We start from the raw sequence: 144,179 nt of genomic DNA, 5'->3' as shown, positions 1-144,179 counted from the left end.
GGAGGGCATGTCAGGAAAGGCCTGACCTCAGCTTAAAAGCCCTCCCTCTCCAGGAGAGGTGCCAGGGCTGAGGATCTCAAGGGAAAGTAAACACCTCACTCCAGGCTGAAGATAAGTAGAGACAGTGCATTCAAAACAGCCACATAATATTCATGCTATGCTTGTATACTGAATTAATTAAGTTAAACTTGTTTTCCAAAACAGCTAAAATAATACGGGTTTGTGATTCAGTCACAGGCATCTACAACGTACATGGGAAAATGTACGAGTTCACTGATGTAGCTTTGTTTCACTCATACTGTGGCTCCTAAACCTACATGTTTTATAAATAAATCTTTTCTGACTGTAGGTCTTGTTTTCTTTGCAGTCAGAGTGAAGCAATACAACACCAAAAGAGGTGTGAAATTCTTCCTACATGTGTCTTAAGTAGAGTGCTAATGTCAAAACATCATTTCACTGTTAAAACGCTAATAATTTTAAGCAAATGTATATCCCAAAGAGCTACACACATTGCAAGGTATTTGTATTTAGCTACACACACTGGGCAAATACAAAAAAACCATACTTTGGTATGCATGGCTTAGCAGTCAGGATAAGCAGGATAGCAAGATCTTTCCCCCTTGCCCCCCAAAGTCACATTGCTGGCTTTAACAATACCAGGAATTAAGGCACTTTTTTATCCAGCAAATGGCAGAGAGATGCTTCTGTGACAGACAGCAGACAGTCATTGTTGCCATATTCTGCATTTCATCTTTCTCAGATAATATCAAGAAAATTCAATTTTTGAAATATTTTTTCTTTCCACAAGCATGCAACAATATTGTTGTCTTGATATTCACAGCCTTTGTTTTCTCATTTGCATCACCCTTGGGATCATATCAAAAGAGAACACAGCTTACACGCAGCCAGCATATAGGCACTCACGCACAGATATATCAGTAAGTTTTTATGGATACAGTAGTATAAAGATAGACGTGCATACTTATTTAAGTATTTATGGACACTATAAAATCACAGCATTTCTGATGAAAATGGAAGAAAACCTATTAGAATTACTTTGTTTTCCTACTTAAATGCAAGAGCAGAATAACCACTTCCCTGAATACTTCATATCTAATTAAGAATTCTATATTAAGTCTATGCAAGTAAGTAAATGGCCTTAAGTTTGTTACTCCTATGTTTTGATGTATCAGTTACTAGGTATATTTCTGTCCAGAGATATGTTGTGAGATGTTACTAGTGTAGCTGTCACACACAGCCTAGTTGAATACTTAAAACCAGGCATTTATGAGAGACACTGTGATAAGGAAACCATGGTTAGTATAGAATCAAAAAACTTTCAGAGATGAGTATGTTTTTTGGTCCAAAACTTCATGTTAATTCATGTCACTAAAAAAAAAAAAAAAAAATTCTTCCCTTATTGTTTGTTTAAAGAAAAAACTCAATGCAGTCCCTTTGCCTGGCTGCTCCCTTCTGGATGCTGTGTTGCCCAGCTGAAGTGAGCACTGGGGATGCTCTTGAGAAACAAGAGACTGTCACTGCAAGAAGCTGTCCCTGTCCCCTCTCCTGCCTCTTCGTTCTCCTGCCCACATTGCCCCCACTCCTCTTGCCAGCACAGATGCTCTGTGGCCACAGGAGACAGATTAGGGGACCAACAGCACTGAAAGCTGAGGAGATGGTTCGTTTTCTGTCACATCAGGTCCCCCGTCTTGTTCATTGTACAGTCATATGAATACTTGTGCTGATGAAAGGGAGGTGGTGATGCAAAGATGACAGTGAGCTATCAGGTGTTTACAGGGCAAAACTTCTTCATTTTGGTAACAGTGTTGACCTAAAATATCTACTGAACTAGTGCCTGATTTAAATAAGGATATTGACAAACAGTCATTTTGGAAAAAGCTGCCTTGTTGCGAAGGATTACCTCCATCTGCTTATTGTTTCTTGTCTGGAAAGCTGTTAAAACCAAACTGTTCAGGTACTCCTGTATGCCAGTTCAGCTATGCAGTAGGCAACCACTGGCACAGCAGTCATGAGATCTTAAATCACCACAGCTGTTTTTCACAATGAGTCTGACCGAAACTTCAGATGCCAAGTGGGTGAGTCTTTATCATCGTTAGAGTCACACTTGTCACTATATTTGCAACAGTTCATACAAACCATACTGGTAGGAATGTCTGGTAAGGGATGAATGAGCAGGATTTCCTGCAGGTTAGGGTCTCGCTTGCCTCTGGGATCCTCCAGACTTTTAACCTTAGCCATGTGTTATTGCTCCTGAAATCCTGGGCAATGGCTGATACCATGGTTTCTCCATTTTTCTGAGGGTGATATTACTGCTGCTGTTTGCTCAGGCTCAGTCTTCTGAAAACGGAGTGTTCATCAGATCCAAATTCAGTGCAGAACAGATTCAGTCTTTAGGCTTGATGTGAGTCCAGGGGGCTCCATTTACATGTTTGCAGCAGAAACGGCTGGGACAGTCAATTAGAAAGTCAGTGCTTTGGCTGCATCTCACTGCTGCTTGGCAGCTCATTACTCCCTGATCTCAAACAGCTGATGGAAGAGAATACATTCATAGCCACTTTGATATAAAGTGAGTGTTTAAATCCTTTCTGTTAGCTTAACTTAAGTTGTTGGACTCCAGTGGGCAGACACATTTCATTACCATTTTGATGTGAATGAGATAATCTTTCGCAATAGATGAAGGGTGAAGGGGGAAATCAGTGTTAATAGGCAACTTGAATTATTTAAGATTGCTGGTATTTGGAATTTCTCACATTACACTTGCAAATCTTGTATTCCTTGTAAGTGCAGACAGATGTTACTTCTTTCATATCTTCTTACCTAAGTGTAGTTGGAAATTTAGGCTCTTTAATAACATCTTCAAAATCTTGAGTCCTCCTGCTGCCACAGCATGGGGTCTGGGCTGCCATAAAGCTGCAGCTCAGATGTCCTGTCATAGCTCATGTCAGACCAGCACCGTGTAAGGCTGTGTCTAGAGTGTCGTATAGCACAGGACAGGTTCTCCATGGCTGTAAAAAGGGCGTAGGTTTCTCTGCAGTATACAGAGGTGTTCATTCTTCATTCACTACAACACACAGGTGCTGTAGTTTGCCCTCCAGCCTGTGCTCTGAGATCGTGGGTGAACCTGGTGAGAGCTCTGCAGCACTTTTGTCCTGCTGCCAGGTGCAGAGCAGGGAGGTGTTGGGGGAAGCAAAGCTGCACAAGCAGCCTCGAAACAGGAAGCAGGTCCTGACAATTATTTCTGTACTTTTTGTTTCGTTGTTGTTCAAAAATCTGATAGTCTCGGGATTGCTTTGCCCTTCAGATTGCCTCATCCTGTATCAGCTAAAAGGGTTGTCAGTGTTCTTAATTGACAATGATATACAGATGTTAAGATTAGATGGCTGAATGTATCTTTACAGCCTTAAAGTTTATGAAGTATCTAAAATGTAGCTATATCTTAAAGGGCTAAAAATAATCAATGCCAACTGCGATTACTTATGTAACTAAATATGTAATTAAGGCACTCGAAGGGTAGCACAGTGACTGCTAGATGATGTTTCAAATGCTACCATACAGCAATACATCTATCACACTTCTTATTCTATAGTTTTTATAAAAGCTTGTAAAATATAAAGTATACTATTGATTATGGTTTGCAAAGCTATCTGCAAATCCGGTTTTACCGAGCGGAAATAATTAGCTACATTCTCAGTTTTGACTCTTAGGATCACTTCACATTAAAGAATTGCACCAAGCTTCTCTGAAGAGATTAACAGTTTTTCATCAGTATTTCTATAATGCAAGTCCCTGCTAGGGTAGTGAATTGTGAAAGCAAGCCACAGGTAATTTTGTATTACTTTAAAATACTGAGGTATAAACTGGATTAGTTGAAAACCTATTTCACAACCACCTCAACCCTCTTTGCTGTACAGACAGTAAATTTCAGTAAAGAAACCCCTGAAAGTCCCTCTGGCTACCTGTCTGTGTGTGTGCTTGTATATAATATTGTTATACAATCTTATTTACAGTAGAAGTTTTTGGAAACAACCAGATATTGATCACTATTTGGATTGGTAAAGAATTGAAGTCAAATTAAGTTTTGAGTGAGTGAGAATGTGAAATTTCACCCTAGTACATGAGCTATAGCACATAGTACATAGCACAAATGAAATGCTCATGGATGGGGACAACAGGAATGAAAGGAACAACTCCAAATGTTCAAAAACTACAAGAACAATGCAGAACAAAACTCTTTTTAAAAGTTGCTTTATAATCAAGAATGTTAATGTGCTCCTTTGTGCCAAGCATATCTTACATGTATTATTAGTTTGACCAAACAGCGATCAAATTTTATAGAATTTCAGCTTAATAAAAGGTATCATAGGACACTGTTGGAACTAACAACCTTACTCAGCCTAAGCAGATGACAGCAAAACAGGAGGTTTATTGCAGTTTTCATTGACAGTTTGCTAGTTATTTTAGTCCAGTTCTGATATTGTATGGTTGAAAGGCACCCTTATGTCTTTTGAAAACAACAGCAACAATAAACTGCTGTGTTCCATGGACTTGCAAGAAAGAAAATAAAATATCTTCTTGTATCTGTCTGCTGGATACTCTCTGGCAGAAAACCAGACCTTATTTTATAAATGTTGTTTAAAATACAATGTGTAATTGCTGTGGTGAAATTTCCTATGTTACTGCCACCACCAATTAGCAAAAATGTTTCACATTCAGCTCTGGTTGACACAAGTGATGAAGCTGTGCTCTTCTGTGCTGGTTTCAGACAAAGCTGTGTTAGAGAAGGGAGCAAAGGATTGGAAGCATTGTGCCCCCGTACGGCACCTAGCTGATGGTTCTTATTTAATAAAATACTGCTATGATGGGCTGTTTCTGATTACGGCTGACACTTTGGCTCTAGTGTGGCACACTCAAGTAAAACCATGTAGTCTTCATCACACAGATAAGACTATGTCTACATTGCTGTGTTAAGCAAGTCCCTGGGATTGTCCATACGACAATGCTTCATGCACCAGGTGGAACAGCTTGTATTCCCATTGCTCCAGTTTGGCTCCTCACTATTCCTGGACTATGGGCTCCTGCAGCCTGACTACAGGCTCAGTGCCTGCTCAGAAAGGACCAAGTTGGTTTCTGCTGCTTTGTCTGATCTGGTAGCAATTCCACAATTTAGCTGGTGAGGAACAAAATGACATCAGCGTTGCCTATACATGAAACCTTGGTGTCAAAGCATCTTGTCTGTTGCTCTGATGCTGGTAGTTGCTAGGCAAAATTGGTGTGTTTTGCCTTGTAGATGCTTGCCTAGGACCCCAAGACACCTCTAGAGAAGTACGTTTAGATGGCATTGATCTGAAAAGGAGGGGAGGGGAGAGGAGGGGAGGGGAGGGAGGAAGGGAAGGGAAGGGAAGGGAAGGGAAGGGAAGGGAAGGGAAGGGAAGGGAAGGGAAGGGAAGGGAAGGGAAGGGAAGGGAAGGGAAGGGAAGGGAAGGGAAGGGAAGGGAAGGGAAGGGAAGGGAAGGGAAGGGAAGGGAAGGGAAGGGAAGGGAAGGGAAGGGAAGGGAAGGGAAGGGAACTCTGCCATAAGACAGACTGGGGTAGTTCCCAGAGCCAGGAACAGATAAACTGCTTGAAGGGATGTTCTGGTCAGACTCACCTGGTTTGGTCAGGAGCAGTATGAAGCTGCTGGGTTTAATTTGTTAACACCAGTCTATGCAGATTCTCTGATTTTATACCAAACATAGTATGTACATTGTAGAGAATACCTGGATATCTCTCTCAGAATTAGGGATTTTATGCCACAACAATTTGTCTAGGAGTTAAGTGTACCTTGAAGTCTTGGTGGATTGGTTCACCTCTGTCAAATTGTGGCATCTGATAATAGCATTTCTGTGGGAATAGATTTTTCTCCCTTCTGTTTGAAAAATTCAACCCACACTAAAATAACCCGAGCAAATTTAATCTTTCAGTGGCATAAACATTGCCTGGTGCCCTCTTAATTATGCTACAGGGCCAGAAGATTTAACTTTTAAAGATCTGAGAGAAGTTCTAGCTTCTAAAATAAATATGCTTTAAATATTCCCAGAGCTGAGCTTTCTTTTAAGTTGTGCTCCTCAAATTTAAGGAATATAATGTGTTACTTGAAAGGAGGAAGATCAGTTTGGTATCTGTATCAGTAGCCAAAGTTACACATGAGGCAATAGTTTTAATTACATTTGTTCTACATGGGGATCATGGGAAGTGTTCCAGTAGACTGGTAAAAGAAAACAGTAACTAAGTCCTCTCTCAGCTTGCTAAAGCTTTGATACAGGACACTTGCCAGTTATCCTTTTTATGACTGACATTTTCCTAATTCCATGTAAAAATATGCAATAACTGTTTTTGCTATAATCTCAGTGGGCTGCTATTATTAATTTATTTATTTATATGCATGCTAAGACATCAACCGCAGACAAAATAATTTGCTACTGGCTCAGACTTCCCAATGCTCCAGGGTTTTTACATCTTTTAGTTACTAGTTTATCAGAAATTGTGTTTCACCTTCAGCCTAAGGATAGAACATTTAATTAACATTTCACAAATCTTTTCCAGGTAATCCTACATCTGGAAAAAATTGTACCTATATTGTACAAATATTTATATTAAAATCAGCTCAGAGATTAAATTTATTTCAAGTAAAAAACCCAAAACAAACAAACAAAACCCCTAGAAAACCAAACCAACACTGACTTTGTAAAACCTGATGGCTAATTCAGAAAATAAGCTTGAATCATATAATCTCCAAATATCCTGAGTTGGAAGGGACCCACAAGGATTGTCAAGTCCAACTCCTGACTTCACACAGAGCAACCTGAAAATCAAAGCATGTATCTAACAGTGTTGTCCAAATGCTTTTTGAACACTGAAATCTTGTGGCCATGACCACTTCCCTGGGGGGCTTGTTTATGTGTTTTCAAAGAAGTAGACATTAAAAGAAGATGATTCAAAATTTGGCAGGATGGTGGTCTTGGCCTTTTCTGTTTCAATAACAAAATGCCTGCATTGACAAAATTATAAATTGCCTACAAAACCTTTTCTTTTCCTCCCTGCTGGTAGTATAGTTAACATTGGTGTTATTCCTCTTGACACAGACAAATTATGGAATTCATTACTAAATTTAGCGCAAAAATAGTCAGATGATAAGTTGTTTTAAACCTTGATGTTTCAGCTTGCATATAGCATACTCTCTCAAGCCAAACCCAGCCGGTATGGAGATATTAGGTGCTTAAACCAAAAGCACCTACCTTCTTTCCTATGTCTTTGTAAAACACTTTATTTTGTTGGTTACAACCATAACTACGACACTTCTACAGACATTTTATTACAAAGAGGTTTCTAAGTTTATGACTCAGTTTCATAGACCATTTATCATTCTTTAAAGCTTTATTATAAAATTTTGTTGTCTGCATTTGTTACTACACTCTTGTTCAAACTCTCAAAACCAGTTACAAAACATTAACTAGCGAAAGTTATCTTCTAGTCTTGCGTCTTGGAAGCAATTTCTGCTAGTTGACATATCAGGTATGACATCTTTTTTAGCAAAATAGATGAGGAAAGGTCACTATAATCTAAGACACTTTTTTTCATCATTTTTCATGGTTTACGTGTTTGCTGATAATGAAGTTAAATTCTTTTGGGCAGAGCAGAGTTTAGCGCTGTAGACTTTTGATCTCATAGAGTACAACCAACTTTACAATTGGACGTGACAGGAGGAAGAGTGAAAATCATAACACATACCAAGAAGAAAATCTTTTTGTTAAAAAACAAACCTCAAGCTACTGGACCCAGTCTTACAAGCTTTCTGATCAATATGCCCTTAAAAGTTTTCTTCATAATTTGAACCCTCTAATTCTGTGGCACTGTTAAATTTAAACGGCTTTTAAAGGGTGGTGATGGTGTTATAGGACACCTCTTCCCACCTGAACCTGACTGATTTATGAGGACTAACAACAGTGATCATAATCCGATCTTAAACACACTGTACCATTACCGATCAATAGCTGCAAGTAACTTGCATGAAATGAAACTGTCCAAGCGAATACCTTATGGAGAAAAAAAAAATCAATAAATAAAACCCACAACTTTCTTTGTAGGACACATTCACATGAGACTGTCCGAGCTATGGCATCTATGGTAGCCTCAATGTTTTCCTTCCTGTTTTCCATGCTTGTAGCACTGATGCAGGGAAGGTAGGACCGTGGCAGTCTGGGATTTGATCAGTTTAAATAGATATGGATCAGTGTTCTTGCTTGCACTAGGTGCCATTTCAGCTCATATGACCCATTTCTGAGCATCTGCTGAGGAAGTACAGACCTTTGTGACCTTTGTCTGAAGGAATATCAACTTCATAGCACATTAAGTTCATATGCACTTATGTTCATTTGCAGTGCCTGCTGTTTTGGCAATATTCAAGCCTTGCATCCTCACATGGCTGGCTGGTTAGTCCATCCATGTGGTCTCTACTGGCCTGGGTTTGGCTAGATACCATCTGCTGCTGGAAAGCTTTCTCTGCAGTTGAAAGCACTCTAAATTTGAGGGTACATCACACTCAAGGTGTGCCTTACATAGTGCAATATACCATGCTTCTCCTGGTCTTTCGAGAAGTGGTGATGATTTGGTCTTTTGAACAAACTTCACAGCAATGGCCTTTACAAAGCTGTAACTATGATGTTTGCCTAGTAATGTCTGTGCTGCCATGTAGGACCACAGGAAAAAATCTATCAGTCTCCTAAGAATGGGAAGAAAAAAGGCGACCCTCCAGTATTAGTTGATCTTTGTTTATTATCACGTGGAGCTGGACTAGGCTTTATTTGCCAGACACTTCTGTCTGCCTGTGATTTGGAAAAGGGTACTGAGATACTGCAGTATGGAGATGATGCCAGGATCATACTGGGATCTGATAAAAGTCACTTAAAACCAGAGCCTCCTTGTTAGGCAAAGCTCTCTGAGAAGATTACAGACAAGACTCCTCAGTCTGCCAGATTTCTGGATGTGACTCCTTCCTTTTGGGAGGAGAATCTGATCAGATTTGTTTTTTCTTATACATATTTTGTTTTACTTTCCGGGACTGACATTGAGGACTTTTTTATTCATAACTAGAATATTGCTTGTGTCAGGGAGGGATTGTTCTTGCCTGTGCATTTAAAGATTCTCTGTACCTAACCAGGTCACCAGGCCGAAAACATTTATTTCTTCTTCTACACTTATTCTTGCTTATGAGGAGCTGGATGTGTGGTTGTTCTGTACTCACAACAGTGACCTTCCTGCTTGGTCCATGTACAGTGAAGAATTTGAATTATGATAATTACTGTATTTCTCTCAAAACTTGGTCAATGCTCTTTTAAGACTGCATACAAAGCCACAAATAGCATTGTAGAACTCCGTGGAACTGTGTGGTGAGTCTTTCAGGTCTTTTAGTGCAAATGCATAGTGTTTCAGCAGGACAACTGGAGGTGGTGATGTCTCGTACAAAACTCAGCAATTACAGTGTTCTGCTTATTGAATGCCTAAGTGTGCACAAATAATAAGATATTGGTAAGGTGACAGGATAAGGTCACTGCACCCCCTAAGAATTTCAAAAGTTGTTTAAACTCCATTCACGTCACTGCAAACTTTGTGCATGTCTACAGGGGGTACAAAATGCGACTTTTGCGCATAAAAGTAACTCTGTTGTAGTTCCAGCATCAGAAGGAGAGTTGCTATGTTTTTCATCTCAGAATAGGAAACTCTGGTCTTTCAAAACTGAAGGATGTCAGGTGGGATCATGCTGGTGAATTATGTCGGTGTGTACCTTGCTGTGCTCCCTTTAGGCCTTTTGAAATAGGCATTTCTTCTGATTCTTCATCAGTGATGTCTCTTCTGACATACAGACTGCCTGCAGAGGTATAAAAATGTAGCTGCTAAATGCTTCTCCCTCCCACCTCGCTGCCCATCCTTTGTGATGATATCATGACTCTTGTCAGGCATCCAGCATCTGGCGAATGATAGGTGCAGAATGTAAAAAGAGGAATATTTTGTAAGCTACTAAAAGTCTGATAGCACAGAAGGGGCTGAGAATTCTTAAGGCTGAGGAGGAGAAGAGGCACCATGACCATGTTGCTGGTAGTGTGCAATGTCCAAGGAGATTGCACAAAAAGGTTCACAGTTTTGCAAGGAAGAAATGTGGTGTGTGAATAGCCTGAGAACCTTCTGAAAAACATGTAATACTCCCCTATTTTTTACTCTGAAACCATTCCCCTGCCTTAAGTGGTCCCATCTGATATGGCACTCATCAGATGGAACTTACTCATGTAAGTTTTGCTAACCACCGATCCTCCTACCCAGAAACTTCACTTAGATAATGCCACATCTGAGCTATTACACCAATGCTGATTTCTGCCATGTCTTTCCATCTCTTGAGTGTAATCAGGACAAAACTTGAAATGATATGATCTCCCTGAGTTGTGTGGCCCAAAGACCTTCTTCTTTCTTTCAGAACAGAAACATTTAATCTACAGAATCTCAGAATGGTTGGGGTTGGAAGAGACCTCTGAAGATCATCTAGACCAACCCACCTGCTAAAGCAGGCTCCCCAGAGCAGATCACACAGGAACGTGTCTGGGCAGGTTTTGAATGTCTCCAGAGAAGGAGACTCCACAGCCTCCCTGGGCAGCCTGTTTCAGTGCTCTGGTACCCTCAAAGTAAATAATTTTCTGCTAATGTTTACATGAAACCTCCCATGTTTCAGTCTGTGCCCACTGCCCCTCATCATGTCACTGGGCACTACTGTAAAGAGTCTGGCAAAAGTTGCTTTTAGGGATCCTGACAGGATTATTTAGAAATAGTAACATGGCTTGGATTCAGATTACATGCTTTCACCAGAGTAGGAGCAGCCTTTCTGCCTCAATTTACCTGCCCTTCAGCCTTCTCTGTGCATTTTTAGTGTAGAAAGGCTTCTGTGAGTTCAGACTTAATCTGTGATCTCACATGACTGGCCATTCTCCCTTTTCATTCCTTTAGAGGAATCTGCAGAAATATCACCTAAATTACATAATTAGGTAATTCTATGACTGGTACCTTCAGGGTGACAAGCATATTGTTGTACTGTACTAGAATCTCCATCTAGTCCTCACTGAAACTTCACCACTGCCAGTGCAAACCCCTTTCCCAGACAAGACTCATCCTTCTTCAGAACTTCAGACTTGGAGTACCTCCAGCCGTCACCTACTCCTTCTGTTGGGCTGCCAAATGTTGCTCAAATGCTGTTGTGGATTCTGAAGGCACTCTTATTTTTAAGATACAATTTAAGCATATTTTTGGAAGATGAAAAAAGACACCAGCTTTAAGCAACAATGTGGCTTCCTGCTGTTAGAGTAAGATCATTACATATCACTATATATATTTCAAGGAAACAGTGATAGTGTGGTCAAGTGTGCACTATCCTTAGGAGTTATGTACCTGCAGAACTGCATCTCAGAGAAAATATCTGTGTAAGACATTACTGGTAATAAAAAAAACCACATTGCTGTGGATATATTCTGAAGTAGCTCATAATCAATTGAGATATCAGTGAATGTGGCGTAGCTTAGGCTTTCTTCTTGGTTATTGCTTCTAATTAATAGCTTTTTGAAGTTAAAAAAAAAAAAAACAACTCTAAAATCTCTCTAAAGTCAGAAGTACCATAAGGGATTATTATAAACCATGTCTTTGGTTCACAAAATGTCATATAATCCTGTGTTTAGGATTATGTACCACATTCTGCTACTGATTTACCGGAAATAAAAGCAGATAATTGCCCACTGGAAAGTGGCAGGTCTAGAAGAACTTACATAATGTGCTGAAGGTTCACAAATGTTTGACAAACTACATAAGAATTGCTCATTCTCCTATTCCTGTTTTTAGCTACCTTGAATAGAACAGAACAGTCTTTGTTCACAACACCCTTTCTTCAATATTTAATACTACAGATACTTTTTAAGAGAGATAAGATAAAAAATTACCAGCTGGTACTTTTGTTAGGATAAATTCTAGGATATAATGATTAGTAACCACTCTTACAAAAAAAAAAAAAAAAAAAAGAACTACAAAGTACTTTAAAGAGTACAGGTGCTCAAGATCTCCATTTTACATCTGATCTGGAAAATCAAATACTCTTCAGGCTTAGTGAGATAGAGGTGCATTGTCTGGCTGTGCCCTGTGCCTCATTTGTGGAGCATGAACAGGTTTCTCATTCAGCTCCATTTCTAATTATTTTCCTCTGTGTGTGTGTATGTGGAGTCTAAGTGCCAGCAGCTGGAGTGGGACCATGGATCCCAGCGCCGTGTGTCTGGGTGCCAGCAGTGCCAGAGGGCGGTGTGGGTGCCTGTGTCTGTGTGCATGAGACAAACAGGGAGACCAGTGATTTTGGGCCATGGCTGGGTGCATGACCCACCATCTGATGTCAGCTACTGGAGGCATCCACAACATGTGTGTGCTGGTGTGTATGTGTGTGTGTGTGCACTGGTGTGTATAATGGGGTCCCATGCACAGGTGCCAGCAGCTGGGGTGACTGAAGATGCAAGACCAGATACTGGGTGGACCTAAGTACTTAAGCCAAGCTACCAGAGAGATCCCCACTGCGTATATACACGTGTGTATTCCCCACTAGCAGGCCAACATTTGGATCCGCCAGAGAGGGGAGCAGGATGAGGCTGTTGGTGGGAGTGCTGCAGTTTCTGTGTCTGTGTGGCTACATCTCTGTGGCTGGCAGTGTATTTATGTATGTACGTGTGTGTGCTATGTAGTTATTCTCTTACTTGGGAAAAGACTCAAAATTATGGATGACAAGGGGTTAAGCCATGCACTTCCTCTTGGAATGTGAATTACTATTAGCAAGAATTCACTTCACTGTGGATCAGCTGCTGTTGCTCCCCAGTAATAATAATTTTACTCAGCATTTTCCTGCACTAAGATGCACAGTAGACCAAAAAAAATAAAATCAAGCCTGCTGAATGTTTGATTTTCTTAGATGAAATCCAAGCAGTCTTTCTTCTTCAAAATAGTGTTTGCAAACAGGGGCTGATATGCTCATTGAGCAGATGATTTTTATTAAAAACAGTTTGGCAAATATACAGATTAAGTCTTGTAGCTGCATAAGAATGCAATTCTATTTAAGTAAGTACATTGATTTTAGTTGTGTAGGGACAAACCCACAAAAGTCAGTAAAACGGTGGTGTTTTAACCATTAGAGAGAACACAAAGATAGAATACAGATGCTTACATGTAGAGTGGCCTTAGACTTTGGGATTTTTTTTTTTCATTCTCTAGGATGATCTTACAAGAAAAGGATATTTAATGATTAACAACAGTGTCCAAGCTCAAAGCACTAGCATTTTACAATGGTTGTATCTGTTTATTTTAGAACAAATTGTAAATAAAATTGTAATGGATTTTATCCATTTATAGCCTCTTATTTTATGGAAACAGTTCTTAAAACGAAGCTTTTCCTGTCCTCAAACAACAAAACCAAAACCAAACCAAAACCAGAAAAAGGAGCTAAATGTCTTCATGAACAAAAGTTTTACCAGTGACAGTACAGATTCACTAGGTGGCAGCATAGTTAATAATTGTCTGAAAAATCTACCTCAAAGTATGTTTTATATACTTCTTGGGCAAGATAGATAGGAAAACAGATACCAGAAAATAGTCTCTTAGAAAGCTAATATTAAAAAAATTAAAATTATTGCAACATGACATTATTTCCAAACGTATTAATTTAAGGCTATGCTCCGTATCTACGATAAATGACAAGTGCTATGGTGTGGTAAAGATCCAAAACAGAACAGAAAAAAAGAAATTCCCAAAAGAGGGTTCCAGCATGGTTTTTAATAAAGTCTATAGCAGCTGAAATCTAAATTGCAGCTTCAAAATAGGGGAAAAAAAAAAAAAAAAAAAAAAAACCAAACCAAACCAAACCATCCTCTGCACCAAACAAAACAAAACAACACCAAAAAAACCTCCAAACCAACCAAAAAAAAAACCCAAACACCGCAACAACAACAAAAATCCCTGCCAAACACCACGTAATGTTCAGCTGCTAAAAGGTATTACAAATAATCTGAGCTGACCCTAACCAAGGCAGGAATTCAGTCAAAATTGCACCTCAAGAGATATAATCACTGCCTGTGCTCTCCAGAACTAGGTACAGGGCAAACAGCATGGTGCCAAATGGGAGAACAAAGTGAGCGGAGAAGCAGCTTACCTCTGGGGCTGACCCTTTTGCAAACTACACTGATGCTGGGAACTTACATCTGAAGTCACCTGGCTGCATATGAGACTGAAAATGGTTCTTATCTAGTTGCAAGATTCTCTCAAATTTTGCAGTTTTACTGTAAATGACAGCTTTTTATTCTTCTCTGTAGAGGAAAACCTTGGCTAAAACCCGCTCAGCAGGGAAAATGGATATGAAAATACATTGGTAAATGGACTAAAATAATTCAGTCTTCTCAGCTTCAAAGATTCAGATGAACTGATTGGCCCTTCTCACCTCCATACACACTTGACAATTGACAATCATAAATTCAGAATGGATAATGATGATTTACTAAAATGTTCTGTAAGCAAGCTCTTTCCTGGTGCATATCAATGTAATTATCCAATAATCTCCTTTCTGCAATGCAGCTTTCAGTCTGTTACACTTAATGCATGTTTACCACTGCTGCTAACTCATGGGTAACCCAGCTGTGCAGTACTTAGCAAGGCAATATTTTCTTTGTCTGTCTAATTTCCCCTCATTAATGACTGCAAGATCAGTTACTTTATATTCCAAACTTCAGCACTAATCCCTGCCCTGCTAAATTAAGTGGTTTTTTTCTTACCTTTTTTTTTTCCTGAGGTCACTTTGCAGTGTAGTTGGGGGTTGTTTCTTATGCCTTTGACAACTTTCTTTCCCACAGGAAAGGAACAAGTGTGTTGGATGACAGATAGCGATGCAGTTCCAAGCTAGACTCTAGTCCTGGTATTTAATCACAGCAACTGCCTACTATTCACTGACTGCTTGAGATGTGGACCTGATCTTTAAGATCTCACCAGCATCCCCTGCTGAACTTACAGTTGTGTTCAATTGGGTTTGACACATGCTTTCAGACTTTTGGAAAGCAGAAGGACTACGGCTCAGATATTACATGGAATGTGTTGTAGATTATGCTGTTTATAATTAAATGGATTGGATTTTGTATTTTTATAGTGCTTGTATATATTACATTGGAACGGAGTAAAAGAAAATACTACAATCAGAGAAACTCTCGTAACTATAATTAAAATAAAGCACAACATAGCTAGTAACTAGAAGTATGAAGTTCGGTAGAGCAAAGATAAAACACCTAAATATGTGTATTTATTTTTATAAACTGTACATGTTGGTGTATGATATATAAACATCTATTCATTTGTTCAATTCAGTTTTCTTGAGGAAAATTGATACTATCTTCAACCTTTCTTTCCTGAGCAAGGACTAGACAATCAGATGCCAAAATTTCAAGCCTTGATGATACTCAACTGAAGTGTGTTGACGTCTTGCTACCGGTACTACACTAGCATGAGGTTGCTTTCGCTTCTCTGAGTCTCCTCTTAGTCACGAGGACTTAGGCACCACCTTGTTTTCTGCACCTCACAAGCCGATCCTCTGAGATGTCAGTATTTTAGCCATGGAAATGATGTTTCCTTTCCAGCAAGGACGAGGACAGGGCTAGTGGTGGGCTCAGCCCACTCCCTGTCATGCCAGGCATCAAACCTAAGTGAGCATCAAGGCAGCAGAACCAGGAGTGTGCTGAAAACTAGACAGGAACCATCCTGAGGTCTTTGGCCACGAAGGAGGGAGAAGCAGGAAAATATAATTCCTCTATCAGCTGTTACAAAAGCAGAATAACTGCACACTATCCGCCTTGCAAAAGGTTTGTCAAAAGGTACAGCTCTAAAACTGTATAAACAATTTGGATTAAGAAACATAAACACATTCACACCTGCTTTTAAGCTCTGAATCTGCAGCTCTGCAAAACTTCATTTATTTGAAGAAAAGCAGACATTTTTCTTTTAGTAAACATCTGTTTGGAAACGATAAACTGATTTTTCTGTGATAAATTTTCCTGTCTCCTCTACCCATTTATCTTCCTATTAGTTGGAGTATACATTATTGATTTCCACTGCACAATAGCCTAATATAATGATATTAAGTTATTCCCCTCTGTGGCTTCTCTCCTTGGCTTTAAGCTGAAGGTTTTTCACGTAATTCTACATATAATTGCTGAACTTTAAAATATAAACAAACTGAAAATCAGCAACAATCTGCTACTAAGTATTGAAAGCTGGGAAATGTGTTGTTCTGCTTTACTGCTAAATACAGGAAACTTTCAGTTTCATTAGAAAGCAAAGTCAAAAAGTGAATGAAAGACAAATCATTGTTTAAATTACTTACATGATTTGGAGACCAATGAAAAACAATCCACTGGACTAGAGTATTTGAAGTGAGATTTGATTTTATGAGATATTCAGTTATAGATAAGGTATTACAGGCTTGATTTGAATCAATTTGTAATTTATAAATCCCAAAGATTAGGGGAAAAAAAAGAATAATTCATTCAAACATTCATATAAGGAAACTACCAGGTGTTTCTTTAGAAAAGAGTGGACAGGGTAGGAAATCAATGAGGCATTTAACAGTATAGACACATGTTAATATTTGACGTGTACTTCAAACATAAGGTTGTGATCCTGGCAACGTGTGCCAGTTCAAGTAATATTTCTGGAGTCGGGGGAGGTGTTTGTATAAATAAAGGTACTTGATTGTGTGTTAGGTTCTGCATTGTTATATGCGAAGCCATTGGATTTGGAAGCTGTACTTAGAGCTTTGTAAGATACATTTAATGGAATGTAGAATTTTCCTGATGGAGTTCCTGCAAAATCATCCATGGTGTGGAAAGTGCTGGATAGTATTTCATAACTGTTCTTACGCACACACCTCTGCAGTAAGCCTGGCCACCACACAGTGAAACTGGCGTCCAGGTTTTGAGAGAACCTGAGAAAACAATAGAGGCAGAGATAACAGAAGATATTTAATATCTCATTATGATTAATACAATATTTAATATCTTATTATGATCAATATGATACTTCAGTTTACAAACCAATGGAAAGTCAAATGGGTATACCAGTAAGGTGGCTGCAGCTGCATTGTTATAAATACATTATGTTTTGATAAAGTTCACTTACTCAAGTGAAGTATTTGCAATTAACTTAAATTGATAAAAAATGTGTGTAAGCTAGCCTGTAAGAAAACAAATTTATTCAGTTCGGTTTACCTTCAGTCCTTTTCACTAGCTTTTGCGAAGGACAAACTCTGGCTTGCTAGCTCAAGATGAAAAGCATTACCTAATATCTAAGTTAAGAAAAGCATCAGCCTTGTTTTGTAATGTAGACAAAATTTAGTTTTGCCCTCCTCTTATCTGATAAATCCTCCTGCCATGAGTAAACCACAATTTATTAAAAGTCATAGCTATAGAATCACAGAATGTTTGATGTTGGAAGTGACCTCCAGAGATCATCTGGTCCCTGCTCAAGCAGGGCCACCTAGAGCCACTTGCCCAAGACAATGCTTTTTGAGTATCTCCAAGGATGGAGACTCCACAACCTCCCTGGACGATCTGTGCCAGTGCTCCATGACCCTCATAGTAAAAAAGTGTTTCCTGAATTTCAGAGGGATGCTCCTGTGTTTCAGTTTGTGCCCATTGCCTCTGATCCTGTCACTGAGCACCACTGGAAGGGAACACTGCATGGAATATACATTTTGCAGTAGCTTTACATGTTGACACATTACAGTGAAGTCCGAATATCCCTCCTTCAGAAGGCAATTAAGCTGAATGCTACAGAGGTCCTAAATCCAAATAATCTCTATGTAGATAACATAGAAACAGTTCAGCCCCAGAGTATGGAGTCATTCCTGTGGATTCTTTCAGATCCGCGGTCTTTCTCCCATTCCTCAAGCCCTGTCTCCTGCTCTCCCTCAACAACAGCCTGCAGTCTTGATGTCCCAGAGCAGGAATCCCCTCTGTCTCAAGCCTCAAGAATGCATCCTCTTAGAAGTTCCTCATTAGAAACAATATCCTCCCTGTTTGGGCTGAGCCAGGCTGCTTGAAGCCTTCGTCTGTCATGAGATAGCATCTCCTAAGATAGGGAGACCGAGGCTGTGGCAATACACATGAAAGCATACTCATGAAATCATACTCTACCATGTTTTTCCATCCACAGCAGTCGCTGACTCCAGAGGACCACAGTCTAACCTTACAGGGAAAGTCACCGAATTAGGAAACAGTATTAATCATGCCTGGTCTGTATGCCTGGAACTGATCTCAGCATTGTCAAGTGCTTTTAAAGACATTACATCCCAGCTCATAGGATTTCAGCTGAATTAAACAGGCTATCAGCGAAGTTAGTAACAGAATAGTGTTAAAAATTGGTTGGAAATCACATTCTTTTTTCCACTAAAGATATGGATTTAAGCTTCCCTTGATAGGAGAAGCTCTATGGGAATAGTAAGCTGCTTCAGATCCCATGGTAAATTAACTGTAGACCTGAAACACACTTGATGACCAAATGAAAAATGGAGGCTCTCATGTTTCAGTGAGCAGTGTGCAGCCATGCTAGTTAACAGCTATTGGTGAGTGGTCTGACAATTGGAAATCGCAGAGGAAATTTAAACTAAAAGAAAAAAAAAAAAATGCTGGAATGTAACTGGAAGACCATTGGTTACCACTGGTAGTTTTCTTAGCATAGAAAAAATACCAGAAAAAGAAAGTTATTTATATGATGGCTTTCACTGACAGATAAAATGAAAGTAAGTACTAGGCAGTACCTCCTTCTGCCACTCTGTGCACTAAATTCACACTAAAGTCAATGAGAATTTGAGTGCAGATGGGTGCATAATAAACTGTCTGGTTATGCATAAATAACTGCAACAGAACTGCTCTCCTGAGGAAGATTTTATCCAGCTTTGGTCAAGCTGTGAAGAAAAAAGATATCTTCAGAAGAGACAGTAAAATAAACAAACAGATACTGACGAAGTTCCTTGTGCTTCATTTCAACACAAAGAATGAATTGATATTACACTTGGCAAACTTCATCAACAGACACTCCAGTCAGCCTGCTGTTTGCTCATCTGCAGATGTGCTGAAGCAATTAACAATATGCTAAGGTAGTCAAGCTCATTCTGCAGAGCCTTTTTCAGAGTATATCCTTTAAATTAAATATTTTTTGAAAATTGCTTAAAAAAATCTTTAAAATAACAGTTCTTCTGAAGCATTTTTCTCCTAACATCATTAATATGCTTTGACATGATCCCTTTCCATCTTCAGCACTTCAGTGAATGTATCAATACTTCCCTGAAAATAATTCTGCTGTATGTAGGATTTTGATATAATAAATCCAGGGAGACATGTGGAAATAATGAATAACAGATTCCCCTTGATTAAGCTTCTATGTTAATTACCATTTAAACAAATCTAATATTCATATATAACTATTTAGTTATAACCCATTCATAACTGAGATTTGAGATGAGGCTGTGATGAAATATGCTGAATGGTAGATTGATATGATTGTTATATAATTATTAATAATGAAATTTTTTTGCATTAATGAATGGCTCCACTGTTATTTTTCTGCATTGCCCTCTTGAGCATCTTTTGTCAATAATTTCCTGGAAACAGACAACAGATTACCTGTTCATATCTAAATCATGCCTAACACACATTTAGAATTCTTTAAGCAGTACAGAGACCATTAAAAACATAAATAACATCCTTCAATGGCATCTTTGTCTAGAGGTTTGCCCTATCCCTCAATTTTTCATTTTATATTTTAGCATATTAGCTACTCCAAGGTCCTATCTGAGAAAATTTCCCAATATAAACTGTGCCAAGAACATGCTGTGTTCTGGGTTACTGGTTCAGAAATGGAGGTGTTGTTTATGGGCTTGTCACTCAAGACTACAAAAATGATAGGCAGTAGAATGCACTTTTAAAATGGGCTAAAAATTTCAAGGGTTTTTCTCCATTTAATTTTGTCAGCTAGGGCATATCTTTCAGTATGAATTGCTTTAGTATACAGCCCTCTAAAAGTAATGTATCTACCAGTATGTCTTACTCAGTTCTCGTGGGAAAACTTAAATTCCTAAGCACTGCAAAATTTATGTGCAAGGAGGGAAACCTGAATGTAATGCATTTTTTTCAAGTAGTAATTATAATTTTTATATATAAATATGTGTGTATGCATATATGTATTAAAAATCCCCTGTTTATAAGTACAAGTTTCATATTGGAATAAAACAACAAAACATTTTCTAAGAAGCTGGGGAAAAAAAGTGAGTTATTGCAACAGATTACCATGCATGTGCTGATGGGCCATGTGAGTACAGAAATATCTCTCATGCAGATCCAAACGAAAAAGGCATGAAGTCACTCTGTCTTCTTTCTCTCAGGGCTTAGGATATTTCTCCACTGGTTCAGAGCACCTCCTGAGGAGGACAGGTAGAATACCTGAAAACCTCTCTGCTGAGCTAAACTGAATTCTGAAAATTACAAAATAGAAAGAAAAGAAAAGAAAAGAAAAGAAAAGAAAAGAAAAGAAAAGAAAAGAAAAGAAAAGAAAAGAAAAGAAAAGAAAAGAAAAGAAAAGAAAAGAAAAGAAAAGAAAAGAAAAGAAAAGAAAAGAAAAGAAAAGAAGAGGAAGAGAAGAGAAGAGAAGAGAAGAGAAGAGAAGAGAAGAGAAGAGAAGAGAAGAAAAAAGAAAAGAAAAGAAAAGAAAAGAAAAGAGAAGAAAAAAGAAAAGAGAAGAAAAGAGAAGAAAAGAGAAGAAAAGAGAAGAAAAGAGAAGAAAAGAGAAGAGAAGAGAAGAGAAGAGAAGAGAAAAGAAGAGAAAAGAAAAGAAAAGAAAAGAAAAGAAAAGAAAAGAAAAGAAAAGAAAAGAAAAGAAAAGAAAAGAAAAGAAAAGAAAAGAAAAGAAAAGAAAAGAAAAGAAAAGAAAAGAAAGAATGATGGTGTCTACAACGATCGGACTGCTGAGACAAAATCTACAGGGACTGATCTTTTCTGCAGGGTAATATAGACTATAGACTTGTGTTGTGTAGGAACCAAAATGTTGGATTAGGTATAAATACCATTTTCATAATTATGTTCATAGTAAATGTTAAATTCCAGATGTCATCAATTAGTCTGCTTTAATTTACACATTTGATAGCCTTTCTTACAGAATTACTCAGTGTTTACCTTTCAGAAACAGGTATAAAAATTAATAGAACAACAATTCACAATCTATTTTTCATAAAGCTTGGAAATTATGACTGATGTTTTACTGTACATTTCCATGAAGACCTGATGCTTAAGATTTTGTGCACCTTCTTAAAGTATTTGAGTAAAAGCTACCTTCTACCTAGACTCTCAGCAGGACTCGGTTATTCAAGGGACTTGCATAATCACATCACACGGGAAGACCCTCACAACATCAGGCTAGGCTCAATGCAAATGCATTTTTTCCCTCTAGAATATGTTCCAGCACTCCACTATTATGTGACATCCTAAAAACCCATCCGGACAATCTTTAAGCATAATGGAAATCTGTAAAGATGATTTTGTGCCAGTTTTCCATGCTGAAGATGTTTTAGCTATTTTCCCTGGAACATTAATATTTTTCCTTAAGTATTTCCTGTAATTTAGGCATTAAGATCTAGCTCTTTAATTAAGGATAGGTAGTAGTGGTACATGATTATGGTGGATAAATGCCAATGACTACAAGAGAGGTACAGTTTCTTTGGGGTACTTGTAACTTAGTAAAATTCATACTTTAACAAAACATGCATATGTGGTCACATCACAGGAGGCTTTTAACACTCTCAAACTTTCTTAATGAAGTACACTGTTGTTCAGACCTAGCTTCTTCTTTGTCTAGCAACAATAGTATTTAGGGAGCTCATTGGTAGCCCTTGTTAGTAATTAATTATATGGTTTACAAAATAAGATTGAATGTATTACATAGACACGGGGCTTTTTTTCTGCATAAGCAACAGAAAGAATAATTGATACTTCCCTTAATGATGCATGTATATAGGCATATAAATATTCAAATAAGATCATCTATTCATTTTTCCTAGTGCTTCATATCTTTTTGGACACGATGATAGTGAGAAGAATTTGAGATGGCATGGAATGGAATGCAGTCTGAACCCACTATCACCACAGTTGAAACAATCACATCTAATTGCAATGTGACATATAAAATGGTTTGGTGACACCATTCAAAATTGTCGAGAAATTATAATTTCTCCATTATTTAGATCTTCATTCAGAAGAGCAGCAATACTTTTCTCAAAGATAGTTCTGCTTCACTTACTCCTAATTTTCTCTAAGTCCCCAGCAGAATTTTATAAGGAGTAGGATGACTACTGCTCACGACAGTACTTGCATGGGAAGCTTGCTACAAAAACTAGCACATTGAATCACACAGTATGTTGCTTTTTGTTATCTTCCTGGAAAATATGTGATGAAAAGATGGTAGTTCTATAAGCCATCTTCTCTTTTGCTGAGACTACTGCTGGCATTTAAAAATGCAGAGACAAGCCCTCATGCAAAAAAAGAAATATGGTACCTGTGGTTGCAGCATCCCGCACACCTGTCTTGAAACATCTGAAACAGAAAAGATTCATGATGCAGTGTTGGGGAACCTTACACGCAGAGAAGAAAAAGTGTCTGCTGCAAACAATGCAGTAACTTGAGAAAAGATAACATTCTCTATATATTTGTTCATTTAAAAATTTATTCCACGATTACTTCATTTATTGAGGGCTTCTCCTATAATGGACATAAGAGCTACATATTACTGTCCGTCTTCCTTTCAAGATAGTGCTGCTATTTAAAGATGCCAACTCAAGAAAGTCTCCAGATAGGCCAAAGCTCTTAAACTGCACTGACTTAAATAATAAAATGAAAAGAAAAAAACCCACACCTTTCTGGAAGAAGCTTTTCTTCATTATCCTATGCATTAAACAAGAATTTCAGTTCATATGTATTTAACTTCCTTTATTCAGTGTATTGTTCAGAGTCTCTTCATCTACATGTGTGCAATAAATAATGGTTCTATTTCTAGGTGAGGATTTCTGTGGTTTTTATTAGATACCAAAATTATAAATTCCAAAATATCCAGGTATTCATAATAAATAATAATACTTTCTTCAGAAAACGTTTCAAATAAAGGCATAACAAAATTCTATTATGCCAGTGGAACGCGTTTAAGAAAGCCTGATTTCTTAAACCATTTCAAGACAGATGAAAACCTACTAAACTCAAAACACTTGTTTCGTACTTCAGTTGTTAGCAGGAGAATATATATTCCAGTGAATTCTTTCTATACAAAAAACCATATATACTCTCAGTGCTGAGTAGAGGGAAGAAGTTGATTTTCTGTTTATAGAAACTAACAACACATTATTTTCAAAGGTTTATTTTTAACATATATACATTTTTGTCATACTTGGAGAGATGAATATTCTTTTTAAAAAAGTTAGACTGTAGGAAAGTATAAAAGGATTAAGTTAGATCAGCATTTTATTGACAGCTCACAAATAATTTTGAAGCAGACGTTCCTATCTGTGTCCTCACCAGCTTCAGAAACTGTTCAAGGTAAAGCACAAGCCAAGAAATGGTAAGTTACATAGTATTCTATGCTGCTTAACTATTGTTAGGATAAATTGTGGCACATGCCAGGATCCTTTATATGATTCTGACATTTTCTTGGCACTGTGTTTCTTGGCTTACATTGCTGTTACCAAATATTTGCACCATAATTCTGCTGAACAGGATCTCACTGGTTTCTCTCAGTGGCATAGAGATGCAAACGAAAAAGATGCTACCTGCCATGAAAAAGCTTCCAGCTGAGTAAAAACGGTGCATAACAGATGAGTAATGGGAACTGCCCTGGTCAGCCTGGGAGTGGTTTCAGCATTGCAGCAGCCTAGCTGCTTTCAAGATTTTTCTAGCTATTACAGAAATGAATTTCACACTGGTGTTATAAGGAGACCAGTGAGGTAGCTCTATTGATACTTCTGATGAGCTCCTGGAAGGACTAGTGCACAAGGTACCACAGAAAAAAAAAAAAAAAGAATGAATGGCTTGTTAAACATCTTGGCAGTTGGCTAATGGATGCTGGCATTACATGTCTAGGAGCTGACCTATCAGTATAGCAAGGGATAAGAAAAGGAGGTAAAGACACCTCTTCTAGACCTCTGAAGGAGGGGAAAGGTGGCTTTTGTTTGAAAAGACAGATAGTGGGAGGCAGTGATAGAGGCACAGGTTAAAACAACAGTCTTTGTGGCATCATTCCTCTCTAATAATAATTTCACTGTGTCAGTTCAAGGGAAAATACAGTAAGGACATTTTGTGTGCTCTAGAAGTATATTATAGAAATATCTACACTGTTAACTCAATTTCCTGCTGGAAAACATTGGGATGATTCAGATCTTTTATGACTGAATTTTGGTTACTAGCTTGTACCTTCTGATTGCACGCAACAGGCTTGTGATTTAATATTTAGACACTATTCAGGTCTTTGATTGCTTAAGCAGTTTCTCATGTACAGATTAAAGATCTTAGATTTTATACTTTTAGGGGCAGAAACCAGCCATTACGACAGAGACCTAGGCATATTTGGCAGTTACATGTTTATTATTTATTGACTAACACATCATTTATTTTCACCAAGGAACTCTTGATATCCTTATTCACTGCTTATGGAGACCAAATTCTCACTGATTACAGTGTAGAAAAATCGAGTATGAACACACGATGGATTGAAGATTTATTTTATGTCTTGATGAGAATTTAAGGGATAGCAGCTTTAGGCTAATTGTCTAGTTTTATATAACGTGGAAATAGAGCTATGTAAGATAACTGATCTACAGTACTACTCACATTAAGTCTTAGCAAAAATAAAAACTTACAGTGTGGTTTATTCCCACTATAGTGGTCCAGACTTGACTACAGCTCTTCACATCTAGTGGGGATCTTTTCAGCCTTCAATTTCATCCATGTTCCAGATTCACGATATTTCACTATCACACAGGACAGGTGTCACAAATTCCAGCCAAATACTAGCCAAAGTCTAAGTAGAAATTAGTCCAGACCATAGAAGAAGATCCTGTCCAAGGTGAGAACTAAAAAAAATGCCAGCTTTCTCTTTAATTGCATTAAATTTATGCAAGATATACTTATAATTTAATCCACTGCCTTGCTTATTACACCAAATGAATGACTTTTCATACAATGAACTGAAAGATGTAAGCTGGAAGGTTGACTAGTATAATACTGCTAACATCCTAACTTTCAAATAAAAGTATTTCATTACTTTAAATAAATTAAAAGAGAGGATCTCACTCATGAAGCTTATTACTGATTCTTGCTATAATCTCAGAAGCAACCATCTTCATAATTAATGCATTAAAACGCTTGTTTTACTGGGCATTAGCAATATCTGTGCTGACTTCTAAAGCCTGGAATATTGGTCTTGTCATTGCCTCAGTCTCCAGAGACATGCAGATGACTGAGATTTGAAGAGCCTCAGGGCTTTATTCTCTTCTTTCTTTTCTACTGCAGATCAGGAGTAAATTCCTTAAATAAGTGGTCTTAAGATCAGTATAAAACTGTTGTAAGTAGGAAAAGGAGCAGGCACTACCCCTCTTTAAGAGCATGCTGATAGAATTTTAGAAGAATCCAGCCAACACAGGTAAGAATCAAAGCCGAGTGTCATCTCTTTGCAAGACACATTTCTCAAATGTCTGTCACTAGGGTGGGCAACTCTTCTACTATAATCCACAGCAATTTCACACAAAATGTGTTGCCCACAATCATTTAAGGTGTCACATTTTCCTACATATAAGTTATGGGCCATGTGGAAAGTGGTTTTTTGCACATACAGGGGGAAGTTCTATCCCAAATATGCTTCTCACTTGGTATCACTACTGCAATTATTCACTCTGTCCAAAACCACACTAGCTCTTACTGTTGCTTGCCTAGGATCTTTATTATGAGGGGGCTGTTTGAGAGCATAAATCATCCTAGGATTTATTTTAAATGTCAGCAGTGCCACAAAGACAAAAGGTATCTGAAAAGCATCTTATGGCATGAAAATATGAATAAAGAAGAAAGATATGGTGATACTATACCGGTCCAGTGTTGGAGGGAAAACAGAGGTCACTAGCAAGAACTGATCACTTTCCTTGCAGATTTACAAGCCCCAGCCTTTCCAGAGAGAATACAAGAACAGTGGTGAAACTGGTGCTGGTTCACATCATGCTCTTGGTCCACATTTCATCATCTACTGACAGCACAAGAAGGTGAAATTTCCATATCTTTTCCACAGTGATATTTTCCATAAATTCTAGAGAAAATTTCTGAATTTTTACTTGTAGAGACATTACATCGGAAAGCGAATTGGTGGGTAGATATAATCCTTTCATTCATTCGCTCTGTGACACACAACTGGGTCTTACAAAAATGAGGTCTCTGAAGTACACACCTGCCTGCAGACCCATCCCCTCTCTAGCTGACATCAAATATGTTACATCATGCACAAAACAAGTTACAGATCTAGTAATATCTGAATGAACAGACAGAAATCTGACACTTGGCTCCTTCAATCGAAACATGCTGAACGGCCAGAAATGCAATGTTTCAAACTTTTGAGAAACGTTACTCTTCTCTTTGCTAGTCCAGAGTTGTTGACATGTGTCTCTCCTTGCTAGAATAAGGCAATAACGGAGGATATATTTAATGTGGAAGCCACTGCAAGCATCCAGCAGAAGTATAATCATTACAAAGAGTACACTGAGAACTGACAAGACAACCACAAAAACAAGGCTGTACGCACTTAGGATTTGAAGTCCTGATGCAGGGTGGACAGAAGCTCCTAAGTCACTACCTGTCTTGAGGAGAGCACTACCTGAGATAAAGTTAGATATGTTTATGCCAAGTTCAGCATTTTTCTCTCTTTTTTTGGAAGATACATAAGGTAGAATCATGTTAAGTCACCTAAAATGAAATGCCAATGGCAGCGTTGAAGTACAAGTAAGTTTTGAAAATGAAATAAAACCAGCTATCAACTCAAAACAGGTGCAGATTTATTTTTTCTTGAAAAAAAATCCCATGCAGGTTGGAGTCTCCCTCTCTCTCCCAAATCCATCTGCTGGATTACCTCGGATGACTGGAAGGTGCCAGCAGCAGGTAGTTCAGCTCCGCCGTCCCTGGCTGGACACGAGGGGTGGGCGGGCGGCGAAAACAAACAAACAAACAAAAAGAAAAAAACAAAACAAAACAAACCACAAAGTAAGCGGAAAAAAAAAAAAAGAGCTGAATCATAAAAGTGTGATTGCTTCTGAGGTAAAACCCCCTCATATTTGGGTGAATCACTCCGCGTTCCCACGGTTTCCGCCCGGCTTTCACACGGGGGAAGGGACGGTGGCACAAGGACGGCGGCACCCGGCCCCGCATCCCGGGGCTCTCGCCGTTCCCCGCCGCCAGTCTCCCAGCCGCGCCACTGGCACCGGCACGGTCGCGCTCCCCGCCCCGCCGACTCCCCTCGGCTGCCCCCGCCTGTGACTCCTCCCTCGCGGCCGCGGTCCCTCAGCCCGCCTGGGCGGAACCGAGCGCCCTACAAATCCCCCGCTCCGGTGGGGCTGGTGGCAGAGCGGTGCAGCGAGGCCGACGGGGCTCCCGGCGGCTCGCCGCGCTCTCCCCAGGGGAGACGGGAAACTTCCGCGGGAGGTGGGGAAGGAGCCGTGTTCCCGTCCCGCGGCTCTGCGTGCCCCTTCTCCCGGCCCACGTGGGGCTTCCCGTCCCGGCCACCCTGCAGGGCTTCGGCTGCCGCCCCCACAGCCATCCCGCGGGCGAGAAGGCCGCCCCGGCTCGCTCCCGCCCGCCGCTCTCCTCCGCCTCTTCTCCGCCGCGTCCCGTGGGGAGCGGCGGGTAATGAGGGGGTCGTTTCCATGGAGACGCGGCCGCAGCCGGGAGGTTTCGGAGTGAAACTTTGGTGAGGGATCCCCGGCGGCGCTGAGGGGAGCGGGCGGGCCGGTGGGGCGGCCGTGAGGGCGGGGGTCCCGCCCGGGGCGGTGCTGGAGGCGAGCGGCGCCCGGGCACCTCGCTGAGGAGCCGGCAAAGTTTTGCGCCGCGGAGCCGCCGCCCGCCCACGCCCCCCTCGGCGACTGCCTGACGGCCGCTTCCCTTCCGCAGCTCCCGGCGGCCCGCGGAGCCCGCTGCTATGGCACCCGCCCGTCGCCGCGGGGCGAGCAGGGGGAGGCCGCCTCCGGCTGGCCGTGCGGCGGCGGGGGGGCGCGCAGCCCCCGGTCGGCGGGCGTCCTCCTCCGGCCGGCAGTGACCGCCCCGGCCCCGTTCCTCGCCCGCTCGCCATGCCTGCCCCCGCCAGCGTCTCGCCGAGGACGGTGCCGGGGAAGGGCGAGGGGAGCCGCCGCCCTGTCACTCCTTGAGCCAGCCGCCGCCTCACCGGAGAAGCCCCATGTCCTGCGACCGCCGCGCAGCCCGGCAGCTCGCTGCACCCTGAGGGCGGCGAACACCTTGCACCTCCCCACAGGTACGCGGCGGGGCAGGGGGGTGCGTGTGGCGGGGGTCTCCCCTTCGCCCCCAAACTTCATCCCGCCCGCAGCCGCTACTCCTCCCGGGAAGCGGCCGGGTCGTGGCCGCTGCTTGCGGGCGGCGGCGGGGAGAACCGGGAGACCCGCCCTTGCCCTCGGGAGCAAGGGGCAGCGTGGGAGCGGGGACGGAGAGGTGAGTTTTTTCCTGCCGGAGATGGACTTTCTGCCTCCCGAGCAGAGCGGGCTGGCGTGCCGGCGGCTGCCGCCCTCCGTGCAGCTGCTACACACCCTCTTTTGTCTGCTCTTCGGGTCCGAAATACTTTACGTGCTGCCATCGCCTGCTCTGCCGGCCGGGAGCCCTCCACTGCCGAGCGTCTGCCCCCGGACTTCACCCCCCTCGCCGCTCCCGCCCCGGCAAGTTTCCCCTTTGCCTTTATTTTCACAGAAGTTGGGTTTTCCTTAACCTTTGTTTGAGGGAAAAATGGTGGTGTGCTGGTTATCTGGAAGGATGAGATGGGGACGACGGGGAGGTTACCCTATTCCCTTGCGTGCAAACATAACTTACTGCTAAATAAATCGCTCATCGGGTAGACATAAGCTTACTAGGAAGGTAGACTTTGAAACAAAAGTACTGCAGACAGCTTGGGTACATGGTAGATAGTCCTCATCTCTTATTAACGTAACCATTGTTAGTGCTTGTGCTTGAATTCAATACGAGTGCAGCTGGTCTGCAGATCGGGAACTGCAATGGCTGTATCGACTTGACACTTAAGACTAATTGTCATGAATGACTGATAGTCTATTTTATGCAGTGATTATGAAAATAAAACGGGTTTTACTGTTTCAAGGCAAAAGTATGCAGACAGAAGTATTCCTTTAGTGTAACATTCTGTGTAACATGAGCTACAAAATAACCTGTAGCAATATAGTGGACTTGAACTTCATAATGGTTTTAGGACATAAGGACTATAGCGTTCAATAAAATTCTGTCAACAGAGGTTTTGTTTTCTCTGGCTTACCCTGGCTCTAGATCAATACAGTAGCAAGTATTCTGTTATTTTTCTATAAGCAAGTGGTGCTTCCAATCTATGCAATGGAAACCTAGTAAGTGTCCAGATAGAAAGAGTGTATTTTTTCCCCTTTAATTTTTTTCTGGGCTGCCTTGTTGAAAGTCAAGGAAAAAGGCCGTTTAAACCAGAAAATTATATTTCAATTGAATATAACTCAAGTCACTTGATAATGAAGCCAAAAGGTCTTTCAAGTTTGTACTTTTCATGTTGCCAGTAAATGTACTTCTAGCAAAATACTTGTTAGAAGATAACTATAAGACAATTTTTTAGTATTTTGAAGCATGAGTGAGTTAGGTTTTTGTCCTGAGCACAGAAAAACACCCTAATGGAAGTGTTAAGTAGTTAAATAGTAATATGGAAAATGAAATAATATAAAATTTATATTTTATTTGCATAGAAACTTATTTGTTTCTCCTTTGTTGGATTGCAACAATGATCCAAATGAAAGCTGAAAAAGGAATACTGGTGCAAGAGTTCAGCACACTAGTTATTCTATGTACAGAAATGGTTTTGTCCAATAAAATCTCACTGGAACTAGAACACAGCTTCATTTTTATGGAAGCTCTGTAATCAGATTATGGAAGGTGGGCTGTCTGAATTTAATCCTGTGAAATATGGACTGAGCAAGCCCTGCTCCAACAAAGCACCCAAAGGTATGCTGACCCTCAGGTAAGTAGTTCCAACCTTCATCCCTAATGATTACTTACGGTGTGAGTTCATTGCACGTAGCAATAGGTCCAGTAACTTCAGTGAAAGTGTTTGCTGGCTTAACTGCATTGCTGGAGCTTTCCTGGACCAAGCCCTCTTTCAACATATTCTGCTTCCGTTTCCTTGAATGCTGGTCATTATGACACAAAATACCTGTGCTGTACACAGGTGCTCACAGCAGCCACATCTCACAGGTTGTATATTCTTGATTGACTCATACCTCTCTGGGGGCAAAAGGGGAAAGGAAAAGTGAAAACTGGTTAAGAAGTGAAGTACATGTATTTAACAGCAGGAGGAGACTGCTACTTCTTATGCTTGGTTCAGTTTGTTCTAGGAGCCAAAAATCTGAAATGCTGAAAATCCGTCAAAACTCTCACTGAAATTACTGAAATCAAACAAAGTTATGACATTAAAAAAAAAAAAAAATCAAACCTGAAGATTGCTATCATGAATGATTTCCAAAGGATGCTGTCAGTCTTGTCCATGACAGTGGTAGAGAATGTAGTGGAACTAAGAGGAACTTGATATCCTTGCCTAGTGATGATGCCTACACTTGATTGGATGCCATTATGCCTTTTAAACAGTTCAATTACTTTTATTCTACACGTTTGATCTTGTGATATTGGAACAAAGGGGAAATGCAAATAATTTTTTAGTGTGCAAGACTAGAGACTTTTAGTAGGATTAATTTATGAAAACATAGGCATCTCATGCCTGTTTAGACACCCTAAGGAGTCTCAGAACTCTGCATGAGGCTGTCAGACAGTGTATAAGGAGAACCTGGACACTTCTAGAAAGGCAGCTGAAGACCAGGTAGAGCATCCTATTAGATATTTGTATTACAGTTCTATGTAAAAAACTTAAGAGGACTTGAATCTGTTCTCTGAAATCCTTGTTAAGATTTCTGATGCTGCAGTATGATGGATGTGGGAGGACATCCCAAATATGACCTTACTATGAGGATTTAGGGAGGCCCATTCTCAATGTCTATTTACCAGCAGAATCTTTGTATTACTTCCTGTGCTGCTAACTGGTGACTGCCTTTGGGATGATCAAAGATACCAATCAATAGTTTAAGAACTAGAAATCTTCCTAGGGAAGTCTGATACATATTTTAAAATGGAGAGCAATGTACACTTTCCAAGCCCACTAGAAACAAAAGGAAATTGCAGACAGTGCTTGAGTTAGTGCTTTAGTTTTAGTTAGTACTTCAGTTTTAACATAAAAACATTGTAAGGAAAAGTTTTTGCTTTTCTTCTTAGTCGGGTAACAGCATCACGCACACAATCTCTGGGTAATTAGGCTCTTAATAAGTGGACTGTTAATTGCATGGAAAAGTGAAATGCTGACAACATCAGTGAATTAAGCTACCCAACAAATGTTTTACACAGCTGTTATCATAGCCAGTTGTTTTACTGTTTGCTGGATGTCCACCTTTTGTGAAATTTGTGAGAATAAACACTGTTCTAGACTTTCATGTTGGGACCTCAGTCTCACTGTACAACAAGAAGTTCTTTCTTTACTCCTCCATTAACCATTTCCACATAACACAATTCAATACTGGGTGTGTATATATATAGTTGTTTTTTATATAGGTGAATTTTGCCATGAGCAGCTCAAGTGGACCTGATGACTGAACTTGGTACTAAAATATTCTTATTATACTACTCTCTTAGCATAAATGGAATGACAATCTCCTTCTAGAACTTTATTGCAGCCTGGGTACCTTTTCTTGAATCAAGTTTTTCTTTTTTGCACAGCTAACCAAATCAAATGGATTTTCTGTAGTACCGAGATACTTGAAACCTTTTATCTGTAGCAGTAGCAGAACATGTTTGTATCATTTACTGTTATTATTTTGGTCTTTTGACGGCAGAAATATTGCAGAGAGCACTTGATGTTTTTTGAAATTATTCAATGACCAAAAGACCCGAGAAAGAAGGATGATTTTCCTTGGTTGCCTCTGCTATTCTTCTGTGTTTCATGTTGGGGAAGGTTATAGTTCTTTTTTCTGCATATTTTGGTACCTAAAAAAGTGATAGGGAGGTGCAGGGCCACCTAACCAAAACTAGACATCTGAGGAACATTGTAAATGAAATGTAATGATGTAGCAGAGATTTCAGGAAAGGTAGTACCAAAACAAACTTGTTGAAAACAAAGCAATGAACTACCTTTTTGTGTATGAAGTCTCTGAAAAGTCTTATGAGGACTGTAAGGCAGTTGTCACTTCGTCCTCTTGTGTTTATTTATATCAAGTTCTCATTATTATTTATATTTCTCTGGAATTTTAGTCAATTATTCCTTTTGTTGGAAGTGTGACCATTTTCCTCCAATTAAAATAAGTAAAATTAAAGGACATGTTTGTCTACATTGTTTTTTAATTCTACCCCACTGAGCTAAATTATGAAACTCTTACTGTATCAGAGAAACTAGGATTTTGTTACTTCAACTAAATACATTTCAGATACGTACACTAACCAAACAGTTTTTTTTAAAATCACATGAGATGTAAGACATAGTGTATGTTACTTTTCATAGCAGCTAGTTTAAATACAAAGAACTAGAGAGGAAGAATAAATCTCTTTATATATATATAAATATATATATATAAAAATATATAATTTTTTTTTCCTGTTTCATAAAGACAGTTGGACCAAGCATCCCAGTCCTATGGTTTTAAAACCCATTAATAAAAAGTGCTAAAATCTGAGCCTGTTGAAACTGCATAATTCACTCTGGATATAAAATGGGAAGGACATTTTCAATGGAATTGGGTGTTAATAGCCTATGAGTCTTGGCAATTGGTCAGTGGCACTTAATTCTTTCAGCTCCAAGTAGCAGAGGTTTGTACTTTTATCCCTGACCTATGCTGTGAACTACAGCATTAACTCGGAGAGTGGATATGAAATCAAAGCAAACTTTTTAGAACTTTCCAATGATTGCCACACTACTTTCTTCCGTTAAAGGGTATAATTCTAAAAGTAATTTTTTTGTCAATGTAAACCACCATTGAAGTAGATTAATTAGAAGACAGTTAAAAAACTTCACTTATTGTATTGAATTTGATGTGATAGTGGCAACAGTAATAGAATTTGATTTTTTTTTTTTTCCACATTCTCTCTCTGAATGTGCCTGAATAAGTGGCTCTGCTTATGTGTAATCGGTTACCTATTGTTGAAGAAAAAGTTTGCATCTAATTAATCTTATCACATTTTGCTATGTATTAAATTTTTAAAAGTGCCATTACTTGCACAATCACTTATCCATCTACCTATTTGCATGTGTAAAATTGTAGTTGAAAGACTGGAGTTTTCTCTCTCTTATGTAACTCAAAGTAACAAAGGCATATTGCATATTAAAATACAGAGGAAGTATACAAGAAGGTATGTTGTGATTAAAACCAGTTCCAGTTACTCTTTTTTTTTTTTTTTTTTTCCTTAGCGAAATGCTTCTGTTTATGATTTGTTAGGATTCAGTATGTGAGAAACTACATATAAATGAATAGCTCTGAGTTGTTACTGGAAACCCATAATCAAGAATTGGGTTGTGTTGGTATTACTTGCCCATCTTCATACAAGTCAGCAGGATTGTCCAGGACACACATTTTAGCCTAGCAATTAACTTGATCCCATTACCTGTTCCTCTCTCTGCATGGATATGTGCACAAACACTGTTTCTCTTGCTAAACTATGAAGCTTTGACAATTGAAATGTACATTTAATGTATTCCTTCATGAAGAGGAATGAGAGCAGCATTGTGTTTTGCTGCAGCAAACAACCTTTCTGAAGGAGATGTTCCTTGGAGAACACAAGGTGTACACAACGTAGCTGCTAGAGCTTCTCTCTTTTGCATGATCTTGTGCTGGGCTCACTTGGTATATAAGGTATGGGACAGCCTGCTGGACCCTGAAAAAGGGATGCACTATGGAACTGTGCTGTTCTAGAGATATGGATGTTGTGGTAGTGTTGTTGGAGGTCAACTGGAATAAACCTGATACTCTGAGACTCTGCAGGTGTGTACTTCTTACTATAAATCACTGTGTATTTAACAGCTGGCTTGTTTCACCTGAGGTATGACAATATTTCTGTAGGAAAGAGAAGTTAAATGACAGATAAGACAATAAAAAACAAGGAAGAAAGCAGAAGAGAATGGAAAGTGGAAAAAAGAGCAAATGACAAAAGAGAAATATTGAAGAAAGAAAAAAAATGAAGGCAGAAAACATATGAGTTATAGTTAGGTTGCATTTTTAAAGATGAATGATGCTGCATTCAGTGTTATAAATGGATATAAACTCAAATAATGAATAGTATAGTAAGACTAAAAGTTATGATGGTGTTTCTTTTTTTGAAGCATTCTCATCTTTTGACTCTGGAAAATGAAGAGATTAATTCTTGTCTCCCTAGGATGCATTTTAAATGGTATGTCTTTGTTGTTTATCGAAGTAGGATGCTCTGCAAAAAAGATGTTAAACACTTCTTATAGAAGATATACTGTAAGCAAATCAGTTCAAACAGATACATGAAAGGAAAGGAATCTATGGAGAATAGTTCACTTATCAAGATGGAAACTGCATTTTGAAGTATTTGCAAGTTAGGTCAACTGTCATTTCCATTTTCAAACAGACTAATACCCTGAACCCAAAAGTTACCACCATGCAGATCTATGCACAGTAAGCACATTGGGGGCTTCCTTCAAAATGATGAATAATTAAATAGTGTTTATCAAGTGAATACTTAGCCACCATACTCACACAGATTTTTCTTTCTGATATGTTTTTTGCTATGTTTGTGTTAGTATACTAATGAGGCAAAGGCCTGTTCTCTGACCATGAGGCCAGCTGAAGGGGTCTGGCTGCGTGCAGTTGTTAAGCTGTCTTTGAGATGGTCACATCCAAACTGCTTGGTTGGAAGGAGCTTCTGAACTAGCTAAACACCCAAGAGGATGCTAGCTGGCCTTGGCTGCAAATGCCCCCCAGCATCCTTCTGGTAGCACGGAGGAGACGCAGTGGAGTCCCACACCCTGGGCCTATGCCTGGGCACAGCAACCAGTACTGGGCACTAGATCCATGACTTGTTAAAATATTTTCTCCCTCAGCCCATGCAATCTTATCACAATGATCCTAATATCACAGAATCACAGAATGGTTTGGGTTGGAAGGGACCTCTGGAGATCATCTAGTCCAACCCACCTGCTAAAGCAGATTCACCAGAGCAGATCGCACAGGAATATGGCCAGGTGGGTTTTGAATGTGTCCAGAGAAGGAGACTCCACAATGTCCCTGGGCAGCCTGTTCCAGGATTTGAAATATAGATTTCATGTAGAAGTGAGATATTAAAAGGTATATTTGGAGGCCATTGTCTGCTCTAATTACCTTAAGGAAATCTGATGTCAGTAGTAGTGGTCACAGTAGTAACTTTCATATTATGGAGACTGGAATTTGGAACTTTATGTTTAGATACACAAAACATATAGAATTAGTGGAACATACTAGGGCACCATACTCTCAAATGGATTACAAGAGGTTTACCAAACAAGCACAAACTTGCAAGCAAAATAAATCTCCAGCTGACAGTTCCTTAATGTCACAGTTATTGGCCTGGTAATAATAGTCTGGTACAAAAATGGCTACCAGATATTAATAATAAACATCCAGAGGCCTACGAGACTCTTCTTGGTAAGTAATGGCTTGGTTATTAATACAGTTTATAGACTTTAGAGCAGTAGAATCGCTTCGCATTAATTCAATGACAAAGTGCTTTCCTCAAACCCTTCTTATGACCCCTGCAAAGTATTTGCTTTGCTCTTTGCCAGGAAGAAATTTCTTTTCAAATTACTTTGCAGACGCGTATTCTGAATTTATTGCCATTCTTTTTCTAATTCAATTTTATTCTTCTAGGACACAGCCTCATTAACTGGTACCCGTGGTGGAATATCTGAAAGATCCTAAAAATGTTGCTAGAACGTAGTTCAGTAGGCTATATTATATTAGAAAGGCACAAGTCACTGTTTTCCAATCCAGGTTTGCAAACAATACACATACCAATGAAATTACATACAGAAGCATTTACTGGTTAAGGACAAGCAATGTAATGTTTTTCAGAACTCCAGTTTGTAATTTTTCTTTGTCCTATTGGCTGTAGAGTTGAATTGGTAATGGAAAACATGTTATAGCTGAGACTGTGGTTCTTTCTATTTTAGTACATAATGCTGTGAATTTTTTTCATTCAATTAGACTTTTTTTTTTTTTTCCTGAGGAATTTGGATATTATGACTAGATGTCATTGTATAAAAGAGGTAAGATCACAGAGTCAGACTTAGACTATGAGGAGCTGGGCCCAGATAAAGTAGCATAGCTTTCTGTTAATGTTTTCTAGATAATTTTACCAGTGTATTCTTGTGCTATCTTCGTAGCATACATAGCATTATTATTGTGCTTTGTGACATGACTTTATGATATATGAAGTTCGTCGTCTTTCCTACTTTCTCCAAAGAATTTTGAGGATACTTAATCTTTGCATTACCATTGTTGTAAGTGTGCATTGTGTGTAAGTGGAAGTATTTACCCTGTGTTAGGGAAGTCAAAGCCCAAACGGAGAGCCTGGAGCCAAAAATGTGATCGTCAGTTTCTGCAATCCTTCATTCTAGAATTTAGATGTAGTCTCAAGGAAAATTATCTCTTGTACAGAATATTCTAATTGTTACTAGACACAGTTTCATTTTAAATAGGGCTTGTCATCTGTGCTTTTCAGGTTTGAGCTTAGGAGGTAGTTTTGGAGTTTTTGAGTGCTTTGGAAACAGGCCTACCACGCTGGTTAATACTCCTTGAGAAGCCTATCAGCATCACCCTCAGGTTAAATATGCTTTTGTTAAACCTTGTGGCTGAAGAGATGGACTTCAGAATTCAGTTCTAAGTTTTCTTTCCTAATCTAGCTATTCTAAATATACAGTTGAAGAAGCATCTACTGGGAAAAACGTGAAGGAAAAAGAAAAGGAAGGTCCAGTACAGCAAGCTATGAAGTCAGATGTGGAGAGAGGCTGGTTAAACCAGCCTGGAACAGACATGGCCCTTGGAGAGGGTGCTGATGTTATGGAAACTTGGACTGGAAGATTTTTCTGATGAGTCATTTGCCCTGGAATTACTTGAGGATGTTGTCCTTTAACAGTGAGACTGTGTCTGGGAATACCGATATCCCCAAGAGCATTTACTCACCTAGTTGACCAAGGGAAAACAGTTGACACTGTTTTTTTAGAGTTCAGTAAAGCCTTTGATACTATCTCTCCTGGACAAGATGTCCAGCATGCAGCTGGATAAACACACAGTGCAGTGGGTGAGCAATTGGCTGACAGGCTGGGCTCAAAGGGTTCTAGTAAATGGGGTTATATCAGGCTGGTGACCAGTCACTAGCGGGGTTCTGCAGGGATCCATTTTAGGGCCAGCACTCTTCAATGTCTTCATAAATGACTTGGATGTGGGACTTGATGGAATACTAACTACATTTGCCAATGACACAAAACTGAGAGGAACTGTTGATACTCTCAAGGGCAGAGAGGCCCTGTAGAGGAAACTGGACAAGTTGGAGAACTGGGCAATCATCAACCACATGAAATTTAACAAGTGCAAGTGCTGGATTTTGCACCTGGGACACAGCAACCCTGGCTGTACATACAGATTGAGGGATGAGATGCTGGAAAGCAGCTCCGAGGAGAAGGATCTGGAGGTTCTGGTCAATTGCAAGTTGAACATGAACCAACAGTGTGCCCTGGCAGCAGAAAGGGCTAATCATGTCCTGGTTGCATCAAGCACAGCATTGCCAGCCAGTCGAGGGGGGCGATTGTCCCGCTCTGCTTTGCACTGGTGCGGCCTCACCCGGAGCACGGTGTGCAGTTCTGGGAGTGACAGGGTAAAAAAGATACGAAGATACTAGAGAGTGTCCAGAAGAGGACTGTGAAGTTGGTGAAGGGTTTGGAGGGGAAGCCATATGAGGAGCAGCTAAAGTCACTTGTGTTTTTCAGCCTGGAGAAGAGGAAACTGAGGGGAGACCTCATTGTGGCTACAGCTTCCTCACAAGGGCAGGAGAAAGGGCAAGCACCAAACTCTTCTCTTTAGTGACTAACGACAGAACCCAAGGGAATGTCAGGAAGATGTGCCACGGGGGGTTTAGGTTGGACATTAGGAAAAGGTTCTTCACCCAAAGGGTGGTGGAGCACTGGAACAGGCTCCCCAGGGAGGTGTCACGGCCCCAAGTCTGACAGTGTTCAAGAAGCAATTCGACAACACCCTCAGACACATGGTGTTAATTTGGGGTTGTCATATGAAGAGACAGGAGCTGGACTCGATGATCCTTGTGGGTCCCTTCCAACTCATGACATTTTATGGTTCTATGTGGCTGAAAATCTTTTAGTATTTAGGGGCTTGGGACTTCTTAGGTTAGGCTTGGTACTTGGAGGTATGGGCAGTGTATATTGTGTGGATTCTTCTGTTGCTTTGTTTTAATAATTTTATTGTTGTGTTGTGCCTAACTGCCTGCATTTGATTCAGTTGCATACTTCTAGTAGCTCTGTGCTGTACAGAAAACTTGCAAAGACTGACACAGTTTATTACACTTTATTAAAAATTCTAGGTAAACACAGTTCACTCCTTGATAACTGCAGGACTGTGAATATGATGTTATAAAGGCAGAACACAGAAAGGAAGATAGGTCAATGGTATAAAAGTAACCACAGACATGGGTTATTCTACAGGGGCAAGACTATAATTTTTGCAAATAATGTCTTAGACAAGTAGTAGCTTCTTCTCTGAGTAACTGGAAGTAGGAGAAGTGGGTCTTATCACGTAGTGTGACTACCTGTGGCATTAATATCATAACACTGTTTTCCTTCTTGTCTTTCAGTAAATCCACAAGGAATTATGAGAGCAGGTGTTGGCATTTCCTATGGTTAGCATTTTAGAAAACACATGGTAGGGGTAACACTGAAGTCTTCAGCAGTGACAGCAGAGACTTGGACAAACAGCAGTAAAAGGGCCCTAGAAAAGGAGTCTGATGTGTTTTTTTGCCTAGTGTTCTCTAGATGTTTGTGGCTTTTGAACTCTTTGCAAACACTCAACCTAAAAGCTTCTCTAGCAACAACTGCATTGCATTGACACATTGCCGTCAGCATGGTCATATACTGGCACATGGCAGTACATGGTCTGTACTGCCTCGTGTCTGCCTTTTCACCATACTTCTGTCTTTTAGGCTGTGTTGTACATGATGATGGGCTATGGTTATGTGTCGTGGGATATGTTCCAGCCAAGCTCCAGCCCACATATGCAGGTTCACAATATGGAAGATATGCAGAAGAGGAATGGATATTCACAGAGGTTGTTGAGATGAGCACTAAGTTCAGGTTTTCAAGATCTTTCTTCAAGGTCTTGAGCACTTCGCACAAAATCTCAGCTTTTGAAAACATATAATCACATGGACCTTGAAGTTAAGATGCGGGGCAGGTTTCTACAATTCCTGTGCCTAAAATCCCATCTTGGTAGGAAATTATCGTCTCAGATGGAAACAGCAATGAGATGAATGAGACAGAAAATGTCTACAGATCCTACTTTACACATTTCTTACTGTTTTAGATGCGGTGATGTTTTCCTGAAGAAAAAAAAAACGGTTTAAAAAGCGTTTAAAAACACTTTTACATACATTACATGTAAAGACACGTGGCTGTGATTAAACAAGCTCATTGTGTACAAAAGCTAGGAGATGACTGTTGCTGCGTATAACTTGCTCTACACATTTTTCAGAAGAGCTACTAGTCATAATGATCAAACTGTAAAAACAGAATATATGAACCACAGCAGAGATCTGAAAAACAGCCAGAAAAACCATCCTGGATTTCATCAAAACCCAAAAGATTATATGACTTCATGTCATGGCTTTGGGGGAATGATAAAATTGAAGTTGATGAATGGCTCGTGTTAATAATTTTACATTTGGCTTGTGTTTTAGTCTTCAGGATATTTTATTGTCAAACTTTTTTATTGCTCATTCTCAGTATGGGTTTTGTTTGTTTTTACTGAGACAGACTATTTATAGCACAGCAACTTTCTCCATTCTGGCTGAAAAGTTCATGAAGAGGGAGCATGAAAAAAGCATGGCTATGCAGCCAAGCTAGTATTGCATTATTTGAACATTTGTCTAAATCTAGTATAACTCTTCTGGCTGATTTGACAGTAATTTCTGTTTTTCTCAAGCAAACCTGTTTTCCATGTATATATTTCTATATGTATATATACACACATAGTCCTGGGAGGAGAGTGGAGCATTTATGGAACTTATTTCCCTGCTTTTTATAAAAAGAAAAATAAAAAAATCAGGTAGTGGATTTGCCTCATATGGAGGCTTGTAGGGTCCTAGTTTTGTTGTGCACTTCAAAGAATAACGGGAAAAGCACCTTAATACTGTAACCCTACTTTATGATGTGAACCTAGGCCACCTCTGCATTGTATAGATACAGACAAGATACCAGAGTGTATTGAATCATGTAAGAATCTCATGGACGTGATGTTATGTCAAAGGTTTGATAACAGCTGGCTTACTCTGTACCTCTCTGAATCAGTCCTTTAAAGCCTTCAGGTTTTTTTGTTTTTTGTGTCCCTGCAATGCTCTCTCCTCTATTTATATTGTAGGAGATCCATCCTCTCCTCCATTGCTTCACATCTCCCTTCTTGCTCTCTGCCTACATGAAAGTAGCAAATGCTTTGGGAAGAAAATGGTATTTAGATTTGTTTTTATCTAGGGTACACATAGCCAGGAACTGCATGCTGGATCCCTGAATGACTCCTGCAAAGCGAATTTCTAGAGCTGTACAAATTACACAGATCAGCAAAGACATAAGAATTTGGATTCTCTGCTATCATTACTCACATTTTATATCAATATAGATCCTTCATTTTAATTGAAGCTTTAATATATGTCACAAAACTGGTGAACAGTTAGATGTTACAGACTGAGAACAGGATGATACAAGTCCAAGATTGCCTTTCCCTACTGTGATCTCCAGGACACTGTGAAAGGACTGAATTCTTGTTTGCTTACTGTTGTTCTGATGAGTGTGATGAGATCCTGACCATGTGAAATTGAAAGCAAGGTTAGGTTTTCATTTGGCATGTTAGCTAGTCATCGACCTGGTGCTGGTTCTTATGTGGCCCAAAAATATCAGATACTTTCTGTGAAATCATGCCTTTATTATATAAGCAAGCCGAAACAGCTCTCAGGAGATAGAAGGGTTTTGGTTCAAAGCCATGAGAGTCAGTTTGAGTTTATGAGCTGCCATCCTGGAAACCCCCATAGCCTTCCAGACGGTGCTTTCTTCAAATAACACTTTGTTTATGTAAGCTGTGTTAAGGTGGTATTTTTGTTGTTAACATCCCTAAACGTATGCTGTCATTGGCTGGATTTTAAAATGCCTGTCTTCTAAATGATATCTAACATGCCTGAGTAAAATGAACTTTGGAAGTAGGGGAGTTTTTTTTTTCCTTCTAATTTCTTTGATTATCATAAGTAGGTTAATCAGGTTAATCAAGATATGAAGTAGATGTTCAGTTTTCTTCTTAGCGATGTTCAAACTCTTAATGAAAACAGAATGGGTAAGATGTCTCTTCCAGTCCTGGAGAAACACTTTTTAGAGAACTTTTAGAAATGCCTTAACACAGATATGAAAGGCTTTCTGAGGCCAGTAAATCTCAGGAGGTCAGATGTTCATTCTGCAAAATGTTGGCCACAGATGTTCATTCTGCAAAAAGCTGGTCATTCATGAAAACCCGTATCCTTTAAATCTTTCAAAAAGAGTTGTAAAATCTAGTAACCTTTACGTCCTAGTGTGCTTGAGCAATAAGATTGGAGTTGTAGGAAAAGTTGTGTAGATGTACTAAGAATATTCTTTCTTCCGGGCCTGCAATCCCATCTGCTGGAATGGCAAACACTCTGATTTTCTGCCCTGTTTTATGATCTGCCCTGCTGCTTCCTATGACGTAAGGTGGCGAGAGTAAGAGGTCTGTGCCTAATAGGAATCAGGATACACTCTGATAGCTATTAGCTGCATTTTGGAGAAAACCTATTAAGTACTTTCATCTACTCAGTAGTGTTCATTGATCCAGAAAAAAACCCTTCCTCCCAGGTTCAGATGCGAAAAGAAGTGACTGCGTGTGCACACTTCGATGGACACAGTGTCACCAGGGACTGAACTGCCAGGCTGAGATCTTTGTTGTCTCTGCCATAGGTTGGAATTTCAGCAGCTGCCAAGGCGAATTTAGGCTTGCTGTGGATATTGGTGTTTGTGATTCATTAGGCTTAAAGTATCTCATTGTTCGAAATGGGGTAAGAACAGCCAGTTGCTTAAGCAGTGTAAAAATTGTTGCATTCCTATGCTAGACAGTTTGTATCATTAATGTAATAGAAACATTAGTATCAAATTAGTAGTGCATTTCTAACCTGTTTTAAATGCTGAATTGTACACCTAAATCTTATACAACAATATCTAGAAATAATGTATTCAAATTGTAATGGTGTTACTATAGAACCTGACAATGAGGGTTTTTTTCTTAACTTTGACAGATGTAGTCTGTGGCTTTGGAAAACTTGCCTGACCAAAAATGCACAGGCACATTCTTCCCATGTTATTTTCCTCCCTTTGGAGAAAATAATCTTTAGTATCTTTTCCTTCAGTTTGCCTGTCTGCAAAATGGGAATACTTCCATAGGATGCTCAACAGTCGTAAATACTAATGAGGGCTTTTTGAGATACTTCAATGAAAGGTGCTATGCAAAATCAAACCCGTATTATATACCTTGAGTGAGAGAGCTCTGTGAATGTTAATACCAGTGCAGAATCACTAGTGATAGAAGGCATCTTAATACACCAAAATGTATTGGAAATTAAAATATTTAAACTGAAAATAAAATAACAATTGAAATTGGAAACATTTCTAATAGTGAGAAGAGCGAATTCTTAAAGTACAGTCTAAGACCTAAGTCATCTCTCTTTAAATCAAGACTATCTTTCTGAAATATCTAACTCAAGAAGAAAGCATAGGCTTGATTCAGAAATCAGAGGTGAATTTCCTTGGTTATGTATGCCACATGCAGATGAAAACGATCTTTTCTGGCATAATATGTTCAGGAATATATATATTTTTGGGGGAGGAACACTCATGTTTGTGGCTAAGTAGTGCTTTTTTCTAGAGGGATTTAAATTCCATCAAAGCTATTAGTTTGAAATGTATAATGTAAGCTTGTTATTTAGACAAACGGAATGGTCTAGATGTTTATTTTAGACAAGTCTCTACAGCTATATTGATAAACAGATGTTGGAGAGGTTGGCTGTGGTTCTCCAGCACACAGCTCCTTGGATAAAGTTTAGATTGCACATGCTCAGGGTAGTGAATGGAACAAATGTGTCCAAGTAGGAGTAAAATTCTGCAGACACACTGTGCCTTTAATGCATGATTTGTGTGTAGCAAAAGTAGGGTTGATATTGGCAAACTCTCCTAACAAAATTCAGTACCCTGTGGAGATGCTTCAACTAATACAGGCACCAGATGTGGGATGGCTCATCTGTGTTCCAGATGAGCTGGTCCAGCTCTCTCCATGTAGGACTGGGTAATGTACACAAACCCTGTGAGTTCAGGAGCAGTTTTCATGCTACAAGTTGTAAATAACAAGTTTTAATGTACAGTACTGCATATAAAAAATTTGGTATTATTCTTGATACCTTGAATGAAGACTTGAATTGTGTCTTATATGGCACACATCACTATATAATTTCAGCACTTTCTGAGCCATTTCTGATTTAAAACAATAATCCTTTTTTTGTTTTCCTTTGCAGTTTATAGGAAAATAAAGATGAATTGCATACTTGGTGTAACTTTGGAGTTAGTGGTGGAGGTCTCTTCTAGCCTAAATTATTCTGTAGTTCTGTGATTCAAGAATAAGTGATTTTACTTTGTATGCATGTAAGAAAGAGTCTGCACAGTTCAGGGCCATGTCGTTGGACAGATATGTATAGTTGGAGCAACCCAAGATGTGGAGGCGTCTGTAGACATCCTTACTGACCGTGGATGAGGTCCACTAGCTATAGGGCTAGATAAGAAGATTACCCTGGAGGGGAGGGTGGCACATGCAGGCCAGTCAGTGAGGAGACTCTTCCTGTCCCTGGGGAACTTGCCCTCCAAGCTGGCTCACACCCTTAATGGGTCTGTGCCTGGAAGGGCACCCAAAGGGAAGAAATGCCACCGTAAGAGACTGCCTTTCCTCCTGCTTCTGCTTCTTATAGGCAGCTTCCGTTGGTTGAGTCACAGTTAGTTTTGTCTCCTGGTAAGTCTCAGGTGCGACATTTGGAGGTTTTGTCCAAGGCACTGATGAGGATGGAACGTATTTTTGGAAGAAGGGCATTATGTCATTTGTGTTTTATTCTTGATGAGGTATTGGACTGTTCCCATTGGTAGGCTTTGGAGAAGGAAGGTTAGATATGCCAGCTTTCCCAAACAGAAACAAATTAGATAACAGCGGGGGTCTTAATAACTATGAATGTAGTATTATTTTTAGACATAATCCCTCTAATATCTCATGCAAACACTATAGTAAATAAATACTTAGTTTTAGGAGAAATACATACTTTCATAAGCAAAATAAGACTTTGGCTATTTCAGCAAAGAATGTAAAATGTACAAGCCACAGTGTTCATGAAGAAATTGGTTTGGCATGTTTATGGGTTAATTAACCAGTTGAAAAAGCTTGCAGCTGGTACCTTTTGATAGTATTGAGGAGAATTACTGTGTTGCTTATATATTTGCAAGTATAGACCACAGCATGGTTAATATCTCAGTTCATATTCATTCATGTTACCGCTGCACAGTGCTTTGATTTGGACTTCGTTAGCTGTAGCTCAGAGTTAGTTTACTGCATTTCATTGCATGGTGTAAGTGTGCCCAGTGGCTGCAATTCTGGCTGATAATTGAAATGGAAAAGACTCTGTGGTCTGTGCAAAAAATCCTTCATCCGTATTCAAAGGCCAGCCAACAAAGAGTATACAATGATTTTTGTAAAAACGCTATTGATTTTGTAAAAACAAACATTTTGTGATATGTTAGCTGGCCTTATCTGAGAATAATAATTTAGACACTATTTTTTATTTCTTGAGATCTCAACATTGACTGAATATGAGTATTATATATTTGCAGTAATGTACATTTACACAGTGTAACATAAACATAAAGTACATTTTATTTATTTCCAGTTCTGTAAAAGCTATACCACTGTGCACTTATAGCATACATTAATCAGTATAGCTTCTTCATGATTTAAAGGTACTAGTGATTATGATTTACCTTCACCAACCAAACTGTCCAGTGCTGCATTATGTGAGATTCTTAAGGTCTTGGGACAAATGAGTGAGTCATGAAATGAAAGGTGAAGAGAAGCAGGGAGAGCTAAGGAGAACAATGAGAATCCAAAGTGAGCTAGTATTTTCATTAAGTGCTTGTTCGTCCTGTAATGTAATTTCCTTTTACTCAGTGATATTTTTTTCATGTGGTCTACTTTATACTGCACACATGTAGTAGACTTCAGTGGTTGCTTTGGTTGAGGCCTTTATTGTCACTCAGAAACTGTTTCTGAAGGAAGATGAGGCAAGGGTAGGCGTTCACCAGAATGTAATTCCAATAGTCAGCATTTTAGAGTGACTTAGTTAAAAATGAGCATATGAGTTTTCCTGGTTCTTCTGTAGAAACAAGGAACTAACCAGCTCTTGTTTCCAGGATCTGAACATGTATGCCAACATACTGACAAGTAATCTACCAAAGACAGACCAGGCTTTGTTTCAAGAGAAGGCTGGGAGCAAGCCAAAACAAGGCTTTTAGTGTACAGAAGCATATGACAAGCCTAGATTGAAAAGATAGTCACAGAAAATATTTTTCACCGTGGTCACACTGTACTTAACTGTAGTCAGCTTACTGCACATGAAAATATACTGCTGAATGCACCTTTCAATTAATATGAGGAAGAACTCAGGGTAGTTGATGCACTGTAATAGAATGTGAAAATCTAGAGGGAGTTCAGGAAAGCTACAGTAGTATTACATTTGGTGGAAGCATATACACAGATGTGCCTTCAGGAGGGAAGGGGCTTGTTCTCTGCAGTCACCACAGTTAGGTGAGTTAAATGCAATGGAGAAGTCATTTTTTTTTTTTTTTAATTTTATTTTTTTTAAATGAACTTATTGGGAAAATAAAAAGATAAAGAGAAAAATTAATACATTTAGGGTCTAAGAAACTAATACTTCTTTTTGACACGTGGACTACTGTGTTTTATTCTTAGAGCACGTGGTGCTGAAAGGTCCTGGTTGGTGAAGGAGTTTGTAGGTGCTGTTGTTACTGTGTATGACCTGCTGCTAATAACTTAAGAACTGTAATCCCAAACATACTGTGACTACTGTAACTGAACTATTTTCATAAGTTAAAAATGGAAGAAACTCTATACAGCAGGAGTACTTTTAAAAACAGTTTTTCAACTTGTTTGCCACGTGTCTGTTATTAAATCATTCTGTCTGGTCAAAGTGTCAATTGCACAAATAAACTAAAATACAAGCTTAGTAAAATCGCACAGCTCAGTGTTTCATTGATAAGCAAAACCATATGATTAGATCTGCCAGTTTCCATGGAATAACAGAATTTCTCCTCACCTGCCAAACAGCAATATGGAAAGCTGCAGTACTCTGGCCTCAGCTCTACAAATGCTTGCCAGTTCTAGCAGCCATCAGTTGCATGAAAAATCACACTGATGTTAATGGAGGGAATATCAGGATTTAGATGCACTAAAGGCATTTTCTTTCCGAACAAATTCCACACCCAAGTTGTAAGATTATATTTTGCATACAAGATGCAATAACTCTGAAGGATTTACTGTAAAAGTTTTGTGACCTTAAAATGAAGAAGAAAGTTAGTGCAGGTAAGCAGATGTTTACAATTCAAGCTCTCTATAGAAGTTCATGCTAAATTTGTAAACATAAAGCATACTTTTGTCACTATGGAAATAATAATTTAAGTTCCTGTAATTCCTGTGGGTACATTAAAATGAGTCTTTCACTTTTTAAGGTTATGAAAAGATCAGCGTTTTTAAATTCCACAGTAATTATCATCATATTGTTTAATAAGCCAATTTAAAGCTGAGGCATGAATGAATAACAAGATTGGATCTCTTAAGATTTGAAATAGACAGCCTCCAAAGACTCCAAAGCATATAAATAATAAGCCCTAGTAGCAATTATTTTGAAAAGGCAGCAAGGTGCACATCAAAAAATACTGAGAAGAAAAAAAATAATTCTGAATCACATATAACGTTCTAAACTGATGGCAACCTCCTGTTGCTTGAACTTAAGATTTAACCTTTTGTCTTGTTATGCACTTTCAAAGCACATATGTGGGCATTCAGATATCTAATTGATTAAGGTAAATGACTTGAAAATTATCAGAGTCTGGGGAAATACAGATGTAGAAGAAAGTTAACCCTAGAATTTGCTGGCTTCCATACCTCTTCCTCAATAAACTTTTTTCTCAACTGAAGATTAATGCACATAACAGTCCTATAACTAGGTGACTCTACAAATTGTGGACTTATATTCACCTTTATGGCATGCCTTTACTTACTGCTGTCTTTCTGCTGTGATGGATAGGATGGATTGCTTTTGTATTCTATTCCAAAATCTTCAACAGTCTTCCAGGTGCTTGGAGCTAAGACCTATCAGCATGGAATTATTACTATTATTATTATCATCATCATCATTATTATTATTAAATGAAAGGCTGTAGTATAGGGCACATAAAGAAGACCTTGCTGTTACTTAAGAAATGTTGATATGACTGTAGGATTGAAGGCCATCTATACATCAGCTTTAAGCAAACAGTTAAGGGATGCTCTAAGCAGCCATTACCTTCAGCAGCTCCAGAGCCTGGCAATTCCTCCTACCTGGCTGCTGGAGCCCAACCGTGGTGCACACGGAAACCTGGAGGTCTCCACCCCAGACTGATGTACATGACTACTGCTTTCCTGTTTACAGGCTCAGCCTGTGGCAAGGCTACATGTGTACCCCAGGGACACAGACACACAGACACACAGACACACAGACACACACACACACACACACTCTCACATGCACACAGGACACGTGCACAGCTACAAAACTCCCATGGACAAGGCTCGTCCTTCAACAGCACCCACATTTAACACTTCCAGGAGTGACCTAATAGACAAGTTGCCTTCCCCATCTGTGGCTGGTAAGGACCGATGTTCCCTAGCAAAAGTACACGCGCATTCATGGATCCCTCATGCACCACTGTGGCTCCTCTGGCTACCCAGCACCTCTACCCAGATCCTGGGCCCCATTACCTAGCCCATGGGTCCCCCACTTGCCAGTTGGTCCAGCTTGATGCTTGCTCCAAACAGACACTCGTAATCACACACTTGTCCCACAGGCAGCCCACACTCATGATGCTTCCTGCACACCATCATGAACCTGCTGCCCATCTGACCTCCCCCTGCCAGGTCAAAGAGCCTTACTGGCTTATTCACCTTTAGGTTTGTGAGTGAATACACAGGCACACCCCTTGCATACTCAGTTAGTTTCTTAATGGCTCATCAATTAGCGACTGTAGGTCTTTGGCATTGCCTCTGTTTATCTCTTGTCTATCAGTTTGTGTGCTTTTGTTTATCATTTCCTTCTTTGCTTTGTTATCCCCTTTTGTACTGAAAAGGTCCTTGACTGGATAAAGTTAATGAAGGAGATACTCTCACCTTCCACATTCTCTTACACAAACAGGCTTTGGGGTTGGTAGGGATGACAACTTGTGCTTGGTAACCTGTACTCAACCTTCCCAAAGGCTATACAGACATCTGGCCAGTTAGACAATGCTTCTGGCTTCTGACCCCAGGTCAGTGGCAGGTTCAGCTGGGGTGGTTTAAGATGTTTCTCCTGCAATTGTCCATCCCTGTGCTTATCAAAGCTTCCTCCATTGCTGAGCAGCAGGTGTGAACATATGACAACTCCTCAGTTGCCAGAGTTCATATTTTAGCATATTAGCATGAATAATTAATGAAGATTAAAAAAGTGTTTATATATTCCATTGCAACTCACAATAACTTTGGCCCTGGCACATTTGATTCTGCTGTTCCTCCAGAGTACTGCAAGAGTAAACTGAGAAGTTCTGGGCTTGGATGCAGCAGGGCAAAGCACTTAATCCACTGGACTTCATGCATCTGGGCACTTCAGCTGGTAGCAACGTCCAACCCTGCTGAGCTGAAGCTGGCCTGGCTTAATTGCTAAGAGTTCCAGTCACTGTCTTTGTAGCCTTGTGAACATACCCTATGTATGTTTTAATTAATCCTCATTAGAGTTTTATCTTGCTAAAGTTAGTGATTTTTAAATGTTTTTGTTCTGTTTCCTGGATCTCCACTTGCCCATCATGCACAGATCAGAGTGTGGGAAACATTGTAGTAGGTCAAAGAGCTGGTTGATGCCAGCTCCTAGCATTTTTGGCATAACACATCTCTATCTCAGATCTTACAGTCCTTCCACTAAAACTGACATCCTGAGTGGTTCATCTCCTAAATAGGGAAAAAATGAGGAAGGTTGAATAAAGTGAATGAAGAAAGCATGGAGTGCAGATAGGATGGAGAAGAGCTAGAGGCATACAGACTGAAGTACAAAGAGAGTTATGGGTAAAGTGGAGATGTGTAGAGCCCCAGCTCTCCTGCAATGGGAAAGCAAGGAAGCCTGGCAATATGATTAGAGGGATCCTTGGTGACCAAGTGAGAGACAGCCAGATCCTGCTTGAGGAAGGATTGAGATGTTGGGAGGTCCTCATGAGAAAGTAGCACAGAGGAAAGTTTAGGACTGGGAGTGAAGTAAGAAGATGCACCAAAAGGCATTCAAAGGAAACATTGGAAGTGTGCTAGTTGTATGACCTGCTTTAAGCCTCCCTGAGGATTTTATAATCTGCAAGTATAATCTGCATTATACTATGTGTTAGAAAATGTGTTTTTCTTCAGAAATGTGAAGGCCCAGCTCTTGCATCTGTACCAATAATAAATAAAGTCTTACTTCAGTGAGTAGCCCCAGTCAGTTCCACTTGAACTGTTTGTAATAGAAGAAGTAAGGTACTACTTGGCATCCGTAAGGGCCCCAGAATGATTTCTGTGAGCTACTGTAATACTCCTACATTGAACAGACTGTAGATGACAGCAGGATTTCTCCTGCGGCGTGGTGATATCCCAGATGAGTCACAGCAACAGAATCCAGCCCTAGACAGCAAAGTACCGATCGTGGCAAGAATGGCTGCAGATATAGGTGGCAAATCCCTATCCTGTGTTCAAGAATATGGCTGAATTTTAGCTTTATGTTGATGCCATGTCTGTATCAATATCTTTGTTACAGGGGGAAGTTTTTTTAACCTCTCTTCCTTTGTTGGATAAGGGTTCATTTCCCCCATCTTGGCACATATTCTGAGAGAATGTATGTGGTCTGTAATGCAGCTGTGGATTTTTATGACTACAGGGCAACAGATGTTTCGTGTTTGAATTCATCTTCAGATGCTACTACTTTGATAAGCAGCATTCAGAGACCCTTCACTTTGTTGCCTTTTTCCATTCGGTACTTGTGGAGTGGAAATTCGAATTCTTAGACTATTGAAAATGATAAATCAGTTATGATGGCTTAATCACTAACACAGATGAATTGAATAATAAGTGACCAATGTGAACATTCGTGGAAAAGTAACTGCATATTTATATATTTTAAAAATTCCATGAACACTCAGGAAACAAATCTTTTTAGGATCAGACATCATTTTCTATTTTTGAGGCCAAATCCAAGGCTAATGTATGGATGCTATCTTCCTCTAAGTAAAAGCTGCGTAGTGGGCTTTTTGTTTCTTATGATTTATTCTAATTTCTTCCTTTAATTTCTTCTGATCCAGTATACTTATTCTAATATTGCAGAGATCTTACTTAATTTGTCATAGTGCCCTCCACTTTTACGTGTATATGAAACACCTCCTGGCTATCTCAGAAACTACCAACGCTTTCCTAGCAGGGAGCGTAGGGAGAGCATGATTCAGTCAGAGTCAATATCAAGGACCTGGACTCATCTGTGTGGAAGATCTTCTTCATAGCACAAATGTGACTGTTTAAGACATCTGGCTGTTAAAATAATAATTTGCCATGAAGATTTAAGGAGTTACTTGGTGGAGAAATAAAAGGCATGGAGAGAGACTTGATCACTCCCGAATTCTGCCATCTAAAAGTCAGGCAACAGGAGACTTGGCCATTAGCTTTCAGTACCAGTCCACTAAGGCCCTAAGAGATTTGGAGATCTGAATTTATGTAGGATGAGGACAATGGGATTTGGCCTTCGACAAGTTAGAGAGTTGAGAAGGTTGCTATGGTGTCTGGACACCTCTATAGAATCTTTCTGACATACAAAAAAGAAATTGTATGTATTTCCCCTCCCCCCCTGTGTTTTTTCCTCATAGATCTGTCTTCTAAAATGGTTTAGCAAAACCATTTTGCTAATTATTTTTATTTTTAAAAGATGGCTCCTTTGGCTGCAAGATTTCTAATTGTGGCCTTCAGGATGTGATCTTTGGCCTCCATGGCATATAGAAGGGAGTGGGTCAGTGAGCAGCTTCTAAGATACTTATGAAATATGACTAAGGAAAAACGTCCACATATATTAATTCTACTGGAGGTTGCACTGGAAATTTTTTAGGTGTCTACAAACATCAGAATTTTGAAAATTATTGATCAAGAAAATGAATTTTTTGCAAGCTCAATTACAGGTACTAAGGCTTGCCGTTTTCTTTGCATGTTGTCTTTCCTAGGCATTTTGGCTCTGGAAACTCGAATTTGGTATTTGCTCTTTGGCTGGTGGCACCATGCATTTATCTTGAAGCCTCTTCCTGGAAGACATATACATTTTATTTTCCATTGCCAGTTCTATGGCTTGATGTTAGGACCAGGGTAAATAATTCTAAAGTCCTCTTTTAAATACCTATTATCTGTGTATTAAAGAATATTAAAGGAGACAGCATGCATTAGAAATCAGTACCTAATATAAGTTTCAAATGCTAGACTTCTGAGTGTTCCTGTAAATGTTAACACCTTTTATTTTCTGTTTTCTATATTGCCATGTAAAAAACTCTTACAAATAACAGTCTAAATAACCACATATGAAACAGAGAAACTCACTGTACAAAAATACTGCAAATATGCAAAATCAAGAAAAAGTAAAATGTGTCCTTTCTCCATTGTTACTGTGACAAAGAAACAAGCAGTAGAAAATATTTAAAGTTTGTTTTTGTTTTAACTAGCTCTGTTTAAATTTTAAGTGTGGAGTCAAGGGCCTCATCAAGGCATTGGCCTTGCTTTTAGTTGCAAGATTCCTGTGTGGGTTTGAGGCTGTGATGTAACCAGCTTCTTCTCCTGATGGTGTGTCTCAGGCTAAAAAATTGTTTCAGAGCACTTAGAGCCAGAGTGCTCAATACCTTGTAATATTGACCCCTGGCAACTTATAGGTTGGTCCTGCACCAAAGATGACAGTAGTTTTGCTAGTATGTTCAGCTGGAGGTCATATGGGGCTTTACCAGTGCATGATACCTCACTTCTAAATGATATTTTATGTGTTAATTTTTATCCAATGCCAATGCTGTTACACACATGATATTTTATGCAAATTGAAGTCATTTTAATGCTGAAGTTAATAATGAAACTGAGTATTGTAACCAGTCAAAGTTGGGAAATGTGAGTGCATGGAAGTTAGCAGTTACAGCTGGGGAGGGTGCGAATGTCTACTGCCAGTGCCAAGGGATTTGTGACAATACCGGGGGTGGAGGGGAGGCTGAGGGAAAGATGGGAGTTGTGGGATCGTGAATTTAACCATGGCCTTTCCCCTGTGTCGAGAGATGGCATCTGTTGCCGCCATCTGTTCTACTTCTCTGCTTATCTTCCCACATATGAGACCAGGCTGGCAGCCCAAAAAAGGGAACAAAGGGGACACTTTCATGAAAGTTCCACAAATGCTGCTCTGAAGTTCCCAGGCAGCAATCAGAGCTTCTGTGGCTACATGTCGTCTTTTGCCTGGCAGAGAGGAAGGTGCAACAGGGCTGCCACAAATGTGATTAATATCCTTCAGGAAGTTTTCCTGACTGAGCTTCTATCTAGGATGAGAAGTGTGTCACCTAACAAAAACTGCAGTGAAAATAAAGTTCAGAAAGTCAATCATCCTTAGAGAATATCGATTTGGTGGAGGTGCTTGATTTAAAGTAGCTCAGCAGCTACTGTCTAAAACTCCATTCTTCATAAAAACCAGCAAACAGGGATATGTAAAAATGTTGGCAACAGAGAGTAGCTTTTGGTGAGAGAACAATGGGATACATTAAGGGAAAATAACTGGTCATTGCCATAAACATCTTCAGCTCTTGTAATAAATCTGCTGCATTTGAACAGCAACTTTTCAGCTTTTGGCAAGTTTGTAGGATGTTCCATAGCAAAGACAAGACTTTGGAAAACCTCAAGGGGCAAGCTTGGCTTCAGCCTGTGACAGCTGGTAATATATGAATCTGAAAATTGTGTGCGTACTGGATAAAAGTTTCTTAGGAGCAGCATGATTTGTGGAGATCAAAGTCACATTTTATAAAAACAGATAATTTTTTAAACCAGATGAATGTCAGTTCTATGTGAAGTGTTTCTTTCTTTTGACAGAAATGATATGATTTATAATATGACTCAATCCGTACATGCAATATTTTGGTTTAAAAAATCACTTTTACATGCAAAACATTTCATTCTGACTCAGTGTTGACAATAAGCTGAAAGAAGAGCTGCCGTAGAGTTTCTTTTTGTCATCTTTTTTAGGTAATAGTTGTCAAAATTTCGAAATAGGATGGAGCTAAAATTGAGGATACACTACAAGTATATCAGAATAGCATTTTTGCTAATAAAATCTGTTTGCCAAAAATGCAGTATAAATTTTAAAAAAATCAAACCCTGTATGGGCATCTGTACTATGTTCAGCAGGTGCTTTTGCCTTAAAATAATAAAAATTGAAAACAAAAGTCAAAGCAACCAAAATATTGTTTGAGTGTTTTGAGAACAAAATCTCTTTTTTCCTCGCAAAATGATGTTTTTAGTCAAAATTCACCCTAAAAATAAGTATTTTTTTAAACTGGTAATGACACATACTAAAAAATCCTGTTGTTTGATCCAGAACTAGTTGTGCTTGGGTAAGATTTTGCTAAGAAAGCTAAAAGCTATTTATGTTCGTGTTTAAACAGTTCTCCCTATCATCCCATTTTTAGAATCACTGCAGGGATACTGGGCCAAAGATTTCCCAACATGTGGGCAACTAAAAATTCAGAATGCTGAATTGGCACATATGTTACTGAATATCCTCTAGAAATCATTATATTTTATTTTTGAAAAACTGGCACCATTATAAAAATTTCATTCTTGCATGCTACATTTTTCATTTCTTATATATTATTGCCCACATTTGTGTAGCTTCCAAATTATGGTAGTGTGTGTGAAAGGAACTCTTCAGAATATGTATAAAATAAGCTTTGATCTTACAAATGAAAGTTTATCCTCGTTCAAGTCAATGCAAGTTTTGCAACTGATGTTAATAATTAGAATGTCACCCAGTAGTGTCACGACCATCTTGATTCTTGTGACTCGGCCAACATACCTGCTTTATTATTTTTCAATAATGTCTTCGAATTCAGGATTTCATTTCACAAATGTGGAACAAAAAACCACTTTGGTAATGATGTGAGAAATCTCTGAATGCTGTTTAAAAGAATTAGAAATTGAACTAAAACACCTAACTCTGTTCTACATTGAGAAGGCACATTTGTAAATTTGTGTTCTCAAAATTCAATCTCATCACCAATGTCTTTTGACCACAGTGTACTCATTTGGTATTCCTAATCCTATTTCATGTTAGAGGAGCAATTTAATATCCTTTAATATAATTTTGTATTCCTTGTGCATTCAAAACTTCCATAAAAGCCAATCTTAATTTTATATGCACTTAGGAAAGTAGGACCAGGCCTCTAATTGTAGATATTTTTTTTTCTAATTTAGTTTAAATAAACGGTAGTAAGCATAATCCTAACAGACATTTGCAGATCAAATTTTACTTACCTTACTAATGCAAAGTTCCTGTTGACAATTGGCACCAAAAAGAGTCGAATTTGCTTAGCCATAAATCTTTGAAAAATCTTCTGGTACGCAGCAGGTAATTTCAGAGATAAAGAAAGAGAAAAAGAGAGAGAAGATTTGTATCTATAACTCTTCCTTCTACTTGGAGATAAGTTCAAAGGTTCTGAAGCAACATTGATTGTGTTACAGGATGTCCTCCACACCAGAAAATGAAATTAATCCATCATTGCCAAATTAAGTGAAAATTAATTACTTGCAGGCAAAATACCGTATTTTCATTAGTCATGTCAAGATGCAAATGCAAAGATATATGTCTTTGCCTAAATGTTCACAGATAAACTAAATAATTAAATTCACTGTTGAAACAAAATAATTAGATTCACTGTTGTTATGCAACAGATATTATCTTAAGTATATGATATTTGGTTTACAAGAGTACACAGTAGGTTCTTTATCTGTATTTTGTCTATGATGATAGGAGAATTTAATTTTTGTTAATCTGGGATGCCTGGATTCAGGCAGTGACTCAGGAAAGCATCTGTGTTTATGCTTAGCACAAACAGCCCATCTAAATCTCACTGGCTGAAAGTTTGTTTTGATAATGTTCCTCTGAGGAGTTATAGTACGTAATCTGATCTCACAATTTTGCAAGTGTCTCTCAGGATGGTTCCAATGAGGGCACTTTTGTCCAGGACTAGAACTGAAACAAAAGTTTTGCTTTTTATATTTTCGAAGGATTTCATTAATTAGTGTCAAAGCAAACTTCATTTTGAGCATTTGCTTCAATTTCTGAAATGCTTCTAGCAACAGAAAACACATAAAAACACTTGCTAATTAAAAATGATTCAGAATTTGACTAATTTTTTGCTATTGATTTGGGGGAATGCAAAGTGGGAAGGGACACTGCCACATTTGAGTGGTAGCGATATATATACATACACAACCTGCTGTGCATGGGTGGGAACTCCTGCACAGCTTGGAAGGCAACAAGGAATCACATTCAGCCTGTCTGTCCCTTAAAGTTTTCTGTTGAATGTGGACATTTTCAGCTGCTCTTCATTCGTGCTGATGGATGGCAAACGGGAGTGGAAGACTATGAGAAGGCTGTGGAAGACTATGAGAAACAGACTTACAGTGGCAGTACGAGAATTTTCATAAGAACTGTTCTCATAAAGGACAATATTTTTGGAAGAAACCACATCAAAAGGGTTGGACCTCAGGTGAGGGATGTATAATGGAAGACAAGGTGAAGTTGTACCGATCAGTGAGTAAAATGAATCACTGCATTCAACAAATAATAATAATAAAAAACACTAGTCAAAGGAAATGACTTCGGCTTTTGTATTTTAAATCATTTTGTAAGCTTCGGAAGATTAAATATTTTCTGACAGTATTTTGGACAATAATAATGAAAATTAAAACGAAGTATTTTTTTGTTATAATAAAGGTAATTAGGGAAAAAATTGTTTTCTGTGGTTGGTATGCCTTGCAACTGGCGGCACAGGACTTCGTGCATGTGTTACCAGACAGAGGGAAGATACCAAGTTGGATACTTCACTACCACAATTCATCAGACTGATTTTTGTAAATAAAGTTAGGGAAATGATTAAGATTCTGTTTGCATTAAAGTAAAGTTGGGTAGTTACTGCTACCTTCACTGTTTTAGCTAGACAATTGTTCTAAAGCCACATTTTAAAAGTCTTTTTATGCAGTAGATATATATGCTTTCATCATGTTATTATCAACTGATAGTCTGGAATACAAAATGTTGCATATTCTCTGTTTCTAAGGAATCAGCCTTTTATGGTTAGAAAAAGACCTCAAGCCCGTCAGTGTTTGCAGAAGGCAATAGTATATTCTCCCTCCAACAATGTCTTCAGGATCTGGGAAGAACAATGTAATTTTTTATATATATATATATATATATATATATATATATATTTTTTCTTCACAGTTGCCAAATGTTACTTTTGAATAATTCAACAAAATAAATAAAGGTGACAATAAGGAAAACACAGAGCAGCACAGGAAAAGAAAAAAAAAAAAATCAAAACCTCAAGCAACCCAGAAGCAAGCAAAGGAAAAAAAAAGTATGGAAAATGTAGCCCTTCTTCAGCTGTATGTTGCGGGGTCTATAATAGGGATTTGCACGAATGTGTTTATATGGATTGAAGTCACCTATCGGTATAAAAGTAAACTGCAGATTCTTCTGAAAGAGCTAATAAGTCAAAAGACAGTAAATGCTGAACCTATAGAAATCTTAAAGCCTACGGTCCATTTGAAAGAACCACCCTGATCCAGCAGCACTTATGTGAGCTCCTCAGCATCTCAGGGTGAATCTTTCACATAAAAGCTTGAGCAGGATTACAGCTCAGGAAAGAACTGCAGGAATAAGAAAGTATTGGGACATAACCCCAGTTTGTGCAACTGGGAAACATTTACCACCTCACAACACTCAGTGTTTGATCGTGCATTTCTTTTCTAGAACTTCATTTCACTTTCCATGTTTCCTCACAGGAGCTGATGGCACCAAAGGCTACAGCCCATCTTTTGTTCTCATTACTGTATTTCAGAAAAAGAGAAGCCTGTGTTTAGAATCTGGGAAAGCAGGAGTACATAGCACGGTACTTGAATATTTGCTTTGTATTACATGAGTGTACAAATAGAGTTTAATACTCAAGGTCTGCACTGTAGAATAGTGTAGAATGTTTTTATATTTATTCCTTGTAATAGACTTAGGCTTAAAAATAGCTAATTTTGAAATATTTTAGCTACTTTACAAAACAAACTCTCAGTCACTGATATCAGGTAGAGTACCTTTTCCTTTTTTGATGTCTGATTCATCAGGTGCATTGTATGTGAATACGGTGTAGATCGTTAGACTAATGTTAATGGGTATGATCTTAAAGAAATATGAATTACTGTGTTAAAAGTAAACGGCAACCACTCCAAAATGCCTTATCCTGTGTTATTCTTTCTTGATGCACGAGGTCATCCTCACTGTTCTTGTGCCTGTTCTTTATATTGGCTACCTCAGATCCTGATCCCTTGGCCACAGTCTGCAACTTGTTGAGTATATTTCTTCAACCCATCATTGCATAGAGCATTTTAGCTTAAAAAATGTGAAGCAACTTGAAATGCTGTCAAGGTCAGCTGTGATAGTCATATTCTTACAGTTTACAATGTCTTCAAACGTATTACCAATTCACAGTATCAGATCAAATAAGCACTCCGAGAATGTAAAAAGTGACTAATTCGTCCTGCTTAATACTACTGGGAATTGTGAAGGTACCATAGTAAATTATTTCATTAGAAAGAAAAATAGCAATGGGTTGTTTCAACAGCAGAGATGCAGCTTAGCTCAAATATAGAGTTGACTTCCAACTATCTCAGAATATGTGACACAAACTCAAATGAGAATAAAATTATTGTAATCCAGGAATAAAATGGAACTGAAAGTGAGAAGAATATTACTAGACATTGGGGTAACGGAATCCCAGTGGGAGGGTGGGAACAAATACGTCACTTTAAAATGGGGGCAGTAGATTTAGTGAAGGACATTATGAATGGGTTTTGATTGGAAAGTAGTGAACCAAACATATTTTCCAATCTTGTATTTTTAAAACAATATCTGGTGCTATCTTTGACGTTGGTCAAGGGTCTAAACTATTTGTTTTCTCCCCAGATTTTAGTTTGTCTTTAAGAGCAGCATTGCAGAGAGAGTACTTAAAAATTATTCAAATACACATTTTCACCTAATTGGCAGGCGTTTATATTTGTAGAAGTTGTTCTGAATGTTAAAGTGCCCTAGTTGACATGGTACAAAGCAAGGGTTCCTTTTTAATTTTGTGTGGAAAAAGAACACAATTAATGTTTACTGAGCAGTTGAATATTACATGTAAAATGTGAAGTGATCCTTATGAAGAAGACAGTGTCTAGGGGCCAGTGTTTCAATGTTTCAGCAAGGCAGCCTGTATGGGGAAAAAGAAAGGCTTATATAATTTGTTTATTCTGTTAATATGTTTCTTTTCTGTTTGTGTAAACAAACCAATTTTGAATGTGTGGTATATTTAACAACATAGCCCTTGTGTAATCATTCATATGACAATAGACAGATGCACGATTTTGAATGTACATGTATTTCAACATTCTTGTTACTAAGGGTGTTAATAATGTTGATGCTAAGTCCTCAGGTTAAATAGTCAATGGACAGAGAGCTTTTGAAGAAACTGTTACTGCTGCTCATATGTCATAGGCATATTTTATAAGAAATGATGTTTTCCTTATACACATGATATATTATTTTTCCTCCTCCCCTGTAATTTTCTACGGGAGAGCTCTTCAGAAGTTCACAGGTGGGTTGTGAACAACAAGGAAGCATGCTTTTAAAAAGCAAAAGTGAAAGACTTTGTAATTAGAAAGGTCCTTTCAGCAAAAGACTAGTAAATCTCTCAAGTAACTTTGCTAAGGCCTTCTGAACTGACAGTTGGGTTTTCTTCATACACACAAATGCACATCCTATATTTTGTTGCTATATAAAGCGGACTATAATTTAAAGGAAGAATTACTGAATTTGGGCATTACTTAATGTATTTTATATCTACTTTTTGTGTGCAATTCAAAATCTCAAGCAGACTAGACTGCTGAAACAGAGTGAAAAATGCGAAGATTTTGTCCCCAAATAATGACAGGCATCATTATTATGAACACATTAGAGAAGCATAAGTATGGCCTGAATATTTTTGTTTAAAATGTTTTTTTCTCCTTTTCCCAGTAACAGAGACCATTAGACAGTAAAGCTCTACCGATCTGCAGACAGCAAGGTGTGAATTCTTCAATTGAAAGCTTGCCTGAAGTCTTAAAACTCAGTTCTTTATAAGATCGACATATGTGGAGAACAGGGCAAGAATGAGGAAGGAATAGCTATCAATGGAAACAGTTATAACTTAATTACTTGTTGCTTAGTAAACAGGATTTTGATGAGGGTGGTGTAGGGTCAGAATAGAAGAGCCATGGCCCAGTTAATAGATGGAAACCGGGAAGCTCTAATGTTCAAATGCTTAAAGCTAAATCTTTCCATAATTGCAGGTTCAGACCCTAAGGGTGAAAGAGTCAGAAGCTTTGAAGTAATTTAGGTACTCACTTTCCCTTTTGAATGAAGATTCCCAGGTAACTTCTGAAAGAGGTCTGAATCACTCTCTAACATTTTGCCCTAAGCTTTCTTATGCATTAGTTGTTCCATGAAGACAAAATGGATGTGAAACTTTTTAAGTGTTTTAAATTCTACTAGTGATAATCTCCTGATAACATAATTTTTATAGCTATATTCTGGGCATCCTGGAACATGACTTTATTGTGATATTGACCAAGAGTAGGTTCCAGTATACAGGGGTCTGGTTTTGATTTTGTACGTAAGAAACATGAATCAGGATTTCTTAGGTAGGAAAAGCATCTCTTACCCTTTCTGTGACCCAACTGAGTGAACAATATTTGTCGTTATCCTACAGCTAACATTGGTCTTCCAGAGTTGACACTGGGTGTATGTCCTCTACTTAGATTACTGGTGAAATAAAGGTTCTTTAAAACTGAAATGCAATACAAAAACATGTGCTGTCAAAAGAAAACGATAGGAATAAAGATGTAGATGAATAAAGATGTTCTGAAAAATTTATGCCTATTGCAACCTATACAAATCTAAATCTGTAAATCCCTCCCTGAAACACGTTGAGCTCCGATCTGTCATTCCTTTGGCTTGTTCTTATTGCTCCTGTTCTTTTTAAAGCAATAGTGTTCAGTGGTAACTGTTCAAATGAAGTGCAAGAAGCTGATGTGGAGCATATGGTTAATCAGTGCTGAATCAGGGATGCAAATGGTAGACAGCATTCATTGTGAAGGAATGGGAACAGACAAATGTAACCTGCACTGCAGAAAATCAGAACAGGATTGGATTAATCAGCACAATGTGTATTAGGAGGAGGCCAGGGCAAGGCCAATTCAGTTGAATTTCACCGTGTCACAGCTTTTGAAGCCAGTGCGTCTGTAATTAAATTCAAAAATCAGTGTTAATGCTCAGCTGGGTCACACAACTCAAGTCAGAAGATAATCTGGAAGTACTGGAAAATTGAAGGTTTCATAGAAATATTCTATTGGCTGTACTGCACTTCATCCATGTTCTCCAGTAATGCTTTTTCAGACTAAGTACTACATGGTGGTGTAATGCAGTTAGGACTGTAAATATGAAAGACAGGTGTCACTAAACTTATTCATGAGTAGAATAGACTAGACTAGACTAGACTAGACTTGACTAAAATAGAATAGAGTAAAATAGAATAGAATAGGGGAGGAGTAGGATACTGAATCATGCATGGATTCTGAGTTTCTAAGTTAGAAACAAAGATGGCACTTTGGTATCTCAGCTTTTGTCTGCCTGACAGAACTCTGAGGACTTGAGGCTTGTACAGCCGCATGAATGTCCCAGCAGTTCTGAAAGCAGTTTAGGTGACACCATGGTCCTGCTTTAGGAATTGTATGATCTATATCATACCTCAGGGGGAAAGGAAATGAGAATCTCCTTATATATGCTGATCCTCTGTGAGCAGGATCACATGGCATGATATTTATGGCACCGGGGAGGCTGATGTCATTAACACTCTTTACTGACATTGAAGTAATGATTGTATTGTAAGTGAGAATATTTCCTCAAGAAAGGTTATGGAAGTAGACTGCATGGAGGGGAGTCTTGTCTGGTAAGACCTATGCACTGGAGAAACAATAATTCCTTTCAGCCTAATATAGGGATTATTTAGGAATCTGTCCCACTGGTCCCAAAGCAGGCTGACTCATCTGGGTTTTTCTTGTATCACAATCTGAGGTTCTGCCCTAGCTCCATACAATGTGCACATACACACTTCCTGTAAAATGGCTCATTTTTTTACTTCTCAGGTGTGGAGTTTTCAGGCTAGATTTGTGGATCTACATATGGATTATGAACTGAAAAGATAGGAAAAGAGTGCACAGCTGGGTTTCTGTTTGCTGATTTAAGTCAGCTTAAATAAAGCAGACAAATATCAAGCACGGAGAGCCTGATACTGTGTCCCTGCTTTCAGCATGTCTGGCAGCAATGAGCTGACTGTTGTGCCCCTGTTATACCAAAGGCATGTAGGAACTGCGCTTGGAACCCATCAAGTTCACTATTGTCACTGGCTATTCCTAGGTATGTGGAAGGCTCCTTCTGTGTTGGTGGCACAGAAAGGCTTCCACATGTCATCATCTGTAAGCAAGTAATAGCAGCGTGCTAGACAAATATCTCTCCATGGCTTGGAAAATGTGACTTGGAACTGTATGGAGGTGGACTGTCCAAGTGAAAAATCTAAGCACAGCTTTCAGCCAACCTGAAATGCTGGGGATCTTCATGTTTGCAGTCTGGAGCTGGCCAGGAATCTTTCAAAGATCCTGAATAAAACTTTACAGCAAATAGAAATTAACCAACAAAAACAACAACAACAACAAAAATATCCACATGATCCTGCCTGTTTTCTGATAGTACAGAAATTATATTTCTAATTATGTAGTAGGCATCTTATCTTTGGTTCTTACTCCTCTGAATTTAGCTTCCAAGGTTTACAGCAGAGATGTTGCAAGTGTCTTCTCTTCTAACCCATTCTTTCACCCACTCAACAACTAAGCCATGAAAAATTGCAGAAGGCTTGCGTTAAACCTTTTCTCAAATTCACAGCTATTTGAAAGACAGAAACATCAGTGTTGGCTGGAATTTGGAACAAGCTCGGTTGGGATGTGCCTTGCTTAGAACCATGCCCTGGGATGTGGAGGCAGCGTGAGAAGCTGCACGCATGTACCAGGACAATGTGGGCGCTTCTCCAAGGGAGCCAGCTGGCATTAGTGTCTGAGCCTTAGGTGCTTATGAACCGCTCAGAACACCGAATACTTCTCTCTCCGATGGTGGCTATGCTAAATCAGCACAGAGCAGTCCGTGAATTCTGTGAGGACTGTAGCAACTTCTCTTGTTTGTTGTTGGTGTCTCAGTGATGCTCTAGGACAGGGATGTCAAACTCATTTTCACCGAGGGCCACATCAGCCTCGCAGTTGCCTTCAAAGGGCCGAATGTAACTACTCCTACACTTAGACAGTCCTAAAATTACGTTCGGCCCTTTGAAGGCAACCGCAAGGCTGACGTGGCCCCTGGTGAAAATGAGTTTGACACCCCTGCTCTAGGATAAGGAAAACTGAAGAGTAAATGAGAAGCTAAATGAAGCATGTCTAAAGTGATCATTTCATCCTCTGAACAGGTGATGGCTGATCCTTTTTGTAGAGGAAAAACAACAGTGTGATGTGAAAGGAAGAGGAGGTTGTTTTTCTGTAAAATCTTATCCTCCAGCTGAACCTGGAAGATGTGATCAGCTTCCAAATCTGCCAGCAGCTGCAAGTGTATTTGACTAGTTAACTCCCACAGACCCTACACATTACCTAGAAATCAAATAGTTCTCATAACCAGAGGCTTTTTTTATCTTCCCTTTTGGTTTCACTCTCATCCATCATGTTTCATCATTGGTTGTGTAGGTCTCTTTGTTGATTTGATTTTTCCTTGCCTCCTAGTGTGTTCTCATTTGTTATCTTCTTTTTTTTTTTTTTTTTTTTTTTATTTGGTATTTGCATTGGTTATGTTACATTCTGTCTCTGACATTCCCAGCTGTTTGCACATAGTTGCATGATCTGGTTCATCTCTCTGCATGCTTCTCTACCTCTTTATTCACTCTGGGTGGTCCTCAGTGTTTGCAGCTCTATCAGCCACTATTTCAAATGTCAAGTTCAGTTCATGTTGTAGAGAATGTTTTCCTTCTAATATTTGCTCTGCTAATTCTGGGGCACATTTTAAGAAAAAAATAATACTTGTCCTCTTACTTTCTCATATCTCTGGCTTACTGTGGCATTCCAACAATACTTTCCTTGCCATGAATAAGTAATTACTTTCTTCACAATTTAGTCCTATAATGAACTTGAGCTTGTGTATATATATATATACACTAATCCAGCTGTCTCACCCATTTACTCTACCCATGGTTTTCTGGGAAGTGGCTTTTCATCAAAGCCCTCAAGTCTTCCACGAGGAAGTGAAAGAGGTAACTTAGTACCTGTCTTCAGAACTGACCCATTAGTGTAGTTTCTAGCAAAATGAGTCTGATTATGCTTCAGACACACTCTGGTTGGTGTTAACTGCACTAATCTGGACAGTCTCAGCTGTTCCGTAATGCCTGTTGTATTTCAATGTCTTTTGCCTTTTAATCCGTAGGTGTTGCTGCTCTGTTTCCACTGAGATGAGCAAGCATTGAATGGTGACCTTTACACACAACTGTGAGAAAAAAGGAATCAAAACCAAACATTTCTTAAAAAGTATTCTGCATATTTTCTATGAATTTTAGTGAATACCTTCAATTATGCTTGGATTATTTTAATTTTGGTTTTGCTTGTTGTTTAGCTGTCTAAATAAATCTATTTCAAGTAACTTGGTAACACATTGCTAAACTTCTACTGAAAAAATAATTAAATGATGACATTGTATTTCACTCTTTCCCCTACACTCTCAACTGAAAACTTCATGGTGGACTGCTGGCAGCTTCCTGCTGCTCAACCTGTGACTACATTTTCAATTTATCTCTCCCCATTTCTTCATCCTGCTTTTCTTACACAAAACTGGTTATATTCTTACAAGAACAATAACAACAACAAAAGTAACCCATAGCGTATCTGCTGATACTCAGTAGTCTACTGAGTTTTACTGGCCTTTCTTTTATCCTTGACAGTGTATCTATAAATTGGGCTAAAGATTTAGACATACCAGACTGACTGATACCAACAAATGCTTTGTGATGAGCTAAGAAGACCCTAAAACCATAAGACATAAATGTAAATTTTGCACTAACTGGAAAAACTTGAACTCTATATTTTCTGTCGTCTTGATTGAAATCATCCATTGGTTGTTTATGCTGTCTATATTTGCATCACAGATCAACTGATGGCTTCTAGCAAGGTGCCTCAAATAACTTTAGTCATTTTAGTTTAAACGTGCCTTACTTATAAAAGCTTGATTCTGAATGTTATGCTGGCTTGTGTAAGACAGGAGGATATTCATTAAAGTAAACTAATACTTGTCTTTGTGATTAACAGTGACCATATCTAGGCTAAAAAAAGAGTATGTAGCAATAGCAACGTGAGGACCTAGAGCAGGATTGTCAAACTCATTTTCACCAGGGGCCACATCAGCCTCGTGGTTGCCTTCAAAGGGCTGAATGTAATTTTAGAACTGTATAAATGTAACTACTTCTACACCCCTGAATCCTAGAGGATCTAAAAAAAACTACTGCGAGCCATTTGTGAATAAATTGCAACCTGCAGTACATGCTAATTAAAGCTGACACCTCCTGCTAAAATTGAAATGTTTCGAAGTATCAGCCAGTGTTGATATCTGTCCTGATCATACAGATCAACTGTGATAATGTTTTAAATTACACAGGGTAACTGAAGTATGCTAAAACACAGATGTATAGCTTTATGAATGAAGGGCATTGAAATTGCACGACATACTAGATAAGCTAGTGTGCCATCGGCAATGCATCCATTAATAGGCCTTTAACTAGGGCACCACATTTTAGCTAGCAGTACCATTTATCACTCCTCATGTATGAGGAATATTCTCATTTTTCTCAGGCCTGTCAGGTTACGGTTGCACAAACTCTATTAGGGACTCAATCTAACTGGAGCAATTGGGTGGAGCTGGTTTTCTGCAGAACAGCAGGAAAGGCAAATGCTGATTCATAGTTGCAAAATGAAGTAACAGAAAATCTGCCATTTTTCAGTGGCCATGGTCTCATGGAAAAGCTGTGTATATTTGAAATGTGGGGCAACATGCTGGAGTGTGGATGTCTAAGGTGAGCCAGGGAAACCTTTTAAGAGTCAGGAAAGAAAGTTTTGCAGTAGATGTGACGTCCCCTGTGTGAACAACACGTAGGCATCCTGGAAACAAGCAGAAGTGAGGAGGCAGTGTAGGAAGTAGTTCTGCTCTATTTAACTGGCCTTACTCTGTGTACTACTCAGGAATTGTTTGGGTTTGTCACCCAGTGGTACAGCATGAGTTGGATCGTTCACAGTAAAAGGAAAAAGAGATTTACTAAGCCAATCATATATCTATATAAGTGAATTCTGCCACCAAAGCTTAAGATACTATTCCAAGAATGTGACCCACAGTATTTCAGCAAGTCTTTCTCTTAGCATTTTGCTACTTATAGGTTTGTTGGCTACCTGTGGGTTCTTCCTGTTTGCAGTATCCTTAGGTTTGGGTGTTGCAACACAGAGGGGTTATTAAAATGCAAGCAGGAGTGGGGTTGATTAAAAGTACAGAAGAAATTGTTTGTGAGGGATAATTTTACATAATGGGAATGATCTTAAGCCTTCATACTGAAATTTCTATCATTTTATACATGTGAAATATTAATTTGTGTCTTGAAACTGCTGCTCTTATGTGTACTTTGAAACTTGTGTTTACTGGTGGGTAAGCTGGGTAGCAGTATGAGCATTGGCAGGTTCTACTGATGCCCCCATGTGGATGCCTGCCTAGATCTCTCTGGTCTGCAGCTGGAGAAATGGTTGAGTTTTACTGTTAATTTAATAATAATTTAGTTCTGTGACATCCATTAATGGCAAAAAATGTTGACTATGTGGGATACCAAAAGTATTTCTGAGCTATGCTTTCTATGAAATAGTGCTTGACTATCTCTTTTTTGTATCTAGCATTTGAAACTATTGTTGATATATTGGGAATAGCATCGCGTTAACCGGTTTCCTTATCTTTGTGGGATTCCTGAGACCCAAGAAAATTCTCATTCCATTATTAATGCTCTAATAATAGCTATGGTATAATGAAGGCCTGACTGGTTTGGCAACATAGAGTAGCATAAACCTCATATACTGATTTTTCTGCCCTATGGATGAGAATTATTCTGTCGTAACTATCTGAGAGTCCACCTGTACCCCTGAGCCACTGAAAGTTAGTGTAGAGATGATGGAACTACCATTAAACACGACAGCCCAGATACTGTGACCTTGCTAGTTACGACAACAGAGACCTTAGGAGGGGCTGATTTGTCTTACTTCTTGGCAGGGTAATTTAACTTGCACAAAGGTCTTCAGTATAAAAGACATCGTAACACTGACCCATGTTTTTTTAGTGTTCCTTAGGTCATAGTCCTCAAAGAAGACTTCAAAAGGCAATGACAGACCAGATGAGGGTAATGATAGCATAGGGCCACAGCTATCCTGAAGTAGCTGTTTCTGTTGGCCACATAAACACTCTCACCTTGTGGCTGGGGCACTCAGAGAACTCAAATTCTTGTTCATGTTCCAAAGATGCTTGCATGGACTTTTCTAATGACGTAGAAAAAAATCTCCTGCTGATGGAGGTGCTTGGCACCCAGGATGCCCCACTTTCCAGGCAAGTGTGTTGGCCACTAATTTAAAACTATGCTGCCAGGGTGAACGGACAGGTAGCAAGGTTAAATTTGTGGCTTTCACAGTTACTTGTAGGTCATAGGCTCTTATATTCTGCTATGTTGGGCACTCAACATGTTTTTTGTACCTCTGTCGTGCACTGATATTTTCAAATACAACTACATAATTGTAGATACCGAAGTGCTTTTTAGAGTTAGGCTCTTGCATTATTTGAGTGTGTTTGAAAGCTTGGTCCTAAGTCTCTGATGGTAAACAGAGAATGATAACTCCTAATCCTTTGAATATGTACATTTTATAGACCAAGAAGTATTTTCTAGGTAAGACGAAAAGCTTTGCTCAGATGTCTTAGTTGTGAAGGAAATAGATTTGATTTCATATCTAGTATGCATATTATTTAAGCCTTCTTTGAAATACTTACTTCATTTTGTTCCTGATATTACGTGAACTTACAATCATTGGATGTGTATACAACGGGAAATTACAGCTGTTAGAACCTGCTAATTAACTGATTAACTGAACGTGTCGTGCAGATAAGGATATTTGTTTGGTCTCCTGACTGCTGGACACTGCCTATATTAAGTGTGTGTCTATGCTGGAGATTTCATCTCACTATATCAAGGAACAGATTGCTAGCTCACCTAGATGATGTGAGTGTAAACGGCAGCCGAAGCACTCCAGCATTGCTTGTGCTTATGTACCTGTACACCAAGGGCCTCCTACTGTTTTATTTGAAATTTTGTGTGTAAGAACTGAAGTACCAGCAATCCTAGTGCTTTTAAATGAAGATATTTCCTATTTCTGACCTTGTTTCCTGTTTGGTTTTTACTAGGAAACTGAATTTATGTGGCAGACCGAGCCCCGAAGTGTTTAGTCGTGCCTTATGTTTGCAATAGGTGACCGAGAACATACCTTTTACCGTGCTTTTACACATTCAGTCTTCAGAAACCTCTAGAGACTTTTATAAAATTTGTTTCATGACTCATGGTCGATAGCTGGTTAATACTCTGCTCTGCATTGTGTGAGCTTGCTTCAGAATTCCCATTAGGTCTGTGTGGTTTGGATTTTAGTTCTTGGGTTACTGGACTACAGTATTATCTTGCAGTTTTCACTTTCTTCTAAAAGAAATTCCTCCTTTTTTATTTGTAATGTCTAAAACATGAAAACTGAAAAAAAGCAAACCAGAATAAATGCGTAAAGATCCACATCTGTCCTTTACACATTTTAAATTAGATTATACTGATCAAGTCATTATTTTCAATAAAAAGGTTTACTTTAAATTTATATTGAAAGTAGACAGATTGCATACCGTAAAAGATTTAAAATAGGCTACTTGTTTCACCTGCAAACTTAGATAACCCAGGATCTTTTCTAATTACTGGATATGAAGAGTAATAATGTGAATGGACAAATGTGTCTAAAATAATTATTAATATTTGGCTAAATAGCCGATATCTTCTTCCATTTGTAGCAATGATTTTCACTAGAAAACGGCTTGTGCAAGCTAAAGTGCTAAAATAGCTTAGAAACAGATTTTGTCACTTTAGTTATAAAGGACAGCTATCACCTTACTCAATTTACATTAAAAAGCTCTGGCTGGTTTTTAGTAGAAAAACTCAGATAAACTGAGAAATCCAAACAAATAAAATCAAAAGTAAAGCCTGTTATATCCAGCTTTTATTTTCCTGCGTGCATGTTCTATTTTTTCTTCTAGGAAGAAAATGGAAAAAATCTTATTAGTCAATCACCTTTTAAGCACCTTTTTTTCAAATCTTATAAAGTTTCTTCCCATTTTTGTCTTTTTTTAGCTCCCTCTTGCTTTCTATTGTAGTTCTGTGATATATTTTGGAAAAGGACATGATGTATCCATGCATAAGAAGTGAAAATTTCTATGCATAAGTAAAGACAGCATCAATGCACACTTTTAAAAACAAGTTACACCTCTCAACTTATCGATAATTTAATACAGTAGATACAGAGATTATGGTAGGCATTCCACAAATATATTCAGTGCCTGAGAGCTTGTGTTTCTTTCGTCCATCATCCAGGACCTGAGCTAACTGGTGCAGCTACAGGAGCAGGACAGCTGGGAATTCAGGACATCACACGTGATGATAGTGGGACAGGTGGGATTATGCTGCATAAAACAGGTGTTTTGTGGCCTGAGAACATATTTGGTGTAGTTTATAATGACCGGGAAGCTGTTCTAGATGTAAGAGACCTGGTGCCAATGTCATGTTACGTGAGTTTTATGTTGGTAAAATCCATGAAGTCCCACAGGCTTGCACCTGATTTACTGCAGCAGGCCACCAGATGTAATTAAGGAAGGAACAAATTTAAAAGTGAGTGCAACTGGGCCAGGCAAAAGCTTGTAGACCAAATCTAGGCCAAGTCAGAGCAGTGTCTTGAAAGCAAAATATGGAATCTCAGGTTCCTTCTTTTTCTCTTTGATGTGTGTTCTGTGCTTTTGTGAGTAGCTAACGAGCTCTGTGTAATGCTGCCAATACTGAAGGTTGCTGATTTTGCACAGAATTACAATATATGACCCACTGAAAGGATCAGGCTGAAGAAGAAATAACAGCAAAGAGGATAAGCAGCTCAGACATTTATCTTTGTGCAGTATTGCTGGATGTTCACCTTGCTTTTGACCTTGGCATAATAGTTGAAATAATTAATGTATATGGCACATACTGTAAGTGATGAAGGCATTCAAAAGGGATTTTTGTCTGGAGTGATTAAAAGAATGCAGTCATGGAATTCCCCAAATCTGGGTAACAACCATGCTCTCTTATCTTACAATTCCGTTTATCAATATTTCTGAGTTTGTAATTTTTAGTTCGAATTTCATAGTTATTCTTCCATTATTTCAAGTTAGTTTAGAGCCAAAAAAAAATCCTAGGTGATTTCAAAAAAGGAATTTCACATGAGTAAAATGTGGAGAAAGACATTTGCAGACTGGAGCAAGCTCAGCACGGGGCCCCCAGGGAGGCTGGGTGCTGGAGCTCTTGTCCTGCAAAAAGACTGAGCAAGTGGGGCTGGTTCAGCCCTGGAGAAGAGACAGCTCTGGGTGGACCTAACAACAGCCCCCCAGTACCTATAGGGAGGTGAGCAAGAAGAGCCAGGCTCTTCACAGTGCCACTTGGGTTTATGACATGAGCCAACACACCCAAGTTGCGACAAAGGGAGGTTCAGATGGGATACAGGGAGCAGCCTGGTCTGACCACACAGCTGGTCCTGCTGTGAGCAGGAGGTTGGACTACAGACCTCCTGAGCTCCCCCTTAGCCTGGATTATCCAATGGTCATATGATCCCATATCCACATCGTGTGTGTGAACCAGGGCTCTGACCTGCCAAGTCAGCAGTCTCAGACAGTATGTCCCAAAATTTCATGTGAAAAATAAAATGGTGCTCTCCAAGCTCACTTCCTTGTGCTTTCTAAAGGAAGATGAGACTTGCGTGACTGCAAACACTGGCTGATTAGCTGTGAAAGTTTGGGTATTGATCAGTTGGATCTTTGTAACTAAGTTGTACTCCTTGTTCGGTTGAGAGGTTCACTTAATAGTAATGCAGTGTAATTTTATAGGCCTAGTTTGTTGGGTTTAGGGGGTCTTTTTGGATTGGGGTTCTATTTCCCCCCCTCCAAATAATAGTAGAGCGTTAAAGAGTTTTTATTGTAATGATTGTGAATTGAGGTAATTTTCTAACCTTTCCAATGAGTCATTATGCAGACAATGTAACAGCTTGAGGAAGGCTAGATTAGGAAGTCGGGCTGCTCACAGTCATGCTTGGATTTTCCCAGCTGTGAGAGTCTTGCTTTAAGACAAGGCAGTGGACAGTCATAAAGGTCAGGACAGGGAATACCACGGTGTCGAATTGCTAACGAAACAGGATGAATGCGAGTCCAAATGGAAATCTGATATCATCAGTGTGGATATAGCAAATATATGCAAATAATCAATACTGGTTTTGCCATCGGGGTGTCCGTACTTGCAGTGAAAGAAGGGAGCTTCAGCTACTTGCCACAAGGGAACTGTGCCCCTTTGTACAATGTAGAGGTACCTCTTTGCATGTATTTCAAACCAGTGTGGTGTAGTATAGTTACAGGAATGTGTAAAAAAATGGGATCTGTTGATTTATATAACTCTCATTAAAGCCTGGATTTGTTTTTTTAAAACATTTTCCCTTCTTAGTTTGTTTCGGTGTCCAGCTTTGTATAGTAAAACAATGAGCTTTTGTTCCCAGTGTGTGCTCAGTCCATCCTCTAGATGTCTTGCCAATCAATTGTTTTCTGTCCTTCACAATTTGTGGACTCCCTGGGTTCCTTAAAGCTGTAAAAAAAAAATTTTATTTAGAAATATGTATACAGAAAGTTCTGATGTGCCATTCCTATTTATCTTTCATAGATTCTGTGGAGGTAACTGCTGGACCCCTGTGGTCTTGCTTGGACCACAAATTTGAAAAACACTACCAGATCTGGATTTTTTAAATTAATGGATCATGATCAGACCTCCAATTCCCCAACAGATTTTGATGTGTCCTTAATACCAAGCTTTTATTTTCCATTTATGAGTGAAAACATTTTACTATTTAACATAGTACTATTGCAGAGCAAATATAGAACATTCGATATGGCTGCATGGTGTACCAATATCCGGAGAACCTCAGATTTTAATCTCTGCAATGAACCTTCCACCTGCTGCTGCCACCCTGGTGCTCTCGCATTGCCTGGCCCATGTGCAGTTTGCCTTTTCCTTTTTATGTTGTCAAACTTCTTGCATGATTTGGCCTGCTTCCATAATCAGACTGGCAAGCAGGAGGTTAAAAGGACATGATTAGGCCCTAAGCTTATCCCTTTACAACCTAAAAGAGGCACCATTAAAGGGAATTTGAACCAAAAGAGTTTGTTTCAGCTGGAAATTTCAAAGCTTTAATGTTTTAAATAGGCATGCAATTTCCTATCCTTGGCTTTTGCTAACATGACTTTAAAATCCCAGCTGAGGTTATAAAGATTTTTAATACCACATTTCGTATGCTTTCTTCTCACCTATAATCAATTAAAGTACACTTAAAATACCCCATAATCATGAATACAAAAGATGTCGTTTGCTTGCTTGCTTTCTTTTTTAATCTGTTCATTCAGCTCGTTTTTTGAGGAACGGATATAAGGAGAGAGATGCATCATAAAGTAGTCCCATTGGTGTGCCGGGCACTTAGAAGAAGCTGCTTGTTAAACTGCTAGATAAAAATGTAATTTGAGATGTTTTTTTTATGCTTCTTGTGGAACTACCCTCTGTTTTGCCTTTGCTATATTGTCTCTATCAGAATGATTATTGCTTTGAATCTATCAAGTTACCTATTTTTAGCTTTGGAATAGAACAGATTCTACCAGATGACAACCTCCATGCACAGTGAACATACTGATATGTATATATTGTACATCAAGAGAAAAGTTTCAATGTGTTAAATACAGCTTAATATGGACTTTTTACTCAGTTATTTTTTGAGTTCTCTTCTTACTTTATAATTTGCACTCTTGATTATGAGAAATATTTAACAAGTAAACAGTCTCTCACATACCTCCTTCGTTTCTGGGACTCAAGGTTTATCAAAGGTAAAAGAAACTCCTTGATGTTAGAATTTGTCCTCTTGTTAAAGTCTGAAATTAAATCACTTAAATAATAATGAATGAAGTACTAATGGGAAATAAATTTCCTAATTAGCTGAAACAGTAAGATAGGAAACGCAATGGTAATATAAATTAGGTTCTGTCACACACTACTTTTTACTGCAGCGATATTTAATTCTTTGCTGAAACACAAGAGCTGTACTTTTCAGACAGTTTTACGTGAAGTTAAACTACAGGGAAATAGCATGTATGGTTCTAGTAATTTCATGTAATTGAGTTTCAGTCATTTTTCAAACAGGAAATGAAAGGAAGAAGAAATATGCAGACAACAAAGATGATAAGTTATAAGGGACACTGAAATGTATCTGGAATAAGACACATTAACAAAATACAATTCTAGTATACTTTAGTTTGCTTCCCATCTGTGCTAGCATGTATTTAAAATTAAGTGTAAGATCTCAGTATAATTCAAATGACTACATATGTATTCAAAAGACTAAGTTGTAGGTAGTAGCAGTAACTTTTATGGTAACAAATTAATTGAAAAAATTAGGTAAGCTTTCAGGTACTTAAAATAGAAACTCCAAGCTTTAAATCCTACTACAGGTTGAGAAAAATTGCTGAGAGATTAATGAGATTTTAAAAAGTTAGACCATCCCTGAAAAAAAGTTAGTTGACAGCAGTACAGTTAAGGTGATGCTAGTCATTAGGAAGAAAAAAGGGGTATTAATGTGGTGGCCTCTTAGGTAAAAGAGATAAATAAATAGTTTATAGTTCGTGGAACCAGGACAAGTTAGTTGCAGCCGCTAGAACATGCTATGAATTCAGTTCATGCCTTTGAATCTGTATTCAGTTCCTTCCATTGAATCTTTGCTCTTGCACACACACCTTTCAGGTTTTCCTAGGCTGCCCAGCATTAGAGCCATTGTCTAAATAGCAGCTCTTTGCCTCAGCTGCTGTTAAAACAGAAATGTGCGATCTGTAATAGGTTCTTGCAGTTGACACATCTCTTATACCGGGGATAATCAATCAGTGAGTCAACTGGGCTTAAATCCCATCAAATCCTGTCTCACCCATTTTGTCATTTGCTTAGCTTCCAAAGGATAACCAGGTATTACTTGTGTAGACAGTTCCTCTCTTCAGAAGGGCTCTGAGTCACCTCTCTTACCTCCTGTCCCTCCCTGGGGAGGTTTCCGGGCTGTTCAGGTCGCTCTGTGCTCTGCAGCTCCTTCTGCGAGTCCCCAGGTCACCTGCCTCCTACCTTCCTCTGGGCTGGCACAGTCAGCCATGGGTAACGCACCGTGCTTGTCTGATCACCAGTGACAGCCTGATGTGCTGGTAGAAAAGAAGGATCCTCATCCACCTGTGCTAAATTACAGTTTGTCTATGGTAATTTACTTATGCCTTACCTTTGTATCACTGAATGAATCTACCATTCCTTTGTTGATTTGAATTGTTTGACCTCCTGACTTGGCTAGGAAAATACCTCATTCTTTGCTTGGCAAATGCAAGTCTAGTGGTTACAACAAACTGGCTTATGGAAGCTGTTTTTACCCTTTTTCTGAAGTTTCCTTTATGACAGCTTTTCCTTGAGCATCTGAGCAAACTTTCCCCTTATGGAAAGGTGATAAAGGAGAATCCCTTCCAGGCTCTCTGGCAACCTTGGCTTGGGTAGCCAGGGTAATGTAAGGAAGAAGCAAATGTCACTCCACATTCCAGGCTGATGCTTCTTTTATCATTACAGATTTTGCATCATGTCTGCAAACCTTTCCTGCATGAATTGATTCCTCTGGCTCTAGTGTTCTCTTCTTAGATGGGCTGCATCCCCTGCTGTGGCTCCTTACTCATCCATACTTTCATAGGTGTTACCCCTGTCTTTCCCTTCATCTCCATTTCTGTGTCCTTGCCTCATGGCTCTCTGAAAACCCTACTGAGGGTACAGTGACCTGAGATAACTACCAGTAGTATCTGCTGAGGAATCCATCCTTTCTTCATGCTAAGGGGGAACATAACAACCTGTTACTCACTTTGCTGCTGGGGTTTTCTAAGGCATCTCCTAGAAACCATGCCAGATGCAGGGGACTGGGCTTAGCCTACAGCCTGGATGAAAAGTCGAAGAGCATCTTGCTAATGGCCATTGAAGAGGTTAGAATGAAAGCGTCAAGAGCCTGGGTCATTCTCCTCTGTGCAAAAAAAGCAGAGAGAGCAAGAGTGAAAGTAAGCAGGAGCTGCTTCACATGATCTCTATCAGGACAGGCTTTTCTTGGGTGATCTTTGAGTGGCAGACATGGCTGGTGTCAGGGCCACTCTGTAAGAACAGCACAATGCAAAGCAAAGTGTAATTTAGAGGTAAATCTGGGCCGCTGATTCTTTCAAAACTAAAGCCCTAAGCTGTCCAGGCCTTTGAACCTGACATTCTCGCTGAAGATGACATGAATGGAGCAGCTACAACATTAGAGAGTCACTCAACATTTGTTCTTCAAAAGGAGCTTGATCCTGTGGCACTTTTGTATCAGCAAGAGGGTTGTGTTTTATAAAACAAATTACAGGCCCGTCCCTTTCTTTTTGTTCTGTATTCCACGTCCACTTTACCATTATTCAATTCATTTTAGAGCCAACCTGTGTCATTCACAGTGCTACCTAAGAGATGCTGTCTGAGCTCTTAGTGTAATATTTACTTACCTTTTAGTCAAAGTTTTCTATTTGCTTGTTGAAAAGTTTGAATTCAGGCTTCAGGTTAAAATTGAATGTGATTGCTCTACTAAATTAAATAAGAGAAACAGCATTTGTCACTGGCACTCATTATGGCTGTTACATGGTGAAACTGTGCAGATTTGCAGAATGAATCAAATGTATCTACAATGTCACTTTATTCTAAATTAAATATTTTCTAAAAAAAAAAGTTTCCATCTTAATACACCCTTCATTATAATTGGTTTCTGAAAAACTGTCAGCATGATCGCATGCCAATATGTCTGCTAATACCATTGATTTTATTAGATGTAGAAGACATCAAAATTCAGCTGTTAATGTTAAGTAGCTTATAAGCCTTACCAACACTGTGACTGTCTGCAAATTATTATTTAGAAACTGGGTTGTGATTTTTTTTTTCCTGAAAGATTTAATAATATTGATGTGAACTCAAGAAATAGGAAAGAAACCCTTTCTATGTATAAAATATATTTGTATCTTGTTGCAGCTGGACTTTCTCTCCCCTGTGCTCAAGTTCTGCTGCAGGTAAAGTGGACAGGGGAACAGCGTGTTCCTCTGAAATGCTGGGAGGAAACCAGCCAGGCAGCTTGAGAGATCTCATTTTCTCTCTCATTTTCACTTTAAGAAATCTCAGTTTCTGTCTGTCCTTCAATTTACCGAGAAACCAATTAATAATGAAATTGAGATGTGATTTTCCTGCAATTTTTGCAAAATTTGCAAGTGAGAACTTTCTATGGCAGGACCCCCCAAGATGTTTTCATTTGCTCTACTTTTCAAAGTTAGAGAGGAGCTCTTGCTAGGGGGATGCTTAAAATATTTAGCAAGCAGATGTGAACCATGTGAGTAGATTGAGTCATGACAAAATACCACAGCTTTTATAGTGGATAAGTCCTATTTATTTCTGTCTAGAGCTTCAAATCATTGTTTTACAGAATAATTATCTTTTGTTTTGGCAGAAACCCTTAAACAAATAGGCATATGAGAAAGTTTTGTTTTAGTTTTTAAGGGCTGTCAATGTCAAATAATTTTCTTTGGGGGATTTTTAAATTGTTACATTAAAAAAAAAAAAAAGTAGCTTTTCATGAAGCATCAAAGAAATTAATTGTCATTGAATTATTTAAATTGCCCAGCTAGCATAAAAATGGAAGTGAATTACAAAGGGTGAGAATTTCCAGAGAGATTAAAACCATGAAACCTGACACGAAAAGTGAAATTTCTGAGAGTTTTTGAGTAATACTATGAGTTTCTCTTTCAGAAATTCAGAAAGTGCTGTATACTTAGCACCTTAAGCCTTTTTTCAGGTCTTCTCATCATAAAGAAAAGGTTTCTCACAGAAGGAGAAGATGCGCTCTGTTCTTTAGTAATTATGGTGTAGGGAGGGAGTTCAGGTTGCTGCACTTTCCGTCTGCTATCTGAATTGCTGCTGAACAGATAATAATGAACACTGGGTACATATTTTTTCCTGGATTAGTCCTTCCACTTGGCCTCCTCTGTCAAATTCCTTCTTAATTTAATAATCAAGTTCATAATTGGTGAATTGGTGGGTTGGAGTCATTTCTGATGTGACACCCGCTTGCAGTGTTGGAAATCTATGGTAATGTCCAAATACAGAGTGTCTGTTTCTCAAACTGTGATGGATCTGATTTTTTTTTTTTTTTTCCCCTGGGGGTGCACTACTAAGATTTTTTTTAAAAACATCAATATTTTAAGAGCTCTGATGAAAATTACTGCCTGTAAATTACAAGCAGTCACCAGTTTGTTTTCCTCTGATTTTCAGCCTCTCGCATTATTCACCCAGTCCAGCTTTAGCTTTGTCTCCTTGTTAAACCACCCCCAGTTTTGACATGGAGCCTTTTCCTCTGCATCAGACTGCCAGCCTTTCATTATCTCTGAGCCTAGTAAGGCCACCAAAGAGAACGTAATTTTTTCATATCTGGCTTATACTGTCTTAATTTTACTCTATAATATTATCTAGTATTCATTCAAATATTCATTAATTAAGCCCAGAAACTCTTATTGAGTCTGATTATAAGATGTCTTGTAAAATAAAATCCAATTATGCTGAACTGTGTTGTTCCACTTGTTACTCATAAAAAACTATCAAACATGGTTTTCTATTTTAAAGCCATGCAGGTTAATGTTTCTCATGTAACAGACAGACAGGTACCAAAGTAAGTCTAAAATGAAAATAATTTCCTCATATAATGGCAAGGCTTTGAACTGATGAACTTGAAATTTAGGAAGATTTCTTATCTGGTAAACAAAACTGAGCTGCTTGATTTGTAGTCCATGAGGAACCATCAAGGGGGAAGAAAAGATCTAGATATGCATAGAAGAGGATCAGCTTTATTAGGAAAGACAGAATGATTCTGTAGTTGAGACTCAGATGATCTGAATAGGCTTAATAAAAGCTTCTTTAAATGATGAAATAAATATGTATTAATATAAGCTGAAATCTGTGAGAAAAGGGCTCTTAAAAGGGATATGTAGAATGATCTGTATTCATAGTCATTGTGTGTCATAGAAGTTTTTAAAAGAACTACTAGCTAAAGTGCTAAAATGATCCAAAACGCATACAAGGTAATAATATATTATTGATTTTCCTGCAGACCAGTCCAGAGATAAATCATCTGTTAAGACTTTTGAATATTTTAATCTTTAATCCTGATATATCACCACTAAGAGCACTAGCTTTCTGCTACTGCCTGTATCACTGATGAATGATTTATTACCTATATTTACAGTGATAAAAGACTTCTGGAAATTTTTTTTAAGATGCCATGTGAATCTCAAAACTGCTACTATGTCATAACTGGATTAAGAGATAGTAGTTTTTATAAAGTCATGAATAGTCTGATTATCAAGAAATATCTACAGATTAACAAAATCTTATTTGTATTTGCAGACAGAACCTTTGTTTGTCTCAATATTTCTGCTTTTTTTCTTCCAGGACAGCATATAGAACTATGATAGCAACCGGAGGAGTCATAACAGGACTGGCTGCCTTAAAAAGGCAAGACTCTGCCAGATCTCAGCAACATATCAATCTTGCCACAGCACCAGCTTCTGAGGAGAAGAAACCAGTTAGACGCCGGCCCAGGGCAGACGTAGTAATTGTCAGGGGCAAAATCCGGCTCTATTCTCCATCGGGATTCTTCCTTGTTTTGGGAGTGCTTATTGCATTCTTGGGAATTGCAATGGCCATCCTTGGATACTGGCCCCAAAAGGAACAGCTTTTAGGACCTGAAGATAACCTGTCTGTAAATGAAACCCAAGTCTTGAGAAGCCAAGGAAGTATTTTGCTTCGTTTCTTTGAACAGCACATGCACTCGGATAAGATGAAAATGCTGGGACCTTTTACTATGGGCATTGGAATCTTCATTTTTATTTGCGCAAATGCAATTCTGCATGAAAACCGTGACAAGGAGACAAAAATAATACACATGAGAGACATCTACTCCACTGTAATAGACATCCACACCCTGAGGATCAAGGAACAAAAGCAGCTGAGCGGTGCCTTCACTGGTTTGTTGGGAGAAGGAGAACTCAGGCACAGCGGGACCTCGTGTGCGTCACGGCTGGCTGCAAACACCGTGGCGCCTTTCTCTGGCTTCAAAAGCAATTTTAGAATGGATAGTTCTGCCGAAGAAGATGAGGTTACCCTAAATGAAGACAGGACCGCTGATAGTCTCCTGCCACCTCTGCTGACTGAGCAATCTAGTTCAGGCTTTGGACTTTACCCTCACTCCAGCAAGGCTTCAGATGACAAAAACACTAGCTCTATAAAGTGTGAAACAAAATCCATTGTGTCATCTTCCATTAGTGCTTTCACACTGCCAGTAATTAAACTGAATAACTGTGTTATTGATGAGCCCAGTATAGACAACATCACTGAGGACTCTGAGATCACTAGGAGTCGGTCTAGAAATCTGTCGATGGATTCTCTGGCCATTCCACTAGCAGACACGAATGAATCCTACAGACCAGCTGCTACCATGCTACCACGACACAATTCGTTTGTGGACACGCCATCTGATCAGTTCAAGTTTTCTATGACTCTTGGACCAAGCACGGGGAAGCTTTTATCCCCTGGTGCCGCCAGGAAGCAGTTTGGGTCCAACACATCTTTGCATCTTCTGTCTTCACACTCGAAGTCCCTGGACTTGGACAGAGGTCCGTCTACGCTCACTGTCCAAGCGGAACAAAGGAAACACCCCAGCTGGCCCAGACTGGATCGGAGCAACAGTAAAGGGTACATGAAACTAGAAAACAAAGAGGACCCAATGGACAGGTTACTTGTGCCACAGGCAGCAGTCAAGAAAGACTTTACTAATAAGGAAAAACTTCTTATGATATCAAGATCTCATAATAATTTGAGTTTTGAACATGATGAGTTTTTGAGTAACAACCTGAAGCGAGGAACTTCTGAAACAAGATTTTAATCTTTAAATTGCAATTTAGAAGATGTCATACAGTATTTTTTAAAAGAACATTTTGACAAGTGTTTCTTCTTCAGTGAGACTGGTACAAGCCTGTTTTTAACCAAATGCTTAATAGCCCATTAAAATTGGCTTGTGTGAACAGAGATCTTCATCTTTGTAATGCCAAGAGTTTTTTGTCTTAGTAGCATACAGCTGCAATACTGTACATTGTCATTGCTCACAGAGTTTTGGTATGACTGATTCCAGTTTTTCCCAAGTCATTATTTCTTTTGTTCTATATAAGCATGTTACTTTTTATCAATTTGACTCCAGAAGCCTGCATTAGGAAAAAGCTCCATTTACCTGTTAGGTCTGTTTGTTTAATGACTGTAAGACTCTAAAAATAGTGCTTGCGGTCTAGAATGGGAAGTGATCAGGAGCACATACTGGAATTATCAAATCCAGGCCTTTATCCTAGGTGTTTTCATTCACTTACAATACATCTCGGTAACTGCAGTCTTGCCATTGTCATTGTGAGAAACCTGTTTGCGTATTGGGGTGAGTGGATAGAAAAGAGTGGGTATAATTGAAACCATTTTTGTGAATTCATTGTAATTGGTCCAGTTGAATACCAGTGTTGTGAATTATTAACTATGCTTTATACAATAATCTTTCTACATCCATTGTAATTTAATCCTGTAGTTCTGGGTAAACATATAAAGTGAGAAATCTGAAAATTCTTCTGGGAATAGTTCTCTCAACCACTTTGATTGGCAACAGTTTTAAAAACAAAATATACAGATTAAATGAAAATCATAGGAACCTGCTGAATGCCAACAGGATTTTAGAAACATGGTGTATAATAAGATGATATTGTGACACGCATCTGAAGAGAATAATGAATATATTACCTCTCATTACAATAGCAAGATGCTAAATAACCAGGTCTCTGTGTTCAAAATACTGATACAAAGCATATAATTCAATATGTATACCAACATAGTATGAAAGCCCATTGCCTAAATTTTTATTTCTATATTTCAAATAATTATTGGTGTGATGATTCACTGGAGGCTTAGCTGTGCCAATTTGCATTACAAGATTTTGCAAAAGGAAGCGACATTTAAACCAATGTTTTTCTCAGCAAAGCAAGCTTCACAGTTGGCAGTTGTAGGGTATTGCTAAAGAAAATGTGAATTTGAATGTGCACACCAGAAAGTTTTTATGTATTTCATTAAGGTATTTAGGGTGCGATTCTGCCATGACACAGCCATGCTGGAGAGTGTCACGTCAAGCTGCAAGGCTCACCTAACCGGATGTTGGCCTTAATTGGTCATTTTTGATGCATTCACTTATCCTAAATACTCAGGAATTATTTTAATGGCTTTTCCCAAAAAGAATCAAACCTGTTAAAGTGTCATTGTTCTTCAATTACTTTTATTATGAAAGATCAAAGATAAAAATGCCCTCTTTTTTTAACATTCAGCTCCATATTTCAACTGCGCAACGTTTATGTGTCCAGAGCAGTACTTGCTCAGTGAATTGAGGCATGGTGTTAACTGTTAGAACCTCAAGCCTATATATTGTAACAGAGTTGGCTAAATATTTTGCTATGAAGCTTTTAATAACTTTCTGGTTTGTGTTCTTAAGACATTTGCTATTTTTTGAAATAAAATAAAACGTCTATCTGCATACATCCATTGTAAGACTTCTTTTTCCTCTATGATCTCAAATCTTGCATATCAGAGTATGATTTGGTATCATAATGTAGTATATAACATTGTGCTTAATATATTAACCTGTCGCTGGATATTTGGCCATGACTAATTGATTTCAGTGGCATCTCTACATGTGCAAAGGCTGCGTATTTTTTTCATGTAATGTGAAATATATTCAAAGTAGTTTTGCTATAAGGAAATTTAGTGTAAAAAGAACATGCTGTTCTTTTTAGTTTGGCGGTAAGTATTCTTATAAAAGTGGAGAACACCTGTTAAAGACATGAATGATGAAGGCTTCTATTTCCTTTAATAGCTACCTTAAATCATAGCTTAAAAGACTGGTTTTTGGGTACCATCATATGTGGGAATAGTGGTCCTTTTTTAAGTGTACACCACAAGGCTTCTCATGGAGCAAGAAGCTAAACCTTATATCTAGCCAGAAGAAATGTTATGATACTGCATCCTTTGTATGTAATAACTCCAAAAAGAAAGAGTTTAGATTGTGCAGTCAATGAGTTTGGTCCTTCTTCTGCCTAAGACTATTAAAAAAATACATTTTCTCCCTCTCAGGTAAGCATCTTAATCACTACCAATGGGTTAGACTGATGTTATGATCCGTCCCTCCCCCCTACCAAGGCTGTTTCACTCTGCTCATTTATTTGGCAAGTTTCGTCAGGGTGTAACTGCAGGGACAGAGCAGAAATGCTGAGTTACATTGTCTCTTCCAGGATGGCTTCTGTATTTTGAAACGGTGGCTGGATAAAATCCTTGAAACAGGGACTGGATTCATGCCAGGTTGGTATTTTAACCACTTCCCTGCGGAGCACAGTTTGCTCTCCCTGTGAGCCAGTGAACCGAACCCCTCCTCGCAGAGCAGCGCAGGGCTCAGACAGAGGGACTGGCAAATGCTCCAGCTGCTCCATGGCCTGTGCTTTCATGGATGGGAAGGTGTTGTCACAGGTTTTCTCAGCTGAAAAAGGACTTTGACACGGTGTTACCCACCCCGATGGCTGCTCTGATGCCTGAGCTGTGTAAAGGATGGAAAGGCGAGCTGGCATTACCTCTCTGGTTTTGAAAGAAAGTGAAATTTAATGTTTTAACTGAGCAGAATTGGTGAGGCTGCCAGTTCTGGAGATTGGCATCTATGTCTGTCATCTCGTATCAGACAGCTAAATAATTCTTTGCAACCATGTCAGAGTGCCTTTCTCGGACCTAGAAGTGATTCTACTTATCCTTAAAACACACCATTACTAGTCCTTTAGTTTCTGCTGAGTGAAAATTGGGAAATAGTCTTAACCTACAGCAGCAGTTTTCTCTCTGAAAAGCTTTTCAGGCAGCTTGTAGAGTTCCTGGATTGCTTTAGTTGTACATTCTTAAATTAATTCTTTTTCTTTTTTCTGATCCTTTCTGGGAACTTCTGCCTCCATCGTCCTAGCACTACCTTCTTTTTTGTTAATTTTCCTACCAGTTGTGACTTTATGATGAGCAAGTAGAAATCTTTTAGGAAGACTGTGTGCATATGAGAATGTAAATGGAATAAATGGTCTGTTATAATTTAAGAATGTTTCAATTAGTATGATTTAGCTACACAAGGGCAAGTTCATGCCCTCTTTTTAAACCTTTTAAAATTGAAATCAGAAACAAATTGATTGTAGTTATCACATGTTTAACTTTTAGGTCACATTTATTAACCCTTTCATCAATATTCTATGTATGGGAATGTTAAGTTGTTTCGTACTCTATGACTCAGTATTAGCCTGGAGTATTTTATGCATTCAGTAAAGCCCAGTTTTTAATAATATGACTTATCTGAATGACAGTTGACAGAATTACAACCCCAAGTCTTTTAAAGAATGGAAATTTAATAGTTAAAATACTTTTGTTTTAGAATAGTTTGTTGAAATTGAAATATAAGAACCCACTGTATTAAATGAAAAGCACTATGTCTAATCTGTTGTCTTGGTTCTAATTCAAGTAGATAAAGCTTTAGAGAAGAGTAATTTACAATCATCACTGTGAATTGTCTATAGAAAGAATCATAAAACCATTGTTGTCCCTTATCTGTTTTTATGCCAGCTAGTGTAATTATTCAGGATGACGGTCAGAGAAGCATCTAATTTATTTCTGAATCCCACGAAGTTCTTCAGTTTACTAATATTGTTTTTGCAAAATACTGTAGCTTAATTATGACTTACCAATAAATATATTTCCATTATCAGTCTGAAATTCTTATCAGCCCTTTAATTTAATTGCAATAGCCAACTGCTCTCCTATTAGAAAAATGCACCAGGAAAGTAAATACATAGATATTTCTGAGGGGTGAGTTTTGTATTTTCAAATAATTTCGTCACTGTGGTTGCTCAAAGTACAGACTCACTGTACAACAGGTGTAGCACTTAGATCTTTTTGTTCTCAGAATAGGTTCCTACATTGTAGGGAATCTTGTATTTGGTTTGGTCTCTAATTACATATTTTTTCAGTTTCAATACTAAATTCCATTTAATTCCAGCTCATTAAAAGACAATTCAGTTTTCCTGCTAATCTCTTCCATATTGATAATACTTACCCACTCTAGGTCTGTGCTTGGTGTTGAGGACCCATTGTTCATACCAGATGCATTTCAGGAGTTTACATCAAACTGGGTCCTGCCTGGGACTGTTGGATTGAACATCCATTGGCAACTGGAATGTGTTATATGCTCCTGGAGGACATCTCCCCCTGTTTTTTTTTCCTCTGAAAGGAGTCCAACGTGTGCTATGAGATTGCTCTTTGACAAGAACTGAAGTATGGTACCTGAGGCCAACTCAGAGATCTGTTTCAAAGGAACACTATCAACCTGGAAAAATCGGCTGGTTTAGCCACATCCTTAGTGACTTCTGAGAATTGCATTAGCACAAATGTACCTTATTCTTAGATTCATTAATAAATGCTATTTGATAAGATTAGTTTCATGTCATGTCCTTGAAAAACTCCATTAATGACCTCTCTGAAACCTTATACATCCCCCTACCAGCACAACTTGTCACCTCCTCATTTGATGGTTCATACTGAGCACAGTATTTCTCCTAATTTTCTTATCCAGCTTTTCTAATAATTTCAGATGTACTACTGTACCAAATGCATTGCTGAACCAAAGCAGATGAGATCCACTGCATATTTTGTCTAGAAAATTATTACTTCAAAAAGAGATATCAGTTTAGCATGTTACGATCTGTCTTCAGCACATCTGCTCAGCATCTTATCCTATTTCCCATTTTCATTCTTGTCTTTTGTTCCTTGATTTTTTTTTTCTGAAGTGTTCCATACTACCTGGATCATATTAGCAGGCATGAGAGTGGACAGATAACTTCTCCTTTCCTTTTTTCAGGCATTTCGTAAATAGAGTTAAAAACATTACTGTTATTTAATGCACATTGCCTTCCCTCTCTCTGTCAGACCAGTAGATGTATTGAAATTCTTACCTACGATGTGTTTCATGTGCCAACTTTTGCAGATTAGTGTGATAAAGATCATGTGCCCCCACACCATAAGAGCATCCAGGGCTTGCATTAAGCTTTCTCACAGGTGAGGATTTACACAGCTTCAATTTTCATACTTTCTTCAATTTTCCACAATTTTCTGTCTCTCCTTTCGACACTCTCATTCCCACTCTTTTTTTTTTTTTTTTTTGCTATTAGTCTCCTTGCCTTTCCCCCTTTTCTAGTATAATTAACCTACCTGAAGAATGAAGTAAATTATTCACTTAGTATAAAGGCTTAATCTGGAATGAACCTGTCACTTTCAGTGGTTTTGGGGGTTTGTTTAGTATTAAATTGGGGTACAGGGTAGCTGGATGTAACGCTTTGTTCATTTTAGCATGTTCCCACACTCACTGTCTGCTCTGTTACCTATGTATCCCCACTGTATTTCCTTGCTTGTGGTGGGTTTTTTGGTGTCATTTTGGTGAGGCTGTCATTAATCCAGTCTGATCTTGAATCATCTCCAGAAGCTTCCTACAATCAGGGTACACATTTGTGTGCTGTTGGTTTGAAAAACCCCTCTGCCTTACCTGCGAGTCAAATCACCAACCTTCTTGTCTGATTGGTTTCAATAAAAACTTTTCTGTTGAAATTATCAAAATTTGTTCAACTGAAATCAACACTTATCTTGAAGACTCACTGTAGTATATCCTTTTTGTTTAAACTTAATTGGATGAACACTTGAGTTTCTAGAAGCATCTTGTCTGCAGCACATGCGGTGCTTAAGAAAAGGCAGTTGGTACTTGCTACAGCAATTGTTTGCGGTAGACATCTGTTGGATCTTCTGTCTAGGGATATTTCTGCTCAAATGTCACAATCACCATTTGTTCGCAGTCTTTTTTTTTTTTTTTTCTGGGAAACTAAGTCTTCTACAAGGCAAAGGTAAAAATTCAAGGTAAAGACAATATTTAACTTGGTTAGCAATAATCAATATAGTTCTGCTTTTTAATTCAGTCATCACAGGGAAAAATATTTCTGTGCCTTCTAGCTACATATCTTGACTGTCTTAAATATCTGTGCAAAATAATTCTGGAAACAGTGAGCCAAAACTGAGTATCTAAGATGAGAGTGTAACACTGTTGTGTGGTCTTAATGGAATAGATTTAACAGAATATAATATTTTCACTATTAACCTCTATAGTTTCCTTAGTATAGTCATAAAATTTCCAGGGTGAATTTCTTAGCATTTTTCAGCAATAATCCTAGGCAACTTCTATTCCACCTTGAATGTTGCTCCAATTTGTTGTATTTACTGTCTTATCGCAGTCACTAGTTTTTCAAGGGTCTCAATGAATTCAAACAAAAACATGTGAATGAAGAACATGGAGAACATCGAATACTATCACACAGAGGGTATAATATAGTTAAACTCTTCTTGAACCTGTAGAGAATTCATTGTCATTTTAACAGGCAGGCAGCACTCTGATATATGATGTGAGCATATTGGATTATCCCCAGGAAAAAAAAAAAAAAAGAAAAGGGTTCTTTATTATCTCTTCATGGGGGCTCAGAAGAGGATTAGACTTATAACTTAATTAAATGGCAGTACTCTTTGGTTCTTGTGTAGAGGAGTCAGGTGAATACAACAGATTAGGAGGGGTTAGAAATTAATAAAATGGACATTAGGTTCATGTTAAACTGTACTTTCTAAATCTGTATGCCTTATAACTAACACTGAAATAGAGGACTCTTGCTTATTGTCACAGAAAACAGTCCTGGTTGTTCTTCTAAGGACAAAAATATACCTTCTTTCTTGACTTTTTGAATGAGTGTTTTCTTTCTTGTAAGAATGATACTTATCTCACTGTTACCTATACGCAGTTTTGCAAAGCTTTAATACCTTTCCTTAATACTTCATTTTACTCTGCATTTTCCTTTTGCAGGTAGGACAGGTTATGGCATTTCTGGAAATCACTCAGAACTCTCTGATATTTAGAGTTGCACCTACACCCCTTTTCAATGATGCTTTATTCTCTGGTCTCATGATTGGTGTAAGATGACTAAAAGTTGTCTGCCAACATAAGGGATGAATTCCCACTCCCTGATCTACTTTGAACAACAAATTTCAACAATGCAAAATCTACAATTCCTTTTGCACCAATCTGAGCACTGGTACTGGCTTTCTTGAAAGGGGAAGTTCAGTCTGCTGAAGCTGATAGATTCTCTGCAGCTACTTAAGATCTGAAGATCATCCAGGCTGAGTGCTATGAGAAGGAGGATGGAGCCTTTCTAGGCATCCAGAAAGCTCAACTCAGCTATAACCTGCAAAATTGTTTATCTGAATATTCTCCTGAACAGTCCAGGGCCTGGTTTAGTGAAGAGTTCAGCTTTTATTTTCTATAGATGGCTTTCTTCCTGAATGAGTAACAGTGTCTGCTAGTATAAAAATGTAAATTGTAAGTCAATTTAAAACTGTATGCACTTGGAGGACAAACATGGTCATATTTTTCATTGCCTTTCCTCATTTCTCCCCTTAAGCTAGTGTAGTCTTTTGTCTTACTTTTTCAAGGGTGTAGAAGCAGGTGATGTCATACAGGAATTAAAATTACATAACTTTCAAAACCAGCTTCTCTCTGATGAAGGTCTGTCACAGAACCTGTAGAAAGTGAATGAAAATGATTTTGAAAGACTCTCACCTCTTGTTAGAAACCACAATCCTGAATGAACTCTGAATAGACTGGGTACAGTGGAAAGACATAAATATCACCAGCTGACAGAATGAGATGCATGCCATTTTAGAGAGTGGATAAATTATATGGACAAGTTCGAAATAAGGATTTTGCTTCCTTTTTTGTTTATAGAGCAGAACGAATTGAAGAAATATGTCCTACCTAACTCTTTGCTGCACACAACTATCTGAAATTTATTTCTTTTTTTAGGTTTTTGGAGCTCATCGGAAGAGTAAGAAACGCAGTATCTCTTTATAGAAGTGCAGGCTTCTCCATATCTGTCCATCAAAAGGCCTCTGTTCTATTTAAAAAAAAAAAGTACTCTCAGAATATAAAGACAACTGATTTTTTTTAAATGCCTCTTAAATAGTAGGAAAAAAACTTAGTAAATAAAGTTAGTGTTAATATCAGTGTGATAAGAAAGAGTCTAAAACAGATTGAAGACTCCTTTGTTATTTCATATATGCTGCCAAACTCTAAAGGGTAATAACATTTCATTATCTTCATAACACTAGGTACATTGGGAACTTTGCCGAGGTGGAAGAAACTCCTATTCAGTGTCTGTTTTTCTTCGGTAATAAGGTTTGCGTTGGTGTTGGGTACAGATCTTCACGTAGTCAGCCATATCTCCTGCAAATCCAGCAGCTGATACTACAAAGGATTCAGCTGTTTTAAAATTATGCTTAGTGTCTAGTAGAATTGATGAAAATGTCAGTTTCCAGACTTCTAGCTAGTTACATGGGAAAAGCTGAGCAGTATCGGAAAAGGCAATCAAGGACAAGCAGGATCCAGACCCTGAAAATATCATTAAGTTTCCACTTAAGCTTGTCTCTCTCTTTGAATCAGCATAGTTCAATTTACAATAATTTCCTTCAGGATTCTTTCGTTACTCAAGCCTGTGGGCATCATCCTAAAGCTCAGAATGGAGTATTTGCCTTTTTCAGTAAAGAGGAACCATCTGTTTTTTCTCCTACACAAGTAATAGTGACAAAGGACATATATAACCGCCGTAACATTATCTGAAAGGAAAACAACATTTGCTTTCTCCAAGGAATATAAATAACATATTGAAAAGTATATGAACATTCACAGCATGTATGTGGTTGGATATAGCAGAAATTTAACCAGTTATAGTAACAAAAATTCGATTTTCTGTTGGTAGGAATTGAGGTTTATATTGCTTTTTCTCTTAGACCTGTCACCAATCCGTGTTGTCTGTCACAGTGAATGCTGGCTTTAACAGATAAGAAAATGAGAGGGAATCATTTTGCCCAACAGACTGTCCAAATCCTTCCTATTTTAGCCACTTGCCATTCCAATTTCTACACTTAAATTAACTGACTTTTCCTCCTGACTTTGTCCATCCTTTTCAAACTGTGGCTGTTTTCAGGAGGAACAGCGTCATCTTTAGCTCCTCATGGGGAGAAAGGATTTATTGAGTACTTAAGAGAATGCAGCAAAATCAGGGTCATGGCATAAAATTCAGAGTAGTGTGCCTGATATGCTGCTTCACACAGTGAAGAGTGTACATCCACTCTGTTTTCTCCATTAAACATTTTCCCATTGAAAGTTTCCTCATTTCACCCACATACAGACTCAAAAAGAGGGGTGGAAAAAGAAAGGTTTTGTGTCATTTTTAGCCAACATCACTTCGTATTAGACAGTGCACCTCACATTCCAGCATTCCAGATACTGGAGTTTTCTTTCTATTTCTAATATTTGCTGTCTTCTTCATATCTTTACAGACTATTTCTCTCCGGCAGCCTTTCCATTGCAAGCGACGGCTAAGTTGATTTTTTTCCATGTCATTCTACCTCAGCTGCAGGATCTCTGCTTATCCTTCACAGCCTGCACCTTACAACAGCGAGATCATGAGCCTCGAGCCAGAGATCTCCTTAGCTTGAAGATGCCACCAAAGCCGTTGAATGCTGGAGAACAACATAGTCCCTGTTAAAAATCTCTTTGTAGAATCCCAAACATAAGTTCATTTTGCTTTTAGAGGAATGAGCAAAGGAAGAGATAATGGCTTCAGAGCACCTACAGGAAGTTAAACGCAACAGTTTCTGCTGGGCTCACAGGACTGTATTACTGTGAACACTCATAAACCCAAGAACTGATGTTATTGGGAATGTTTCTAAAGCAGCCACAAAAAGAAATCTTATGTGCATGCAATATGGCACTGTTCACAGTTGAGATTAATAAGACAACAGTTCCTTCGGTTAATTTTCAACTCTTTTACTTTTGCTCAGTTTAAACGTTGCATGTAAGATGGAAGGTGTTTTACTTAGTGTTCAGGTCCCTTTTAGTTATCTGACTAGCACCGACTGATTTTCTGAACGAAAAAGCCAACCCAAAACTCAGTAACAGTCATGAGGAAGGTGGCCACAGAACAGCCTTCTCTCCTCCATAGAGAGTGCAGACAGTGCAGGGCAGGGGCCATAATTTGGCCTCAATTTCACCGTCAAGTCTTGATTATGAATATAAGAAAGATCAAACAGATGTCATGTTTCTTCTTCTTTGCTCCATGGATGGAAATGAGAGAATAATAAGACGCTGAATAAGAGTGAAAGTAAGAAAAATAAATGCTAAAATCTCAAAATGGAGTAACTGAAAAGTAAAAGTTTTTGTGAAAATCCTTCTTTTGAAAGAGAAGAGAATAAGGGTGATTTTCTAACTCTTGCTCCACGCAAAGCTGTTAAACGAAGGGACAATTAGCAATTTTTTGTTTTTCTTTCCCTTTGTAAAGAGGCACAGGAGCTGTGTTCCTCTGGTCTCTCACAACCTCTTCTTCACTTCAGCCAATACGTGTGCCTAGTTCAATACACATTTTTCTATAAAAGCCGGGGCAGGTGACTAACAGAGCTGTCTATGAAGTGCTGTGGCAGCCAGCTGAGGAGTGAGGAGCATGTTGTGTGGGGAGAGTGCCAAAGAAAATGGAGGGAAAATTGCCAGAATGGATCAGAAGTAATGGAAAGACAAACAGATTGACTGATTGGAGAAAATGTCCATTTTTCCACTGAAAGGTAGCTGGCATCTCTCAAGAGAGAAAACAGGCAACTGAGAAAAAAAACCCCAAACAAACATCACAACCACCACCAAAGAACAAACAAACAAAACCACAAAAAGCAAGGTAAGATAGTCTTCCTTGTGAAGCTCAGGGCCACACAGTAATGACAAATGCATCTATGCTTTGGACACCAAAAATAGGCTTTAAGGAAGAAGTGCCTGATAGGCATATTTTTTTGCAAATAGTTGTTGGTTTGGTTTGCCTCAAAGTCTTGCATACAGGAAATCACCCACCACTCAGTTTGTCTAATGTCTCCTGAAGCTCCACGTGGTGTTGTTTCGGTTCTGCACCCTAAACCCGAGCTTCAGATCTACAGTTCCCCCATCCAGGCAGTAAGCTTGGGAAATCAGCAAAGCTACAACAGATTATTGCAGAAGCTTAGCCTGAAAAAATCAGCGTCAGCAGGCGCTTTCAGGCCTAGAGATAGCAAAAGTGCCTGAGGTCTTGGCTGCCCTAGATTATGAACTGAGTAGGAGTCTGGTGACAACAAACTGGACAGGTTGTTGAGCAAGCAGGAAAGCTGAGAGAGGAGTGGCTCTCCACAGGAGCAGTACAAGCTGGCCCAGAACTAAGCTGAAGGGACTCTGCCAAAACCAGTGACCCAGTAGAGAGTTGGAAATCGAGTATTTTGGGAAGTGAGGGGGTCAAGGGCCACTGAAAAGAGTCCCAAAAAGTAACAAGAGCCAAATAATTGTCTGCTGTAACTCTTCTTACCACATTGCCAATTGTCATGGTTTGATTGTAAACCTTGCAATATTCAAGAGACTAATTTTCTTGCGATTTATGGCAATATATGTTCTCACTGGAGGAGGAAACAAACTCCTTTGTTCTTAACCCTCTGTCCTGCAGAAACTTCTGAAAGTGTGACTTGAGGATATCCTGGATACTCAGAATCAGAAAATGATGGAAAAGCTTAAATTTGTAAATTTAAGAAGAGATTTGTAAAACATCTGAAAATTTTTAAAGGGAGTCTCTTGATTTTTTTGGACTTAGCCCAATTTTGAAGAACTGGCTCTGGAGGTAATTTGGGCTAGCTATAAGAGGTCTGCTTCAGGAGGCTGACTCCTTGAAGAAACAGGGAATTCCTTGCAGAGCTGTGTGGACCTAAAGAAAACATTATCTGATGTAGAAAAGGTTATGGGTGTCCCAGCAGCGAGTCTGAATCTCTGTCCCGCAGCTGCACATGGAACTGATAAGTGGGATGCATAATATCTGACCAGGCGGATGAGTTTATACCCCCTGAATTAACCACACCACTGCAGGTGTATGTGAAGAGATTCCTACTATAATACCTTTTCCCCCAGTTCTTGCCTTTTTTTTGCTTTAGTGCCTTTACAAGGGAACATGGAAGAAAGAGCAGAGAAGAATAGAAAACTCAATTTCAAACTGTAGTTTCTATGCTTTTGTGTAGAGACAGAGAAAAAAAGTGATGTTTCTCACAGCACTATATTTATTTCAGGATTGGATTTCTGAATGATCTGATTCTTTATTCTGATGTGACTGATGACAAGATTTGACAGGAAAGGATACCTATACTAAGAACTATTTAATTCAGTGAGTGCCAGGTCAAAACACAGAGCTGCTGAACAGGAGAAGGTGAAAGCTGACAATTTCCTAGATGCATAAGGTTTTGTAATTCAATTTCTTTGACGTCTTGATCCCTTATTTATTGAACCTCTCTTTTGAAACAAAGCAAGGTGAGAAGAGATCATTTGACTTGTGAGCTAGGAAGAGTGAAAAGCATTTGCCTCCCAGGTGTAACTCTATCTGCATGACCCCAAAGATCAGCAGAAATATGTAAGTATCTACAGACCCTTGGCTCACCAGATTTTCAAACAAAGTGGCTCAGTACTTGGTTTAACACTACCTGGTATGCAGGAACCTGCAGGGACCGTGTTGACTCACATGCCTATAAGATTTTGTGGGATAAATTCTGCCTGGGACTAGATGTGTGACCCTTGGAGGCTGCCATAATGCATTTTTGATGCACACACCAGATATGCAAAGGGGCCGCATCTTGAGGAAACAAAGGGCTTTGTTCTGCTTCTGTCCCAGTTCACAAGTCAAATGTTTGCTTTAGCTGGTGCTGGTGGCCGGAGGCTGATGCGAGTGGAATAAGCACCCTTAAATAGATGGATTCACTGCCATTTCTGCCTGTACTACCCTGAAACCTGTCCCTCCTTTGCACTTGACAGACAGGGCGGCTCCTAAACATCTGCTGCTTGACAGCTAAATATACATTCTAACCCACACAGAGTGCCATCCCGCCTTGCCGGCTGCAGTCGAGCTTTCACCCCCCGTGGATGGGGAGACATCAAGTAAATGGTAAAAATAGTTGAGAGACCCTGGGGCAGAGAGGATTACGTATGTGCTGACTCTTGGGGCAACCAAGATTGGAAAGAATGGTTCTTATGTAAGAACCATTACTTACAGGTTAAGTGAATTCGTATTTTTATTTTCCCTGCAAATGCAGAATGCAAGAAAACACCATTTACAGAAGGAGTCTACTGTCATTAGCTGGAGGGTGTAACAGCGAACACATGCCAAAGCAAGGGACAGAATGGGGGCTGCTTTCCTGCATGGCAGAGCCCTCCATGATATATATGCCCTTGGAGAACCCAGAGGCGAACCCCTCCATGGATGTGTTCCCTGCGAGCAGTCACCTGTCTGGGTGAATCAGCCTGGGGCTGATTCTCCTGCAGGACAGAGAAGCAAAAGTCATGAGGGTGGACCATAATTATCATGTTTTCAATACATGGAAGATTAAAAGGTGAAGAGAAAGAACGCTTTAACCAGCTAAAAGGGGCAGTTTTTGTTAAGCATGTGCATGCCTTTGACACCTTGTTGTCATGACTAAGGAAAGTGAGGAATTCTGGTAAGATCCTTAAATGGGGAGAAACCAGCTTCAGGCTGTCAGTCAAGGCAGAAATCTATTTAAAAGGTCATTTTTGAGATCCGGGTAAGGAATCATACAATTAGCTGACTGACGGCATATTGATCAGCAGTTCCCGTGGTGAAATGCCTCTCTGTCTTTAGGGAATGGAGCTGTTGGGTTCCTTTCTCACAGGCTACCTCTCACTGCTCTTCTTCAGTGTTTGTGTGCTTCTCCATCAATGACCTTGTAGCTTAGCTGGATGCATCTGCTGATCTGCTATCTAATAGTGAGAACTCTTTGCCAATTTTCCCAACTATGACTAGTCAGCATCTATAGCATTCTTACCCTTAATCTCAAGCAACAAGGAAAAAAAAAAAAAACAAAAGTGTTATTCCTTTCTTTCTCTGTGTTTCCTCAAACAAAGGAACATTTTGCACTACTTTTGCAGCCTTTGTGAACATGAGAATTTCAGTGGTTCAGACACAAATTTATGCTGGTAAGACAAAGACTAGGGGCTATACTTTTGTTATTCCCAGCAGAGGCTTGAGATTTGTTCTTAGCACATGGAAAGACGTTTGATGTGGAAGTGCTACAGCACAGCTGCAATGGAATCTTTTCTGTTTTATCAGCATTTTTTATCAGAAACCTTTCTACAGTACTGAGCCTCTGGGAATACAGCTGGAAATTACAGACATACCACTGGAAATGTGCCCACAGATCTGATGTCATACAAGCACAGGAATCAAAATTGCCTTTATATGGGTGAAGCCAAATCTACACTGTTCTCTGTAATTTTTTTTAAGGCAGCAGTGGGAGAGAGACACTTAAATACCTTAAAAAAATTAAATCTTGGTAAAATTTTGCTATTTAAATTGTGCTCCAGAATTTGAGCATAAGCTCTGCATCAGCAGGCAGGAAGATTTCCTCCAACTTTATCTGGGATGCCTGTTTACAGTAAAGACAGTATTAACAACACTTCTGCACTTTGAATTGGTTTGGTGTATACCTTACCGAAATTACAGGCTGGTGCAAACACCTAGGCAAGAGTATGGTCTTATCTCCTTACGCACATGTCAGAGGTAGCATGAACTTGATGTAGTTCATGTACATCCAAACATTGTTCGTGAAGAGCATAAAATTCTCCCTATCATTGCTAGATGCTATGGAGTCTACTGTCCTGGGAAGATCCGTTTCTTTCCTGGCCAGCTGTTTGCCATTTCCCAAAGACAGAAAGCTGGTTTTGCTTGCAAATGTTTGCCCTTTTTTTTTTGTCTTCTACTCATGTGAACTCAGATTGTTTTACATCTAAAACCAAACAAAAACCAAATGAAATCAACGGAAAAGGTGGAGGAAACCCTGGTTATGATGGCAGTTGACAATGTCTTTCTGTCCTGGAGGGCTATATATTTCTCCAGGTAATCAGAGGAATCAATACAATATGGAGAAGAATTCACGGTGAGAACCCCCCCCGATCTCCTTCCTGCCCATACAGAACAAATTATTCTGTCTTTGGGTGTCCTAGCTTTGCGTTCTGAGTATTTGTTTAGTTTTGTTTCATTCTTCTTCCTTTCATCTGTGTAAAAGATTTTGCATTAGCAAGTAATGCTACATATTAATTAGCTGTGAACAATATCAGCTACCAGTGACCTCACAGGCTGTAAGATGCAGAAATAGTAATAAAGTGATATAGAACTGAAAGAGTTGCATTGGCGGTAGTATGAAGAACACTGGAACACGCTGGCTTACAGCTGTGATTCCCTGTTGCTTCTGATATTAGTTTATTGTTGATAATGTACTTATTAGAAAAAGAAAAGCACCATGCTGAGGCAGAATTTTAAAGAAAGCTGGAAAGATCATAGACTGCTGGATGGATGTTGCCACTCAAGCTACATGTGGGTAACAGTTGGCAGTTGGTAGTGTGCAGCAATTGACTTTTACATAGATGAATACTGTACTAGAATGTTGACTGGTGAGAGCTCCACTCCCATTAAGCAGTAGGAACTGTTTCTTGCTGTTTTGGGCAAAACTGTTTCATACAATTAGAGTCGTAATTAGAAATGCCAGACCTAATGTTCTGTTGCCTACTTTGGTTTGAGGACTATGGAAAAATATTCACTTCTGACAGAAGTTTGCACCCACTAATTACTTGTGAAAAGATCTGGAAGGGAAGCAGAACCTCAATCTTTCAGTAAAAGAAAAAGCAATTAAAAGAAAAAGCAAGCCATTAATGTTATTCATTTCTCTGGATGATCTGTGGCATTACTGCATTGTTAGCACTCTGACAACATTCCCTTATTAGTAGCATTCAGTCTGACTTTCATTTCTTCTAATGCCCCCAAACATGGCTCTGTCATAAAGAGTGCTGAGATGTGGGAATAAATTATGATGAAAATTACTTGGATCTCAACTGACCAATAATTCTGTCCATCATTTCTCAAATGGTCCACAGGGGTTAGAAAAGACAAATTTGAGGGTTACTTTTCCTGACAAACATGCACAGGTTTGTCATCTAATCTTGAATCAATAGCTCTTACTGATGGCTACAGAAGTTTGTTAACGTACACTGTCATACAAAACTATTGCAACTTATTAGTTATGCAAAGGAGTTTGAAACCGTTTGAAAACATTTCCTTCCTCTTCCATGTAAACATATACTCATGTATCAACCATACGTGAAACAAACTTGAAAGTGAGGTGAAGTTGTCCAATTATTTGAGTTCTTTCTTCAAAGAGCAGCATACTGCTGTTCTAAAAATTAGTCCTGGAAGGTAAGCCTTGCACAAGACTTTGCATGAGAAATTTTGCCCAACTCTCTTCTATTTCCAAAAGGCAAGGATGAGGGAGATGGATACAGCTTCATGTTTTGCCTTAGGTCAAATAAATCTTTAAACAGGCTGATGTTAGAAGATGACTTGTTCACCTGCAGAAGTGCTTCACAGGTCGAAATCTTCTGCAGCTTCATATTGTTTTGGAGGGTGCAGGCATTGCTGTCCAGGTGGTTGCATGAGGCGCTGGGATCCTGTTAGGCATGTCCCAGGGTGAGCACCTCCTATCAGGTGAAGCAGGCAGTTGAATTCATCAGGCTGTCTTCAGTTTAATTTTTCTGCTTCATCAAATTGATATTCATTATAATGCAGTGCTGGTCTTCGCTGAGAACAGTGAATGATGCATTCCTGTGAAGGAAAGAAACCACAATGAAAGGCTGATATCTGAGCTGTCTCACTGCATGTGCAGAGCATTTAATGTTTTTCTTTTTATTTCTAGCATGATTGCTTACGTGGGGTCAGTTTTCCGTTAAGGATTTTTTCAGCACAGTTCCACTTAAAGAGCTGAAATGACATATCTATTCACTTTTTTTTCAGTTCTTGGATGATAAAAATGTAACAGGAAAAGCAAATTTTATGCTAATTTTCTATCATGAAGACCTATGCTAAAGCATAACTCCTCCTTTCCCTCCCACCAAAAGCCCTGTACACATACAAACATTTACAACAGGATTCCTGGTAGGATTTAAGTAATTTTCCATTTTCTTTTCCAAAGTTTTCAGCTTTAATTTTAAAATCTGCTACCAGAAATGAAGTATATATTTGTTTCATAAAATTTGATTTTATTGTAAAACATTGATTTGGAAAAGAAATATCCAGAGAAATACTCAAGCTTACAGCAGGCAGATATTCATCTGGTTAGCCACGACTAATCCAAAAGTAGGGTAGTCTCAATTAAATTCCATTTGTACCTTTGTGTGTAGTCCCAAAGGGATTTTCCTGCTGATTTTTCTTTATGTCGCTGGTTGTTATACAATAGCTGAGACATTTGAATGCTCATCCAAGCTTGCCTTCTTAATAGAGCTCATGACAGTTTGTAAATTCTGGTGCCAGTCAGTTAACTGCTGAGATGCCTTTGGAGAGTGCAGCCCTACATTTCGTAATATTTCCTATGTTGTCTCTCTAGGTGACAGGAGCTTTTAAAACAGAAGAGCAACGAAAAGCAAATACCGAATAATATTATTTATACACAGCTTTTTCTGTATGTGGAGTTACTGACAGTTATGAAGAACAGTAACTCCCAAACATTTATGCATTTATGCAACCAAAACCTAGTTTTTACAAATATTTGCCTGGTATCCCTGCATTAGCCACCAGAACAGATATGAAATGTCTCTAGTAAATTTTATAGTTATCACACAGTCTGAGTTTGCTATTCAAACACTATCGTAAGCTGGCTGTCCCCTCTGTGAGCTGCAGGAAGGCAAGCTGACTACCTCTGCAGATAGCAGAGGAAAGAAAGAGTGGCTGGATGTGAAGGCTGAACTGCCCTGTTATCTTTAAAGAAGCTTTTTCGGAGCAGCAAGGCACACTTCCAGATCCCTGTAGGGAAATTTAGCCATACCTATGATGAGGGCAGACAGTTCTGAAGACCCCTTCATCTGATACATTTCACAAGCACTAAATTCATCATGAAAGGATTAAGCGGCTTAGCTATCGTCCCCTTCACAGCAGCTTCTTTCCCTGCAGAAGTCCCAGAAAAGGATGCTTTTCATGAGGGTGCCTTGCATGAGTGATGCAGAGAGTGTGGTCACACCCCGTGAACAATGTCAATTTGAAAAAACAGTTGTGACACCAGGGCTGCCTTTATCCCATAACTACCTCTAAACTAGACAGACCTGGTGCTCCTCTAAGGAACAAGAGCTAATTTCAGTCTCATCGTTATTCATGTAATGTGCTCTTTCATTTTTCATATGAGGAAGGATATCCTCTTAAATGAGTTTTGAATCTCCGTGAGTATTTTACAGAACACATGCATAAAATATGGTAGGCTGAGCAGAGAATAACCCAAATTCCTGAATTGTATTGTGCAACATCCACTTAGACAAATTTGAAAATGAATTTGTTTTTCTTTTTAACTTTGACTTATGGCATTCTCTGTTTGACTAAGTATGGGAGATTTAAGGGATTTTCTTAAGGTTGTTGTGTGGATGGGTTTCTGTTAGATAGAGATTTATTTCTGAACTAGAGAAAGCAACTCCAAAGCTGGCGCGAAGGTTGAAAAACAACACCTGTTATGAGAGTGACCTGAACATGGACAATATCCAATCAGCCAATGCATGGTTGGAACATGGACGCGTGATCAAGAAATAACTGCATATATAAGGAGGCTTGTCTCTGTAATAAATGGCTTCGCTTGAATTCATATTGAATTGTGTGGAGTCCATGAGTTTTCGCCCTCACAACTAAGGATCTTAATTCATTCTAGCTTCATCATACCTACATGTCTGACTCATATACTGTATCTAAATTGAAATTAGCTACAACTGGGCTAGAGTATTGATGTTGAGAATACACTGGTATAAACCTGTGGCATTTCTTTGGTCCGAGCAGTTAAGCAATGACCTGTTGGTAGCACAAACTTCAGTGAATTGTGACTATGAGGATGCCTTGCCTTTCTGAATAAAGAGTGTCAAAAGTTCTAATTTATTGCAGCTAAATGACGTGCAGCATGTCAGAGCATTAGATTGACGATTGGACAAGGTCAGGAACCTTGGATTAGATGTCTGCCTGTGTGACCATTGCTTTTTTTGTCTTTGAAAAGTTTCTTCTCCACGGAACAAGGCAAATGAAAATCAAACTTGGTTTGATAAAAGTCTATTTTAATTGAAAAGTAAAAAGAAGGAAGATTACAATTGTGAATGTTTGACAATATAAAATAATCTTCCTAATGAATATTTCACAAGAGTAAAGAACAATCTCTGTAATATGTGGCAGAGATAATTGGAGAAGTGTAAATTACATACTCAGAAACTCCATAACTTTGTCTACTCCTGGTAGTAGATTTATGGTTCTGGTGATAATTTATTTCAGTTCTCTGTGATACACAAAGAAACAATATTCTCGAAACACTGGTGGTATTTATTGGCTTTTCAAATAATGTAAAGTGTTCAGTGGCCCATCCTTTTGCCAGTCAATTCACCAGTTATTTTCCCTGTATCCAAAATTGTAAATGATTTTGTTTTTCTGCATTGCTATAAAGTTGACGTAAATATTTTCAGTGATGCTTACTGAATGTCACTTCACATATTTTAGTGTTAAAATATTCAGAAAGGTGTGGCAGAATGTAGAGACTTTTTGTACTAAATTTTCAATATCTGATGTTTTGACACATTTATGCTTAGTTAAGAACCTTAAAAGTTTATTCTGGATGAAAACTTCTCCTTTTTAATTTCTATCTTATTTCTAAAGAATAAAGATAAAAGTATTCTCAGGTTTTTGGAAGATATATTTTAATAGTTTTATTTTTTGGTCTCATTCAAAATGAAATTCTTTGTTTTTACTGAATGTATCGATTTTAATTACATTGTATCGAACTGTTGTGATAAGGGTTCTACACTGTTGTATTCAAAGTGTACAGTGGAATAAAGTCACACTTTGAAGAGCTGCTAGCATAATATAAACTGCATGCACCTTCTAACATGATGTTTCTGAGATTTCTGTAGTTGTGTTTATTTCAGGTTAATGCAGGTTTTTTAGGACAACAAACCTGCCTAGTACGGGTTTTCAAACAATCCAGTTCTATAATTTTCTTTCAGTTGGCTCTAAACACTTGACTGATTCTTCCTTGGAGTTCTCACATCTTGTATTCAGATAACATTTGGGAAGACAGCACTGTTTAAAATGGAAATGCAAATTCTTTGGCACAGATTAATGCTGCCAATGAACTTGTTTGGCTAAAATAAAACATCAGCAACAGGGTTCAGATGAAAATTTCCACTTTGCCTAGATGTGCTCTCCTTTAGAGCATCCCAGATTCTGCCTCCTACCTTGCCCTACCCCGATCTTGTATGTTGTTCCCTTATTTATTTTGCCATCCTGTTAGAGGTCTGGACTACACTCTGGTATTACCACTAAAGCCCCATTCCTGCAAAAAGTCTTCATAGTGAGCCACCTGAACTTCTCCTGTTCTTGGCTCAGAGCAAATGGAAGGCTTGAATAAAGTTTAGAAATGGGTGCTGAAACAGGCTCTTTAACGGAAAAAAAAAGAAAGGACAGAAAAAGGAGAAGGGGCAGGGAGGTTGCAACTTCTTTAGGGTAAGCATGTTTTCGTAGAAAAGAGAAGTATACACCAGGTACTGTGATACCTCCGGCCCTTACCATAGCAATAAAAGTGACTTTGAGAGTTCATATTGTTTCATAATGAAGTGAGATCAGATTTTCTGGATGATTCTGGTGGAACTGACTTTATAAGGGCTGTCTACTTTCCTCCTGTCAAAATAAAAAGGGAAGCAAAGCATGGCATCTACACAGAGGAAAAATATCCACTGAAGCAGGAAAATGAAATGCTCCAGCTAGCTGTCTGCTTTCCCTTCCCCTCCTCCAATTACATTTTCAATAATTCATGCAGGTTTTTGTGTGATATCTTTTTTAGCACAGAGCCAAGGATCACAAGATTTTTTCCAGGATGATAAATTACTTTTGAGGGTTACTGGGAATTTTAGAATGTTTCTCCACTCTGTCTCCCTTCCCTTCCCTTCCCTTCCCTTCCCTTCCCTTCCCTTCCCTTCCCTTCCCTTCCCTTCCCTTCCCTTCCCTTCCCTTCCCTTCCCTTCCCTTCCCTTCCCTTCCCTTCCCTTCCCTTCCCTTCCCTTCCCTTCCCTTCCCTTCCCTTCCCTTCCCTTCCCTTCCCTTCCCACTCCTGGGACAGTCAGCTCAAGCCTTTTGCTGTTCTGCATTGGGTTTAATGGGATTTAACAAATCTCAGGTACTTTTTCCATGGTTGAGGCATGACGGACCTCCTTGGAGTCATCAGGACCACCCAGAACACTACGGGGTGTTGCCTCTGCTGGGGATGGTGGGGACCTGTGTGGGGTGCAGGACAGCCTGTACCTCCCTCAATGGGTTGGTGAGTGCAGAGACAGGTCCCACTCAGCTCTGGGAGACGAAAAGGGTGCCAGAGCTGGTCCAAGAGCTCAGTTGTGCCTTCAGGCATTCTTTCATTAACCAGAGAAATTCTCTGGATCAGCTGGAGAACAGAAATTAATTAAACAAGAGGGAACAGTCTGAGTCAAGCCTCCAATCAGGATGATCCATCTTTTTTCAATAAATATTTCTAAAAGTCACAGGTAAAAAGGAACAGCAAGGAGTTTACACATTTGTGAAAGAAGAGTTTAGTGAGTGAAAAAACGATTCTTTCTTTGCTTGACAAAATCCAAAAGGGTTTAAACAGCTTGGTTACAAAAGGGCAGGTTTAGCATAGACAACCTTTCCCATATGAACACAGAGTAGGATTTATTAATTAGTAATTATTCCTGTAAAGGACAGATTCATACTGACAGCAGTAATGAAAAATTCATGATGGAGACTTAACATTTCTAATCTGCTAGATTACTATAAGGAGGCTGCCAAATTTGGGCGACCAGCCAGTGCTAAGAACACAAACAAATATCATAGTTCCCATAGTAACTGGGATCACCTTGGAGATGATTAATACCAGTCTGACTTACAATGGGTGTTCCAGAGATATCATTTTCTGTTGATTTAATTATGACCTGGTATAATGTAGCTGAGCATCTCCGAAGAAAAACAACTACATATTTCTGAAGTTCTTCCTCCTACTCCTTGATGGTGGTCTGAGGATTTATTTTTCCCCGCTTTGGTATTAAGAGAAAACAACAAATCACATAGCACACATGCCAGCATCATGCATGCTATGCTGGAATTTAAATAGGTATACTGAACAGCGTTTAGTAATATTTAGAAACTTCTCATTTGTTTGTTTGTAGTCTGGTAAAAGCATCTGTTGTACTCTGAGCAAAACTAACCATCAACAGTTTTCCTACTTAATCAGAGAACATCGTCTGGTGCTAGAATAATTTTTACAATCCATCACAAAAATGGAACTTTCTGAACAGAATCCTATTCAAAGGTTTTACAGTTTTAGCTAAAGTAAAATGTTAACTTCACAGGAGTCTGTGAAAAAAGAATAAATCTAAAATTAAAAAAACTTTAGATCTTGTTAGCACTACCATCAGAGAATTTAGGTATTCTATGAATAAAACACTCTTTGTGTTTCAATCACCACTTTAACACTTGTGGCATCATTCAGTCACTCAGTTTCTCCATGAATAAAAAGTGCATATGAAATCTTGAACATTAACATGTTTTTCTAAAACACAGAAATTGCCTGGAGGTGCTGAATCTGTACAGAGAACTTCTACTATTATCATAGAATCAGCATAAAATTCAGTTTTACTTCAATTTGTTATTGAGGGTCAGTTTTTCATGCACTTTCCTGATACATAAAAAGTTGAAAATTAAACAGCAAATTGTAAGAAAGATCACATATTTACCAAAATGAAGTCTTATGTAATGTATACATAAAGCACTGTTATTGACACCAGTAGTCAATTTGGTTTGAGATACTATAAACTTCTCTTCAGTGCTCAGCAAAATAGCTTCAATGGTTTTACATAAATATTCACAATGTATTTTATTCTTTTTTAATGTTGAAAATGTTTCCACTCTTACCTGGTTTTAGAAAATAGAAAAGAATTAAAGTATTTCACCCTGTTCATGAATGCGATTAGAGAATGTTTCCCCATCCAGAATCAGAAGCATAGTAGACTTGGTTTTCTTCCATCTCTGGATGTGGTCTTTAATGTGAAAAAAAGGATGGAGAAGTATTAAACTATCAGAATAGCTATGATGACTTTTAGCTTGTATTCTTTATGAGTGAAGCTGCTGGATAGACCAGATACTGGGAAAATGTTCCAGAGAGCAGTAACACCAGAAGTGTGAATGCTGACTGTCCCAATGAGAGGAATGATGAAAAAGTACTAGAAGACTAAGATAACTACAGCAATAACTCTGCAATGGCCTCACAGGAAAAAAGAGAAAGTGTAGATAAAACAGAAACAACATCAGATTTGAAAGATGCATTTGAAAGATGAACAATTGTAGCATATGAAGGAAACATGGAAGGATATGAAAGTGTATGCAAAGAGAAAGGATAAGCAAAGCTAAAAATATTTAATTTTAAAAGCATGTTAATTCTTAAGAGGAAGACAAAATTTTTGCCAGCTATTCAACAATAGATGAATTATATTAATAGATGAAAGAAGCCTGAAGTGGTTAATATATTTTTGAAATCTAACCATAAAGAGTGAACTCATATTAATAATAGTAAAAATATTAAAAAAAACCAGGCTAGATTTCAGGCAAAAACTTCAGATGTTTAAGTTAGTTTATTTAAGATACTTTCAAATTGTTTAGCAAGTCTCAGATGAGTTACAGTAGCCTGAGAACAGAGCAAGGCTATTTTGGGATAAAGACTGGTGATCTGAAAAGCTGTGATTGATAGGTAAACATGTGAAAGAATGGAAAAGTCTGATGCAGTAATCCTTAAAAAAAAGAGGGAAAAAGAGAGACAGAGTTTTGGTTCCAGTCAGGTAACTTTCTGTCTCTTGAAAAGTCTGGAATAAATAAGCAAAGCGTGGGTGAGAATTAGCAGGTATTGAGGAAGAAAGATTTTTCAAGACCAAATCACATCAGACTGCTGTAACCTCCTTCTAGGACAAGATAATTTGCTTTGTGAGTGGGAGAAAAGTAGTAGATGTCTTGCATGTTTTGAAATTGTTTCATCACATGCTCATACAACCCATCCAAGAATATATCTTCTCACTAAAATTAATAGCTTTATGAAAAAATGTGTACAAGGCCATATTGCATATCCATGGTTCAAGAGACATGAAGAACAATTAAAATGAACCCAGCAGTGACAATGCCTACAAAGAAAGACTGGAGGCATGGATATAGGAAATAGCAATAGGTTTAAACTGAAGCAAGTAAGGTTTGTATTACAATTAAGAGGAAAAGAGTGGCTAGCAATTGTAATAGGAAGTAGATATCCAAAACCAGTACTCCTTCAGCTTGTTGGAAGTATGAGTTCCTTATGGATCATTTGTTCCCATGTGATGCCTTGCATTGGAAATGTTCATTCCTTCCCAGGAAGAATTGCTTCATGTCTGTGTTTAATGTTAGTTACCAGCTCTCTGCTTCCCATGAATGGTCACAACCCATTCTCGTTTCCAAGTGAAAAAGGGCAGGTGCTCACTGCTTTGTGATCTTCTTGACACCTTTTCATGAATCTTACACTTTCCTCTCCTCCCTGCTTCTGTATCCAAGGGACACTATGTGAAGGTTTTCAGCAGACAGTAATTATAAGAAAAGGATATTCAATTTTTTGTCGTATACCTGCTTATACTACAAAGCAGGGACACAGATGCCACTGTCTCTGAAAATCCCTTCTGCCTCTACTGCTCTGTAGTTCCATGTGAAGAAGATGAACTTGAGGATATCATTCTTCATTAAATTGGAAAGCTCACTGACAGGTAATTAAACACTTCTATTAGGAAAGGCTGTATGTAGGACCCTGATTTGTGTCTTTCTTCTGCCCATCCATTTTTAAATTTATTTTTGTACAAAATTCTGGATTTGTGAAAGAATAAGACTGGCTTCTTCCTATACTAAAAATCTCCCAAATTCTTACATTTATTTCTTACCACAGGTACCCCTGCTCCTGGCAAAATTTGCGACTAATAAAGTGTTTTATGGCAAGAATGAAGATCAGGTTTTTTTCAAGAGAATCGAATATCTATCCTGAATATTCTGATGAATGTCTATATACTATCATGAATTTAAACATAAATGTTTTATGTTAACACAAAAATTGATCTAATTTTGCAGTTGGGCATGGGAGAAGGGGGTGGCAAATCACTTCTGATTGGCTTCTTATACGCGCTGGTCTTATGTCTATTATTTCAGTGAAGTTGCTATGATCCAACCTAGCATGATAAGCCAGCTGTGTGGTCCATATCTGGAGCTATATTTGAATTTAGTTTTGCTAATTTAAGATCTCTAAGCACGCCTTGAGGCTTGCAATTTATTCTTAAAGTGCCGCACATTTTCTTAGCTATGGAATAAATTGATAGAATCCCACACCAAGGTATGCATGCACTTCAGTGATTTGTTATAGGCGTACAGTCAGAGGACAAGAAATAGTACACAAGAGTCTACTCTTGCTTCTTTAAATTTCCACCAGGCAAAGTCACAAATGTTCCAACTTTATGAAGGCTGGAACACCTTTTTCTCCACCCGAAGTCAGGAGAAGACTATCTTCTTGCAAAATCAAGCTTTTACCATTTCATCCTCCAACACAGAGAACAATCAGAAATGCTTTTTCTTTTGTATGATGGAAAAAACATTCCTATCCCTTTCCCCTCTGTGTTTTTGAAAATCATATCATTTATCTTCATAACAGCCTTGCTAAATGTTTTCCTTGAGGAGATACAGAGAACACAAAGGCAGTACTAAGTGTTGTTGCAAATACTTTTTTTAGCTGAAAGTCAGAAGTGTAATTCCCAAACTATTTCTAACTAGAAAGCAGGATATCTTTTGACATCTATGTCCTAAACTCATCCCAAACACCCTTCAGTTCTTGTCTGAATATAACTGCAGGCTGGATCTCTGTTACCACTTACATTTTTGTGCATGTTTAACTTTGCTGATGAGAATAGCTTAATTGGCTTCTGCAGAGCTACTTGTGGCAGAAAATTAAGCACATGCATAAGCATTTCTGAGCTTGCAACGAATTATGCTCTTCTCAATAGCTCCCAGACAGCAAACATTGGCTTGGCTAAGAGTCAAGTGGTGATGTGACACACTTTCTCAAAGCAGTAAGCAGCAAAATTTTGGTCATATTTGCATGCGAAGAGTTGACGCACAAATAATTTTATACTTTAATCAACAAATACTAAATCAGATCAAAACCAGAGTTTTGCAGACCTTTCATCAGCAAAGTTCCCATCATGACCCTCTGCCATTGGTCTCATGCAGAGACCGATTTTTTGAAAGTCAGTGTATATACATACTGTGTCAATCCTTCAAAGCCTAGTGTTAATATACGTGTACTTTAATGTATTACTAGAGAAATGTTTTCTCTAGTTTCTTCCTGCCCTGACTGATATGAATCTATTTACTTGTCTTTTGTACCATTTTGGAGCATAATTATGGTAAATATGGGAAATGCCATAGGAAAATTCAGTAATCTGCTCACATGCTCCCGACAGCTCCCTTGCTGAGTAACGGGATGATATTGTACCGATAGTAACTCAAATCGTGTAACAAATGTCTATGTAGCATACTAAAAATAAATCAAGGCCTTGTGCAATGGTCTGTGTTTCCTAATGCCATCATAGAACTCACATCAATGACAAATATATAACAGGAAGCAATTTGTTGTATTCTATGTATCATTTTGAAAACAGAAGAAAAAATGGGTAAATAAATACAACCATATGTCAATACGAAAATGTATTCTGAAGACTGATAAAATTTTTCCATACGAGTATGATTTATCAACTGAATTTTGAATGAATCTTCTCTGTTCCAAGAATACCATCAGCTGCTGCTTTGGATGCTCCAAAGAGCAGCCCCCAGCTGCTTTCAAGGGGGTGTAAATTGATGCTGTGGTCCGCTCATGAGAAGACTCACTGACTTTAATGAAGATAAGCTGTACTGACGCAGATACCAGGGCTCAAAACCATATTTTTTACAGGATGACCTTTTATCAACAGATGACTCAGATGCAGAAATAATTTGTTCATATATTCTTTTATTGATGAAAATTATTTTCTCACAGTATTTTCCATTTTTGTTATGCCCTGATACTGTCTACACCAAAGATTGATTTTTCGCTGATAGAGCTGATAAGTAATTAGTTGAGCATGTCTAAATGTGTGTATTGTACTGACTGAAATTTAAGCAGTATTTTATTTTTCCTAGCATATCTTTCCTGGATTGCAAACACCAAACTGAAAATGTAAATTTTACTAATCTTCATGAAACCACAGACCAGTAAAAAAATATTGTCATGCCTATAATGGCTGTCCAGATTTACAATAAGAAGCATATGTGTGAGGGGTTAGAGACCTGTTTTGCAGAAGAAACGGATGCACATGGCACCAGACCTATCTGGTGAGATTCCACTGAGAATCAGTGCCACAGCAGAAAGCAGAACCCGGTACTACTCTCTTTGTCTTCCCAATTTGCTCACATTTGACTGCCATTGTGGGATGGTAAGTAAAAAGATACTGGGTATCTTAGTGATCCATTGTTATGTATATATAGTCTAGCTTCAGGCCAAGGTTTTGATCACTCATTCCTTTTCCCAGAGACACACAGTGGTAGCCAACTCTTGGCTCTGCAACTTAAACTAGCAACACATTCCTAGCACTAGATGTCCAATATACACTGACAAATGAATAAATGAGTGAAAGCGCAGTTAGAAGGGAAAAGATGAAGGATGATGGCCATTTTTTGCAGTTACAGAGCTCTTAATATAGGCAGGGAGATGATTTTCCCTCTATAGATACAGAGCTTTCTTGCACAAATTTGAGTGATGATTGATTTTAGCAGGGAGGTATGTGTTTCACAGTGCATTGTTACTTTTATCACACGTAAGACCTCACGGAAATTTTGGTGCTGATAATAAGAAACCCCTTTACAGGAGGACTAATAAGATTTCTGAGATGTTAAAGCTGTATCCATTATTCATAACTACAAATGGAACCACTGAAGCCCTCAGCTGAATGTGGAAGCCTTGGTGGCTTTAACAGGCAATGTGGTTAAATTTTTTACTCAACAGTTGCAGGATTAGGAGTGTCAAATGAAATCAATATATTGTCACAAAATTGTGACACTGATGGTATAAGAAAGAGGTACTACAGCAGGTTTCTTAACAAAGACTGCTTTAGTAGTTAAACTCCTATTCCCTGTACCTGATTCCCCAAATCAGCAGTGACACTTCTGCATGCATTTGTCTCTCTCTTCACCCATGTCCTGCTCCTCATTGACCTTAAAGGTCCTTAAAGAAGAAAGTGTCCTGAATTTCTGTGCTGGAAGGAATGATTGATGTCCGTGAAAACTGACAGTGCTCAGTACTTCACAGAAGACACTTAAATAATTGGATCCTTTAAGAACTGTTTAAGGAAAATACCTGATGAGAATTGAGTTGGGTTTGTATTTAAAGTATTTTCTGTACAAAAGTTTCTTGAAATACTTTTACCTGAGGGATTATCAATATTGTAAACCACATTGGTAATCTTGGTCCAGGTTCACATTCTCCATTAAGTCTCACCTCAGAATTGCAAGAGGTAGAGTGTAAATTTATCTCAACTCTTTATTTGCAGGGCTTTGACTGAGAGATTAATCAAGGAGTAATGGAAGGCACTACATTTTTTCTAAAGGAAGTGTGTGGGAAGTAGTCTCGTTTCTGAGAGAAGCAATGCACATCCCAGGACAAATGTGCTGTTTGCTACGATAATGATCCTGGCAATAATAAGATAACATGCTGCCCCAAAGGTTAGTCTGCTATGCATCCAAACTATGTAACACACTTATGGAACACACTTTGTTGATCTTTTCCTACTTTTTTAAATCAACGTGTACTCTGATCCTGATTTCTGATAAAAAGGTATATTTTAAAACTACAAATATAGCTTTGAAGTTCAATTTAAATTATTTGATAATGATCAATCAACTGTATTTTCTATAACTAGTGGCATAAGACTTTTGGCTGATGACTAAGACACAATGTCTCTAGAGAGTGGGATATTATTTGATGCACTTGGACTAATTAAGGCTACCATTTCAGGGCATGTCTGGGACCTTGAGCAGCTCTGTTTTGAGATACTTAGATCACTAAAGCCAGAAGCTGATAGAATTGAGACACCCAACTCCAAATCATGGAGTTAGTAACTCCTTCCTTGCTTGACTTAAGGATTCTTTGGCCACAGGCATCAGGGGGATCACTGGGGTGAACCTGCAATGTGAGGCAGTGGGTGAGAGACTCACTGTGTTCATCTCTAGAGAGAGTTCAAATTTCAGAGAATATTGAAGGAGAACAAATTTTAAGAATCCACTAAGTCCTTCTCGCCCTGGCCAGACTGGCAAAAATGATGGTGTCTTGTGACCAAATCAGGTGGGCAGAGAGTAATGGGATTGTCTTTGAATGCTGATGCCCTGCCTGGCAGGGAGCACCCACAGTCATGGAGCAGGGCAAGACAGGGGCACCTGGAGGCAGCACCAGTCCTGGGCATCTTTGTTTATTAATAGTCTGCTGTTGTCCTACTATGTTTGTGTCACTTCTTTCACATCCTACTCTTCTGTCTCCTTTTGATGCATGGGCTCTTGTAGCTTTCCTCAAAGAGAAAGCTGACAGAATACTTGTCCCTCCTGTTGTCTACTCCTCTTGCTGACTTCCACTCTGACAACTCACTCCTCTCACTTTCTGGCATACACAGAGATGGAGATTTCTTGGCTGCTTTCCTTTGCTTGGCTCTTCTTCACTTGCACAAGTTGTTTTCAGCTCCCCCTTTACTACTCATGGTTATTACTTTTGACATTTTTTGCTCCCAATTCAAGCCTACCTAAAACTGACCACTGTGTCTGCCTCTCCCTCCATCCCCTCCTTCCCTTCTCCCGTTCATGTATCAGCTCCTTGGCTGCTCTGTGTGCTGGTCCTCACACCTCTCCATTTGGCTGTTGTGTCTTGCTGAATTCGCTTTCAGTGAAGATTCTAAAAATCTTCTTGAACAGAGTGGGACACAGCAGTTCTCATTCAGTATTGTGATGGTTACACCTGCACATTGCCACCTTACCCTACATATTTAAACTGGTCTGAAAGACCATTTTCCCTTGCCATTTTATTGTCACAGTTGATCCTCCTGCCTGAGCAGCAAATATCCACAGGATCACCGTGAAAACCTCGCTATGGTTTCCTTTGCTGTCATGCCTCCAAATCAATCTTGACAGTGGTTTGATTGTTGGTGTACTGAAATAATTATCTTCCGTGGTAAATAATATTTTCTCATACCTTCTGCATACTCCCCATACCTAAAGCTTGTTGTCATAGGGCAAGGATGGTAATTTTTATGCAGTCTCAAAGTATATGACACAAGGGGACCATCTTCAATCTTCGAAAGGGCTCTGAGTGCTACAGAACGATAGCCTGAGCTTAAAGTGATTCAAGTTAGCTCTTTGTTTAACATGGTTTGAGGAGGCAGATTCTGTCTTTGTGATTTTGTCTTATGCTTGTGGGGAGTTGCTGCTGCAATGCTTCCTGAAATCTGTATCTGAAGGTAAGATTAAGTTTTTATTGCTGATATCCTTAAATCACCATTAACTACACTACATCCCCTCTGTAGTCATAGTTGTTTTCTTTGAACTCTTCCAGATTAAACCAGACCTAATTTACAAACAAGAAATCTTTCAGGTTGCTTGCTTGTTAGTGCAGAATTAGTTCCTTTTGAAATTTTGACAATGAGAATTCAAAGTAACTAAACACTATAGTGATTTCTGAAAAAGTCCTTGTGCTTGTGTTGATCATACCATAGAACAAAGTGTGTCTAAGTCCTTAGTTCATTACGAAAGTCTATGAAACTTTGAAATGTATTACTCCCCTGTTGGCTAATTAGTTTGTATGTCAAATTTCAGCTTTCATTTCTGTCTTCTTAGACAGTAGTTTGCCTTACCACAACTACCATACTAAGTGGATTTTGGAATGCTTGACTACAAACAGAGCATTTCTTTATTTATGCTTCAATCTTTAAACAGTCGCCCTGCGCTAATTAGCACAGTATGATTTTATCAGTATTTTTTCTAGAACTTTAGCCAATTCCAGGCCATTATTTGAAGCCTTTTACTTTTTCAGCTGAGTATAGTGAAAGCACACAAAGAGGAGCGAAGCAGGGATCCAGCAAGAACTGTTTCTAAATGGTTTGCAAGGCTTTGAAGGCAGCTGCCTCCTGTGGACTCCCATCTCAAGGACATCTGAGAGAGTGACAGGTACATACTGCCTTCCTGTATAATTTCTAGCTCAACCTCTTCTCCAGGTTCCTCCTCCTGTTTACTAACCTGACTGGTTCCAGGAAACTCAAAACACTTTTGGCAGGCCTGAATGCCTACAGCATCCTCCCAGCTTTAGCAGCTATTAAAACAAGCATGCCAAAATAATTCAGCTACCTGCAGGCCATTTTCTGTAGCATTTGCATTTTCTGCACACTACGCCTGATTCCTCTCATTTCATTTTAGAAATGAAAGGCTTTAATTGAAGCTTTCTAATTGTGCTGGGAGTTAGTCAGAAGTGAGTGTCAGGACTGAATGTGCTTCATCACCTCATGGCTGTCTGGGAAAAGAAACTATTTTTCAGAGAGCAACGTCTTCAGGCACACAGGTATTCTAGCTCCAAGTGCCAGCTTCTGCACTGCTGCACTTGCCACTGTGGGTGAATGAGAATACTCATGTTTGTTGAAACAGAATAAAAGGAAATAGATATCTATTTTTTTGTTGTTGTTCAAATGAACATAAAAAATTTCTGTCTCAGGTTCTCTGTTTATTCTGGGAATAAGTTGCAACATTTACTTTGCCAGTGACAGTTATGTTTTGATCTTGCTTTTAAACAAACTTCTTAACCAAAGCTATAGTTGTAATAGTAGTATTGTTCTAACAGTTAAGTGGCCTGTTCCTATAGACAGAGTGAAGTCAGGAAAAGAATGATGAAAACTAATGGTGGAGTTCAGTTAATAACTCACCTACTGAAACAAATATGAAATATACTTAGTAAAAATGTTAAGTATAAGCCAGTGGTAAGGAATTTCTGGCATTAACCCAAACTGAAATAAAGATTCTCATTAATGGACATTATGATGTGATAAGTCTGGTTTTAAATAGACATTTACCAGCATCAGTGTGAGGAAGAGTACTACTGACACATATTCCCATAATGGTTCAACTCTGATCTAAAAATCAATTTGTTTCTGGCTTAAGGAACAGGCTGACTTGTAAGAAAAAATATTGTAATTATACATAAATGATTGAATAACCCTGATTTGAAAGATTCTTCAGTAAGGGACCACTGTCACTGTGTGCATGCTCATAACATCTGACATAACAGAACTTTACTCCTGAATAAGAACCTGCAAACATTCCATTAATAACAATATCAAGAATATTAACATTAATATAAATATTAATACTATTAATAGCAAACCAAACACCACCAACATCTTTGGAAAGAAGATCTAATCCTATCACTATCAATACGTATGCAATGTAGAGGTTAAAATGTGAATACTTTACAATTCAAATGATTTGTTGCATTACTTGTGTCAAACCATGTCCTGTCTCTCATGGGACAACATGGCTCTAGTGACTTGTTCCCTTTCCTGCCCAATGAAAAGATATACATAATGACTGCAAGGTCTTGTAATGTAACCCTGTCCTACTTTGCACAATTTTTTCAACCAGGTGAAACCTTGCAGAATTAATATCATGTTCAGGAAAAGAACTATGGAATTCCTGGTCAAATATGTTCTTTGTGTAGTTAATTTAGTAAACCAAGACTTCATACCTAAAAGAACAATCTCTGATCAGAATTCAGAATTTTACCGAGAATACTTCGCTTCTGCAGAGTGATATATGTACATTTTACTTACATGTATTATAATTTAAGTGTTATTTTTCATAACTAGTAGAAATGTCTGATGAACACCGAACTAAAAGTGCTGCAGACTTTGTTATGTCACATACTAAATCAACTGTCATTCTTAATTTACACTGCTTTGTTCAAAGTTTTTTCTTTGTTGAAAATGCCCAACTTAATTTTTCCATTTTCCCTCACTAATTCTATAAATTGACCATGTATACATAGCTAATTTCTCAGCATAAAGCCTCTCCCAGGTAGCCAAGTGATGTGAAACATTTATTTTTACTCCCACAGACAGTAGATTCAATGCCTTTAGAATTTAAAAGGTCCATGCACAGTTGCCTAGCAAAACCTGAAACCTTATGGAGGCAAGGCTGACATCTAAGCTGCTACCTGCAAGGGTAGCTGCTTCATTTCAGGCCCAATTTATTCTGAGTTAATATTTATTTTTCTATTTTAGGAAGTATTATCATAAGCAGCTACTGGTTTTTGTTTTCAGGGTAAGGATGGATGCAAGAGGCTTTCAATTTTACTTTTTTTTCCTAAATAACAATGTCAAGATTTTCTTGAAATGTATTCTTGTTGCATAAGGCAATTCCCTTTGACATCAAGCAAAGTGTTGTTTTAGCAGGTCCTACAAACTGTCATTCTGCCCAACCTGGGCAATAATCAGACACAGGCAACACATAGATGTGAACTGATTTTTTTTTTGTTTCCACTGTTATCATTGTTGATTCAGCACAATATGGATAGCTGGCTTTTCTATAAATGTGTCTTGCTGTGGGATAGATTTTCTCACATGTGGGTGTGCATTTATGTCAAAATAGACAAAAAATATATTTGAATTTAGTATGTAAAGTCTTCAAAGTTAAATAACCTAAAAATTCCTCTTTGTACAACTGCAGTGAAGTAGTACCATATTTACCTGAACTGAACATATGGCAGAGCTAAAACAGAAAAATGAGATTCATCACAACAAAACATTATCTTTCCCTTCGCTTAATATGGTTACCAGCATTTACTGCAAAGCTTACTTTGATAGTCTCCAGACAGACAACCGTATGTGGAGGGAACATACTATAAAGGTTATATAAATTTGGCATGAAATGTTGCTTGGTGTGGGAATAATTTTTTCAGACTTATGTTACAACACAATTAACCATTGCAACTTTAGGTAAGATGTTTCTGAGATGTGGCCTTAGGACTTTTCTGAACACTGTTGCATTGCGGATATAAGAGAGCTTGACAAAAATACAGCTTGCATACAAAAAGTTCAATGACTTTTCTCCCTCAATTTTCAATGATAACAAAGGCAGAAGGTTTTAATTATGCATTTCCCATCCCTTCTCTCTTGGTGAAGAAGTTAAGGTAGGCCAAGATGTCCAAATGAAATAGTGCTTTGATTCAGGAAGGAAAACATAGCTCTTGTTTGCTCTACACATCAACACACCTCAAGACTTTGCTACACCGCAGAGTTCCTTATAAGCTTCCTGGCATCTCAGCAGTGACTGATTTATAACCAAGTATGAAAGCCATTACAGACTCTGAAAGTGTAATTTACATTATGTAGCAGACTGTCTGGTTTTAGAAAAGGGGGAAATTAATTCCCAGGATGCTCTCTATGACTTTATTATATCAAAAAAATCTTAAAAAGAAATCAGTCCTTGCCACTGGGCACAGCTAAAACATAATGTGACCTGTTCTTTTTTGATGTTTGCTGTCCTGTCAGAGTCTGGTCCAAAGCCCTCTCAGGTTCAAGAACTTGTTTTCTTTATCTTCAGTGTGCTCTGACTGGGTCCTAAGTGTGGAAAATAACTACAACATTTTTCCTTAAAATAGATGCTTCCTGTGTATTAAGTATCTAAAACACCTGCTGAGCAAATCATTGGTCCTAAACATAGGAACATGTCATGTGTCCTTCCATGCTGCAGAGTGCTAATCCTTTTCACTCTTAGAGGTCTAGTCTCTTTTCTTACAAGCTGCTTATTTAAGACTTTGTCGGGTGTGGTAGCTACAACATCCCTTTTTCAGGTATCTGCCTTTCTGAGATTAAGAGAAAGCTGTATCTTCAGTCTTAACACTGACAATACTAAAGCACAACAGCATCTAGACAGCTAGTGGAATTCATAGTCATAAGATACGTGGTCAGACTGCTCAAAAATTAGAGAGGGAAAGGTATCTGTGAGTTAGATATTCAAAAGCTCTTTGGGCAGTGTTCACCATTGTGAAAATCTCTGGTATGGTGGGAGAGCCGAACGCAGTGTGTTTTTACATTCTATGGCAGGTGAAGATTCTCAGCTTCTCTAGGTTCAAGCTGTTGCCCACCATAGATATCAGTAATTGCAGGTACCCACAGAACTAACCAATGAAAATTACCCCAGAAAGAGTAAAAAAGTAGAGAAAATGTGTAAAGTTACTTCCTCAGGACACTCTCCTAGCCTTTGACATTTTGCAACCCACTCAGACACGGTGTCTTTTTATCTAGTAGATGTCAATGGATTTCATTGCAATGTGCTTGTTCAGTCATGTGCAAAACCCAGTTTAGCTCCCTACAAATCCAGATATGCTAAGTAAACTGTATAGTCTACAGAAGGGTGATTCACACCACCTCAGAAACCTTCTCTGTCTACCAATTAGTAGAGGGATACTAGGACAAAACCTAGCATAAATGTAAGTGCCCATCTTTTTACAGACATTCTGAACTTGACTCCATTCCATCAAAATCCACAGCAGAGGACAAATAGCAACTCTGACTGCTCATGCTTATCTGAAGATGGAGGTCTTCAGGCCTGAAGATCAGTGAAGTAGTCTAGTGAGGACAAGAACATAAACAACCAGGTGAAGTCACTGTGGGATGGGATGGGATGGGATGGGATGGGATGGGATGGGATGGGATGGGATGGGATGGGATGGGATGGGAAGAAATCTTCCTGGTTAGGAGTAATAGTTTGAGCATGTCTCTTTGTGAACACCTAGTGTAAGCAGAAGTCCAGGAGTGCTAATGTGTGACAGAATTTCCCCACTGTGCTGGCTGTACATGGAAAAAAAATAACATGATAAAAGTCTACTTGGTATCTTGATCCAAAGAGCCTGGTACAATATATGAAAAGGACTGAACACACATTTCTCTGCCAAAAAGACCAAACTTATGTTTTACTCAGGCACAGACTGAAGTGTAAGGCTGATTCTGTGCTAAGAACTGGCCATCCTGGTAGGGCAGAAGTTTGCATGCAATAAATGAAAACAGAATCCATTTATATGCTAACAGTGCATAAATCCGATTACGACCAGTTCACTAATGGATATGTGGAAATGTCAGTTTTCTTTTTCTCTGGCAGTTTTTAGATTTTTTAAGCAAAGCAAATCACATAACTTCTTTTTTTTTTTTTTTCTTTTTTCCCAGAGCAGGCTGTGAGGAAAAAATATCAAATGAACCATTAAACAAGAGAAAGATGCTCAACAAAAATGTCTGAAAAGCTGAAAATATCTGGTATCCCTCAATATTAAAAAAAAAAACAAAACACATAATTATTACAGGGGTCTTTGAATCATCCTTCAACAGTACAGATATTCCATAACAAATGTCTGTTCATCTTTCCCTTTCAGCTGTTGTTGTTTTGACCAGTTGCATAGATAACCTGAATGATCACCTGAGCCAAATTTAGTACAAATGCAGAGGGAGTATGTGGTGCAAGGATTAGAAGACACAGTTTCATTAAGTTATCCTGTTTCAAGAACAATTCCTTTTACAAATAGTTAATATGGGGGCGAAAATTTTAACATTTCTCCCTGTGTATTGACATAGCTCCCACCTTCCTCCTTCTGCACTTGATGTTCCTATTGGTTCAACAAAAAGGACATTCTTTTTCAAGAAATAAGCTGAAGTAGGAAAGAGAGAGGCCTTTTGCCTTTGGCCTAAACAACCAAGTGACGACTACTGATACTTATCACGATAGTTTCAACTAGGATGAAATCTATATTTTATAAGAATAATTTTGCTATGAGGCTTCTGGATTAAGAGGGAAAGGGAGATCCATGGGGGAATAAGTTTATTTTGAGAATGATATTTAAAGAAATCTGCACTTGCATAGCTGAGCCTCCTTTCTGCCTTTCTCTGAAGGTCTGGCCAGGTGTTGGTTTGCCTTAATAAAACAAAATGCCCTCCTTGTCTGCCAGGAATATCACCTCCCAGTCCACACTTAGAGGTCTGAAACTTGAAGGGGAAACTATCGAAGCCACTGAAATTTGGTAGCAGCAGTAAACGTTTGTGTGTTCTGACCTGGTCTCTCTCACACATTGGGGACCACTTACAGGCCATTCAGACCTTCTCTGAGCTCCGTCTCCACTGCTGCCACTTTCACTTTCTGCATGATCACATGGATCAGGATGCACATATGCAGGAGTTTTCTTCTATTCTAGTTCTCTGTTTTCCTTCTATTCAATTTGTATGAGCAAGAATTTGGTAATGATGCCAAGTCAAAAAGCTTCTGAACCTTTATACTTCCTCTGAAGATTCCCAGTCCTCTCTCATTGTTACATTTCCCAACATGTATAATGAATTTTGATGAAGACAAAATTGCATTGACCTCAAGTCATTCTGTCTCTATAGAAGTGCTCATTGCTTACATGCCTTAATTTCAGAAGTAACCCACCTAATACTGCTCAAAGCCTCTTTGAAATGCAAAAATGCCTTTCAACAATATCTTTGGAGAATAGATTGATTTTAATACTAGAGACTGATACGTATTAAGAATAGGGTATTACTGGTCCAAACAATTTTTAGAACACAGACAAATGATTTAAGTAAAACCTTGTGATAGTAGTGGCTTTGTGTAAAATTATCTCATATTTGCAGCCTGTCACTAATATAAACTGCTCCTTGTCACTGTTTTTCTCCGGTTTCTGAAAAGTAATTGCTACTGCTATCTTAAGCAACAGAATATATTTTGGTATTATTATTTATCATTGTTTTCTTCATAATACATTTTTATAAGTCTGATATCTGAAGGATTTTAATACAATGCAGATATATGATTCAAACCGCATTCAGACATGCTATTCTTGGAGCTCTTAGATTTGTTTTCCTACTGAGGAATCCTTGTTTTAGAGCTGCAGTGAGACTTTGCTCCATTTTCTGGAGGAAAAGCATCCACATGGTCAAAATCGTCACCACAATTGGCACTAATTGGGAGCCCTTGTGAAAGTTTGAGCAGAGACCAAGGTTTTAATAAGCAAGGAGTGCGAAACACCCACTCAACACCTTTTGCTGGGCTCCTCCACGGCATTGTTAGACACATTGTCATGGCAGCCAAGAAAGTTTGCACTGTGGTACGTTAGATCATTAGAAGACTTGATTCCCTAGAATTGCTATTCTGGAACCTTGCACTGAACTCTAATTTTTCTTAACTCTGTTCATAAGAGGCAAGAAAGAAAGGTAATGTTCTTTTGTGGGAAATAACTACAATACAGAATTCAGTAGCTGCAGTGCATTGGAGACTGCTAATTAAATAATCGATATCACCACTCAGTATTAATTAGTGAGTTTGAACATCTATAGAGTAATGAGCCTAATCAAACTTTCAGCCAATTCCTGCTGTGACGCTGTTGTGTCCTCCAAGTTGTTCAGTGCTTTTCTACTTATGAATTATTTACTTTTTAGTTGCTTCCCAGTAAAAGATTTTAAACTTCAAAGTGCAGTGCATGTTTCAGGAACACAGCAGACCCCACAAGGATGCTCTTCCGCACAAAGCACTCTACAAGACCCAGCCACAGCAAGCTCTACTGCATTGAGTGTGCAAATGGATTTACATGGGAGACTATTGGACCTGAAACTTTTCCCGTTCTCCCAGCACTAAGCGTTGCTTCTTGTTGTGTGAAAGAGGAATGCCATTGCTCCTGGACAGACATCAACCCAGTGACAAGATGGAGCATGGCATTTCTAATACTGCCTGAATAGAGTCAAAAGCGGAGCGCGTGGGTAGGGAGCTGCAACCAGGGGTCCTCCACTGTGGCGGGGGAGGCCTGACTGGGGAGAATAGGGGAACATTTAGAGTGTATTTTACAAGTAACAGTAAGTGTGACTGACTGTCTGGGGGATATTACAGGCTTTGTTGGCTGTATAAACATGCTTTTTTAAGCAGCAATTCAAGTGCAAGCTTTTAAAAAGCATGTCTATCTATTCTTGGTTGGTTTGTGCATGTGTGTGGCTAATAGCTCTTGGCAGACAGAAAAGGAAGCAGGAGAGCCACATGAGATAAATCCTGGAGCTCCCAAACACCACACAACCTGCTATTCTTCTCTCAGGCATGTGGCATCCTCACCTTCTGGACAAGACAGGGACTTAATTCCCTTCAACAACTGCATCTCCAAGCTCCCTGTTTTACCCCACATCTTATTACACTGACATTTGCCCACAGAGGCAGCCTGACTCTAAGTTATTTATGTGCTCGCATAACTTAGACACAGGCCCTGCTTCCAACGCATCTGATCCCAAAAATGCTCCTATATGTGTGTAAACATAGGGCCCAGGAATAGAAGGAGAAAAACAGAAGTTTCTAAACTGGTAACAGAACCTTGTCATATAAGTAGAGTTTTTGTTAGGATGTTTTTTAAGGTATTAATAAATTAGGCATTTTTTTACTACACTAATTCTGTCATTTTATCCTCTCTAACCACTGTTTCTACTCTTCCAGGGGTGTGTCTGTGTACTTTGATGAATACATTGTAACAAAGCACACAACAGAACCTTTCGCCACCTTCACAATATGAGGAACAATATATGGAATAACGTGTGATCATTGTTCTCCCTGCACCTATGTGTACACCTCCCACATGAGCTGGCTAAAGTGGGTACAGGGGATTTAGCTATCATCAGGTACATTGAACCCAATTAGGACTCACAGACTGTGCTTGGAGTGAGCCATGCTGATTCACCAGTACTACACATCCGCTGGCATTCCCCTTGCCTAGGCCTGTCTGTAAAGGAAATTTGGGGAGGGAAGCACACCACAGGCTTTGTTTGGAAGTACTTTATATTCTTGCCAGTTCTCTCCAGGGTTTCACTTTTTCTCTTTGATCCCATGGCACTAGTGCTGGATATTAATACAGAGACTAAGAAAACACCAGCATTTTGAATCAAATCCAATCAGTTATGTTTGGGTTCATGACAAAGGTCACGAAGATTAGCGGGAAAGTTGGAATGGGTATAGAGGAAGTGATTTAAACTAAAAGAGGATAGATTCAGACTAGACATAAAGAATAAATTTTTTTCAGTGAGGGTGGTGAAACACTGGCAGATTGCCCAGAGAGGTGGTAGATGCCCCATCCCTGGAGACACTCAAGGGCAGGCTGGATGGGGCTCTGATCTAGTTGAAGATGTCCCTGTTCATTGCAGGGGAGTTGGATTAAGTGACCTTTGAAGGTCTCTTCCAACCCAAAATATTCTATGATTCTATGATTTTCATTTTTTTGCAACTATTTCTAGTTTCTCTTAGTTACCTGTAGTAGCCATGGCAGGTGGCAAGCCTTTCAACTCTGCTTTGTCTTGAACAATAGTAATCATACGTAAAAGGCTGTAGTCCTTCTACAACAATATAACAATCAGTCCAATGAAGTGTAAAATCAACACTATAAAGCCAGATACTGTTCCAAATAGTTAATTGCGAAAGTGCTTTTTGCTGTTTAAATATAATGTTATTAACTCTTGGACCCTAGACATACACAAAAGAAGATAAGCTTGGCACAATATCAGTAATAGTTCACTTAATTTTTTTTTTCCTTTCCCAGACAGATCCTCAACTATATCTTGTGACTTTGTGTCATGAAATCAGATGAAGATAAACTATAACTTCTTTAAATTATCCCCTCCTCTTGTGACAGATATAAGAGGCAAAAAAGTTGCATGAAGTGGAATGCACCCCTCTGGCTGTAGACAACAGGGCTCTACTGAGCCCAACCTTACGTCGCCTGCATGTTGCAATCTGCATTTGCCAGGCAGCTTGCATAAGTGAGAGTAGGTCTGATGCTGCCCTAATCAGATGTACAGACTATCTAAATATTTTCAAATAATTCTCAGGATCTCCAGGACTATACATGTGTCCTATAACCATTTGTGTCCTGCCCAGCCCCAATCTATTTATTGTCAGGTCAGCATGGATGAGTAAGGAGCTCTGGTCAAAACTCAGGTGGAAGAAGGATGTTTATGCAATGTGGAAAAAGAGACAGACCACCTGGGAGGAATATGAGGAGACTGTAGTATGGAGTATGCAGGGATGCAGTGAGGAAGGCCAGGCTCCACTTGGAAGTAAATCTGGCCAGGGATGTCAAGAACAACAAGAAAGGCTTCTTCAAGTACATCAGCAGCAAAAAGAAGGTTAAGGAAAATGCAGGTCCACTGCTGAATGAGGAGGATGCCCTGGTGACAGATGATACAGAGAAAACAGAGTTACTGAATGCCTTCTTCGCTTCCATCTTTACTGCCAAAACTGGTCCTCAGGTATCTCAGACCCTAGAGACAGAAAAGAAAGTCAGGCAAAAGGAAGACTTTCTGTTGGTTGAAGAGGATCAGGTTAGAGATGGTTTACACAATCTGGACATCCACAAATCCATGGGCCCTAATGGGGTGCACCCACAAATGCTGAGAGAGTTGGCAGATGTTATTACTAACACACTCTCCATCATCTTTGAAAGGTCTTGGAAAACAGGAGGGGTGCTTGAGGACTGGAAGATTTCCAGCATCAGTCCAGTCTTCAAAAAGGGCAAGAAGGATGACCCAGGAGACTACAGGCCAGTCAGGCTCACCTTCATCCCTGCAAAGGTGATGGAACCACTTATTCTGGATGTCATCTCCAACCATGTGGAGGAAAAGAAGGTTATCAGGAGTAGTCAGCATGGGTTCACCAAAGGGAAATCATGTTTGACCAACCTGATAACCTTCTGTGATGGTATGACTGGTGAGGTAGATGAGGGAAGAGCTGTGGATGTTGTCTACCTTGATTTGAGCAAGGCTTTTGACACTGTCTCTCACAACATCATCAGAGGCAAGCTCAGGACGTGTGGGCTAGATGAATGCATGGTGAGATGGATCATGAACTGGCTAGATGTCAGAGCTCGAAGGGTTGTGATCAATGGTGCGAAGTCTGGTTGGAGGCCTGTAGTTAGTGGGGTTCCTCAGGGGTCAGTATTAGGTCCAGCCATGTTCAAACTCTTCATCAATGACCTGGATGAAGAGACTGAGTGAATCCTCAGCAAGTTTGCTGATGATACCAAGCTGGGAGGAAGGGCTGACACACCAGAAGGCTGTGCTGCCATTCAGCAAGACCTGGACAGACTGGAGGACTGGGCAGAGAAGAACCTGATGAAGTTTAACAAGGGCATGTGTAGGGTCGTGCACCTGGGAAGGAATAACGTCAGGCACCAGTACAGGTTAGGGGCGTACCTACTGGAAAGCAGCATGGCAGAGAAGGACCTGGGAGTTGTTGACAACAGGTTGACCACGAGTAAACAATGTGCCCTTGTGGCCCAGAAGGCCAACGGTATCCTGGGGTGCATTAAGAAGAGTGTGGCCAGCAGGTTGAGGGAGGTTATCCTTCCCCTCTACTCTGCCCTGGTGAGGCCACATTTGGAGTACTCTGTCCAATTCTGGGCTCCCCAGTTTAAGAAGACAAGTAATTACTGGAAGGAGTCCAGGAGCAGGTTACGAAGATGACGAGGGGCCTAGAGCACCTTTCTGTGTGGAGAGACTGAGAGAGCTGAATCTGTTCAGCCTGGAGAAGAGAAGGCTGAGAGGGGATCTCATCAATGTTTATAAATATTTCAAGGGTGAGTGTCAAGAGGATGGGATCAGACTGCTTTTAGTGGTGCCCAATTATAAGATGACGGGCAACAGGCACAGACTGAAGCATAGAAGATTCCATCTAAACATGAGGAGAAATTTCTTTACTTTGAGGGTGCCAGAGCACTGGAACAGGCTGCCCAGAGAGGCTGTGGAGTCTCCTTCTCTGGAGACATTCAAAACCCGCCTGGACACATTCCTGTGCCATCTACTCTAGGTGAACCTGCTTTAGCAGGTGAGTTGGACTAGATGATCTCCAGAGGTCCCTTCCAAACATAACCATTCTGAGATTCTGTGATTCTGTGCTTAGGAATCATCTCAGTGTTGTTTCTCCTGACCAACTGAATCCAGTGATGTGAGCATTTTCAGCTTCTTGATTCTGGGATAACCACGTGGGTAGCCCAGTCCTGCTGGAGCTCTCCAGACAACCTGCTTTCCTGGCAGTGACTGTATTGTTGCTCCCATGCAGTTCAAGAACACTGAATCTGTTACTAAAAATACTATATTGACTTTTTCCCACACAATTCCACTCTGTCCTCTTTTTTCTGGGAAAAAAAAAAAAAAAAAAAACAACAAAAAAAAACCACCATGAAAACTTTTAGGAGACACAGGGAAACAAAGATGGTTTCAAGTGAGAGGTGCTCAATCCCAAATTCATTGTACTGTGATCACTGTTTATAGAAGTGTCACTTAACCCAGGTACTGATAATAATCCTAAATCAAAATGTTGGAAATCAGATGAACAGCAGGAATACAGTACAATACAATTTAATTTGTACAATATGAAAATCAGGAAACCTGGATTGTTCAGTAGCCCACCATCATCATAGCAAAATGAACTGGATACTATTATTTCACTAACAATGTTTTACATAAGAAAATACTGAAATATCTAAAAGTACATATATAATACTGGTAGATATCCATTCATTCTACTCAGGCAGTATATGGTAACAGCGAGGGAACTTGGTGTGCTGACCACCTCCTGCTCTACCCTCATGGTTGTTGCAAATTCCATCCTCCTTCCTTGTCCCATCTGGATGATTGTTGCTGGTCCCCAACAAGTATTTACAAATCCAAGTGAAACTGCAAAACCAGAAGTGGTGTCACAAGCAATGACAGCAGAACTGCAGATTAAAAGTGGGTTGTTTCCTATTGCTTTGTGTGTATGCAGTTGTTTACCCATATATTGGATACAAGATGAGGAATTCAGGCAACAGGTGAAAGCTAAGTAGTTGCGATTTTCCAAACAATGGCATGTAAAATGCATTAATGAAAAAGTGGCAGACATGGTCAAACTTAGACATGCAGGGTAACATTTCAAGTGGTTGTTCTTTCCAGGGAAAATCAGATTTATCTGCAGTGCTGGTAAAACCGGTAACTTCTGATCATATTTGTGACCCAGAAAAATGGAAAAGAGTGTTTGTGATGGCGCTTACTGCTGAGTTGTTGTGAAACTGATCACAAACCCTATAACATTGTCTTCATCTCCTTCAAAACTGCAGTTTCTGCACATAGGCTTCCTACACTTGATAGGCCTGAGATGTTTGGGAGTGCTTAAGATTTAGCTGTTCTAATCAAGAACAACCTGATCTGGTTCTAACTCTCCCTGCTGCCAGGAGTGGTGGTTGTTAGGGGATCCCTGGTATCATTAAATGCTTATTAAGTTTATGGTCACTTGGTAACTCTTTTCTTCTCCCAATTCTCTTTTCTTGTCTGCCTCCGGCAGCAGAGCTACAATACAAATATTAACAAGTGTGAAGGAACGGTCTTGTAAGAACAAAATTAAACTAATTTATTGAGACTGTGCTTGTGAAATTGCTTTCCAAAGCAGGTTAGCAGCCTTGACAATTCCCAGAGATGCAATGACTGATAGAAATCGGAACTGAAAGGCACATCCTATGAAACGCATTCAACTTTAGGATTCATTTCCCTCCAGTTCTTCCCCCAAGAATATCTGTTACATTTTCCAAGAATAAACACACAATGTTTCTTGTCTTTTGAAGGCAGACACTGAAGAAAGGGTTTGAGGATTTAGAATTGCTCCTGTACTAGGTTTAGGATTATGATTCATTCATCTATAATAGATTTATTTATTCTTTAAAAGGAAGGGAGAAAACTCCCAAGTCAGATTAGACATTATTTTGTCCTGGAGAGTATTATGTTACTGGTGTATTGAGTGCCTGAAGATATGTGGAAAATATACAGTTATTGAAAGTGTTATAAGCACATAAATAAACCACCAATCTGCTTGGTGACAAAGCTTGCGCTTGTTTTCACAGCCATGTTTGACTGTGGGAATTTCAGGGTAGCTGGGAGGGAAGGAGGCATTGATGGCTTTTTGTAGTTCTCCACTGAGTACCAAACATGAGAAACATAAACATTAAACAGTAAATCAAATGTTAAGAAAATAAATAAATACAGAACAGATGGGCAAAAGATGTGTCCAGCTGGCTCATGGCACTCTTTTTTTTTTCTCATTTGAGCAATAGCTGCATGCAAAGTAGGTTGGGTATTGTGCTGAAACCATATTTTCCAATGTCACACTGCATCCACTTTCTCCCAGAGGCTTTTTAGAAAAATCAGAGGAAATATTTCTCTCATACAATTTTATGCAAGGTCCAAATAAATATGGTCTTTCCTACATCTCATTTGTTTATGAAAAAGATAAGTGTCAGGGTCCATTGCACACATCATTGCTCTTGTACATGTCATCATCATCATCATTTGTGGGCTGCACAACTCTGTGCCCTGTATCATGAGCCTATTGACAGCTCATGCATTCTGAAAACACATGATCATTCATGCACCCTCTGTTTTCAGTAGACATCATGCAGACCTCTCAACACATGAGCAGGCAAACACACTAACCAGACAGTGGTGGGGACATCTCTCTGAGGACGAGTCTTCTCTCTCCTCTACAACTGTTGGCATTTTGAGTTCTGAGGGCAACACCTTCAGAAGAACACAGTGACTTTCACAAAGCCTTGAACTAAAGCTAGTATTTCAAGTTCTGAAGTATAAATACTGTGAATCAAAGTATTTATTTCTGTGGCAGATTACACAGCATTGTGCAGGAGGGCAAAGAACTTCTTTAAAGATCAGCTATTTCTAGTTTGTGATACTGTGTAGACCACTATCAATTTTAATTCCACTGCATTGTTTTTAGTTAGTTTTCAAAAAGTAGAATGGTATGAAAGCTAGATTCTCATTCCAAATGCAGCTAAGTAAATATGGTCCAATTGGTAGTAACATTTGGCCTAGTAGTCCCAGGAATGAATGGGATGGTCCTAGTAAGCATGTGAACCAATTTATTGACCCCAAGTACAATTGCTAAGAAACAGCTTGTTCTGATGAAACCTTTTCCTGTGTGTAGAGGAAGGGAAAACAAACATTCTCATGACATTTGAAAAAGTCACATAGTATACCTGCAGAGATCCCTCCCAAGCTACAATATTTTATGTTATCATGATCTGTACATTAACAAGATCCTGGGGAATGAAATTAGAAAAACATGAGGTTGACAGTAAGAAAATGCAAATACAGTGCAAGAGCTGCCCACTGTAGTGCTGACCCCTGGCATGTTCATCTGTTACCTTAATATGTAAGGTGATTCGTGCTTGGCTTCATCAAAAATGCATTCCTGTGCCATCTACTCTAGGTGAACCTGTTTTAGCAGGTGGGTTGAACTAGATGATCTCCAGATGTCCCTTCTAACTCCAACCATTCTGTGATTTTGTGTGATTAGTCTTCTACTAAATTGACACCTGAAGGCCAGATATGTTGAGTGATAAACAACTGCAGAGAAAGATTTGGAGACAGACATGGCAAATATGACTAGAGAGCAGGTATAGCAAAGACACTGAAAATACAGACATGAACAGACTACAAGGGGTGTGTTCAGCTTGGCTTAAAGCTGCTTTCTGCACTGGTGAGGAAGCACTCTTAAAACTGCTTCCTCCTTGCCATTTCCACCAAGTGCGTATATACAGCAGGTGGCTCATGAAAAAAAACAAAAACAAAAACAAAACAAACACAAAAAAAAAAAAAAAAACACCAAAAAAACCCCACACCACACCAAAAAACCACGAGTGCTTTTGATTTCAGAAATATCCATTTTGGCCTCTTTCCTGTGAGCTGAAACTGATCCAACCTTTAGTGGCCTGCGGTGAAGTCAAACCAGCGCTCCAAGATGAGGAGCACTCAGCCCACAGTCTATGATTCAAATCCAGCCCTTGAGAAAATTAATCATCTGGCCCATTGGCCTCTTTGCCTCTTTTAGACATCCAGCTTTATGCAGGCTGAATTAGTTTAGCAGATGTAACAACTTGCTCCCAATCATCATTTTTCCTCAGCAGCTTTTCCCATATCAAGGTGGGGTGGGGGGTGGGGGGCAGGTGGTACACTGCACATGTAAAGCTATGTATCCCTATGACAAATCCCCAGAGTTTCACCACGTGATTTTCTGTTCCTGCATCTCCACTTTTTACTGGGAATCCTGTAGATATCTGTCACTAGCTAACCACCTAACAGACCTATCTCAGCCTGAAGTAAACCCGAAGCTTTCATCCTTCCTCTAAATATTTCACAAGTTTTGATGGCATTTAGATAATAAAAACAGGTAGAAACAACGCTCTTACTCTCTGAAGAGAATATATGTAGGGGAGAAAAAAGAAAACACAAAGAAAACGAGATGATGTACAAATGCGCAAAGACAAAATGAGTCATCACCTACTTTTCTTGCTTATAAAAATAGTGCTTTCAGGATTTATGAGTGTACATAGAAAGTGATTTCATGCTTCTGGGGTCCTGCCTGCTCCCCAATATATACTTACTAATAAATCCACAACTTCAGTTTGGGGATTTACTTTTCACTCTGAATCAAACTGTACTCAGGTTTTTTTTTTTCCTGATTTCATGCTTTACAGTCACACTGAACAGCTGGTCATTCAAAAAAAAGGATTGAAAATATCAGTTATCCTGCAAAAGGGGTAGGAAAACACAGCTAGGCATTACTTTGAAAAACCTGTTTCCTGTCAATTTCTAGTTCAAAGGATATGTAAAAATTAGTTTTCTATTATATTTATAGGCTAAATAATGGACTCTTATATTTACTTCTAAACCTACAGCAATAAATAGACTAAATAACGAACTCTTCTACTTCATAGAGTGAAGCTGATTTTCCTGATTGAGGTATCAACTTCTACACTTTTGTTTTACTTTGAAACATTAGCATCTGTTTGTTTCATATTTTCTCAGGCTGTTTCAACTACATTTTTCAAAACTTCTACTGCCAGAATATCTGGGAACAGCTCCTTGCATTGACATAAGCTTCTTACTCTTTACAGTCTCATCATCAGGAGATATTGGCAAGATAAGTCAAATGATCCTCTGCATTTCTTGGAGAATTACATTTTCTCATGGCAGGGTAAGCTCACCTCTGCCTGGGGTGATGCTCACTATGTAGCACGGGTCTCTGCTGCCTCTGCTAGCCATTGCAATGGGGAAGACCAAATTCTTCCAGGTTCACTACTTTGATTGTACTTTACCATAAGTTCTGTACCAGAAATTTGAGTTGTCTGGTCTTCCTCATATTTCACAGTGGTGTTTTGTTGGCAAAGGTGGATGTCTGCTGGAGAAAGGCTCCCTGTGAGGGGCTTGCTAGACAGCTGGAATCCCTACAGGGAAGAGCTGTGGGGCCCTCAGCTCCTTGTAGGTGGCGAACTTCCTGATGAATCTGTTCAGAGACTCATCAGAAAGAAACTGTTATCTTGATAGAAACAGCAATATTAGTGTAGGCATGGTGATACAGAGCAGTTTCAGGCACAGAGACAGGACTGCCTTCCAAAAGACAGCAGATGATAGAGAAAAATGCGTGTGAAGAGCAGGACAGATTCCCTGTGGTCATTGATATCCTGCAGTAAATCCACAGTGAGATGAACACTAAACAGGTGTCTAATCTGAGCACTGCCTCATCTTTGTGAAACCTGGACACCACGGGAGCCAGGGGAGTTTCCACTGGGGTTGCAAAGCACTTATGTGCAGCATTGCTAGGAGTTCATAATTCAAAGGACTGGGCAATCACCCAGCACGTGGGGGCACTTGGAGGTGCAAGAGGTCACCATCTTAACAGCCACCTGAACTGCTCATCTGTGTGTTGTGGAACAGTTACAATACAGTATTTCCCATTGGAAAGCATCTTGAGACACACACTGCTTATTGGTGAGGTTAGCTTGCCTCATGATAAAAATCTATGATGAACTTGAACAGATGATAACAACACAAAATCAATCTGTCTAAGTTTAAGCTACTAAAACTTCATTTGAATAGAAAGCTAAATCCTGAGAGAGTTTCTCAAACTTGGATCTGTATTGGTAGTCCTCAACACGGCAGTCTTTTAGAAGAATTTAGGAGCCTAAATGAAGCTTTCGAAAGTTTAGCTGACATTAGGGCTAAGATAATACAGATACTATGATACTGCTGGCATATGTTTTCTCCTTAGAGTACCATTCCTACAGCGGTTAAAGGAAGAAAAAAGGTTGCTGGAAGAATAAAACATTCACTGGTATGAAAAGCTTAAAAGAATTCTTTTTCCAAAGATTTAAGCAGATCTCATGCAGTGCATAAAAGAGATTTTTCTATACACAAAGTAGTTCACAGATGCATATACTGGAAAAGTCATAACTTGGAATGGTGCCAAGAGATTTCACATTATTTTACTATTGTACAATAAAGGAGATACAAAAAGCCACATTGCTATTATACCTGTGATAAGGCTTCGAAGCTCTTTAAAATGAAAAGCACTGAGAGAAAATTATGTCATTTTTATTAGTCATGATATAAAGACACAAAAACTGTAACGTGAAAAAGCGGTGATTTGTTCACTGTATTAAACACTAACCAGCATAGCCAGCTGCATGTTTTAAATCACAAGATAATTCTGAGTACTTAAATAAACGGGATCTGATTAAATCCACAAAACCAAAAAATCAAAAGTAATGACTGAGTAGTAATCAGCAACTCATTTTCCCATGTTTAGATATTAGAGCAATACACCAGGAGAAACTGAATCATGCACTAAGCTGTATTTCATCTCACAGTACTGAACCTGACACATACATAACACGCAAAATAACTGAACATTTATAGAATAAACAGACACCTTGTGAAGAATCATGTATTGTAAGTATGCCTTCAGCTATGCATTAGATGCATATAATTTCCTTCAGCTGACAGAAAACATGATCCCCACAGATTGCTATGCTATTAAGTATTTAAAAAGGCAAAGCCTCCATAGTATTAATTCATCTACTATACAGCTCAGACTTTTCACAGTTTATTTGAAGGCAAAAGATATTTTCAATCATTTATTTTTTTACAGAACTGTCTCACATAGCTCCATGTTTACACTGAACATAGTAGCTGCTGTTGTGGTTTACAGAAATAAGGAGGCTCCAGGAGGAGGTGATGAAAACCCGAGTACATGCTGGACCTCTGCAGGCTGTGCCAGACCATGTGGGACACCGACAGTATGAGCATTTCAGAAGTTGTGTTAGATTGCAATTTGGTGTATTTTGAATTTACATGTTTTACCATTTTTCAGCTTCTTCCTCACCAGCTGCCATCATCTCAGAGTATTTCTGCTTTTGTAAGCAACTATCTGCTGTCCTGAGCAGACGCTTGTGTGACTGCTTGCCAGACCTCCTTATTCCCCTCTCTGGAACAAACCTCCTCTCTGGCACAAAAACTGAGTCATGAGGTTGCAGAGAGATCAAATCTGGCCAAATGTTCTGGTCCACTCTATTTTGCTTGTTGCTGACAGATTGCTGTGTACTTATCTCAGACATTTTTATTACATACTTAATGCTTTCAAGCCTTGTGCACTGATGAGCTCAAACACTTTTAACCCTCCTGCTGAATTACAAATCCTGGAAGCAATCATGAGGGTGGAATGGAGGCAAAACCAATGATGGCAAATCCAAATTGGTAAAGGAGCTTGGAGTGTTCAAGGGTTTGAAATCAAATGTTTGTAGTCAAAAATTAAACCACAACCTATCTGGAACTTCAGTCATCTCAAAAAGGGGAAATATTTGCAAAAAATCTTTAAGTCATCTCAAAAAGAATATTTAAGAACACAGAGAGCTTACAGGACAGGGGAAAGGGCCAACATGAAAACTGGGATACCAAGTCAAAGGCTGGGTGAATAAGGGGAAGAGGAATGGGGATGGACCAGCCTGAGGTGGAAACATGACTGGTTTTAAGTCAGGGAGCCCATGAAGTCTACAGCCTATTGAGTCATGAAAGCATATATCCAGTTGCAAATGCTTTTACTTGGTTTATTAGACAAAAAATGATGAGGTTTTAGCCCAAGAACCACTTTGAGAGAGTCTCCTCGTGCACAAAATATCTAAGTGCATCTAGCTTTAAGACAGTACTTAAACAATTATTAAGAGTGTGTGATGGGGCTACCTGACAAAGAAGAGGACTTGCCTCGATGAATCAGGAGGTCTGTTCCAGCTTTTGAAATCATGCATGAAGAGAAAGCTGCAAGGTTGAATTCCACCCTGAAAAAGGAGCTTTTCCTGCTGTTTTTTCAGGACAGCAAAAGGAGCAGCAGAGCCAACTCTGCAGAGCAATGTTGTCTGCACTTCTGATGTGTGTAGCCAGGTTCCTGCTATCTCTGAGCTTTATCAGTCTCTGGTAAAAGTCTGTCCTTAAAAAAAAAATAAATAAAAAAAGAGCAGCCTGTCCTTAAAAGCAGAGATCCTGGCAATTTATTCTAGCAACTTCCTGCAAATTCTAGACTCTCACATGTCTGTGATATAGAGGTGACAATAAAAATGCCTTCTTATTTTCCCTTATTCTTTTTACATAAGCCGAGAAGATTGATGCAATTATGCTAATAACTCTTGGTAAAGAATAATAATTAGGGAAGCAAGAGAGACCTGGTTGCTAACATTGGTGACACGACTTAAAAGAAAGCCCGAACAGTTTGTTTCAGTTTCTCATTAAGTTGTTCAGCCAGAAGTGGCATTCTAGAGACATTGGACTTTTACAGGTGTTTTCACAGGTTAGTAGGAAAACAAAACTGATTTTAAAGCCACATCAATATGTAACTAAAGATTTGAAAGAGCTAAACTGGACAAATCAAAGAACAAATATGACCAGCATCTGTTTGAATAAATAGCAGAATCACATCTACAATTTTTGCCTATGGATTTAGATCTAAACTGTGATTCACAGGTAAAATGTCAGTGGCTGATTTCTACATAAAAAAACCCTTAAATCGCCCTTCATAAATACATACAGTTCTGTTTTGGCATGATTCTTCATTTCCATTTTGCCTACCATTGAAGCTGGAATATAGATGATGGAAGCTCAAGGTGTCAGAGACTGTGATGAGATGCACATGCGTAGCCACACACACACACAGAAACACATGCACACACATATGCCCCAGTTTACATGCGATTTGTAGTGGTCAACAAAGAAATACTGAATTTCCTCTCACTTCTTCACTACTGTTTCACAGACAAAAATGTACAGACTTGCAGAAAACACTAATTTGGAAAAAAAAAAATATATATATATATATATGAGGGAGTGTAATGCACTAACATAGGATCTTTCTTGGTATTTTAAAAAACACAGAAGAGAATTTATGTTTCTAATAAAATGTCAATTTTTAAAGAAAAAAAAAAGATAAAAATGTCCCTAAGGTTAAATTTGTCAAAGTTCAGTTGATTATCTGATATAGGTTTAACTTGTATGTCTCTGGGATTACAATGTATTATCCAAATTGTGATTCCTATGGATTGGTACAACAAACTTCAAGAAAAAAGTCTTTCAATGGGAAATTTCACACTCCACCCCTTTTATCTCAGTTGAATCTGTATGTGGAAATCTAGAAAAAGGGATAAGAACATGTATGATTTTGATTTCTGGTATGGGTCAAGTTCTGTTCTTCCAACCAAGGAAGAGCAAAGAGACTCATTATGGTTTTGTTTGGAGAACAGGGGCATTCCATTTTATATTATCTGCCATTTTCTTATTTCTGTACTATCACTGATCACTATCACAATTCTGTATTCACTAATTCATTACCTTCTTGAAAGGTTTCTGTATTACACTTTCTGTTTTCTCCCTCTTTAAATCCTAGTCTTTGTTCAGTCACTAGCTGTCCCTTACCAGGCTAGATACTTAGTAGTGCCACAAAACTTGCACTGGAAGAGTTTGATTAGAGAAAAAGGGAGCAAGACTGAAGAACAGAATTGCAGATCTAGTTGTTTGGCTGCATTTGCTGGACATAGGAAGCAGCGGTGGCTATCGTGGCTTTTGTCTGGGTCTTCTATTCATCAAGTTCACAGCTTGCTCACAGCACCACCTTGACATTTAAGAAAACCTAAGAGAATTTTAAATACTAAAAGAAATCCTCGCACAGCTGTAACTGTTTCTTGAGAGTGAACAAGTAATACTGATTATAATAATGTAAGAAAGATTGAAGAAGTCAAATATACAAACCTGATGGGTTTCAAAATGAACTTGTATTTATTATGCATCTTCCTGGTTTACCTTAAACAGGAGATTGACATAATCATAGTACCTCCTGGTATTAAGAGTGATCACCTTGTGAAACTTCAGATGATATTTCTGAATATGTATCAGAACCTGCATGCCAGCCTTTCAGAATTTGATGGAAATCAACAAACTGGAACAAATACTTTAACAATTACAGGCTAGAATAATTCTCCATTACATTTGCAAAACCATATTTTTTCTTCTATTTGTTGAACAAAGGTTATTCAGAGGCTTACATTTTTCAACAACTGGAGCCAATTATTTTACTCTGGCTATTGCTGAGAAGAGAAAAACATTTTTTGTTTTCACTTGTACGTTCTCCTTCTGCATCCAGTCCCGACTTTTTAAACAGATGTTGAAAGGAAAGAGCAGGAGGGAGAGTATTCTCTGACAGCCTGGTTACCAACAGAGAAACAATCAGCTCACTAAACACCAATTTGAACACAACATTTAGACTGTTATAGCTGTGCTAGAAAAGTTGATACATAGTCTGTCAATGTCCTTTATGTTAGAGGCGTGCATGGGACATGCCATCAGCAGAGGACCTGCTGCAGTGAGGAACAGCAGGAACACCCCAAGTGCAGGGGCAGGCATGGGTGGGCTCTCCTGTGTGAGGAGAGAGCTCTCATTGTGTGTGGTTCCTCTCTCCTGCAGCAATATCTGTTTTGCTTGCAATGTATAAATTACATGTATGTGTTGCTCTAGTGTTTTAGGCTCTGCTTGTTGAACACAAAAGCATCTGCCTGTTACATCTGTCCATTTAATAGATAGTTACAGGGTTCATAGAAGATGAACTGCACAAGTCAACACAACCCTTCCCAGAACTTTATGACCAAAAAAAGGTGAAAAAAATTACAGGAATAGAGCAGGGCATATCAAAAAGCACATTGATGGTCGGTATCCCCCAGTACAGAGCCAGGTAGAAATTCCCAGGTAATTGCAGAAAATACTTCTATTGAAACAGAAATTAAAAATGGAGAGGTCTAAAGACCCTATTATTATAGAATAAAAATGATGTTTCTAGAAATAGCTTGGATCATGTGGAACTGAGGGTTAAAGTGGCTATGAGGAACTGACTAAGAAAAGTTTGCAATATCTCTATGCATTTAATCCACAGTTTCAGCTGTAATAAGGACACACCTTATGTGCTTTTTAAAGTTCATATTAAAATTTTTCTTTGTATAGGAAAGACCCAGAGAAATAGCACAGAACAAGGCAGAGGGAAAGACGGCTCACCTCAAGAGAAAATTACTGTGTGTCTTGTGCAAAACGTTTTCAACTCCAGAGAAAATGTTCTCCTTTAAATGATGGTGCACCATGTTGATCAATACAGAATTGAAAATGCTACAGTAATAAGAGAAGAAGTACAGTTTAACACAATAGGAGCAGACAGAAAATTGCAGATCTTCACAAATCGGCTAAGGAGCAGTATTATTTAACTAACAGGCAAGGAATTCCATTGTAGTAAAGAAGTACAGGGGATAACTCTGAGAAGTACTAGAGAAACAGAAGTGTCAAAAGCTTCCTAACACTGTAAAACTTCTGTTTTCCACAAGATAAAGACAGAGACATTTAGTTTTCTATAAGCCAAGTTTGCATTGTGATTCAAGAGAGTTAATTTATAGATTTCATAAATCCTTCATTAGATCTTGGGAATGTTCTACAGCATCTGAGGGTTTTTCTCTCATCTCAACGTAAATTCACCACAACGTTTTTTATGTTCAATATCCAAATTATTCTTTTATACTTGGCTCATGAGCACTGAAGAGAGTCCCAGCCAATGAAGGCAGCTTGCTGAGTGAGAAATGTAGAGTCAAATCTATTCCATGATTCAAAAAGTGGTATTCAAATACCATATGAAGTGGTGTATGAAATGTGCTTGATGAATCTTTCTTTGAACCTTGAACAACTCCTTTTTAAATTTATTTTTGAATTTTTAACTGGAGTAGAGTGATTTGCTTTGGTTTGTGATGACACCAACTTTCTCCCTTAGTGACCTATTGTGTAGGTGGGGCTGTGTCGCATGAGGTGTTTGAAAGTGCTGTTGCTGAAGCCAGGCTGTGCTAATACCATCTTTTCAAGAAAATGTCTTTTTTGTTACATTTTCTGAAAGACAGTTGCAAGCCAGAATTCCATTCTTTTCTTCCCAACCACAATCTTCTTTTAAGTTGCAAATCAATCCAACATGCCTCAGATGTCTGTCTCCAGCTGACTTCTTCCTTTAAACATAAACAGTGCAGATTCCCAAGGCTTGTTACTCTGACAACCCTATAATGCCATCCCTTTGCCTGTCCCAGCTCTGTAAATCTTCATTCCATCACAGCTTGAAAGATACAAGTCGATTTCACTGCTCAAGATATAAGCAGCTATAAAAATAGCTTCGATGGTGAACTCATCAAACTGTTTCAGTGTGATCTAAGTGCTCATCAATGATGTAGGCAAGTTGCAACTTTTAACATATTATTTTATTTGTGTTACAATTACCCAATGCTGTTTTTTATCAGCAATTTGGGAGGAAAACCTCACTAATTTCAGCAGTGACTCAGGCTGGAAAACTGATGGCACAAGTAAGTTCAGACATGCATAAACTACACACTAGGTATTTAACAGTTGGTCTTTTAGCTTCTTTAAGTATCTAGCAATATGAACAGCAAGCACTTCCAAATTGTGATGGTGCAAATCACCAAATTCCCACATTTGGAAAAGCACGCAGGGGAGTATGCACTTCATTAAGCCAAATGGCTGCCATCTTTAACAGGATAGCATTTGTTTTCAGACACTATTCCAAAATTTCCAATGCCGTGCCATAGAGGAGTGAAATATCCATTGTTATTGGAAACAGTAACCTGCAGAAATGCCATTACTTCTCACAATAATTAGCAATTACAGGCCACACATCCTATGTCCTCTTTATTACTATTACTTAGAGGGGAAGGAGGGGGATTAATACTTTGGTGTGTTGGAAGCTGGGTGCTTCTTTCAGTCTTAGAGACAATGTAAAGAGAACACAGTTTATTTTAAAAGGGGCTAAACATACATCTTGCAAGCAGCAAACATGATGTGCTGTTTCCATAGAAACAGAGGTTGGTATTATTAGAAGAAGTGAGCCATTCTGTGGCTGGTTCTCCTGAGGGACCCTCATTTACAGCTTGTATTGGGTAAACTGGTGAGTTTTACCAACTGTTGTTAAAGATCATTAGAGACATCTCTTTAAAGCATTGTAACTCTCTGCTAATTCATGAAGAAGGTGCAAGGAGAAACATTACCCCCATCTATATGTTCTCCTGGAGTACTTTTTACATTAAAAATGAAACCCAAAGCCTCCTAATTGAGCTGATCCTGAAGGATGTTACTTGCCACTATCCAGAAAGAAGAAGAAAGAAATCAGTTTGCTTCTGTCTCACAACCAAAGCTATTTGCCTCCTGTTGAGGCCTTGAAAGACTATATGCCTGAATAAAAAAAGCAAGAGCAAACTTCTGAAATTAAAAGCATTAAGTAGTACCAAAAGGACAAAGCAACATTTCATAGTTACTGAAGCTTTAAAATTAAAAATATATGTGTAGTTATCTATCTACTTTTATCTTCTTTGCTTAATCCAACTTTAGAAATTATGAAGTTGAAGCCTTTATTTTTGTTGGTGCTTGCTGATTTCTATACAACAACATTGTTAAAGTCATTGCTGCTCTTAGTCTGCTCAGGTTTCAGTACTGACAGAGTAAATGGCATGTTGGGTAAGGTATGAAAAATAAAGCTCCCATCCCTGTGTTCTGAACACAATGTCAGGTTCTAAAAAGCCACCTAATCATGTCATAATATCACGTTGTGCTATATAAAAAGTGTAAAGCTGATTTAATAAGAGTGAGCTGGAGCTGTACGTTTGCTTATCATTTTTCTTTTAAGTTTGGAAGCGTAGTTTCTCTGTATCTTGTGCAATGCAAAACTGAGCTGCCCACTTCTGCCAGTTCACCTGAGGCCATAGGGAACAGTGATCTCAGTAAACTAGACATTTTCACAAACTATGGACTTTACTACACGAGGAAGATGATCTACTTTTGCTGAACACCAGAACCTCATGGCCATCATGCTCTGGCTACTGTTTAAGGATCTGCACATAATCCAGATATAAATGGTCTGAAAGGCTTGATATAAAACACAGATATGGGCTTAGTGATATAAAAGAATCTTAAAGCCAGTGTGAGACACTTGACAAACTGCAATACTCTTTTGATTCCCCATTTTTTTTCACCAGCTTAAGTGATGGGTTTTTATTGATTTCTCTAGGCAGGAGGGACGGGTATTACTCTGTCAGCACACTGATTATGGTGCATGAACTTGATATCTTGATATTGCTTCTGGAAGCTTTGTTCCAGTGTGTTTTAAGCAAAGGAAGAGCTGTTTTGAAGTATCTGCTATACATAACAGATTATCACTGGCTTTCAGTTTGCAGTCACAGCTTGAAAATGAAATTCATAGAAAGACAAGTTAATTACATGTTTCCAAGCTTCTGCTTTTCAGTGGCAAACAGAAGGTCATCGTGCATGCGGGAAGGACATATAAAATTATTTGTCCCTTCCGTCTCTTTTGCTCTTAAAGAGCTTCTCTTTTCCATCAGTTTCCCGGGGCGTTTAGCTGGCACTGTTCTTAAAGCTGCCTGTTTCAGCAGGATTCACCTCTTAAGGCCTCCTACATGACAACCTCAAAAGGGAACCACATAGAACCCTTCAAAATGTTAATTAAAGTTGACAAAGGCCAAAGCCTGGCTATGCTGATGCAAAATGGTAAAGATTTCAATGCAAAAGAATTTGAGTAGGTAATGTTACTATGGAAAGAAGCTGAGAATTGCACTTGCTCTGCATTATAATGTCAGCCCAGACTGAAGGAATTCAGTGAGCTTTGCATGACTGCTTATTGTACCTGCTGGTTCCTGCTCTGAGACTGTCAGGTGTGGGTCAGAGCAATGAACAGCACGAGTCAGAGTCCTTCAGGATGCAAAAAGAGAGCTTGTTAACAGAAAATACCTACTTACTTGCGGTGCGGTAGGCAAGATGAGGTCAAATCTAAGTTCAGACAAACGCCATCCAAAAAAAAAAAGTAACATGTTGACAAAAGAGAACAAGAAGTGGGACAAGCAGCAGTAGTTTAGGAAGGGATGAGTATATACATACATATATACACTGGCATGTATGTGGCGCCTTCAGCAGGAACGGGGAACAATCTGGGTCTTTGGCTGTGTGTGCCTGAGACAGCTGGACATGCATCTAATCCCTAAGAAAGGCAAGCAGGATGCAGATAAGCAGACATGTGTGTGTTTAACACTTTTCTGCCTGCTCTGCCTCTGTGGGTAAATGAGCAACACCTCCACCAGGCAGAAGCCACTCTGATCTGCTTCAAGGAGGTGCTCATTGCAGATGTGCAGGGAGGAGAAAATTGTGCAGCCACCAGTGATGGCTGGGCTCTGCACACTCCTGCATGGGGGGCACTGGAGAAGCCAACCCACAGGTGTCCGCAACTGTCCTCAGGCTGCAGGGTGCGCATCTGGCAAACTATGGACTGATATCGGGGGCTGGAGACACAGGAGCCTGGTGATCCTGGTGAACAAAACGTGAAACATGGAGTTCCAGCAGGGACCTGTACATGCAGGTCTACCCTGGGGAAAGGTGGTGCACAAAGAGAAAAAGAGAATGAAAGAAATCAGCCCATCTCTTCAGCAGGACACCCTTCAGGTTTGCTTTTATGTAAGAAAGTTATCTTAGGACATGTGAGAAAAGCTTTCTAGGGAAACACATGACTTCATTTTTGAAGAAAAACACTGTATATATATAAGCCTATACAACCTTAATTATTTCACTGTAAGCCTACAAATTATTACACACTTTTATGATAAACTGTGGTTTTTTTACCTCCCTCCCCTTCAGCACAAGATTCTCATGCAGCTATTAGCTATCTGTTATTTGCTTTCTTCTCAGTTTTCATCATGCAGCTCACCAAATGTCATGTACCACACTTTATAACCTCTTCTGAAGTTGGAGTTGTCTTCTATAGGCTTTTCTGCATTTCCCTCCACTATAATATTTGAGTGCTTCTTAGACCTGAACGCATTTCTTCAGCACCCATGCAAGGTAGGAGGGAGTAGTTATGTTCAAAATTGAGAACCAGGACATGGGAATTAATTTCCTAGGAGGATTAAGGAAGTAATTTATAACATCTGCTTTTTAAATATCTTGCCATTTAGTGCCTGGCCTGCCAAAAACAGAGCAAAGAAGATCACTAGCTAACCAAAGAAAAATTTTGTCTAGAATAGTACAGATTCAACACTGTTTTTCCAGGAGTGGGAGACCTCCATTCCTCTCAACATCCGCAGCCAAGTACCTACCTGTGGGATTAAATGAGAGAGCAGCAGGTTGATGGAGTCAGTGCCATTCTTCTTGTGCGGTCTAGTCTGTACGTAATAAATTTTATCTACGTTACCAAAAAGATATTCAAATCCTTCTTCTGCATAACTAGATTTAATTTGGATTAATCCTAATTGGATATGACAGTACTGAAATAGAAAACAAATATGTTATAACACCACCATCTATTGCAGCACTTGTAGGTTTATCTGAGACAAGGTTTCAGAAGGTGTTACTTTTCTCCTCACTCCCCTGCTGCTCTCCCACTGCTCTGTTCTTGCCATGGAGCTGGGACCTGACTCTGGGGAACTTTTGCTAAGAAACTCTGCCCTCCACCCCTGAAAGACATGGGATTTTCAAACTGAGTGGAGATCTTTTATGGACTCCCCACACTGTGTGTTCGGGAGAGGAGAGCCCTGTACTCTGTGCAGCAGCATGGCATCAACTACAGCTGGAAAAATAGAGGGTTGAAACCAGAAGCCAGCGGGTTTTGGCAGTACAGCACCAGACTGGGCCCCCAGCACAGGGTATCCCACTGGCATCGCTGACACTTCAATATCACAACAGAAAATGGTATGTTTATTATCAGCAGACCTTTCTTACCATGGTATTGGTATACTGTCCATGACTAATTTAAGCTGTCAGTTTTCCCCCGTGAAGCTCACTTTTGTAAAGTGCCTCTTCACCAGATCAGGACCTACAACCTGCCTTTCTTGTCTCTCTGATACTCAGCCTCATTATCCAGAACTTCTCCATTTTTATTAGAAATTTTGGATCAGAGTTGAGCTTGTTTTGTGAACCCAGCTGAGGTTAAGCTGTGGAGAAGGATTCATGCAATTCAGAGCTGTCAAGATGTAAGCAGTTCTCTGCATAAACATAGCAAAATGTAGAAGGTCTATCTATTCATATTGGCTGGACACTACACCTCTGGATATCTTCCTAGACATTCCTGTTACGGATGTAGGCCAAAGATTTTTAAATCAAGAGTATTTAGTCACCTTCACTTACCACCTTGTAATACCTATGATACAATTTTTCAGCATATTTGGCATTATATATTGAAGGCCAGCTCGTATAGACTTCACTTGAGCCTGATGTGTAAACCTGGAGTAACCATGGTGAAATAAGCAGAGATATAGAGGGTGTTGAGAAGAAGAACAAGCAATTGGGAGCCTCATGCAAATTCTCGCAAATTATTCCATCTGATGACTTTGGAGACAAAAATAGTTGGGTGAAAAATTGCCTTTAATTTAAGCTGAAGCTTTGAAATCCCCAGCAGTATTTGTTGCAGAGCAAAGATCTTGTTTCAATAGTGTACTTTGAATTTTAGAACTTGTAAATATCCTGGAAGAAGATACTTGAAAAGGAATTAAGTAAAATTAAATGGAAGACAGTAAAGCATAACTACAAGTCCGAGACCAAGGACATAAGATATGTCAAGAAACTGAGAAAATGACCCTGGTTTTTAAAAGGCAGTCACTAACAACAGAATTTGAAGATTTTCTGTAGAATATTACACATCACTGAGATGGCCTCTACCCTGCAACAGATCATCATTGGGACTGTTGGCTGAAGAAAGAAATCAACAGACATTTTAAGAAAGGTGTCAGAGAGGGAAATGCCACTTGTCCTGCATATTTCCAATTGCCCCATTGCATCAGTGCTTTTAGACTAGAACAAAAATTATTCCACTAGTAGAAATGTGCAAGAACAGGGGGAGGCAGCCTCCCAGAAAAAAAGTCAGAAAACACTGTGTTTGGAAATTGACGATATCTCCATGCCAGTCTTACACAGCAAAGAGCGAGATGCAACAAAAGGCTCTTCCTGGGCATAGCAAGGAAAAGGAAATAAAGCAAAAAGCCTATTCATAAGTAATAGAGTCTTGTTAAAGTGCAAAAATAGGGTAAGTCATCATATGAAAACAGCATCTTCTTCCTCACTCAAGTTGCTGTATGTGTGGTTTCTGCTGATTTCAGTGACATTTTAGAAAGTTTTTGGTTTACTAATTTTTTTCGGAGCACACAATGCTCTCGCCCCCAACAATAATCATACCATGCATGCAGATACATGTATTCTCTATCAAAGCCAAGGCAAGACGTTGTTTATCACCCCTTGGGACCACACCTGGCTGGTCCTGACCACTGTTGGGTCAGGAATTGTGATGTCCTCAGACCTGAGGTTCATGTAATCACTGCAACAAGCAGAGCCAGATTAGTAAAGCCTACTCGGTAAATTGTTTAAACTAGCTTACTTTGATTGAAGCAAGTCAAGGTGCAGTTTATACAACACGTAGTTCACACAACGAGCAGAAAACAAGCAGTTCAACCATCAAGTCTGACAGGCAGTAATTTCCCATAGAGGAACAGTGATAAGTGAAGTGAGGGATAAGTGGCCCTTCCACTTCTCCCACCACCACAGCTGGATTCAGATCAGAGCAGCTGCTGGCAGCCAGATCACCCACTGCCTCTTGCAGAAAGTTCTGTTCTTTAAGATCACAAGTTACGGGCTTAAGGCTACCAATTAGGCCAATGTGGGGGAATTATTTTTTATGTGATGATTATACTTGAATCACTGAATAACAGAAAATCCGTATCTTCCTATGTCATTTTTACACCACAAATCTGTATTTTGCTACCATCAGAAATGTTCATAGAGCTAATGTGGTGTGACAGCAGTCCAAATGAAATTAATCTGCAAATGGAGATAGTAGCTTGAGGTTGACAAGAATTTATTCCCAGCTGGAAACCTCTTAGGGAGAGTTCCACAGCTCACTTGGTCAGCTGCATGCCCCATTAAGCATCACTGACTGATATCCGTGAAGGCTTATCAATCACCACAGTCTCAGAGACCATGAAGAGATTAGAAGTGGTAGAGTTCAGTATGGAAAATAAGATCCTTGTGGGGTTTTCTACATTCTCCAGTCTGCTTTGCTTTGTAGTGAAATTTTAATAGGAGTCAAAGGAAAAAAAAGGTTGAGAAGGGGTGAGGGTACATACCTTTCTCTTTTCTC

The 144,179-nt window shown here is 38.9% G+C and overlaps 1 protein-coding gene across 5 annotated transcripts; it reads left to right on the top strand.

Annotated features, from left to right (window-relative positions):
• Window positions 1–27,803: 27,803 nt before the first annotated feature.
• Window positions 27,804–82,680, top strand: TMEM200A (transmembrane protein 200A). 5 transcript variants are annotated; one of them, XM_071806559.1, is made up of 4 exons: window positions 28,136–28,686; window positions 56,761–56,931; window positions 58,229–58,335; window positions 79,516–82,680. In XM_071806559.1, the coding sequence occupies exon 4, from the start codon at window positions 79,532–79,534 to the stop codon at window positions 81,005–81,007; it is 1,476 nt and encodes a 491-aa protein (XP_071662660.1). In that variant the 5' UTR covers window positions 28,136–28,686; window positions 56,761–56,931; window positions 58,229–58,335; window positions 79,516–79,531; the 3' UTR covers window positions 81,008–82,680. The 5 variants fall into 5 exon arrangements, with proteins under 5 accessions (XP_065691746.1, XP_071662660.1, XP_071662661.1 ...); XM_065835674.2 differs by lacking the exons at window positions 56,761–56,931; window positions 58,229–58,335 and adding an exon at window positions 27,804–28,128 and having other exon boundaries at window positions 28,329–28,686; XM_071806560.1 differs by lacking the exon at window positions 58,229–58,335.
• The last annotated feature ends 61,499 nt before the right edge of the window (window positions 82,681–144,179 follow it).

The sequence above is a fragment of the Patagioenas fasciata genome, chromosome 3 (assembly GCF_037038585.1).
Source record: "Patagioenas fasciata isolate bPatFas1 chromosome 3, bPatFas1.hap1, whole genome shotgun sequence".
In the NCBI taxonomy this organism is placed as follows: Eukaryota; Metazoa; Chordata; class Aves; order Columbiformes; family Columbidae; genus Patagioenas; species Patagioenas fasciata.
Note: the sequence above shows the minus strand (reverse complement) of the source record. Positions and strands in the feature narration are given on the sequence as shown.

Coding starts and splice junctions, on each gene's coding strand:
- TMEM200A (XM_065835674.2), top strand. CDS start 79,532: ATGATAGCAACCGGAGGAGTCATAACAGGACTGGCTGCCTTAAAAAGG.